Consider the following 121,896-nt stretch of genomic DNA (forward strand, 5'->3'; position numbering starts at 1 on the left):
CCCCTCTCTCTCCCTCTTTTTTCTCTCGGTCTCTCTGCGCCCTATTCCATGACATTGGCGGAAAGTGCAAGCATTCATAGAATCGGAGAGAGAGAGAGAGAGAGAGAAAGGCAGAAGGGAAAAGGCAGTGCTCTTTGTGGAAAGAAATCATGTTGAAAAATAGAGCCGGGGCAGGAGAGAGAGCAGGCGAGCGAGGGAGTGAGAAAGCGAGAGGGAGAGGCTGTCACAGACCTCAATGGCAGCATTATGTAAATGGCTGACATCCCCTGATGTAAAGCTGAATAGAGACACATTAATGTCTTGTGTATATTTAAAAAGCCTGGGCCCAACTCCTCAGGATTGCGAGCGGCAGATCCCATAATCATGTTGACGAAGTAATGGCAGAGAATTAGTTGTCCATTAAAAGTGTATTATGCACCACGCTGGCACATGAAATTACTCTCAAATAGTGGAATGGCTGAGGGGGAGTGATGAGGGGGAGCAAGATGGAGATGGAGGGGAGTGGGAGGAGGATGTTGATGGATAGTTGGTGCATGTGTGCGTGCACGGGGGGTTGTGTGCAGGCGTGCACATACACCCGCATGTATGAATTCCCCTGCTCTGACTTGGGGTGGGGTGGGGTGGGGGGTGGGGGGGTAGGTGATTGACATCTTTAGACTTTGAGAAATCAAAGCACTGTGAGTGTGTGTGGATGGGTGCACAGCGGGACCTGAAAGATTCTAATGAGGTTATAGAGGGCTGGGTGTCACACACACACACACACACACACACATTTCCACGTGCACACGGCTCCACACACGGGTGCAGATGTGTGACAAGTTAAAAGTATGAGAGAGGAATGGGATAATCAGAGAGAAGAGGGGGTGAAGACGTCTCTAGAATGAGAGAATAGATGGAGGCTCATCATTTACCCCCTCGGTTTTTGTTGTTCTCTTGCACAACGTGAGCCGCAATTGCTATTAATGTTGCGCTTGATATGAGGGAGAAATATTTTTGTGATGCAAACAGGGGCCTGAGGTGCAGCTGACAGGAAGACAGGTGGTGCATGTTATCCTCGCTCAGTCTTTACAGTCGGCTATTATCTCTGTCAGATCGCTGTGTCCCTTTGTCAGGCCTCATGTGTGGTATTTGTAGACCGCAGTGTGAGAAACTCCTCAAGTTGTTGATTCTTTGATCAACCGCTTACAACCCAAATTCTCCTACGTGTGTTCCACTTGTCAAATAACAAGAATATCACTTTTCTGCTCGCTGCTTCGCTGCAGCCATATTCAAAGAGCACATGTCACAGGCGCCGAGGTTTTGAGTTTTTAGATGCCAGCCAAATACAGTGAAGTTAAAATAAACATCTAAGTGATGGTTTGCCATCCCGCCTCCCTCTCTCCCTCCTTCCTTCTTTCTTTCTCTCCTCCATTCTTCTCCCGTGTCTGAGGCGATAGAAATGTAATTCAGATGTCAAAACGCCCCGTCTCGCTCTCGCCCTCTCCCCCATCTCTCTGTCTTTCTCTGTCCTTTTCTAGTCCGTCGTTCCTATTGTTCTCATGGCTGCTCCTTTATCGAGCGAGACATCGCCGAGAGGGGGAAGAAAGGAAAAAGATGACATGCTTTCTCAGCCCGTTGCGGCGCGTCCCCGGCTAGAGTGGCTTGTCATTTGAGCGATAGAGGAGTGACAGCTTCCACTGTAGAGGGAACACCCCTGCGCCATAATGGGACTGACTGGGCTGCCACAGACCTGTCTGTCTGCCTGTCAGTCAAACCTGTCCATCAGCTCTCTGTGACACAAACCTGTCTGTCTGAACCGTGCGATTAGCTGGCCTTTTGTCTGTCTCAGTGTATTGGAAGCTCTTTAAGTTGTACAGCCTGTGTCTTAATCCCTTTGCTCGTGGGTCTGTCTTAATATTTACTTGACTGTAAATAACACAGTCTGTATTTCAGTGTATCTGTTGTACGTCTGTGTCAACGCTTTGCTTTGGAGCTTCTCCTCACTGAGCCTTCGTTAAGTCTCTCTCCATCACGTCACACACTCTCTCATCCCTTACAGTGTGAATCTGACCACCTAGCAACCAAATCAGCCGTCAAATTACCCCTCTGATTGCTGTGACATTTCAGTATATATCACCAGTCTCACTGCACCCTACTGTACATGGCATATACAACAATAAAATGCCATATCTCCCTTCTGTTGTAAATGCACTTTTGGGAAAAGGAACTGGAATTGGTGTAATGATGCAGTGTTGTGGGCTGTAATAGGTTTGAAATGTAGATGATGCCTGCAGCAATTAGACCAGACGCACTTATTTAATTGCATCGAACGTTGCAAGGACGACTGTAGAGTTTGTTGATGCTTTTATTTCATCATTTTGTGGCTGTCGTTCAAAGAGCGCTTGATTAAAATGTCCAAATACTCTGGAAATTAGCTTGTCATTTTTTTTGTTTTTATTTCAGCTCCATACATTGACAATTACGAAAACCTTGTTGCATATTTAGTTTGAAATTGTACTCACTGTTGGTAAGAGGCTCTGCTTGTGATTTAGTTCATGTTGATAGAGATCTTATTTTACAGTTAGCAGTGCTGGGTGTAGTCTTCACCTGTAATTTAGAAGCACGTCACACGTCATGAACCCTGCATGATTGGACCGTCTGAGACCAACTGCTGTTTTGAATCGTCTGGAAAATATCCTAGAAGATTGTTATTTAAAAACAGTGGGAACCACGGTGGTGTTAGCGGAAAATGAAAGAGAGATATAGTGGTTTATGACAAAGACGGGTAGCTGAACTTGGTGGTTCATATAGTAGCCAGGTTAATCTCATCTCCTCTCCTCTCCTCTCCGCGAGTCTAGCACCAACAATAGCCATCTGAGCCCCTCGGAGGGAGGCCATCGGGGCACAAAAGCCCAACGGAAATGAGGGATAACTTCTGGGAAGTCTGGTCTCTCCTACTCATTACCTCCCTCTGGCCTTCCGTCCTCCCCTTCAGTATCTTTCTCCCCCCCTCTCTCTCTCTCATTCGGAAATGAGTGATAACTTCTGGGGCAGGTTGGCTTCTGCCATCCCACTTGTGCACCCCTCCTGGCCCACTTCTTCTTCTCCTTCTTCCCCATCCCTCATCTCTTGATCTCTGTCTTCTTCTATTCTCCTCTTCTCGGCACAGACTAATTTGTGGGGAGGTTTTTCCTCTTACACACAGACCTTGTGGTTCCTCAGGCCCAGGGCAAGGAGCAGGGGGCCTTTGTGACATGGGTTAGAGAAGTCGTAGTTGAGAAAAGACCTCTTTCTGTGTGTGTGTGTTTGTGTGTGTGTGTGTGTGTGTGTGTGTGTGCGTGTGTGTGTTCAGGGTTGTATGGAATAGAAAGGGGGTCAGACACAACTTTCTCTTTTGTGTTGTTTTGTGTTCTCTTGTGTTGCTCGCAGGAAGAGCACAACAAAAAGAGGAGAATTCAAATTATTTGTCTGCCCTTCCCTCCTTCCGTCCCCTCGGCCACCCCCACCCCCCCTTGTTCACACTCACTTGCTTATTGGAGCCTGTTGAATTGGCAGAAATGGCCTGCAGGGTGAGGAGAGCCACACAGACAGACAGACTGCAGTGTGGAGATGTTTGTCCAACAGAGAAGGAGGAAGAGTGGTAGAAAGAAAGAGGGAGTCAGGACCACCTGAGCGTCATCCTCACCCTGTCTCACCCCTCTCTTCCCCTTCCTCTTCTTTGACAGAGGGTCACCATTCAGCACACACCGCTGACAAAGATGTGCAGTGTGTGTTTTGGAGAAAAGAAGTCAGTGTCTCAACGACAGTTTGCTTCAACTACAGTGTGTGTGTGTGTGTGTGTGTGTGTGTGTGTGTGTGTGTGTGTGTGTGTGTGTGTGTGTGTGTGTGTGTGCGTGCGTGCGTGCATGCAGGGGTTATAGGGTGCAGACCATACTAGATTATACATGGTAACAGTAAGACACGGTACAGAAGGTTGCACATCTAAGATAAAAAATATATAAACTTCACATATTTACTATTATGTATTTTGACATTACAAATGTCTAGCAGTAAAGTTTATTTAAATATCTGTACTGGACTGAACAGTGGGACATTCGGACTGTTGTATTTTATGTCCACTTTCAACATAGGCTATTTGTGATTGATCAGGAGGAGGATGATTATGATTTGAGACATTGTTAAGACATATTTTATAACATAGTTGCTGTCTATGCATTTATAAGGGAAATTAATGTTGCCCGTGGTTTTTTAAATCAACATACTAAGGAAGTGTTTATTTTAATTAATATTTCTGTCAAGCTACAAAATTACGATATTTAATCTGTGAGTAAAATCTTCATTAATGATGTAAAACTTTGCTTCTTTGACTGCAATCTGCTCTTATAGCAACCAAAGTGTGATTAGACTTTTTATTTGTTGTGGTTAATAACAAAAATCAACAGTTTCAGTTGTCAAAGTCATAAGTTTAATGAAAATGAAGGGATTCCTTCACTGGCAAAACGGTTCACGCTGAACATATTTAACTTCTTCCTGTAATAAAATTGGAATAACACACCAGTCATATGTGTGAGAACAGGATCGATGTATCGATGATGAAATAATGAAGAATAACATCAGAAAAGTTGTTATATTTACTCCACATTCAGTTTAAGTCTGTCAGGAAACACAAACATTGATGTCCTTGCTTAAAATTAATTTGGTGAAAACGTTGAGCTGCAGTAACTTCTCCGTCCTGGCCTGATCTAAATGGAGAATTAACTCTTTTTTTTAAATCCCACCAGAATCCGCTCGTGTTTCCCTCCAGCTGACGTTGTCATTTCCCTCCTCTCTCTCCATCCGTTGTTTCCATTCTCTGTGTCGTGTTTTCATTCTCTGTTTCAGCAGACAACATCGAGTTTGGCCACACGGTGCGTTAGGTGTGCACTGGGGAGACAGAGGGAGAGAGAGAGAGGGATAGGGAGAGAGAGAGAGGCCTGCGTCCCATTAATCTGCCACATATGGTGGATCTGCAAATGACGGATTCTTAATGGTAAACATTGACGGATAGCGTTTGCTTGTTTCTATTGGGGAGCTGGATGGGTACACTTGTGATAAGTGCTCCATTGCCGAGGAGAGAGATGGTGTAAATGGGGCCGGAGAATACCACTAATAAAGTCCCCCCCCCCACCTCTGCTCCTTAAGCTAGACCTTTTGTCCCACCTGCTATTCTCTGGCTGTGAAATTAGGTTGCACCCCCTCCTCTTTCTCATTCCTCCTTTCTTTATCCACCTCTTTTCCTTTTGGGTGAACAGCCATGTGAAGAGGTTCATTACCGCTGTGGCTGGCCCTACTCAGGTATGGCTGGGTCTGTTCCCACTATAGGCCCATAGCTCTCTCTCTGTCTGGCCCTGCTGGCTCCCTGGAAAAGGGAAACATGGCACACAAAGGTCCTGTTAGCACTTCCTATGAAATCAGCAGTTTTCTCTAGAGGTACAACGCTCCAATTACCTAACACTCAGAGGATGCTATACCCCCCACACAACACTGGCCAGTGCTTCAGTGCATGTATGTGAGTGTCTTAGTGCTCGCCATCGTGGTATTCTTGAAGAAAGGGCCCGTGCTAGGTGGCTAATTAGCACTGAAGACACTCCTCCTTTTCTTTCTTTCATCCTTGTGCTTTTCTGCTCCTCCTCTTCTTACGTCCTACGAATGCATTTTATTTACCATTCCCTCTTTGAGATGGTGCCCCCAGCTTCCTCTTATATTGCTGCCTTGACATACTGTATACACTATACAATCAGGCCTTTCACAGTCCTCCAGGGCTCTGACCTGTAGAAATGCACAGTGGGGACCCAAGAAGGGCTCTCCATGGTGGGGGGTGCTACTTGGAGATCATGGATCCTGGATCCCTGGATGAATGCTTGTGTGTTCCTCCTGATGCTGCTGCAGCCTTGATAAACAGCTCCTCGGCGTTTGTGTTGACAGGAGGAATTTCAAACCAAGGCTTTTTGGAAGATGATGATTCTGTACATTCCTCACAAGACCCTGACAAAATCTTTGTGAAAGAAAAAGTCTTTAGAGAATGAAATAGAAGAGTAGTTTCATTCATAATACAAAGGTGAATCTTTGACAATAGATGTGATGTTTATACATCATTCTACCTTACAACATTCAAAGATGATTGTTAATTTAAGGCTGAAGGTTTTTGCACAGATACGTACAGATCCACGATTGCGAGGAGAGATGGAGTTTATTTTATTTTATTTTTTACTGATTTCTCTGAGAATAATTTATATATTGACCATATTTGGGGGACTGATATTGATGAATGTGTGCAAATTGGATGTAAATTCATAAGGGGACCATTGGGCCTTGGCGGCGTTATGAGTTTTCCTGAGTGTAATTCCTATTTTATTTTGTAGTGGAAGTCTTCAGCCCAAACATGAGCTGTAGGCCAGTGCAGTGAGAACCTGGGAGGTCTTAAACATCACCATGAGAGTTAAGTGCAGTGAAAGCAGAGAATAAGTGAATTAGGAAGAAGGGATAAGAGCATCTTCTCAGGACAATGAGACAGGTGTGGAGAGGAGGGTGCTGCAGGGGTGGAGGACAGGACAGAGGAAGTGCGAGGGGGGAAGCAGATGCATTCACTGACCACAGGCTTCAGCTCATGTTTCACCATGGACAAAAACGTAGCTTCCTCTGGAACTGTGGACAATCGCTGTTTTTTTTCATCACAAACCATCAACTTTAAAAAAAACAGATTCAGAGATACTCGATAAAGATACCTCTGAGAACATAACCTTGGTGGAGGTAATATATACTGAAATACTTTAATCAGGTTGGTACTGTAGTTTTTACAGGAGAAAATGTTGCTCAAGGGAACTGTAGTGAGTAACAACTGCAGCCAGACAGTAAATGTGGTTTAAAATAAACTGCAGTGCCCACGTTCATGGTAAAGACAGAACATGTCACCCAGTGCAATAATGTGACTCACTGATGTGTTTCTAATTGCTTCTGTACAACAATAGGTTTCTGCAGCACAAAGAGAGACGCTTTGTTTCTGCTTGTTTTATTGGGATTTATTGCCATTAAGAAAATATAGAATATCACCTGTCTAATTCTTTAAGCTGAAGTAATTGTTTGAATCCATTTAGTGACACTGAACTAATAATGGCAGACGCAAAATCATTATTCTCTAATTAAAGTAATCCAAACCAGCCTGCTTACTGTATTTTATAATTCTGAATCTATAACAAACAGCTGCTGTTATATTTTTTTATTTTTACAGCGGTGTAAATAATGTTTTATGTCACATATGAACTTCTTTCACACACCAGCTCTAATCATAAGGAAATGACTTCCGTTCTCTAATCTGTTACTCATTTCATCCTCCAAGCCTATCAATCATCATGGGCTAGATCTATAACCAGATTACTTAGAACTACCCTATATACATTGACACACACACACTAACTCAAAACTATAGGTATTATAACAGTGACATTATCACTAGTGGTATTGGTAGAGCCTTATCCCATCTTACTTCCTATTATATCACTAGATGGGATTAATAGATCGCTGAGCGTGACATGTGAATTAAACTGCACTGGCTCCATGTAATGTGAGGGGATAAACACATCCGAGTACAAACCTTTGAACCGGCAACAACTTTCCCCATCTGCCACTCAGCTACGAGAGTTTTAAGCCAATGGGCACAATGATACCTCACTATTACAACAGCATCAGCAGCCTTCAAGCACAAATCTACAATCTTGTTTGCAAGTTGACCTTTGACCTTTAAAAAAAAAAAAACCCCACCGTACTCCCGGTGTCTTTGAAATTCATCGACCATGCAGATTATGTTACAGCGACGTCCTACTTCACATTCACAGACACACACATCAGTTGTGCCGTCTTAGCTTAGTCACCAAAGTTCCTGCGGGAAAAAGGTGAATGTTTATTATTCACATTTAAAAAAAGAGAAACTCCTTCTCCCAGACAGTTGAGGGATACATTCCAGTCGTGACACCACCTCTCTAACTTCTCGGCCTCGGCTGTTGACTGGAGCCGACAGGTTAATTGGCTGGTTTACTTTATTGCGTAATAACGGTGGGATTTTTTTCCCCGCATGTTCATATAACATGTGAATTATAATGTTAGTAAAATATCGGCATAAAAAAAAGTTTAATTTACATATGGAAAGAAAATGGGTTTATAGTTTGTGCATTAAAATGTGATGTTTGCATCACAGTAAATGCGGGGGGGGGGGGGGGGGGGAGGGACAAATTAACAGCTGATGCAACTAATGAAGTTTTCAAGTTTATGAAACTTAATATTTCAAAAAACGTGTTTGACTGAGTACCAAGTTATATATTCAATTCTATTCGATATTTTCATTGAATGAGGATTGTTTTGCACATTTAGCAGTTTTCGTAGGACTTTTTAAAAGGTATTTTTATTAACATTTCCTAATAATACAAGAACAGATATACAAGTCAAAGCCTAGAACCCAACCTCAGACACACACACACACACACACACACACACACACACACACACACACACACACACACACACACACACACACACACACACACACACACACCCACCCACAGACAATAAAAGGAAACAAAACAATTCAACCATACAATGCATATCATCCACATGCTATTGTTAAGTCTGGCCAGTCAAGTACAGGAATATAAAGCAACAAAACACAGAGAGAAAAATAAACAAAGAGGAGTTTTATCTCTGATTTTGTGCTGAGCAGCAGTTTGTCGAGGAGAGAGGACAAAGTATTTGAGTTAGAAAAATCCCTTTTATTAAAACCATGTGCTGCCATGTTTCATAATTAATAGAAATAGATTTTGAATTAAATGAGAAGGCAGATAGTTGAACAAGAACACTAACGCTGGCTTAATGACACATACGTGTTTAAATATACTGCTGCAGTTATGTACCAACAATAATAATATCAACAGTAATAGTATTAATAACAGAATATATTGTTTTGTATCATTTTTAAGAGAAAAACCACAAAAAAAAACAACAACCAACAATTAACATAGTCAAGTTATTCCGAGTTATTTCTCTGGTGTGCATCTATTTTCCCTGCCTGGCAGTTAAATATGAAGAAATGAGTTGTAGCTCCAGAATAAAAGCGATTAAGGGAGAGGGGATTATTCTGAATGAGGTCAGTGTTGATGTGAATTAAAACAGCGTCTCCACTGGAGGCCTAGTCACTCAAGCAGACAGTGCCGAGGAGGAGGCTTATATTGGGAGAGGCGTTAAAAACCCTTTCCTTCTCCCTGTCTCTCTCCCTCTCTCTGTCTTTCCCTCTCTCTCTCCCTCCTCTAAGAAAGAAGGCGAGTCCTGAAAAGACAAGCCGCATCATGCCATTAAATATTTAAGCAAAACACTGAAACTATATGAAAGATTAAGGGTGCATAAAAATAATTAAGGATTATCGCAATGAAAAATGCATGCTCGGTGTAACCTAGGAGTTCATGATATGAACAATACAATATTAATGGTCTCGAGTGCAGAGGACTGTGCAGGCAATTCTGTAGCCTCATTAAAAGGAATGTGTTTGTGTCTGGCCCAGGCAAGGCTGCGAGCTACAGATACCAGATCAGCCTTCACTGTTTACAGGTCCACAAAACAAACAAAGGTAATGAAACCATACAATGTAATAAGGGCTGTTTGTTGAGCCGGGGATACCTTACCACAGGCCTTCCTCCACGAGAAGCAGAGATATGAAACCACGCGGCAGGCTATATGTAAAATAAGAGATGAGAGTGGACGGGATGGGGCTGGAGGTAATACTAAAATAATAATTCAAAAAAAATTAAAAATCAGTGTGCCAGAAGAAGCAGGAGAAGGTCATTTTCAATGCAGGTCAAATACCAGGGATCTGTTCAGAGCCACAGAAATTAGAAAGCACCAATACCTTAAATCACATTACCATGGGCAGACTCCATGTCTTTCACTGAATTATGAAAGCGTGAACAGCCTCATGTATCTTTTATGTTCGTGGCCCATTTCTTTTTTGAGAAGAAGTGCGCTCATTTCTCGCGGGACATTGATATTTTAACAGTGTTTTAATTATTGGACGAGTGAGGCTGCTGCAGGGGCCGACGCGGTGATGAGCTCTCCCCACATCGGTGGTTTTCAACAATGTCAGCTCTTTGACATATTCTCAAGTCATTCCGCGATGAATGAAATACAAATGAAACCCATCGCCTATTGGAATAAGGTATCAATAATTGGTGGCGCGTGCAGAGTAAAAAAAAAAAAAAAAAAAAAAAGGGGCCGAGAGAGGAGAGTTCTGGAGACGTGACCTCTCCGTGACGCGCGGGATTACAGGGGCCAAATACAATGATGGGAAAGTCATTGTGTCAGCGGATTATGCAACTATCTGTAGGTGCCAGCACTGACCTTATATATGATGAATTGTGAATATGTAAGTTAAAACGTGTCAGATATCTGTTAGGAAAAAAAATTACCCATGGTTTCCTTTGGGAATTATGGGTAAATGGTGCGTAATTTTGGCACACGCTGCCAAACAGGATTCATTGCGTATGCGTTTTTTTTCAATCCTTTAAAATGATTTATTACAAGACGGTTTATACATAACAGCTGTTAATAACAAATGATTACTCTTGACAACATAAATCCTGCAACAACAAGGCTGCAGTGGATTCTATCTGTCGGTGCCAACATATATAAGTTTCCAACATGTCAGGAAAAAAACAACACGTGGTTTTCAAAGGGGAGTAAGAGTTGTGCGTGCGCAATTTGCCACACGCTGCAGCACAGCGAGTATTACGCATTCGTTAGTGTATTTTAAATATAATTTGATCCTTTAAGATGATTTATTACAGAGCAGTTTATGCATAACAGCCATTAATAACAAATTATGACTCTTGACAACAAGTAATCATATCCGCTTAAATTTAACGTTTAAGAAAATAATATGATTTTCCTTAAAAGTCATTGTTAACGATTGATTTTTACACACACACACACACACACACACAGACTCACTCAGCCTCCTCGCAGTGAGACGCTCGCTCCATTATTGCGGGTGAGCGCACACTGCAGCTCCATGCGCACGCTCCCCCGCTCGAGCCGCAGATTAGACGCAGATTCGGCTGCTATTATGAATCCAAACACATCCTCCTGTGATTGAAGGGAACCATTACAATAAGTCACGGGCTGCTGCTGATAATGGCACAAGGCAAGCACAGCCTTCAGCCGCCGTGACAGGATATTGAACGGAGGTGAAAAGTTAACAAAATTATCAAATACAGCCAGGACTGCGCACACGCTCCTTCAAATGTCACTGCAGGGCCGAGAAATAAAATAATAATGCAAGAAAAGAAAAAAGGAAAACATGCAGGCACTTATAAAAAAAGAAAAAAATCCTGAGTCTAAATCACAGCCTGGCTTTCTTTGTACCTGCAGCTGCTAAATAACTGTGGAAGAAAAAACTGCCAATATTAGAAATAAATAATATATATACACTACTTAAAGATAACATAAATCAAAATGCATACGAACAAATAAAATGCATGCAGTTTGATAAAGGCTTTTCATGTATTTCTACATTTATTTATTAATTTCTACTATTAATTATTTATTTATTTATGTTTTTTTTTTTGGGCAGTTTTGGTTGTGGATTAATAACAGAAGCAGTCCTGTAAATAACAGGATTTCTGCAGCCTTGTGGTGCATGTGGTGAGGTGGTTTATGTATAAGTGTCAAAATGAGAAGCGTGGCCTTGCTGTGGTCTCTTCTACCAGCAGCAGCAGCAGCAGCAGCAGCAGCAGCAGCTCCCTCATCATCTCAACACTCTCCCCGGCTTGTATTGTTCCTCTGTGGCATCATTTTTGCCCTGCAGTTGTCAGACTGTGAGACTCACATGTTTTAGCCTGAGCCTCCTAGACAGAAGGGGGAAAACCTGGGGAAGAGCAACAACAATGACAGAATCAAACGGGATGGGAGGAAACCCAGAAAGCTTCCTCCTCTGCCTCAGTCTGGAGGCAACAGAAAAAACATTGTCATGCAACTGGGGATAAATATTTAGGCCTGCAAATTGCTCCTGCCTTTTTCTTGTGTATTTGTTGGAAAAATATGTTTTTGCATAACTTGATTTGCAGGTGAATATATTTGGAATGTTTGTGATTGTGTCTTAAGGCCCATGCAACCTTTAACTTATTATTTGTGTTTAATTTTTTTGCAATTTCCTAAAAAAATATCAGGGAAGCGAAAGAATGAGGATGTTCTGTTTTGTTGCAGTAGCTATTTATGCTAATGTGTGTGTGACTGAGTGTGTGTGTGTGTGTGTGTGTGTGTGTGTGTGTGTGCAGGCCTCATGGAGTCGTTCTGCGGGGAGAAATGATAGTCGCATTAACCCTTCAACTCTCATTTCATGGCTGCCTCGTTAAGAAGCTTGTGGATTTAATTACCAGCGGTGGAGGCTGGGAAGGTACACGGCCCCGTGTCGTCATGTAATTGGACGCATTTCTCTGTACACCCAACTTAACATTTCCCACCCATCTCTAATTGTCGAGTACAATTCTCACTCATTAATAAGGCGAATTATGTAATTTTCAAAACAGGACTTGGGTTTGGATGATGAGGGGGATGTTGAGCCATGATTCCACTGTGAGCCACATTCAGCACAAACACACATGGCCCAATGCTGCTAAATACATACAGACAAAGCTGTAATTAAAACACATCCGTTTTAAAGGGCTTTTTTTTTGAATATAGAATTAGTATGTGGCCATACATACACCATACAGTGTGTTGCTTCTGAAGGTAATTTCAAAACACACACACACACACACACACAGCTCAAGCTATTAAATCAAAAAGAAAACATGTAAAATTTGCATAAAAACATAAAATCATACATAAAACTGCTCATTTTCTGTGCACTGCAAACATAACTGTGCATCACAAAATACCCAGAATTGGCTTCTATGGCACAGATTAAAGTATCAAAACAAAGAAAGAACCCTGAATATCTGTTGTTTGATAATGCTTGATTCATTGATTCTTATGAGAACCTGGTGAATGTGATGGTTAACAGTAGCAGAAATAATAAATGAACTGGAATTAGAAGTTTAGTGGGTTTGATGAATTTAGAAGAACATTGAGAATGCTGCAAAAAGACTCCTCTGCTAAATTTATTTGACCTCCCCATAAAGAGCCTCAGAATATAAATGAGTTTCCTTATTGTAATAGGCTGCATGTCTTCGCTGTGGCCACTGTACGTCTGTCGTCTCCGTTAATTCACTCCACTCAGTCCATCCTTATCAGTTCCCCCTCTCTTTTTATTCACTTCCCTGCTCTCTCTCTCTCCTCCCTGCCCTCGTTCACGCCAGGTATCGGAGCTACATGACATTTCCAGTTTGCCCACACAGTCGTATCTCCCCTGTCTCTTGTTTTAATCACCATTCAATAACCCCCGATGACTGTGTGAATGGCAACATTTAATGGGCCGCACTTCATTTGCTCTTTCAAAATTGGTTCGTGTTGACGGCAGACGTCGGGCCCTGCCTGGAATAGAGAAATCACACGGTGACAGTGGCGGCGAGGCGAGAGGCCGAACGCTGCTGCAAATGAAGTCCTCAGCCACAAGACTCCATTAAAACGTCGCAACGTGATACCAATCTGCAACTTTATTATTGCCAGACTCAACCCCCACCCCCGCAGCACCAGCACTACCGCCACTGTAGCTGCTGCCGTACTCCACTCTGCATTATCAGAAAACACAGTCATTAAAAAGCATTTGACCTTTTTGTAGCGAGTATCGAGAAATTACCTTTCCTGTTTGGTTCTCAACCCCCTCCTCCTCCTCTTTCCCGCCTTGTTCAGCGAATAAATCACTTCACCGCAAATTGTAATGCAACTCCTCCTTTGCTCTGAGTGGCGTTAGGTTCGCTCTGCCTCCACAGTGCCTGAGGAGATACGGCCGTAATTAAATGTTACATCTGCCAATTGTTTCACGGGAACAATGAGGAGGGAGGGGAGGCCAGCCAAGGAAAGAGGAGGACAGGTAATAGGAGAGGAGAGGAGATTGGAGCGAAGACAGACAGATAGAAAGAGCTCTTGGCCTCACATTGAGCATCTCAGTGTCATCGTCATAGTCTGTATTGATCTGATGTGTGTGTGGGAGCGTGTAAATATCCTTGTGTGAGCGTGTGTGGAGCAGACAGACAGATGGAGTGTTAGAAGTGTAACAGCGTATCCTAACACTTTGAAATCCTCCGCTCAGACAGCAGCTATCTCAGATATCTTGGCCTCGCTGCCATTCGCTGCCTCTCACTGACACCTGGAGCCCGTCGCCCTGCACCGAGGAGAACACACATAGTGCCTGTGGCTCTTGTGATAATGAATATTTATTGTCTTATGATGCATCCCATCATACACCTCAGCATCCACTGACACATGCACGCACAGAGCTCCTCCCCACGTCTACACAGTGAGCCTTTGTTTACCCCCGGTGAAATGAAAACTGTGACGGGAGTTGCTCTAGTTGTTACATATCACCCTGTGAGCAATTAGCAAACCGCACAGGGGGTGAAGGAAGAACACAGGCCGTCCCACATGACACGGTTCATCTACGTGTTTGATTTCTCAGGGAACACAAGTGTGTGTGTCTCTGTCAGTGTGTGTTTGTTTGTGTGACTGTTTTATCTTAGTTTTTTTAAAGATTATATTTTGGCCAAAATCAGTGGAGTGGCATAAGCTGCTTTCAGACATTCACTGAACTCCAGAGAAATGTCAGAGTGAGAGCCTCCGGATAATCTGCAGACTTTCTCCGCCTGGCACTCCCGTGTATAAGGTCCGCAGAAAGTCGGGTGAATCAGGAGATCCCCCACTGGTCAGCGAGCCTGTGGGGGGGTTGATGACGCTTCTAACATGCGACAGATGCAAAAATGAAGAAATCAAAAGAAATCAAAAAGAAAACAAAAAAATTATACGTCACTTCCTGTCTCTGTCGGCTGCAGCCGGCTGCTCCACCTCTCGACTGAATAATATGGAGGATTTGTGCAGAGAACCTCCCGCTGCTTTGTGCATGTGTGAAAAGCAAACCGCGGGTAAAGTCTTGACCCAGTTCTCTGGACTTTACCTGCAGGTCTCACGTCTGAAACCTGCTGTAGATGAAACAGACAGAAGTAAATGGAATACAGGGACCACATTAAACACATGACCTGCATTTGAGGAATCATTCTCACCGTTATTTAAAAAAAAAATTATTATTTTCTCACTTACCTTTAATGACATTAGTCCATGAAAACTGTGTCTTGGTTTTCTTTGCCCGGTTTTGAGATATCTGTCTTTGAGATTTCTGCTTCTCACCCCATCACAATGCATGTGAGTGTCCTTAGTGGAGCTAAAGCACCAAGAAGTGGTGTTAAAAGAATCTCTGAACCAAATCAATGTCCCTGTTAGTTTTTATGAAGAGTATTTCTTTAGTGAGAGGTAGCTGGAGTGGAAACTGTTCATAGGGAGGTCACACGATCGTTGTAGGATTTTAAGTCATTATAGTCAAGTGACTATCTCTACATACCACCAAAGACCAGGTCCACCAAATACTCACAGTACACACAGTAAGTATTTCATTGTACTGTATCCTCAGGCTGCTGTTACATTAACCTAAGCTGTAGTACCGTAGCAAATCAACAAGGGGATGAAGAATGGATAAATGGAGGGGTTGTGTGGAGCTAACCCTGCTTTATGCGCCAGAGGGTAGAGATGCATTTCCATAACAGCGATAAATTGGATTTAACGGCAAATCATAGACAACAATGGTTGAGGACGCTAAAGGGCTGTTGTCTGTCCCACCCTACAGCGAGGATCTACCAAGACCTCCGAGTGCGCCTCGGTGCCTAAACCGGCTTGTCTCTGCGAAAGGTATGAAATCGCTCTGACGGTAAGCACCTTCTCTTTCCAGCCGTGACCTGTTATCCATTTAGTTGAGGAGAGTCAGGGGAGTTCTTGTTTAGGCCCGCAGGCAGATGCCACCACAGCAAATACTCGATCCAAACAAGTCCCGCCAGGCAGACTTTGAGCTGCCGGGTGAGGAAACCAACCTGTTACACCTGCTTCTCCGGCCTACAGGTGCCACAGAGATAAAGACAAACTGTTTCCTGAAATAATCGTTAGGGAAATTTGGGTTTGATAAATCAGTTGTAAGGCCCCCAAACAAGTGTTTCACCTGCAAAAAACTGTTGAACCGGATCAACAGTAAATCACTTCACAGACTAAGACAAAAATTAACTATAAATGCGTCTTTTAGATGATGCAAAGTATCCTGGATGCATTTCTAGTATTCGTTATGGATCCACTGCCCAAGTGAATGAAGAAATATTCGTAGAAGTAGAAACAGACACAAATTAACAAAAATTGTAGTAAAATGACTTATAACACTTGAATGGGACTGACTTGATTTGATGAAGCAACGAACACAGAGGCCGATATTGTCAAACAGAAGCAGGCAGCTACATACGCAAAAACACACTCACGCACTCTCACGAATACACACACCTCCCGCTGACGGTGATAACAAACAGTGATTAGCATGTGAAAAACAACACAGACAGGGTCTAAGCAAGCAGATGCCTGTCTCTCTATTAGCCATGTTGATTAGCCCACAGTCTTAATATCTTTGTTTTGGTGGATGTGTGTCTTTCTCGCTCTTTCCCTCTCTCCCTTGACAACACACCCAAGGCCACCCTGTAAAACCCCAACCCATCCCGAAGCCAATTCCTGCCTCTTTTACCCAGAAAACAAACACACAATCAAACAACACTAAGCCAATTTCCTCCCTTGCTGAAGCTTATTCACAGACACACACACACACAGAGACACACACACACACACACACCTCCTCTAATTTCCTGGGGCTGTGGTACTGGCAGGGAGTGTGTTGTAGCGCCAACAGAGCTCTGTGTTTGGGGTAATTGCTCTCACTGCGTTAGTATGGAAATCTGCGAATGTGTGACAGGGCCAGATAGCTTCCTCCAATGTTGTTCTGATCCTGCCTCTAGGCCCGCAGCCAAACTATTTTATCTCTTAATGCATTAGAGTGATCTTCCAATTAGCCCACGCTCATAATACTCCCCCATTCCTGGTGGCTGCCTGCTCTGGGCTGCGGAGAGATGGCGAGGGAAAGCGGCGGGTATGTAAGCGCGTGTGTGCAAGCGTGTGTGTCCATGTAAATGTGTGTGTTCCGTGGCTTGATGGGATGGCGGCAGTGGTGGTGGTGGAGGAGGAGGAGGAGGCGAAGGTGGGCGGGGTTGGGCACCAGAAATAGTGAAGTGGAGGGGATGTGGCGAACGCGTGTGTGTAAGTGTGTGCGTGCATGCAGGCGTACGAGAGGGGCGGGTGGGTGTTGGGTGGTGGTGTGGCGATAGTTCTGCTTGAGAGGTGAAATGAGGTGCTTATTGTGCGCGGCGTGGGGGTTGTGCCGTTAGTCCGAGGCTCCTGTTGTAAAGTTTGCTGATAAGGGGAACCCGGCCCTTGAGCATCCATTCTCCTCGGTGTATTAGCGCTCCCTTATCAGGGGCCCAGATAAAAACCGGCATGCCATTTGCCTTCGGTGGAATTAAGCCCTCCTCCTCCCCCTCCAACTCTTCCACCCTCCTTCCCTCTCCTCCCCTTGTCTGCCTTGGCTAACCGGGCAGGGTGCGATTAACCTCGACACTGTCCAATATCCTCGGCAGACTCCCGCCCGCAGATTAGCCGCTATTAGTTATGACCAACTAAATTAACCACTGCCGCTTCCCTGAGAGTGAGAGCGAGAGAGAGAAAGACTGGGAGATGGAGGATGGAGGAAGATGGAATGAGCACGAGGTTGTTCATTTAGAAAGAGAGGGACAAACAGGGGGGGGGGAACTGATGGGAAGAGGGTGCGAAGTGAGTGAAGGAGACAGAAAGCTGCATCGAAAGAGAGGCCAAGTGCTGTGAGCGGTGAGTGTGTACACTCTGAAGTGGCTCACTCTGTATCGCCCACTCTGGGATGTATGTATTGCAAACCACACACACACACGGGTCGTGCTGATATCAGAAGACTTAGGTGATACGTGCACATGTCACAACCACACTGGCTCTGACAGGAAGTATTTCAGAAAGCCCTGCAGACTGTTTATCATATTTACTAAAGAAGATGTTCATTGAGACGCACACACACACTCATCATCACAATTTCATTTATGTACTTAAACTTTAAATTTCCCTTGACACCGTCTGAAATTGTAGGAAATCGAACCATTGTCTCAGTGGAGTGAGTCAATCATCACTGTAACTTCACTTTCGAGTAAAGCACTTCTCAGCAGTGACAGCTGAATAGACCATGAAGTGAAAATAAACACCATTTTCTAACACTACCCACTGTCACACACATTCTCTGGCCATCAGCATCTCTTTGGTTTATGAGCCACAGGCAGGAAACACTCTCACATTAATGCCATGTCTGGCTTTTATATTTTTGAATTGTGTACTGCACCTTGTTAGATTCACTGAATGGAAACGAAACACACACACACACACACACAACAAATTAAATCATATATTCTTACTACAATAAATGTGTTTCAAAACACCTCAATTATGAAATATATCTACATTTTAAAGGCTAATCTTCAATTCCTATTAACGAGTATTTTAAATAAAGAAAATAACATATTATTGCTTTATAATTAATGTAAATATATTAAATTTTGTCATTAGTTTAGGACCAAATACATTTTGTTATTGATCCTAATAACACCAGAGAAACCAGCATGGCTACTCTTGGGTCATGAGAAACAATGTGAATGGTACAATATTGACAGACTTGCCTTACTGTGTGTATGTGTGTGTGTGTGTGTGTGTGCGTGTGCGTGTGCGTGTGCGTGCTGACTTGGGAAATGGACATGGTGCCTTCAGGCCATGGAGCACACACACTGTTTTCTGTTTTCTGTTTACATGAATTGAACCCTTGCACAAACACACACACACACACACACACACACACACACACACACACACACACACACACACACACACACACACACACACACACTCACACACCACACCCGTCTAAGCCTGTGTTAACAGTATTAAGCCTTCACATCTGGGCTTTATTGACTGGAGGTGTGACGGGGCAAAGCACAGCAACCTGCAGCCTCTGTGCCCGGAGCGATTCTCTCCACTGTCACTGTGTTTGTCTGTTTTCTCCTCTTCCCTCTCGCTGCCTGTTCTCCTGCCTATACATGTTCACATACACTGGCATCCATAAAAATACACGTGTACATATCGGACACACAACATCACAAAATCAAAAATTAGTACCTGATTTATTAATTCAAACTGCTTACTGGAGTATTAACTAGACATATATATAAATAACTTGGTTTTCAAATCAAATGTTTAACTTTTTTATATTTATTTTCAGCCACGTATAAAGTGAAAAATATCAAAATTTCATGGTTTTATTTTTGAATCAGATAATTCCAGATACATGTTTTGACATGTGAAAAATAGCAGCTAATTTAGATTCAGAAACTATTATATGAAATATTTTGAGGCTGTCCTTACTAACTTACATAAGTGGCACAAATACTATATATAATAATTAATAATTGTCAAAATAAAAAAAAACTATGCAAAGTGAAAAGACCAAATGTTAAAATACCAAAAAATCAAAATACAATAAAATAAAAAATATTTTTGCAGAATTCTGTTACAGTGATTCTGAATTTATGATTTTTATTTTAGATAAAACTAAATTTTTTCCATAATATGTCTCATATTGTCACTTTATAAAATACCTATCATCATTTAAAAATACAAACAGAAGCTGCTTGTGAAGAACTGTCGTAAACACTATCGCAGGAAAACCTCGACGCCACGTGAGAGTGCGGCTCTCCACCTGGTGATGTTACACCGGTGGGTCTGGTTCACCAGATTTCCCGTTGACAGTATTCCTTCCCTAACCAGTCCCCTCTTCCCCTTTTGTACTTGGCTGTCACTCAGAAGCCTCGAGTATTGGATAACGCCGCTGAAAACCTTTGCTGTAATTTTAATGGGGAACCAGTGGGCTTCAAAGGACGAGAGAACATGGCACGGTTGTTGCCCTTCACAGTGTAAGACGACGACAGGATTGTAAATCCTGTACCCCCCCCCCCCTGCTCCCACCGCTACCCTCGTCCACAATGGAAAAACCTGTTTATCTCTGCGCACAATTAAGAGTGTGAAATTCGAACATGCCGAATTAACTAAGAAACCCCGCTTTTGTAACAAAGGACACAAAGCCTCAGGAGAAAAGAGAGGGAGTGATGGAGAGAGGGAGAGAGAGAGAGATCAGGGACAGAGGAAAGAAAAAGATTTCTCTGTCATGAGAGAGGAAGACAGGATGTCTCACTGATATCCAGACATTTTACACCACACATCTCCCTCAAATAAATCACACTGGTCTGCATGTGGTGACAACACACTCGTACTGTAATGCCGCTCCACATGCACAGGTATTAAACCCTGCACAGGAAAGATTTTTTCTAGGACAAAAATACCCATCTACACACATGTTCGGTACCCAGAAGCTTTACGACAGCGTGCCAGCCCCACCCTCATTCGCTCATTCACCCACTGTTCTGGCCCACTAACAGGCCCCTGGCACCGCGAGCCAGCCAGACCACCCTGACCGCCCTCCTCTCACCATCTCTCCATCTCCATCCTTCTCCCCGAGCCAGCTGCATGCAGGCTCGGTGTGGCTTTCCACAGTGCCATACCCCACATCTCCCCACTTCCACCTTAAGAGAATGAGTAATCAACAAACCGGGAGCCATTTGCTGAATGTCAGTCAAATCCAGGACTCCGCTACGCTATCAGTGCTCTGCCCGTCACCAAGCCCTTCTTTCCTTCCTGCCTCTCCTCTAATACCAATTTAAATCGTTCAACGTGCCTTTCCTCCCGCTGCCATTATTCAAAAAGATCATAATAGTTTTCCCTGTGCCCAAAGCACAAAAAATCAATTATTTCCCCACAAAGACTTGAAAGTACTTAGCGCAGGCCTGCGAGGGGAAAAGCTGTGGGTTATATCAAATTGAAACTGCACTCATTACACAGGCACACAATTAGTTACCTCTGGTCTGCCTGCCGCTCTTTAATTTCCGAAACGGCATATCTGTATTATAACAGAAACAAGCATGCAAATGCTATTGTTGGGGATTTAGAGAAATCAATAGGACGGCTGGCGAGAGGCGTTTGGTGGCGCTGTCACTCAAAATCTGCTGCCGGCGACTGATAAAGGTCTGAATTCAAATTAGCGCCAAAGCCGGCCAGTGACATCAGAAGTGACATCCGAAATAAAAGGGACGACTTCATGATACATGTAATTATTCTCCTCGCATTTGTGCTACATTTTTTTCTTCACTCTCCCTCCTCTTTCCTCCCCTTCGTCATTCTCTCTTTCTCCTCATTGTGTGTACTTGTGTAACTGTGTTTTGCATAAAGGGATTAGGAGTGCCTTAATGAGAAACTGTAATTGTTTTTTCAGCCTCGCTCTATGGATATGTTCGCATGTCTGTGGATATTTGTGCAAGAGAGACAGACTGAAAATATGGCTTGAATGAATGTGCCCTGTTTAAAGCAAAATGAATACAGTGTTGGAATAATTTGTTTTTTTTTTCTCTTCTGTATCACACGGTTGGTGTGAAAGCTTGGAAGGTTCGGAGAAAACTATGTTATGAAATACATTTCCCCACAATAATGAGCCAAGAGCTGATACTGAACAATGGAAACATAACCAGCCTCAGCTACACTTTCCCTCAGATTCCAAATTATTGACGTCTTTTCATTTCCACTGTTACCAAACCTTCCTGTTTCTGCAGGAATCCTGATAAAGTAAAGCAGCTGCCAACACAACTGGATACTGTCACAGCATGTTTAACACTGGATATCACACACTGCGATTCACATATCAGTGTTTTTATTATTATTCTTATGCTGATAATGATCTACAGAAGTAAATTTATAATAAAAATTGCAGTTCATGTTATTAAAACTGTAAATTTTTGGTTAAATGCATACAGCCTATTTTTGCATTTTAAGTAATTATATATTACATATGACTTTATTTGGCGCAGGGCAAATTAGGAGGAATGTATTTTATTGTAATTGACTTTTTAATGTTTATACATCTCAACAACTTGCCTCAGTGTATAACTGTCCACGATTTCTCCCACAATGCCTGTATAACGAGCCACTCAGAATATAACAGCGCTGCAAGTTTTCACACTTGACAGAAATTTAGAGGGGGGAGACAATAATGCTTTAATATGATGTTTGTTCAACAAGGGCTTAATTTTCATTTTCGACTTTGGAGAAGACGTCTACTGGGAGCACTTCAAGCCACTGCAGTTATAATCTTCAACAACGGGAAAATGATGCTCTTAATGGGACACTATTCATGTGAACAATACACTGCACATCACTTCAGGACTTAACATGACATCTGGACCTGAGCGGTGTGTTGAGAGTCTGTCACTGGGGAATGATTGAGCTGGTGCACAGACTCTGTGTTTAAAGTGAATCAGATGTATGAAATGAAGATAATGAGGCATTTTAATCATCATCATTAATATCACAGCCAGAGGGTGCTAAGTTCAAACCTGCCGCTTGATATGGAGTGTGGAGTTTGTGTGTTGATATCGTGTCTGCGTTTTTCCTCCATGTGCTCAGGTTTCCTCAAAATTTCAACATAAATGGTTGACTCTATACCTCAGGTCTCCGACTGCAGAGTAGACGCAACAAACGCAGCAACGGTGGTTCTACTTTACACTGTGTACTTCGACCCTGTTGATTATCAAATCCACTGCGAGAGTGGACCGATGCTTTATAATTTACCAAGTCACATTTTACCATTATTTTTAGTTTTATGTACTACACACAAAAACTTTGAAAATGTTTTTTTTACGGATGACAATGCAACATGAGGTGGATGTGGAGTAAAGGATCATGGGAAAGTGACTTGGTTGGAAAGAGAGTATGAATATCATATTTTATTATTTCCTAACTTCTGATTAGTTCAGTATTGTCCTGAGTCACACTGACATTTTGAGACTTGATATAAACAGTAAGGGGTCAGTTTGTATTTGTTCCAGCCCCAAGGATCCTCAAGGATAAGCAACATAACTAATGGATGAATGGGTGGATGGACTATTTAAGGACCTGCAGGTAACAATAATACTTAACTGTACATTTTACAACATATTGCACAATATTCGCACTCTGCCTTTTAAAAAAAAATACATTTTGTGGTTGATATAGTTGTGACATTGTCGCTCTGAGAGACCGATGAGGCGCTGGTGATGTCACGGAAAACAAAAAATCACCTGAGCCGAGAGGCCTGAACTTGACCCTGACTCCTCACTGTGACTGGTGTGTGTGTGTGTGTGTTTGTATGAGACGGGAGCATTAAAGCCAACATGCCTGCAACTACCTTTATATAGAGTACATTAAATTCAACCCTTCACTACGTCTGCATCTCCCCTCTCCTCTCCTCTCCTCCGCCCTTCCACCTTTTCTCTCCAAACTGTGATGCTCACTTTGGAAGAGTGGAACGATCTGCCGTCTTTCTGCCTCGTCCCGGAAACAAAGCCTTCTGCTCTGGGCTGGGCCAGAATGAAGTGGGGCAAAGTATGCAGGGGAGGGGAGAATGTGCCCTTTGTTGCCCCCCCCCTGCCCCATTCTCTCTATCTCTCCATTTCCTGCCCCCCCCCTTCTCCCACCCCTGCTAGCTCTCTAACACTGAAGGGAATTGCAGGGGCGGGAGGGAGGAGGGGGCGGGGGGGCGTGGGGGCGTGGGGGGGGGGCTGGTTCATTCAGCATCGGTTAAACGTTTTCACAACGGCACAATGCTGGGGCGGAGTAGGCAGGTGCAAGCCAGGGAGAGGGAGGAAAGGAGGGAAAGGCAGAGAGAGAGAGGAAGAGAACAACAGGTTGACCTACAACGGACCATAATCATGTAGCACCACTGACCCCCAGAGACCCCCCACTCTCTGTCTTTCTTGCTTTCTCACTGTTTCTTTCTCTTTCTCTCACTCCCTCACCAGTGTACACAAGCTTACTGCCCCAACACTTGTAAGACCAACCACACACACACACACACACACACACACACACACACACACACACACACACACACACACACACACACACACACACACACACACACACACACACACAGACTGGCAGAGCACACAGGCAGTATGCATACAGACACACTCACACCTCCGTGGCACATTTGCACACATTTCACATAGATGGCTAGTCAAGTGCAAGTAAAACACACATTCATGCTCGCACACAACAACAGAGCAGGGATATAATGCGTCAAATCACACATGCTAAGATAAGCACTCATGTCACAGTATGGACACACCCAAGCACGCGCACACACAGGCTTTCTCTCGGCCCAACCAAGTGTGTGATGATGAGGAGGAAGGCCACAGAGAAAGAGGAGGGGAGTGAGTGTCAGTGAGTGTTTCTCATTCATCTACTGTCAAGAAGCAAATGTTGCTGACTTGAGGCCTGGTGGAGTTTAGTTGTGTGTTTGTGTGTGTTTACGTTTGTGTATGAGTGTAGGTGGATGTGCACAATACTGTTAGAGTGTTTTCAGCCCAATCTGCTCCGCTGTTTTTCACGTAAAAAGAATTTTCACTCCCTGACCTTGTCACAACAAAAATAATCACGATAACAGATTTTTTTCAAAATAGGAAATAGTTGACATAGTTTCAAATGATTAACTTTAATGAGTAAATAGAAAGGACACCCTCATCTCATTTCTTAAAGAATAAAAGTATAAAAATAATTATGTTGCAAAAATCTTTGTAAGTAAACATCTTGAAACATCAATTTCTCCTTGAGCACATCATCGACTATATCTCTACAGAGCTTTGTGATGATCCTCCACAGTTCTAATGATGGGAATGTATCTCTGGAAAGATAAGACCAAAACTGGGGCGTTACATGATAAATGATTATTCCATTTATTGATACCAAATTGGGACTTTCCAGGTTGAGTAGTGAGTTTAAGCATCTTGAGGTCTTGTTCAATAGCGAGGGGATGATGGAGCGTGAGATGGAAAGGCGGGACACCAGCAGAAAATTAGGGGTTACATATTGAACCATTGTGATGAAGAAGTAACTGTGCATTAAGGCAACGCTATTGATTTAGCGGTGGATATACGTTCCAATATTCGAAAGAACTAGATCACCAAATACTGATTTAGTTTTTACAGTCGCTGGGCAAAAGACGATCGCTAATATTCTCCCAATAAAAAGTCTATTGTGAATTAATCACTTCAGCAACCACCCAAATGTTTTACAGTATTTTTAGATGTCGGTTTGTAAAGTAAAAAGATGACTTTTGCTTTCAGAAAGCACCTGAACGTCACACTGACCCTCCAAGGCCTCAGAGCCGATTCCCCTGAAACAGACCTTGAATGTTTTGGTTTCATTAACAGTAGTTGTGTTGAATGTGCCGTCACAAGATGAAATGCTCCAGATTTTTCCAAGTCGACAAGAAAAGTGTCATTAATTTTCAATTGATTGGAACCTGGAAGATTTTGGTTCATCAAAGGGTCTGTTAACTTTTTAACCCACTGGCTTGATTAAGAAATTCTTTGATGGTGACTTATGACTTCTTCATTGCATCAAAACACACCTCAGTAATTCTTTAGTTTCCTCTCCTCCCCCTGCAACATTAAAAAATTCCTTCTCTCTCTCCAGCACTACACTCTTCCTCCATGCCTTTTTTCCCCTCTTTCCTGTTTAACCTCACTCCTCCACACCTCGTCGTTCCCCAAACACACCTCCTGTTCTGGATCCTTCCCTCCTATCCGTTTCCCATAGGCGTCTGATGACCCCGCGAACATGAATCTTCCATTAAAGCTGGAATAACAAGGTCAGCATACACTTCTTCGGTGGCTGTCAATCACTTTGTCTTTGTCTGTCTTTGCGTCCTCCTGGTCTTCTCTCCCCCGAAATTTCACTGTACCTTTTCTCTTCTCTCTCTCTCTCCTCTCTTCTCAAATCTTTCCTTCCTCCTTTCTTCAATCTCTTCTAATCTCCCTCCCTTCTCTCCACTCTGTCATTCAGACACAGGCTGACGAGAATTGTCAGTCTGCTCCCCCTATATTCTCACTTTCTGGAAAGTCGGGTTTGCACCACAATATGAAAAACAATAGGATGAACTGCTTAGTGCAGGGGAAGGTGGAGTATGGACACACATTGTAGTCTTGCGTGCAAACACACACAAGTGCAGTTTCATCACACACACACACATGCATGCAGACAGACAGGAGTAGCTGCTACAGTACCATTAAGGAAAGCAAACAATGGCTGTGGTCCCATGTCCGCCTCGCTAATTTTGAAATGTCATGTGATATTAACATAAGCAAATCAGGTCACATCTAGCTCAACTCTGGTTTGACAACCGCACAACATACTTGGCTGCTTTACCTCTGCACTACCATCTCTTCTGCTTCCTCCTTGTCCTCAATGCTACGCCCGCTGCAACGACAGGCTGCACTCTGGGGACTGTTTCTTTAATCCTGGATGCGGTAATACACGTTTGGACCATGAACAGGGGATGAAAGCATCCCATTATCTGGCATGTAAAAGAAGCCGCTATTGTCTTAGAAGAATTCACTGGTTCAAGTTACGGCGTCTTTGTCAAGGTGACTGACCGCTGTGTTTGCTCGGTGGAAAAATAATTGTACTCGCAGTTTTCATTCCACATTTGTCAACTCCCGCAACGTTGGAGCTTTATTGTTTTGTTGTTAATGTCTATACATTAATTTTCTTTGGGTCGTAATCCTCAGCACAAATGCGCACAGATGTGAGCCGCCAGTTGTGCATCATGTTCATGTACCTCTGATCATGTTTATTACAGTCCTGCGAGGGCCACAGACACCATCGTCTCCTTTCAAGACGTTATTACGTTATACCAACCCAACCTTTAACATTTAGGATACTTTAGGTCGTTTTCCAACATTTTCAGTTTCCCCACTGAATAACTCATGGATCTGGTACATTTAGGTGACTGATATCGATGAGTGTGTGAAATTTGTTGCAGCTTGATAGAATTTAAGGTAACTGTAGTTATATACGCTCTACTGAGTGCCACTCTAACATGTCACACAACTGTTGATACTTTTGGAGAAACAGGACGTTATCTGTTCCATGATACAGTCAAATGATGATCATTTAAAACGTCTGCCCTTTCGTCAACCTCCATGAAAACGTGTTTAGAAGGCACAGAGTGTTGTTTTGGTCCAAAGCCTCAAACATCACAAATTAATGGCCTTTTGGACCATTTCCAATTCCTCACCTCCACCAGAGTCAGATTTCTCCCGAGGATGAGAACCAGGGGCAAAGTTCTGAACATCTTGGCTCGGAGCTTGTCTGGACAGAATACAACGCACTCAGACTGATACTTCACCACATCTGAAAATTTACTTTAATTGTCCAAGCTGAGCGGGGATTCCCCCCCCCCACTACTCAGCCCTATTCAGCAGGAAATACAATGACTTGTTCGTGTTGTTTATCCAAAGTGGGGAGTTTTAGTTTTAGACAGACGTTTAGAGGATTAGCCCCGGTGCTTCCAAACATTCCTGTGTAATTAGACACCTCTGCTGTCAGTCATGCAGAAGCAAAACGCTGATTGGCTAAGTGTCAAATAAACTTCTGCCTTTGGGAATGTCCCTGGTTGAGTGTCAGTAGTTAGTCTTTGAGCTCTTGAGTTCACCCACCTCGTTTGCTTTATACAAAGTCACTGGAAGAGAAGAAGACCTGAGGGTGTGTAAACGGGAGAGAGAGAGGGAGAGAGAGGAGTAAAGAGGATAAGGGCAATCGAGGGAAACTCTCAGAATAGTATAGAAGCATTGCTGTTGGAAAAAAGAGGAACATTTTCATCATCTAAATTTGACTGAGTCAGGCGGAAGGTGAGTGTTAAGTGGGAGGAAGCAGAAACAAAAGCAGACCTTTCAAGGAGAGAGAGTGAAACAGAGAGAGGGATGAGTAGATAGAGCGATGAGACATCACAGGGAAAAAAAAAAAAAGGGGGAGAAGGTAGTGAGACGGAAACAGAGCGAAGGAAAGGCAGATCCGAAGCAAAGGGCTGGAGGAGGGGGGGGGGTACGAGTAGCTAAATGCGGATCATCTGATCTGGATCATATAGTCAGCGCTGATGAAAGATAGATGAGCGGAGCATTACCACCCCTCTGCAAACCAGAGGAGAGGAGGGGAGGGCAGAAACTCAACGACAGTCACGCTCCTCTCTGGAACCCCACGTCCCGCAGCTGATCCAAACATACTGTGATGCTTCTTTTCTTAATGTTTACACATCTATCTCTTTCTATCTCCTCTTGTCCTCGCAAAACAAACGTGACGGGATGAGTCATTTGTTCGAATGCCTCAAACAACGTTGTGACCTCTTGCAGAAGTGGATGCATGCGTCAAAGTGGCTGACTTTGAGTTTCTGTGGGCGACCCCTGACCCTTTGACCACAATGTTTTCCTCACCTCATTCATTTTGCATCTAAGACAGATCAGATCAGAAATGAGTCTTTATCATACCAATCATTATCCCTGATTGCTGGTTTGTTTATTTGCTCGTCCTTCAGAATTACTTAGAAAACTGCTGAATGGATTTGTAGGAAACTTGGTGGAAAGGTGGGATGTGGGCAAAACCATGTGATCCAGACAAAGGGACGGATGCAGGATTGTTTTTTATCTGTTTCTTAAACATTACATTTTCACTGATGTCCCTGGAAATAAAACACAGATCCTTGTGAAAAATATCAGGCACATTTAAAAGACTAATATCAATGAGTGTGTGGAATTTGGTGCAGATTGTTTTAATTCAAGGGGACTTTGGTGTCAAAATGGACTCTGGGCTTAGTTTTGGGTTTCATGGTTTTGCTGAAAGAATGAAGGTTATCGGTTATAGTTATTTTTTTAAAGTCTTTATTTTTTGGGATAATATAGTTCAAATGAAAACTGTTAACAGTGGACTCTGGATTATCCTCAGTATCGTTCCTGAAGAGAGATACCATTGTTTCTTTCTTTAATTTGTTTTTGACTGCTTAATTCAATACAGAGCACATCAACAGAGATATCACTTACGCCCCAGTGTGTGTGTGTGTGTGTGTGTGTGTGTGTGTGTGTTTATTGAGTTGGACTGACCCTTTCTCTTTCAATCCACATTTGTTCATTATAACTCATTCATGTTACAGCCTCTGTGTTCTCTTTTTCAGATTTTCTGACCCCCTGACATTATTTCACATTTGAATTTTTCCTGTCTTTCTTCAAACAATACACATCTTTCTAGTTTTTTGGCAGATTTCACTTTACAATTCATATTCAACTGATATTTAAAGCTGGGTGTGACATTTTGATTTTAATGCACAACAGTGGATTTAACCTCAAAAAACCTATTTTATAAATTCACACTGTGGTGCCATTGAAGGTAAGAATAAATGAGTGAGGGCAAAACAGAGAAGGATAATGAGCAAAATAGTTTGACTGAGATTCTTTTTCTTTTCTCTTCTCTTTTTTTTTTTTTTTTTACATGGCAAGGTCACTTTAGACAGACATGCACAAAAACACGCATTGTGCTCTAGCACCAAGGTGCTGGAAGAACAAGAGAGGGCGACACAAAGCCACATTCACTGATAGCCTGCACACAAAAACATTCATTTTCTACTTCTTAACAAAATATTATCAATTCTTAACAAGCCCGTGGACCTCCACTTCTTTTTATTAAACTGCACCTCTCGGGGTGAAGAAATGATGACATTCCTGCACATCAAAGTGCTTCTGCAGCAGCACTGTACAGTAATAATGTCACATCATCCAATGAAAGGAATCACTCCCTGCTGTATTCTAGGCAGCCACTGCTGTTTTTGCAATCCTTTAACCTTGCAACCTTGAAAACTGTAGATGTTACAATGCATCATTAAACAAAGTCTGTCCTCTGTGTCCCTAATTCTATGCCAGAGGAATATAAGTTGTTTTGAAGTATTGTGCGTCATTGTAAAGTTATCGTAAAGTTTTCAGTGTCCGTAGATCCGTCATCAAGGGATGTTTTTTCTTTTGCACATTATGCAATATTGCAAGCGTTCCCACAAAGAGTTAACATGGTATGTTAGAGGCTGTAAGTTTTAGAACACACAAGCAGGGGCGGATTCTGAGGTGAGGGGGCCTGGGGGGGACTGGCCCCACACTTAAACAATAATTAGTAACACACAAGTTAATTTAGTTCTTTCAACTCAAAGTTTGAAATTGTGTTAATATATTATTAAAATAACATTCAAGTTGAACACACTTAATTAATTTGTGTGTTGCAAATTCATATTTTAAGTTGAATTAAATATGCACCTTACTGAATGAGGAATTGTATGTGAACGCAAATGTCCAAGTTGGACGTCCCACAGTTTCTGCGGCCTGTCTCTGCCTGGCCTCCTCGTATAAAGCCTGTAGAAGTCCAGGAGAATCGGATGTGTGAACACAGCAGGGGATTTCATGTCTGAAAACAGCTTATGGAACATTAGGACCAACGATATCGTGAGGAGGAAATAATGGGGAACCCTCCTGCATTGACCTACAGCAGCAGACGTGACTGAATATCTGGTGATATGAAGCTGAATAATGTCGAATTCAACTGATGAATCAATTTTCCGATGCTCTTTCCTTCACTCCCGTCTGAATTCTGTCTGTTCTGCCTACGGCGAGTTTCCTGTTACGCTCGTTCAACTGAAGAAAAGCTTAAACTCCCCCTCAGGTAAGGAACCCTCCATATACACACACACACACACACACACACACACACACTTGCTGTGAGGGCTTAAAAGCCTATGTTGCGTTAGCTTAACATTAGCATCTCTTTGGGTCCACCTAATGAAGAGCTAAATGGTGAAGTGTTGTGAAGTGTGTTTGTCACTAAACAGCGTTGACACTGTGCAGATAAGAGCTCATGTTAGGTTAGATAACAGATATGCATCTGCAATGCAAACACTTTGTCAACTGTTAACGATATGGAGCCAAATATTCTCCCGCTGCAGGGCATTCTTTATAAAATATCAAATACTATATTCCTATTAAAGGATTTAGAATTATATTTCTTGGCCCATGTCCCATCCTTCCAGCAGTTTTGTGGAAATCAGTTAGTAGTATTTTTGTCATCCTGCCAGTCTCATAAATGTCTGGGAAATGTCAGAGTGACGTATAAAATGTCACATGAGCAAGTGGTCATGATGATTATATTTCTAAAACGAGACAAACACAAAACTGAAAAAACCCCAAAAGAATACAAATATCTCGAGATTCAAGAGCTGTTGTTGATAAGGGCCGACACTGCTGTGGATCCACTGTAAACAAAAAGGTAGATTTCCACAGCTCATGTTCTGCGTCCTGCTGCTCTACCCACACACCACCCCTCACCCGAATGTGACGCACACTTCACACTGTCGTTGAACGTGTCTGACCCGGAACACCTGCTGGGAAACGCACACAAAATGTCACGACCGGAATACATGATTTAACGTATGATGGAACCTAAATCTACAAAGAACTGCATGTGCACCTTCCTCTTGAATCCACCCTTCCTTTAAAGGCCTTCACAGTCAGGTTTAAACTGAGGCTGATGTATCGATAAGGGACGCTGTATTTAAAGATCAATATATTAGAAATGTTAAAACTAATGTATACTGGTCATTTCCCCTTTGCAGTTGCAAACAACCACAGTTGAAATCACACAAGGCAAACTACATCAGATCTAATGTCAAAGGTTGTTTATAAAATAACTTCACTGTTCAAACGGCTGAAAAGTTTTATAAAATCTTATGAAATACAAATAAGTTTTAGACGCTGGATTGATTTTCCATTTGATGATGAATATCTGGTTGACTGCACCTGACATTCTCATCCAGTGTGATAATTACAGTGGAGAGCAATATGCGGCAGTGAGAGAAAAGATCACTGATTGAATAACAGAGGGAAGATGGGGATGAGTCACGAGCCGCTGATGATTAGAACAGTGGCTGAGATGTTAGACTTGCAAAAGGTCATTAAGATACGGCTGCATTAAGATATCACAGATGAGAGCGCTAAAATACTCAAGACACGATGATGGGCACACAACAGGGAAGAAAGTGAGGTGTGTGTAATCACGTGTGTACATTTTGTGACTGTCCACACCCTCTTTCTCCTCCCTCCTCACTTTTCTTCCTTTTTTCCCCTCCCTTGCTTTTTTTCTGTCACATGCTCCCCCTAAATCTCCCTATGAAATCTACTCTTGCCACGGGTAATTACAATGAACAACTTCATATGGCTGCTCCGCCTGCTGCTGAGATAAGGCAGGGTAGCAGAGCACGCACAATCACACACACACACGCACACACACGCACACCTCCATCCCCCTATCTTATCTCCATCGTCACAGAACAACCGCCTTCTGCCCAATTCTGCCCTAATCTTCTGCGTAAACAATACTGATATTTCACCACCGTCCACAAGGAGGAGGGAGGTGGAGGGGTGAGGAGGAGGAGGGGAGGAGGAGGAGGAGGAGGGGAGGACAGAGGGGAAGAAGAAAAAGACTAAGGCATGATGGATGGAGGAGAAAGGTGGGAGACTGATAAAATCACTCCTTTATAAAAACATAACTCCTCCTTGTCTTATTCAGCCTGACTGGTGTGTGTGTGTGTGCGTGTGTGTGTGTGTGTGTGTGTGTGTGTGTGTGTGTGTGTGTGTGTGTGTGTGTGTGTGTGTGTGTCCATACAACATTGATAAGATGGTTGGAAGCTACATTTTCTCCATTGCAGGTTGCATTTTCTTTCCTACAACAATTTTTGGGTTTCAGTTTCGTGGCCATTTATGAACTCTAACCGCTAAATGCACATTCACTAAGCAGTCATCTATTTAGTTGTCTTCTTAACATCATGACATAAGAAGTATTTTAACTTTAAAATGTAACATTTTACATAAACTAGTTAAATGACAGTTCGCAGAAACTCACCTTTGTCGACCATCAGTTGATTTAATTTAATTAAAGGGGAATTCTGGTTTATTACAACTTGAGTTCCAGTTTTCATTTCTTTGTCTCGATTGGAATTTGGAAAATAATTGAGAAATGAAAAGACTTAATTTGTTTATCTCTGCCAAAGCGGTTCTGTTTGTGTCTTTCATTTGTCCATTCGTTTTCAGGGTTACACCGAAGTACTGGACTGATTTTCACGCACCTTAAGATATGGGTCACAAAAGAACCCATGGAATTTTTTGTGATCGCGACCTGTGGGCGGATTGAAAAAAAATCATATTTTCTTTAACTTTGATAGGGTGTTTTCAACATTTTTGCTGACTTCGCAGAGAACAATTCATAGATCTCAATAAAAAAATGAGTTAGGAGTATAAATAATTAAAGATCCAATTAAAAATCCTGTTGGGCCGTGCCGGAGGTTTCCACTTAGTGCCATTGTAATTGTTTTTGTGTTCATGCAGTGGCAGAGCACCAAGCTGTGCTGCACACTTATACAGTTAATCTTAAGAAAGTCAAGTTGATGCGATCTTATCATAAGTGGACAGCTGCAGTGCACACCTGGGTTCCAACGTTTGTTACCACATGTGTCTCAAGTAATTGGATCTCACTTTTTCTGCTCCGCATGCAAATAAACATGTAAATACTCAATCTTCAGTTATTTTAACTTAATTTAACTAAAAAAACAAATTCAGCAACTTGACTTTGTGATATTATTAACGTCTGTTAATTGTCAGTGGCGATGACACTTCACAAAGCATTGAACTACAGCCAGCTTCATCACTTTTTTTTGGTCCCCTGGAAACATTTCCTAGGTCGCAATTTGCAGCACGTTTCTGAGTTTGCACGTGTAGTGACTTTTTGCAGCACGTGTGCATGTTTTTTCTTAATTTTGCAATGTGTTGAGCTCTCTCAGCCACTGTAAGAAAGAAAAGAAAAAATCAAAAAAGTTTTTTTTTTTTTCTTCTTCTTGGTGTCTTCCAGGAAAACAAATCATTCAAGAGGTTTGATGCATTTCTGATACTTTTGGAAATATCCGATATTTTGAACAAAACTGTGAGTGAACAGAGAATGTGAGCTAGTACGTACGATATCATTTCAGTAGTGGGTCCCTGTACTCAGAGATATGAACATGCCACTCTTTCTTTCTTCCAACATTTGCATGTGTTTTATGAATCATGCACAGAATCACGACACCAACTGCACTGACTGCACAAACCCTGGCATCCACCTACACCAGCTTTGACTGACATCCCCCTCGACAAGCTTCAACAGAGGCTCCTGTTGTGAAAACACTGTTGTTTGCTTTTAGTGACCTCAGCCTATAACTCAGAATAAAACAGCCTGGATCCTCAGAAGTGCGTCCTGGCATTTAAATTGTTTTTGCTGACCTGCAAGTCCGTGGGACCGGAGCGATCTGAATGCTTTTAAGAGGATGCCCAGTTGTAGCGCAGAGCAGCACAAACTGACAACACAGAAGAGTTTATGTGTTTATGTATAAATTTAGATTATAATTCAGCTCCTACACTCACAGACACTTTTCTTACCTGAAGCCACAAGTACAGGAACGCAGACGTGAGCTGCGTGACCTCTCAGCGGAAGATTGTGAGAGAAATTAAAGAAAAGCTCTGTTGTGACTGCAGCTCTCCCATCATGCTTTGTGTGTGATATTTTGCATGTGTATATCTTGTTATTTCTGTCTCCATAAAACTACAAAAGCAGCTTTCAGTCGAAGCATTTGAATTTTCACCCCCTCCCCTCCTCCCTCGGCTGTGATAACCTCAGGGGGTCTGAGGAGAATTAGGAATGAAAGTTGATTTAATCTGCCGCACGCACGTGCACACGTGCACACGTGCACACGTGCACACACACACACACACACACACACACACACACACACACACACACACACACACACACACACACACACGCACGCACGTATACACCTCCTTGGTTCAGGTTAGAGGTTGACAAGTGTGTGTGTGTGTGTGTGTGTGTGTGTGTGTGTGTGTGTGTGTGTGTGTGTGTGTGTGTGTGTGTGTGTGTGTGTGTGTGTGTGTGTGTCTCTCATCAAAACAGCAGTTCAGTCTGAAGTCCCCAAATCATCCAGGACATTTCCATTGTCAACACAACACTACCAGCAATGCTGGGGCCATCTGGTTTGGGAAACGTTCATTCATATAAACATGTTGTTACTTCCACTCTTAATTAAATGCACTCATGTTGTAAAACATGTTTTATTGCAGATTTTGCTATAAATTGTTTTTCTCCTAAGTTATTTAATTGTATTTGTTAAGGTATTAGCCAGGCTGATAGAAAGTGTGTCAGCGCAGAATGTGGAATGTCACCAGGATTTCTTTGAGATCTTATAAGCCCCCCCGTTGATCATGTTAAATCTGTACCTGGTATAATTTCTGGGATAATCCAATTTCCCCTCAGGATTTGTGAAATGGAGCGTTTTGAATCAAATATGAAAATGTAATATGTCACATAACAGGTTAGGAGTTTAGAATGGCTGAGAACTACAGAGGCCCAGTTCCCCCTGAAAAACACTTCGCCATCAAAACAACAACATGTTGCCCGTTTGAACCAAATTCTAGTTTTAATTATTGCAAAGGGTGATCATGCTTAAATATAGAGTGTTTTCACTTGTTTCTCGGGAATAATTTTGAATTTGTGTGAAGCAGGATGTATAACTTTGTTTTGAGAAAAGTATGCAAATAAATTTGTTATTAAAATAATAAGAATAATGATTATTATTACATATTGTTAATATTATGCTCTATGTGAATGTGTAATTTATTATATGAAGGTCTAAACGTGGTTTCAATGCATTCTCCATGCCTAAAACAATCCCATTTAGTCGAGTAAAGGTTGAAGAATTTCAGTATATTGAGTGTAGAGTTACTGGAATCAGCCTGTAACATATCACTATAATGTTAAGAGGTGAAAACTGAGATGTTTGTTTTTCATCGTTAATTTAGAGACACAAAAAAAACATGTTGCAATATTTGGTTTGAACTAAAAAAAAAATCACAACAAGCTCATAAGAGCCGCTTATTGGCCGTTCCCCTGAGGGATGATTACTTGTTGTTGCAGCCTGTCACCCAGTAAACAATGTGACAGTAAACATACATGTTGGATAATGAAAGACAACAGTGGATGATACACAAAGACGTGATCTTCCTTCAGCAAAAGTTACAGGGAGTAAGATAGAGCAGGGAACTCCTGTTGACAGATTTCCAGCGGGTGATACTGTGAGAGCCCTGTGCATCCTGGCCGGGGGTGGATTTCACCGTGTGCTGCAGAGGCCCGTTTGTTGTGGAAAGGATTACGGTGACCGATCTACTCGCAAACAAGATTAGTGACAGCGGCTCATGTTTGATTGGGAAGCTCCAAAACAGCCTCGCAACTGTGAGACAAGTTGTTGTCTGGCTTTTAGTCAGCAGGAAGGGAATCGTGACATTCACGTGCAACCAAGTCAGGACAAAGGGACAATCTGTGCACTCTAGTTTGACCGGTCCTCCTCTGTACGTCTCACTGTTTCCTGTTGTTGCAGATCAGCCTCTAAAAAGCAGGACACAACAAAGTAAACTCCAAAGTGATTCTGCCTTTGACTCGGAGATGGAACTGTGGAGTCATGTCTTTTTATAGAGCTGTACACAAACACACACACAAACACAGCACGGTCACACACACGCACTCAGGAGTCTTTCTAATCCCTAGTTGAGACAGGCAGACACCCCCCCAGTGCATCACTCTCCCGCTCATTTCATAGATCTGTCATCATCCCTGGACAACCGCACCTCAACCAGGATGACTAATCTGCGCTTGGCTCGCTGTCCTGGCTGACTCAGGCTGCCATGTCGATTCTATTTCAGACGTGACTCAGCGATCGCTGAAGCGAGCCGTGATTGGAATGGAGACAAGTCACACAGAGGGGAGACAGAGACAAAGATGGAAAGACAGCAGCAGAGAGGAGGAGGAAGAGGAATTATCTTTATTCTCAACTCATTAAAACTTGTTCAAAAGCTGTAGGATGACTAATGGCGTAGAGAGTGTGTGCGCATCCTCTCTTGGTTCCACTCCAGCCCTGACAGTGAAGACTCCAGGGCTGACACTGGGGACAACCCACCTCGGCCTGGCCCAGAAACCCTCACCCACACCACAGCCCCCTCCATCACTGAGCATACTCATCCAGACAGTGACACTGGCACAGAGGTGGTGGAGCACTGTAACATACATGACATGAGAAAGCACAATATCAGTGTGATGATATGTGAGAGAAACTGCATCCATCCACTATCAAAACCAGCCACCTGCAGAAGTGTCCTGAGAAATTATCCTCAACCTCACAGACTGGTGAGCTAGGCAGAGTCCCCTAGACACACACACACACACACACACACACACACACACACACACACATTGCCCTCTTTACTAGGCACCACTCCAGTTTTTGCCTTTCTTTTTATGTGCGTGATGCGTCATGTTCAACTTCACAATTGCCAGTGTTGCATCTTGCACTATAAAACATACTGTTGCATGTTGTAAAAACAATAAGTGCACAAACCTCAATGGATATTTACATGCCAACGCCATTTTTAATGAATATCATAAAGAAAAAAGGTGCAGTGTTACAATCTAGACTGCCAAAATCTAGAAGAAAAAGAAGAAATTAGCACGTTCACCTTGGTGTCATGGTTCCATCATTACCTATCGAAGTCAATTAAAACAAGATGTTAGTGGGTGACCAGTGGAAAAGTGAAATAATGCAAATTGAGTAATGTCTTTCCTTTAGTTTATGTGTCACGTCGTGTTGATAGAAATGTTTGACATGAAAGACTAACCACAGTGAATACGTGTGTGCTGAGATTACGCCGACTCCCTCCAAAACAAGACCACTGGTCAATTATTAACAAATAAACATTGATCTGTTTGAGTGGGACAGAAAATGTCTCGAGGTTTTAGACGAGCTCCGTCTTCTCTCTGATGCTGGATACGTCTCTTCTGACCTCTCTCACCCTCTGTGTCTTTCCCACAGATACATTGCAGATCAGTGGGCCTGCTGTCTTTGCCAGGCAGCGGTACACCATTCCTGCTGAATTATTCACATCTTGCGGAGGAGAGGAGCAGAGAGGGAGAGACAGACCGTATAAAGCCGAGCTAATTAAAGTAGTGGTATTAAAAGTGTGCCCGTGTCTCTTCCGAGAAGGGAGGAAAGGGAGATCAGCTGTGATACCTTTCCTCTCCCCGTGTCTATCACTCGTTCCCCCGCCTCCTCCTCCTCTCGCTTCACTTATCCCCCTCTTCCCTTGGCTTTCTCAGGAAAATTACAACCTGACTGCTCACTTTAATATTTCAGCATCTAAGTGAGTGTGACAGGCTCTCCTTTGTGTCGTTCGCTCCCCCCCCTCCCCCCTCTTTCCCAGAGTCCCTGCTTCCTTCCATCCACCCGTCCCTTTCTCTCCTTGCCCCAACCTCCTCTTGTCGTTGGCTCATCATCCCCCCCGATGGTTCAACTTTTACCATGTGACAGGAGAGAGAGACATGGAGGCGATGGGGGGGGGGGTGAAAACAAAAACAAATCAAGCTCAACCAAGACGTCTCTGCCAGGCTATCAGCCTGTCTCTCGCTGTCTCTCTGTGACTTCCATGACACGTACGTGACCATGAACCCACAATGAGGAGAGGTATCGCTTCACCCTGATTTACGCCACTCACGCTCGCACGCTCGGGCCTGGACGCACACAGGCAGTGTTTCAAAGTGACAGCAAAGGTAGCGATCTCATCCGCAGAGACAGACACGGACTCACAATGGAGGTGTGCGATTGGTGTATGTGTGTATGTGTGTATGTGTGTGTATCATAAGTTGTCTCCTATATTTGAGCCACTTGAGCTCATGAGGTTCCTTTGAGAAGACACTTAGTGCCTCCAGAACCAATGGTCTTTTGTGTGTCTGTATCTAAGCTCATGTGCACCATTGTGTCAAGAATACAAATGTGTGTATGTGGAAACGTATTATACACAAATGTATTATACATATCGGAGTATGAGAGGTGTACTTGTTGGTGGAGTGATAAGAGTGTGTTATTGGAGGTGAATAGCCAAGAAGACGGCTCAGTGTGTTGTGTTCACGGGCACTATGATACACATCAATGATTTATCTCGTCTCTCCTGCTCCCCCATTCATTCTATTTTCATCTCTGCCATTTGATATCCCCGTCTGCCTCCATTCTCAAAACACAACGTATTATTTCCAGAAAGCAAGTGAGAGGTATAAAGAAAGCCAGAGGAAACAAGCCAATAAGTAGGAAACTAGAGGGTGCATGCGTTGCTGTTGTTGCACCGCATCACAACAAAAGCTTCCATTACACTTTTGCTCCTACACATGCGCAGGTATGTCTGCACGCAAACACACAAAAGAAGAATCGCACACACAAACAGAGAACTCCCAACGAAGTGAGCAGATAGCGACGCTGTACACAACATTGATCCTCTAATTTACTCCTCTCTATCAAGCTGCAAGGCTATTGATAAAATAATACCATATGCAGGCCTCGGCTGCACTGCCAAATTGCTAAAATGGGGCTGCTCTACTTAAAGCGTGTCCTGTAATGGTTTTGGCATTGATCGCGGCTCTCCCTCACTCACTCCCAATGCAAACAAACCCCATTCAATTGCAGAACTTGAGAGCTAGAATGTATACGTGAGCGTGGGCAAAGCGATTGTGCTAATCACACACACACACACTCACACAGAGAGGCAAACAGAACTCGCACAGAGCAACATACTTATACAGAACATGCACACACAAGCTTTCAGCGGATGCTCTGGAGTATTTTTGTGAGTTCATCAAACGCTGAAATGAAGTATTTGCTTTTAGTTTGTGAGCAGAGCTGCATTGTGCGGCGGCAGGCAGGTTTTAGGGATGATTGGGAGATTAAGGCCGGTTGAAAGGCCAATTTGACCCCATTTTTACTCTGATGGCTCAGCTGACCAATTTCCTGCTGCTGAGTCGCCCGCAGGCTGGAGTTGCTCACACACACACACACACACAATTACAATAGGTGTAAAGTGTGCATGCATATACAAACAATACCTGCGAGCGTGCACACATGGATACACACACACACACACACAGAAGCCGGTTGCTGTTGGTGACAGAGAGTGTGTGCTGAAACATAAAAAAGAAAAAAGATGAAAAAGACACAATAGGATGAGGGAAGCAAAGAGAGAGAAAAGAAGTAACAATGGTCCAGGTCAGAAAATCTCATTCAGGGCAAAGTCAAAGCTTTGTCTCGCTTTTTACACTTGATTTTAAATTCTTTATTTCTGGCAGAAATAAGGAGCAATAAAAGAGTCAGGAAGGAGAATCACTCGTGTGATTGGGACAGGATGTGTTTTAGCAACAACTGTTGTTGCCAGAATACAGAAGACCACACTGACTGAAGATGCTGACCTGACCTGACCATCATGCAGCTTCTGTAGACACGTCAAGAAAGTCTTAAAGCCCCTTGGTTTTTTAACACGTGTACATTTGAGGACGCCCTTAAGAATGGGACATTGATTTTTTACGCTGATCAGACACCAATATTATTCTCTATAAAAATGCGGATGTGTTTTCAAATGTAGCTGGACAGAGTCTCAGAGAGAGAGAGAAAGAGGATAATGTTGGAGGGAATAAGCTGAGAAGTGTGACAGCGGAAACATAACACAGGCAGGAGAGGGAGCGACACACACACTCACACAGGACAGGATGGGAGATGGGAGAGAGAGATAGAGTGTGACACAAAAGGAGAGAGAAGGAGAGTCCAGCTGGTGGCAGAAACAGAGAGAGATGTAAGGATATGACACCTCCTGTCTCTGCACTGGCCCTCGCTGGCCTCTGCTGGAACATACATGACAGCGCTGTCACACTCGTTTATGCTCGCTCTCTCCATCAAGGGAGAGCTATATGGAGTGTGGAGTCATAAACAGTGGGCGAGAGAAGGACGGGCCGACAGAACGAGAAGAAAAGAGAGAGCATGAAGGAAACAAGGAAAAAGAAAGAAAAAGAGCTTTGACACTCCACCAACTCAACATTGCTGCCACAGTACTAATGTCATGACATACCACCAACCTGCGTGTGTGCGTGTGTGTGTGTGTGTGTGTCGGTGTACTTTTCTTTAATTGTTCACACCTATGTTAATCAGTTGCATTTTTGGCAAGTGTTTGTGTTCTTGAAGAGCTCGTAAAAAATAACAACACTATAATTATTAGTCGTACCAGTATCACAGAACAGAGCGATGACACATAAATATTAGATCCACATGACAGCTACCTGTTACAAAACCAGTGGGTTTTATTGGATGTGAAAACGTCCTTTGGGAAACATTTCGGCTGCAGGACTGAGCTCCCATTCAGCCGCCAGAGCTCGACTGGACGTTCAGGTAAACGACTTCCATGGAACAATACGGAGCCATGAGTGTGAAGTGTTGTACCAGGAATGTGATTTATGCAGTGAGTTGCTGGGTGACGTTGAGCTGCGGTAAAAGTTGAACTAGAGTCAAGTCCACGTGTTTTGGCAACCACGCTGACGCAGGGATTTCTTCAAAGTAAGAGTTCCTGAGAAGATTCCAAACCGTGGTTATGAGTCATGAGTCAATAAAATCTTGTTGCCTTGAAAACAAAAAACAAATGCCTTCATCATATCTTTTAATCAACTATTTACACTACACATCATTATACCATTTATATTTCTGTATAGATTAAAAAAACAAGGAGCCAATTCAAAGTGACAAGAATCTTTCCTCCAACAGGCAACGTGTGAAATTCTGCAACACCTCTCTAACTTTATTGTCAACGCAATATTTATTACCAATTTTCCAAACTATTTTTCAGTCGAATTCTCCAGAAAGGGATGATCAAAAACACAAAGTACCCATTTGGGGGTGGATTGGTTCAAGGCCCAAAATAAATAGGGTTGAGTGAACAATGATCGCTTCATAACAGTCAAACCATTGCCACAAAGTCTGAGTCAATTCCCCTAAAACTAAAAAATATGTTGATGGATAAAAGTAAATAAAGGTATCATGCATATATCTGTGTTCACCACTCGCTCCACCTCCAACTTTGCTTTGCTACCATCCATATTCACGCCTGTATAGACGCAGGCAGGGGAGAAAACTCTGGGCGTCTTATGATTTGCATGCGATAAATAAATGAGGTGAACCAATCAAGAAAGTGTGAGTGTGTGTGTGTGTGTGAGTGTGTGTGTGTCAGTGCAGAGGCTTGTGTCGGAGCTCAGCTGGTTAAAATTGCATGACAGAAAGAGGGGAGGAGGAAGTGCGAGAGAAGCAAAAAAAAAAAAAAAGAAAAAACGATCAGTCCGGCATAGTAGTTAGTTTATGTAAAGACATAGAAACACTGAGAGAGCGAGAGAGAGAGAGCGAGAGCGAGAGAGAGAGCGAGAGCGAGAGAGAGAGAGAGAGAGAGAGAGAGAGAGAGAGAGGGGAATGGGAAATGCGGAGTCTTGGAGGGCCCTGTCACCCCGCTCGACACAATAATGAATTTCAAATAAGTTATTCACTTCAGGAGTAAGTGGCTGGCACCCACTCCTTACAGCTGGTTTGTTGAGATAATTGATTTTCAAATAGTTTTGAGGACGAGGAATGGGGGCTGCTGGTGGAGGCAGAGGAGGGGGGGGTGTTGCTGGGCGCACAGGGGATGACAACTACAACGGGGTGGTGTGCACATGTGTGCCACTGCTACTTTTTGAGTGTGTGCATGTCAATTATGTGTGTGTCGCGTGTTACAGAGGTGTTTTAATTCGCGCAGGAAAGAGGCCGTGTCGGAATGGAGGCCGGGCCCGCCATAGCTGTAATTAAACTGATACAGCTCTGCAGGCACACACTCACACACACACACACACATGGAGAGAGAGAGAGAGAGACGCAGGAAAGATGAATTTTTCATGTCTCACACGTCTACTTCATCTCCGCCGTCTCTCCTCTCTTTCCGCGGCTCAGGGCATGTTGGCTCGCTAAACTTTGTGCCGCTTTTTCGCCGGGCTGCTAACGTGGCAGCGCTCCTCCGCTGGCTGCACTGACACAGATAACTGAGCATCCGGGATGACAGCGACACAGACTCAATGAGATGCATTAGTGGCAGGATTTGAATTGACAATGCAATTTACCACTCTCTATCTATCTGTCTCCACCACCCTCTTCTCGCTATCGCTCTGTTTAATTCATAGCAAGAGGGAGGAGGCGAGCTGAGGAAACTGCCGCCGGGAGTTTCCATCGTGAAGAGCTTCATGTTTACCACGAGGCTCTGAACATCACGAGGGAGAAAACAACAAGCACTGCCAACAAAACAGATACTGCCCCCCTTCATCAGATCATTAAACAGGTTTTTGAGATGTTCTCAATCTGTGATTTTAAAGATGCTCTTAATGTTAAAAGGTCAACTGATTTATTAGAGGCTCACAAAAAGAAAGCTCTGCTCTTACATGACGGCCTTGACTCTAAATTACCTGTGGGTGGGAATGGTTTGTCTCTGTCGGCCCTGTGATGGACAGGTGATCACCAATGAGACCCAGTGAACTCTGCCATGCACCCCGAGTTTGAATGTGTAGAAAGTTCCAGATTCTACCTTTAATTTCAAATCTTTTTAATGCTATTTAACTTTGGTAAGTGTTAAAATGTAACTTATTTAGTGCTGTCTACATTTAATTTAAAATTTGTGATGAATTGTCTATGACCTCTGCTTTATGATCATTTGAGTTACAGGTGTTGAGGTACCAACTTTAACCTGAGATTACACCTCCAGTGTTTCAGTAACTCACGTCAGCACCAGCTCAGTAATTATGTCCACATTCAATAAAAATGACGCAGCAGCAGTTAACATTAGCCACAGCTCATCATTACTCCAGGAAGTGGTGTGACAACAACGACAACAATGATCTGTCCAAAACCTTAAGTGTTTTTTTGCTGACTAACTGTACCGGCACTTAAGTTGTCCAAAGAAATGTTGACAGTGAACTTTGAAAAACACTGAACCCAATCCAGGGTTTGAATCATCCACTATCAATGCTGTCTGACAGTGAACACACCCCCCTGCCGTCTCCACGACTTGGATTCTCAGGAGACGGGACATTTTGACAGATTTGGCCTTCAGCCTAGATACTCATTTAGACTATAATTGAGCCATAAGCTTAAAAGGTAATCTGTGTAGCCTCTGTTTAGCACCTGACTGTCATTCTGTGTGTGTGAGAGTGTTTGAAACCCAAACCTTGTCATTGTGCAAGAGGAGGACCGAGGAGCAGGCTCTGTGCAGACATGTACGCAAACTCTGGAGCCAAATTCTCACATGGGACAGAGGGTTGCAGGACTACACACACTTGGAAGCACACACTGAAAACACAACAGTGTTTTTGTGTGCATTTGTTCTTGTGCTTACTGTATGTGTGTTCATTCTGATTCAGATTGACAGGATGCTTAGGAGGCTGTGTGCTCACTATAATTACACACACTTGAAAAATGTCGGCTCTTGGTGTTGGAGAGGAGGGTGTAATCAACGCTCTCTCTCTCTCTGTCCCACACACACACACACACACACACACACACAAACACACACACAAACACACACATGCACAGACAAACACACAGATGCACGCACACCTGACATTCTTGCAAAGATTAGCAACACACCTCTTTACTCTGGAATCCAATCTGTGGATGAAGAAAATATGTCAGATACACACGCACACAGGCACGCACATGCTCACGCACACACACACACAAACAAAGGGAGCATCACTGTCACCATCAGTGAAAGCTGTTGTGTTATCATGAAATCTGGCAGCGGCGTCGCTATCATCATCACCTTCGTCATGTTGTTAGCGGTCTTTGTTTATTAATTAAGTCAAGAGCTTGGTAAACATAAATCCACTGGGGTGTGCACCTACTCACATGCAAACAGCATTTTAGAGAATGTGAACTCACTTCAGTTCCTGATGAGGTGAGACATGAAGAAGACAACATGGGCAGACAGGGACAGTGGATGAACTGCAACAACCAAAGTGTCGGTGTTGCACCATTTTTATTTTATTTTAGTTTAAAAAACAGGAAAATGCAAATGATTCCACTATTGCTGCAAAATGTCAACTAGGTGTATTCTTCAAAAAAACTATATTAGTCACACTTAAAAGAATGTTTCAGTGCAGAACCTCCACCATTTGTTTCCTGTAGCTTCCATCGCATGGCTTTAAGTGAAGTTGTACTTTGGTGAATTTTGACCTGCGATATTTGCTTCGCATTTGCACTTGTGACCAGGAACCTCACACAGCTCCATCCATTATCTATATCGCTATAATCCTCTGAGGGTTGTGGGGGAAGCTGGAGCCAATCTCAGTTGACATTGGGACAGATGCATGGTATGCGGGGTACGAGACAAACAACCCTTCACTCCCACATTCACACCTATATGGTCTTTATTAACCTAACCCCAGTCTGCATGGGAGGAAGCCGGAGTACCCGGAGAAAAACCACACACGGGGGGGAACATGGAAGCTCCACAACAAAAGTGGGATTCAAACCGGGCACCATCTTTCTGTGAGGCACAAATACATTCAGCATCACACAAAATAATTATCCGTCAGCCTGATGGTTTAGGTCGTGGCAGGTTTATTATCAGCTTAACTATGTGGTTAAGGCCTTCGGTGAAAAAAAATCAGCACCTAACTGAAAACAGGATGGACCATGATTTTTAATGTCAAACCACAAACTTTAACCGACATCAGTCTACATCCACTTTTCCAACTGACAGAGCTGAGTTAATAGGAAAAGGACAATAGATTGTTCTTTTTATTGTAAAATATAAACATGTCCTTTCACAATCAAACAACTTGGAAACGTCAAAGTCGTTTTTCCTCTTGATCTCCAAACTTATTTGTCGAAGCAACATTATAAAACCTAAGAAAAAAAACAGTGTCTGCCTTTTCTCTTCCTACTGGGCACCTTAATTACCTCGGCCACCATTTACTAGAGGTTATTAAGGAACAGCTGTCTCCGCCCTATGTTTATGTATGTATGTTTCTGCCCTCCAATCTCAGCCCTTAGGCTACCAGTCCTGCCTTTTAGCATAACAAGTATGCACTCCGCAGTCCAGGTTCCATGGTCATTATTCTGCACCCTGTGGTCCCTGCATTCCCAAGTACACCCCCAGGTCCCTGGCCTCCCACAGGGCAGCAGTGAGGGACCACTGTTTTCATTAAGACGGTCATTTTCTGCACACTGTGATTTGTGTGCGCCTTTTTAAATAGTTTTTAAAAAGCAAGGGCCCCCTTGCATTAAATACCGCCGCAGTAGAACTATTAAGTGGAGCGACACATGCTGGACGAACTGTTTTTATGGCATTTCAATTCCATCGCAATGGGACAGCGTTACAACACACACACACAAATGCACAAACATCACCTTTGGCCCTTATTACGTATAGATGGCACGTAGCTTCACATCTAAACATTGCTTTATGCTCCTCTTTATTGCTTTTACTATTACTGCTTAATTCTCTCACAGGAACTACAGCCCACACACACACACACACACACACACACACACACACACACACACACACACACACACACACACACACACTCTTCCACTGTCTCTACCATTTTTCCCTTGTTGCTGAACTTCAAGACAGGCAAATTAATTATGGCCTTCTTGATCTAGAAACAATTATGATTATGCCGCGGCCTCCTCAGCACAGCCTCAAAGTGTCATGGCTGCCACTCCCAGCGTCTTTCAAGTGTCGTGCTGCTGGATGGCACTATTAGCGCGGCACTGCATCTTATCACCATGGCCTAATCATCCTCCTAAGAACTGGAAGGCAGTTTACGCTCTTATAATTATTAATTACTGAATTTAACTGCAGATATGATTTTTCCATTAAGAGTGAAGAAAGATACTTGATCATTTCGGTGTGTGTGTGTGTGTGTGTGTGTGTGTGAATCTTTGCTTCTTTGCTATACTTTTTTCCTTAACCTTAACTAAGTGCTTCAAGTTGCCTTAACTTATGAAAGTGTGAATGATGTCTCAGTTATCAGGGGCCTGTTTATCCATATTTGCAACTTGCCAGCTGTGATTTGTTTGGTTTTAACGTTTTCCCTGTTGCTCATTATGTGGCTCTTTAAAATAAGGTCATGCATGTGACATATAAGCGTGAGTGTGCAGAAGACGTTTTTCTTCAATTTGCAAGCGACAAAGTCGTTTGTGAAACCACTTGCAATCTGTATGAGCAAATCACTGTATGACACTGGCCCTAGGTGAGGATGTTGTACAAGTAAACAAATTTAATATGTTGAAAGCGATCGGCTTGAAGAATCGGTCTAAACATTTCTCTTTGTGATGATAAAAAAAATGAATTTGATCAACTTCATGTTTAACATCAGTATTGGGTTTTAATTATTTATGTGTGAACCTCGTTTTGATGAGTTTTTATTTTAACGCTGGTGTTTTTCTGTGTTTGTGTCTGATGAAAAATGAAGTGCAGAAAGTAGCAGTGTAAAAAGAGCACAGGATCCAGAGACATGAATATGTTTGTTTGTCCTGAGTGGACGGAGAGGGGGTTCCGGCAGAAAGACATTTTATCAGTCTCCCCTATCATAACTGAGACACGCACTCAGTCATGTTCACGGCAACTCACTGTCGGTAGCATAGCACAGTCTACAGGGGGCATGCTCTCTCTCTCACACACACACACACACATGTCCCAGATTCTAACACAGAAAAGCACTTCGTGGACAGGCTGTCTGGGGGAAGGTGTGGAAGATATGTTATGGCCTTTTTCTTGGAGCTATGCTAATAGTTCTGCAAGGACACACACACACACACACACACACACACACACACACATTGTGTCCCCATGACGTCAGAGGATGTTACACTGACTTATATTCATTTCCATGGAGACTAACTATAACCTTAATCTAATTGGAATGATTTATGTATGGGGTCTGGCTCGCTCCATTTAAGAAAGAAGTGTACCCATGATGTGACTGCACATTTAGGTTCCCCACAAAATGAGGAACACCTAGACCACACACACGTACACAGCTCTAAGAGACGGGTCTCACGCTGCTGTGTGGGGGTGAATCCCAGACACTGGCTGTGTTGCACAGTAAGAGACCCCTATTTCTGCCACCCGGAGGGAGGGCAGGGGAGACAGAGCCCAGCGAGAGTGAGGCAGTGAGAAAAGATAAAGTTGTCTCCATGTTTTTGCCTCGGGCTCCATCCTGCAGTCTTGCTGCGGTACAATACATCAGCAGCATCAAACCTGCATCTTTATACAGCCGAGCTGGAAAAAAAAAATGCAATAATTTCTCTCAAATGATGTGTGACCCCCGAGGTTATTCCCAGTTCTCAAGTCTTTGTGTGGCAGTCCATGTTCCCCTGAATGAAAAGCCTGCTTATCAATAAAGAGGCCAAGCACTGTGAAAAGCCAGAATGTGGGGAGGAAGAAAGGACTGACTCTATAAAGGTTTGGTCCTGTGGAAAGGCAGCACACGTGGCTCATAAACGCTGGCCTATTCAGCTCAACTGCAGAGCTGAAAACAACAATAAACACCCGCACCCAGACTCTGGAGTGCGTTTGTGTGTGTTAGTCGTCCTAAGTGTGGAGATGATGTGCAGATGCATATGAATGTGTTTTCTGTGCAGATAACCTTAGAAAGGCACTATATGTTTCTTTCATTTAAGTCTATATGCAACATTTTGTGCAAAGATGGTGCAGACACTGTGAAAATCCACAGGGTTGGTTCCTCATGAATTTTTCCTTCATTTGTTTTGTGTCTTGATCTTTGAAAAGTTGTAACAGCTCAGTTTAGATTACAGGCAGGAAATAAACATGGATGACGTGCTATTTCTTCTGAACCCCAAATATCCTGGTTACGAAGGCTGCCATCTTGCGTCGATGATGGAGCCGCAGTATCAAGATCCCCCCCCAATGCATGTGGCAGCCTCAGCTGTCAATCATGACGTCTCAGCCCGTTTTTATAGCAAATCAAACTTAGTGGAAGAATAAATGCTTGACCGTACATCAGTGTAATAAGAACTATAACTAAAAACTACTTTTTTGACCTTTTAGTTTGGCCTGTGTCCCGTCCCCTAACACGGAAGAGGCAGGGCTTATGACCTATACCGCAGCAAGCCACCAGGAGGCAATCAAGACGCTTTGGCTCCACTTTTGGGCAGCCATCATTTCATGCATCTTTATATAAAGTTAGGTTAAATATAAACTATAATCAGAATATTCAAATGAGGACAAAAGATAGTTTTTGAAACCAATTACCTCGTTTACAGAATCTGGTGATTAATTTCTTAAAGGGACAGTTCACACAAATAACATGCTGTGTTATGATTGTGTATCTAACCTTCGCAAAGTTCACATGAGGCTTTTCTCCAGTAGAAAGTTGTAAAGTTTTGAATAAATGTGGATTATGTGGAGTGACAGAGAGACTATAGCACCACAAACAAATTTCCACTCACCTCCTGGATTGGCTTTTGTATTAATTATCATCAACGCAATCACCTTTCAGGCAAACATAATTCAGGAAACATTCAAAACAAAACCCTGTATTTAAATAAATTGAGTATTAGAAATGGAAAATTACTTTTTTGGCGTTCTTCACTCGCATTCAGCAGGATTGTTCTGTCGTTGCCAAAATGCCACTCACACTACACACTTGTATCTTGGCTTGTACTCTAATATGTGCGGGGGGGGGGGGGGAAGAAGAAACGCCGGTGTTTCTGCTGTGTAATTAATTTACGTAATAAATTAAATGTGAGACTATTCTTCCAGGATGGAACGACAAACAAAGGTCCAATCCATCAATCAATCCGGCTCAGACGTCTCTTGGTGCTCGTCCCCCTCACTGTCAGTCATGATTCCTGCGCTTTCTCATGCCTCCTCCCTCATCTGTTCCTTCTTCCGCTTCTTCTGCTCACACTGCCCCCGGGAAAATAACATTACACCCTGCTACTGAATGGACTTTTTGCATGTGTGTGTGTTCGATGTGGTGTGTTCACATGCCAGTGGGCAGGTCGTGATCTGGGCGTGTGTGTCTGTACCTGTTTCTATTCATTCCATTGTGCTTTTACTTGCTTATGTGAATGTCTACATGTGAATGTCTACACGTGTGTGCTCGTGTCATGGCTGCCCCTGGCCTCCACTAGTCTCCCATAATCATCCTTCCCGTCTCTGTGCCCTGACCTGGATATTGTCCAGGCACAAAGTGCTTTAAAGAGCAGCACCTCACCAGGCATTAGCATTTTTATCACAACACGCACGCATGTAAATATTTCAATGTCACATGAGTGTGGAGCCAGTCAACAAAAAAAAGAGTGTGTCAGCAGGGAAGTGATTTTAGTAGGAAAGAAAATCTCCCTCACGATGGGAATGAACATCCATCGAAAGAGAATGATTAAAAGGCTTTCCTCAGTTAATAAACTACTTTACTCTCTGCTTCACTTTGTCTGCCTTATTTTTTCTCACAATGCTTCAATTACCTCTCCATTACCTGCCGAGCCACAGGTGTTTAAACAGAATAAAGGTTTGAGCGTATTTTGTCCAAAGGTGGATGTTAATCCTTCTTCATTGTTACTATTTAGATTTGCATCCATAACGCTGTGCAGCAGAGCTCCCCGTCGAGCTAACTGCATTTAAAAGCTGTTTCATAAAGAAGTGATTAAATATAATTGCCCATATAATTGCCACAATTGCTTTTAGCATGTTGCTAGTTTGTTGTGTGTCAGCTGAGTGTTTTTGCAGCGCTGAGCACGGTGCATGACACTGATTACTGTCGAGCGTCTGACACCCACAGGGTGAGAGGGAAATCTCTGCAGGAATATGTGTCACACCGAAGCTCACTATCACATCCACATATGTCAAATGACTCACCTTTAGGTGCAAGGTTTTTTTTCTAAAAGATAACTTCAGATGTTAACATCTATATTTAAATATGAGACAAAAAGGGTTTAACTTTACATTTATTTTGTCAAACTAAGCACCATCCATAACTACAAACTTTTCAGACATGGACTGAACTTATGTAGTAGAAACACAAGATCACTGCAGTGGAAATGTACGCGCTGCAGATTTCTGTTAATTGTTCAGGTGTGAAAGGAAAACTGGAAAGAATGTCTGGACCCAACTCTGGAGTTTGAGTCTGAATGATGAAAGAGCATTAACATTATTTTTTTGTTTCTGGTCACCTCACAAACATCAACTTCAAATATTCAGCCTCTTTTGAATTAATGTTTGGTCTCAACCAGTTCCTTAATGAAATATCTGGCTCTTTTTCTGCTTCACTTTATTCACCAGCTCATCACAAACGTTGTTGTTTATGGGTTTAATAAGTCCTGAGAACAAGTTTCATTATCGTCACGTTTCTTTTACAGTGGTCTAAGTGTGATACTAACATTGCTCATGACTCATGCTCTTAGCTGGTTTGGAGACTTGTTTACACTCCGTATTGTCCTCAGTCTTCCTGTGTCACGATGTAAACCCTCCAGAGAGAAACAGCGACAATCACAGACACCTTAACACTGGTTCCCACAGGTATGGTGAAAGAAATCCCTCCACTTACATGAAAATCACCCACTTATAAAAAGAGGTGTCATGTTCCAGGTGAATCAGGTGCCACGGAGTTATGCCCCGGCTTAAAATAAAAAATCATAACCAGGTTAAAAATACATACCCTGTCTGAATGAGAGCAGTGAGGAAGAGGACGTCTTAAAAAGTCTTCCTCATTCTTGCCATCCCACTCTCCAGTTGGTATAACAGGTAATTAGCGGCATGTCATGGCCCGGGTGAGCTGAGGAAGGAGGAAAAGGTGGGTGAGGAGAGAGACACACGGAGAGAGAGATTTCTGATTACCTGACAAGTTAGGGCTGGAAAGGCTACACTTAGCCCATTAAAGATTTTTTGTTCAGCATGACATTTGAGAGCTGCGGTGAAGCTGCGCACCACCTTGCCATTTCCCTGTACACTGGGCATCCATTTAGGGACAGGGGATAGAGAGGGAGGGAGAGGGGGAGGGAGAGGGGGAGAGAGAGAGACAGAGAGAGGGAGGACCAGGCCGCGATGGCACAAATGGATTTCATTCACCAAGGTGAACCGTAGTACGCTGTTAAATGCACTTCCTTGAATGTCAGCAAATGTCACCCGAGAAGCTATTTGCCACCACTTTAATAGCTTCCCCCGACTTATGGAGGGAGTGACAGAAAGTAAGAAGGTATGAGGTGAGCGAAGGAAGACGATGAGTCACGCAGAGTGAGAGACAGACAAAGTGAGGGGGACAAACAAATGCACACACGGACTAGGCAAATGCTGAAAATGACAGAGGGATTAAGCGGAGAGAAAGAGAACAGATGAGAACTAGGCTTGGCTATTGTCACTTCCGCATGATTAAGCAATTAGCTATTTGAGATGTCTCCGACGAGGTGGTGCAACTAGACAGGAGTGGCTATTGAGAAGATAATCCCTCTCTCGCTTTCTTTCTCTTTCCCTCTCGATGAATCTATCTCCACGTCTGTTTATGTGACTTTGCACCTGCGTGTCCTCCGGCCATGGAACATGTTTACAGCGTGTTTCTGTCTGACTTTCTCCTGTGTATGTACAGTACATGCATACACACGCAGACACGCACACATACGCTCAAACACAAACTCACCCTTTTCTGTTAAAGAGCTGACATCATTAGTTGTAATATGAGAACTTGCAGTTTGGCTGATGCCTCCATTTTCTGAGACCTGTCACACAAGGCCAAAGTTAAAACACAAAAACACACACGCACGCACGCACACACACACAGGCTGCATGGAAGTTGAAGGAGTGCTTGCGGTGCTATAAGTCATTGCCCTGCTTCACCATTGTTAGACTGATAATAAAATCCCTTTAACCTCTTAGCAGATAAATTGAAAAACAGAAGGTTCAGTTTTACTAATTTTCTTTCTTCTTCTGCTTCTCTTTTCCTTAATCCTGCTGTTTCCCTCGCACTTATTTTATTTTTACATAATGTATGAAACCTCCTTTTGTGGCAACTTTTCTAATGCTTTTATGCATACATGCTCGGTATGCTTGAATTTAGTCGGAACAACTGTGTGTGTGTGTGTGTGTGTGTGTGTGTGTTGGGGGGGGCTGTGTTGGCTGCAGCCAATCCTAATCCCCCATTCATTTCCACAAGCAGTTGCTAAGGTTACAAATTACCTTTGGTGCTGGTAAGTGGTTTCTTTTATGACACTGGACGCCCTAATCCTTTTACTGAATACATATTTCATTTAGGATTAGCACAACGGATACAGTTGTTCTTAGAATATTCCAACTCCAGCACTCTGTTTTGTTCATGCTCATCAGACACACAGCTTGCATATCAACATCTGGGTCCCATTTAAAATAACTAAATAAATTATTAAATATCAGGGCGCTCCATCTTATTTGTTTCTTTCAAACTACAGTTGTGGGAAAGCCTGAGGGAAGTGAAAATGAATCAGGCAAGTAGTGTTAGATAGGTAACGACGCGGCCATTATCTGGTGAACAATCGATTAGACCGCACTGTTCTCTTCTTCAGGTTTCTATGGCGTGTTCAGAGTGTTTTCTTACAGACGACAACAATGGAGACTGTTTCTTTCATTTAATCTCCACCAGCAGTTGTTACACACTTATCTGACGGCTTTAAATGAAAAATAGGAAGGAACTTTTGAGTTTTTCAGGAACCGAATATCACTGGTTGAAAAGGACAAAAGCGGATTATGGATTAGAGCTGATGGTTGACATCCTGATTCTATGTGTTTTGTGGTGACTATGATGTAAAGTTTGCATAGAGGACAACCAGTGCGGTGATGGGATGTTTTGTTTCTTATGCCAAGATTTGATTATTAACATGTAAACAAAACTTTTATGATTCGATTAAAAGAAAAAGAAACTGTCTAATTGAAGGTAACACAATGAAAACAAGACATAAGACATCAAGACTCATTCATCATCATAAAAACTATTGAAAACCATGTCTGGTCGTTAAACATGAAAATCTACTTGACATGACTCAAGTGCTAATCATGTTCACGGATGAGGTCATGTATTAAAGTTTATATATACTTTATAAAAACGGACGATCTGTGACTCATGCAAACACTGGAAGGAAGAAACGAGTAAAGTGGATTTGATGCGAGGGCGAGTAAAAACATGCTGTTGGGGATTTATCTGGGAGCATTGTTGGAAACATTTTGGATAATGTAAGTACACAAGTAAACAAAATATATAACTAGGTCTTGTCGTTTTTTGGACATTGTAGTGAACAATAGTCACTCAATGTATGTTTACCCATACTGAGGTTTCCAGGCAAAGGATCAGTTTTCTTTGTCTTTGTCAGGACGCTATCAGCTGCAGCCTGACGCGCGTTTTGGGGGAGACAATAGAAAAGACTAGAGAGGCTGGAAATCAAAATTTCATGTGATTTCAAGATGATAGTAGAGGTTGTTATTGACTCGATGTGGCTATTAGGTTTTATATCTGAGCCTTTACAGCAACATTTCTCATCCGATTCGACTCAACAACTCAGAGAGAAGAGTAGAATAGAGTCGATATGTGTGCTGAGGAAAATAATGCTTCTTCTAAGAGCATCTATTTTTTGCTTTTCTTATTCCACGTGTCTTTTAGGCCGAGTTGAGAAAAAAGACCATTTAAGGCCGAAGTGAAAACCGTCCAATCTGCAAAAGGGAGCCATTCACGTTGGTACACATTTGTTGACCAACCACTTGCCCAACTTCATAACTTTGATAATTAGCTGCTTCTGACTGGCTGATTGGCCGACTGGTGGGCTGAATGACTGATGGGCATATTGACTGGCTGCCTGTCTGCCTGCCAAACTGACTGACTGCCTGACTATTGAGGCTTAGTCCTGCTATGTGGTGAGATCATCATCACTGGCAAGCACAACAAAAGACTGATGGGAAGAGGCTGTCAGGCTGTGTGTGTGTGTGTGTGTGTGTGTGAGTGTGTGTGTGTGTGTGTGTGTGTGTGTGTGTGTGTGTGTGTGTGTGTGTGTGTGTGTGTTGGTGGGGGGTATGTGTAAGCGTGTGATGGCTTCATTCCTGTATCAACACAGTGCTTTCTGTGGATGAGCCAGTAGACCAAGCCTGACCATCATCCTCTCTCATCTCTCACTATCACGTGCCCACACACACACACACACACACACACACAGGAAATCAAAAAGCTCTCAGCGCACAAATACACGAAATGTGGGCTTCGGGGGTGAAGTGGTGCTCAGAAGGAGTGAACTTGGGGTCAGGGTGGAGAGAGAGAGACGCAGGGGACAGATAACACTTCTGTCGGACTCCCTACATCTCATTCTCCAGTGTGTTTTCTTTGATTCATCCTGCAACTTAAACTGTAGCGTCAACTCTTAGCTACTCTGCATTTCACAATCATATCAGAGTTTTATATTTCCCAGAGCTGACTCTCTCTTCTCTCGCTTTTCAGCTTTTGAGCTAAAAGAGAGCAGCAGACTGAGGGAAACGACAGTGAGAGCAAAGCCCTTGTTTGGAGGGACACATGGGGGAAGGGATTAAGTGTAACACCCAGCTGTCTACCTGTCTGTCTTGTTGAGGGAAAGTGGGGTTTACAGTGTAACGCAGAGCCAAGCTATTCTCCTCGGTGACAACTCGAAGTGTGTGTGTGTGTGTGTGTGTGTGTGTGTGTGTGTGTGTGTGTGTGTGTGTTCTCTCCTTGCTCGCTCGGTCACAGGGGCGCCATGGTAAGGGGGAGATAGGCAGACAACCAAAATGTCTCTCTCTCTCTCTCTCTCTCTCTTGTCTCCAGTGTAGATGTCTCTTTACCCACACAAAGAGAGAAAGAGAGGATGAAAAACAGAGAGAGAGACGGAAACAGAGGGAAGGCAACAACAACACAGGCCCTCACCCTGCCAACGCACAGCCTCACTGCACCTCTCTCTCTCTCTGCTTTCGTCTTGTTTCTGTCAGGTGAATCTCAATCACCTGCTTCTGAGTATGTGTGACTTCTTCATCCTTTCTCTTCCTCTCTCTCTCTCTGTTCCTTAATCTTTTCTCACTTGCACCTCTCTTGTTCATCCTGTTATCCTTCCTCCCATCTTTTCTTCCCCGCAGTCAAAAGACTGAGTGAGAGGCCGTCTTGTCTGGGAGGTTTCCTTCGCACGTTGTCGTCCTCTGAGGTGCTTCTATCTACTCGTCCTCCCCCCTTTGGGAAACTTTGTAACCTCATTACGTTTCTTTGAGAATGTAATTTTTTTTTTCTTGTAAATTTACAGTATATTGGTTGCACAGAACTTTCTTTGTAACATCATCTGAATTGCGTTCATGAAGAAAATGTTTTCTCGGAATGTTTCTTGTAACATTTCATGGTATTGTGTTTAGTAAATTATATAGGAATGAATATAACGTTCTATTAAATTGACTTTAGAGCATCCGTAATTATCACATGTCCACTAAATTAGCTTTTTTACTCAGTTTGTTTTTAATACTAATGAAATAATGGACAACTTTAAAGAACTTTACAGATGATTATATATATAATATATAAGTCCATTTTTTTACTTTAAAACTAAATGTGTGATAAATGTCACACAATGTGAATTTATCCAACCATGTATCATTTAATGAGTTCAAAAGTAAAAGAGACACCAAATTGGTTTAAGAATTCCTTTTATTTATTTATTCATTCACATTTGTTTTTACAAAACCTGCAATAGAAAATGTTACCGCAGTAATAATAGACCTATAATTTCATCCTTAGAAATAGATTTGTAATTTTTGACCTAATATGCAAAATCAAACTGTATAAAGTATAGTGTCATCTGATACATATATCATATGACAATACTTTAATGATAAAGATTTCACATTGCATCTTCTAAAAAGAATAATTTCAAAATGCAGTCATTGGATTGGAGAAAATAGAAGAGTAGAAAAGGTAGAAGGACTGAACAATAATTCAGGTGCAATTAAAATGGTGGATAACCCACCTGACCTGCAGGCAGTTATCCCTAATGGGATAATAATAATTATCTCCACTAAAAAAAGAACATTTGTGTCTATTTTCCAACTAACACCACCATTCTCTCATACTGTGGATTCATGAAAGAGCAGAGTAGGAAGCAGCTTTTAAACAGAGGTCAAAGAAGCCCCTGAATCAAAGTGGGTAAAAAATAAAAGAAACAATTCATTCATCTGTTTCCTGCATTTAGATAATAGAGTTTTGTTTTTTTAAATAAGTGCAAATGTTTGATTTTTAGTTTTTTTTCTTTGCTGTGGAATTAGAAAAACGACACGAGGTGGTTTGAATAAAAAACCTTGAAAAAGGAAAAGTCTGCAGTCAGACATGTGCGAGGATATAAATAGACGCCAGACTTCACAAGTGCAAACACAAAAGATTCTCAGGGAGGGATGCAAAGTGCTAAACTCACCAGCAGCCCGCAGTGACGTGGTGATGCCGGCGGTGTTCCTGCCGGGGGAAGATTTAATAAAGTCAGAAAAACAAACAGGGTGTGTGCGGGGCCGGGGTCTGTGCGGGGTGAGCGCGGTGCCACACTGGACACATCCTCCTGCGGGAAGGAAGCGGAGTTGTGAAGAAGTAAAGAGAAACAAACAGGAGCCATGGTCGGGTCTGTGTAACCCCGCCGTGAACCCGCGACCTTACCTTCCGACTACTTCCCATTACCTCTGCACGACATCCCCGCCCGCATACCGCAGAGCGCGCACACGCACACGCAGCATTGTGCGGAGCCGGGTGTGCGGGGTGGAGGGCGGCGGCGTGCTGCGCGCGGAGGGGTCAGAAGAATGAAAACCACCAAGTTTGCAGGCAATTACAAAAAAAAAAAAAAAAAATGCCATGGTCGCTGGATGTTCTGCAGCCTCGGTTAACTGAGAGAACTTATTACTTTGTAAAACCTGAAAATATAAAAACATATCCGTGCTTTTCAATAGTAACCTAGAAAAGTTCTATTTCATTTTTAGCTCATTTATTCTCCTTCGCACGTTTAATGGAGGATTAAAAAAGTTCACAGCCAATAGGAAATAAAAGTGAAAAGATATTATCACATGTTGAAATAATCTGGACAAGTTGCAGCCTTGAGTTGTGGCTTTAGGATAATACAACAGAAAATACACAGAAAGTTTACCATTAATATGTGGATAGTACTGTGGCAGTACAAGAGGAACAGAGTGAGTTTAGCAATACTCAAGTGTTAGAAGCCTATTAAAAAGCCACTGTAATTTATATTTATATATAATAACTGATGATGGATGGGATGAGAACCGTTTAGATTTGGATTTTGAAAACTAAAAGTTGCACTTATCATTTGTAAATCCTGAAACTGCTTGAATAGAATTAAATATCATCACTTACCAGTGTTTGTATGATCTTTAAATAGTGTTATAGATTAATAATTGTGTCACAGAAAATTCAACATGGAAAGGTAACTACCTAATTTGTTTATAGTGCTCAACAGCAAGTATATATATATTTTTTTAATTTAAATTTTATTATTTTCTCAGAAGTAACTATCTCTCAATCCTTAAAAGAAAACAAGTGAACTGGTTGGAAAGGTCATTATTTAATTTGTATACAGCTGATGTGCAGCATTAACTCTAATTGGTTTACAAAGACACTGTATATTAATAATATATCAAATATCATTTATTATAAAGGGCTAGATGCCTATACATACTGTAAAAAGCATATATATATATATATATATATATATATATATATAAGCTATTTACATACTTTTTAATTTGTAAACAGTTGTTTTCTCTACCCCTATTATTGTTTAAAGTCACTTCTGTTCTGTTCGATTCTAAACTTAAAAATCATTTAATATACAGTATATGTAGCCTATATATAGCCATAGCCTATGTATATACATATATACTGTATATATATAGGCTATTGCTCTACATTTGAGATAAATACATATGTTTTCCTCAGACGTGGTTGAGATGTGTCTCCTATGTGAAGAGATAACAGGTTAAGTGAGTGGAAAGGTCGCGGTTGCTTAAGATGGAGAAATGAAGCGGCCACAGGAGACGGATCCACAACTACAGCTGCCACACATGAATGTTTGATAAGCGGGCGGGATAATGGCTTCTCAAATCAGCCCAACACAAACATCTCCATCACGCTCTGACATCTGCCATCCAGAGCTAATACAGAGCCGAGGCTGAATAATGAATGAGCATCCTCTGAAGATAAAAAGTGAAAAATCATCAATGTGCCACAAAGCAGGGCGAGTGTGTGAGGTGTGTTTAATCAATGCAGTTTGATTTATTCAACCTAATGCAAAACTTTGTGTGTGTGTGTGTGTGTGTGTGTGTGTGTGTGTGTGTGTGTGTGTGTGTGTGTGTGTGTGTGTGTGTGTGTGTGTGTGTGTGTGTGTGTGTGTGTGTGTGGATGGCAGGTTACATGCTGGCTCCACTGGTTTCTGCAGAGTGTGTATGAGCTTCATGCGTATGAAAACATTATGGTTTCAGTGGCTGTGCGTGGTGAGCGTATCTAACTCGATACAAACTACTGATACTGCATCAGCACCGGGTGGAGGACAAACATCCCACCGCTACACACAGAAGAGACTGTGGTGCCCTGGTGAAATACTCATTTAGAAGGATTTCACATTGAAAACACTGGCGGACACGTTTTACTGTTTTATAAGCTTCACATTTAAATGACAGCTTTAAGTGCTCATTATAGAAATACGAAAAAACTTTCCTCCTGGGGACTTAAAATGATATATTTCCGCAATGATTATTTAAAAAAAGAAAAAGCTGATGAAGAGGATGGACTTCAGAATTTAAATCCCGACGAGGGACGGTGCAGGAGTTCATGATTTTGGTTGGAGCTTTAATAAATAAATAATCATAATAATAAGTATTATTATTATTGCTATAATAATAATAATAAAAACGACAATGCTCATAATAATAATGATGCTACATTTTAAATAGTATTGTTATATAAAGATATTCATTAATAATGTAAGCAGGTGTAAGGAAATTAAACATTTATTCTACACGTTTTAACAGTAAAAGTGTTTAAATAGGCAACAGTATTAAGCATATTAATGAAGATTAATATAACTACGCCTGCATTATAATGTGCTATAAAACGTTCGTTATGTTTAAAACCTGACTTAAAATGTTATAAAAAATAAATAATAATAATGATAATGATGATGATGATGATGCAGAAAAACACCATCGAGCATGTGCAAATATACCTGAAAATAAAGGTTGACAGAGGGACTACACACACACACACACACACACACACACACACACACACACACACACACACACACACACACACTTGATTGTGTGCGGACCTGCTGGTTCAAACTGCTGTTGACCTGTTGCACCTTGTTTCCTCTCGTGTCCTTGAGTCTGTGCAGCTCGCAATCCCTCCCTCCCTCCCTCCCTCCCTCCTCTCCTCCCCCAACCCTGGTCTCCCAGACGTCCGCTATTGATCGGGCGAGCTAAACGGGAGATGCGTGACACAAATCAGATTGGACGGCCGCAGCTCACCCGTGAGTAACCGGCTCCTCCGCCGCCGCATCCCTCCGTTATTATCCTGCGAGTTAATATCCAGTTATTGGTCGATTAGTTCCGCTCCTCGCCTCTGATTGGCTGCTGGGGCGGAGCCACACGGTGACGAACTCGATGCACGCACACCTGAGATTTCACGAACAGGCACGCGCCATATACACCACAATTGCTCCATCAATCTGTTGTCTATAGCAACCACTAGAGTATATATATATATATATATAGCTACACTGCGGATTTCTTCTTTTGAAGAAGAAGAAAACAATTCGATGAATAATTGATTTGTTTTGGGTTAGACCTGTAGCTAAATAACTAGCTGCAGAATCAGTAGCATTTTCTCCACTGGCAAAATCGCACTTATATAAAAAAATAATAGCCATTTATGTTAAACCCAATGTCGCCTGTATGTTTATGAGCCTACACCACATGATGAATAAAAAGTGATTTACATTTCCTCCCTTTTCGGGCCCAGGGCTAAATGCTAACAGCAAAACAAGCCAAAAGGAATATTTTTATGATGCCAATGAAAATAACACCACCACAAAACTAATATAAAGTGATTATAAGATGCTTAAACATGAGGACCAATTTAATTGTGCCTCTTTTCTAAAAGCCATGCTTCCATGTTAGAGGATGCTGTGGGACCTTTCACGGGTTCTTGTGGTCATTTCAATTAATTTTCACAGTGGTGCCAAGAGAATGAAGCCTATTAATGTGAAGATATAATATGAATGTCCTTGAAGTGGTGATGGAGGTGGCACAGTTAGATTAGTTTGACAAACTCGTTCCAGCAATGTAACGCTAGAAGCCTCCAGCAGTGAGTGAATAACTGGCCTCTGTATGAAACTGTTCTTCCACTTTTTCACGTTGTGGATCTGCTGCTGCCTTCCTGCCTGCTCGGCCCTCTGTGTGGAATTGTTCTCCTCAACAATGATCACAGCCGAGCACAGCAACAGTCCCCTGCACACTGAGCGGACATGACATGGCCCACCTCTTTTACACTTCATGACTGTCTCAGACTTGACTTGGGGCTAAACGGGCAATCGAGTGAAGTAATGTCAAGATCTGCAGTCAAGGAGGAGAGAGAGAGAGAGAGAGAGAGAGAGAGAGAGAGAGAGAGAGAGAGAGAGACACACACACACACAAATGTATGAGAGATATATACACGTACACACCACAAACATACACACACACACTGAGCTAGTGAGAGAGCTAGAGATACATACCCCCCTGACACACACCACACATGCACACATAGAGGGAGAGATACACACACACACACACACACACACAGAGCTGGTGTGTGTGTGAGAGAGAGAGAGAGAGAGAGAGAGAGAGAGAGAGATACATACCACCCTCACACACACCACACATGTACACAGAGGGAGAGATACACACACACACACACAGAGTGAGTGAGTGAGAGAGAGAGAGAGAATTTTTTTTGTTACGTGTCATGTAAACATGGCGACAAACAAAATGTGAGACAATGACAGGATCGTCTGTGACCCTGTAACCTTTACACACACACACACACACACACACACACACACACACACACACACACACACACACACACACAAATATGCGTGAACAGGCACACGGAAAGACGGGGTGTTACTCGATGTAGATCTATAGATCACTCACATCAAAATATAAAGCTTTGATAAAAAAACATTTTGTCGCTGCGTGTTGTGGGATGAGTCAATACCTTTAATTACATTTAAAGGTGATAATATGTCAGAATATAATGTGAAAATACTCGATTCCAAGTAAAGGTTCTGTGTGTTTAACTATTGGTGAAAGAAGAAAAATACTATCATCAAATGTAAACAGGACTAATCTGCTTAATTTCAGAGACGGTCAATATAGATGTAAACTTATTACTGATAAACTAATATTTTATGTTTCATCAGGTCAAAGTGGGAATTTCTAGTTGTATCAAGATGCATAATTCATTTGTTAAACATATATTTTATAAAAACCAGAACCTGCAAAATAATCAAGTAAAGCTGTAATATTGAGTAAAGATTATAGTATTTCCCTCTAATGTAATGTAAAAGTAAAAGAGAAATACTAGTAATACAAGTATCTAAAAATGGTACGTACGTACGGTAATGAAGTAAATACTCTAAATGTTTCACTACTTTAATCTCATCATATCTCGAATGTTAAGTCTATAAATATTATCCTGACACTTAAATTAAGTAAAAGCAGCTATGCCACACTGCAGGAGTACTCCAAATAAGAGGTAATACAAGTAAAAGCACTTCATGTATAGTGGCCTCTTTCAGTGTTTGCGGTTGTACAGTACATTGTAAGGAGCACGTTTGGTTTCATTTAGGTGAAATTAACCTGCGGCGACAAATGCTGCTGAATAGTTCAGCCTGTAATAATATATCTTAAATATCAATCTGTAAAGTAGAAATGAGCAAAATGCAGTAACTTCAACTAAAAATACTAATACATCTACTATGTGAATAAACTACAGATGTTCTGTTCTGTTTGTGTTGTATTATAGCATGCTGTTTTTTTTATTCAAACTGATCCTTATGATCTCCACTAACTTTTAAATAAGAGTATGTATCACCACTGAAATGGTAAAAGGGAAAAGGTCAGCTGTGTGGTCAGGCCAGCATCTGATCCCTGGTTATAAGAGGTGGCTGAAGAGTTGAGCAGTCTGGACTGTATGCACACTGTCTGCCGTATATATCCACAGCTCTCACATTAGTAAGCTTGGAGAGCGATGTGTCAGCCAGAGTAATTATGGCTTGTCAGCTCCTGTGACACCGGGCTAAAGGGCCATCTCCACAGCCTCTATCTGCATCTGAGAGCCGGGCTACTTAATCAGCCTTGACAGTCGAGCCCCAAACAGTCCAATTTTACAAGAGGATTTCTATTTGTGCTGAGGAAACTTTGGCCGGAGTGTCACCTCTCGATTGAGTCAGTGCTGTTTTAGGCTCCCACACGTAGAGTTGAATGATTGATCTATAGGTTGGATGTTGATAAAAACTGCAGCTGATCTGAGGAAGAGGAGAAGATGTTGTTTTTCCTCCTCAGAGAAAGTCACTGGGGATTGGAAGGTGAGCATCATTTGTGAAGCTCGGGGCAATGCATCTGATATGCACCCATTATATTTCTGTCTCTGTCTCCAGATCAACCCATCTACCTGGAAGAGTGAACACACAACACACAGCCTCCTCCAGCGCTCCTGCTGCTGCTGCTCCGTGTCTACTGCTGCGGCTCTTTAACGCGAGGAAGCAGGAGGCTGTCTGCGGTTAAACTGATGGTGAAACAGACGACAAGAGAAAATATGTTTTTGATATGGAGCTGAAGGGACTATGAGGAATAAAATCACTTTTAGAAACAAACCAAACTGTTTTTTCTGTCTCTATCATCAGCAGGTGACAAAGTACCAACAACCATGAATATGTAATCTTGTGTTGGCCACTTAATCACCTGCTGACTGCTGCTGGATGGAGATTGTTTACAAAAAATGCAACTGACAACCGCAAACATATTGTGTAACAGATGCACGCCACACTTCAAAATATAATAGCAAGTCACCTCATGAGAAAATCATATATCGGAGCTAAGAATGAATGTTTCCCAAATAAGAAGCTCTGGCTACTTCTCTGTCGAGTAGAAGAGAAGATCTGCAACAAATATGTGAATGATGTCAGCACATAGAGATGTTCCCTACAGACTCAGAGGGGCCATGAAGTGCATGAGGGCACATCCCCTCTTTCAGACCTGGATTCAGGATAAAAAGAAATAATGAATCTCTCTGGAATGTAGCCTACTTTTTAATCTCTCCCTAAATTGGTGGAAGCCACCTGTTCCTGAGACGTTGACCGGCGGGGCGGGAGAGACGAGACGAGCCTAATTGATTTTTAAGTGGTGTCTCTGTGGGTTAGAGGAGTAAGAGGGGAGTCCACTTCAGGGATCCGCCAAACTCCTCCAGTTTGTACCTGAATTGAGGGGCACTGATGTGTTGCTGATGCGGCTCAACAAGCCTCACTGGGGGCCAGATGAGGGGGTGGACGGAGGGGCCAGAGCCCGAGCTGCTGCGGCCTATCCTCTGTGCTCTGCTGGGGGATGTGGGGGAGGAAGAAGAGGGGGTGAGGGAGAGGGGTGATTAAGTGAACTTACTTCTGCAGAGGCAATAAGCTGACATGTCAAGCCTAATTCACCAAACAGTAGAAGACATATCAGGTTTGTGATACTGACATGCAAACACACAGCACCCCACCTGCTCCTCCATCCTCTCATCACGTTTCTACAATAATATTTGAAAACGTTGTATTCACCACATTCTGTGTATTTTGGATTTTATATATTTACATCTTGCTGAGTTAGTCCCTCCACCCATCTGACTTTTTAGTGCTGCAGGAATACAATATGTGCAGTGCATCATAAACTTCTTATTCATTATTAAGTAAAAATGATGCCTTTGTGGCAAACGTCACATTTTCTTAGAGAAGGTTATACGCACCACCCACCTTCCTTGGACACACACGTCCACACTCACACATGCACGTGTACGCAGAGGCTTGCATGCATGCATCATGGAGCCCGGACCTGCAGAGAAAAGGCGACTCTCTCTGACTGAGCGGAGGGGGGGTGGGGGGAAACAAAGTATGGGGGGGACGAAGGACGCCGGCTTGCAGCTCCACTCTTCCAGGGTCTCACACACACAGGATCCGGGCGCACGGCTCCATTGAGTGCGAGGAGGCTTTTTTACGCGGAGGTTCATTAGAAGTAACGAGTTGACACAAGGTAAATCTTAATGTTGAAGCGCCTTTCTCTACCGGCCCGGGGAGGAGCCCTCATTAACTGTCGCTAACAACCCGTGTAAATACACTGATTGGACAGCTCCGATACAAGCTCCCAGCCCTGCCAGGAAGTCCCCCTAATGAGACCACACAATAAAAACAATAAAAGAAAGGAGAGAGGGAGAGAGAGAGGGAGGGAGAGAGAGAGGGAGGGAGAGAGAGAGGTTAAAAACTTTGCTTTGCTGTTAAAGTTGGCGCCACATTTACAAATCATCACAACACTCGCAACGAAAAAATGCGCATTATTATCTATTTGTTTCCTCTCAATTGCCGCCACCGCTGTGTTTGCACAAGCGTGTGCATCTCGCAGGTCAGGGTGACACATTGCACATGTGACTGCATGTGTAAGTTGGCAACTGTTTACAGCTTTAAAGAGCCGTCACCGACATAATTGTTCTGACGCTTGGGGTCATTTAATCAAGTAAATCATGTGTAGACTGACGCGCGTAATTTTAGTCTGGAAAGGGTTTTTGAAAGGGTAAAAAATAAAATAACATGCGCACAGCAGCAGGATAATGGCTTTATCTAAGGGAAGAGAGAGTACACTGTAAAAATGTCGAGAGGCTTCCGTTTTCATTTCTATCACATTTTCCTAAAAACGTGGCAGAAGCTGTGCCAACATGGTGATTCCACGGAATTTTTCGCATTGCAGGATTTTTGCAGGGACACATTTTGCAGAATGGTGAAGCAAAACAGACTAGTGCAGCATTTCTCCAGTGCAATTAAGAAAATTGCTCCGCCTCAAAAATCTCATGACTAATTTATGGAACAGTGGAAACAGGTTCAATTAACTCACGGCGCTTCACACGTTTTCAGCGAGTATGCATTTTATCAATCTAGAGCCGGGCCTGCATTAAACGGCTTGTTAAGGTTGATATTTTTTACAGTGTAGATACAGCGTGGAGTATGGCCAGCATGGGACGGAGGGGATTTTGCGCCCCGTCCCGACAGCATCACACATCTGCTGCATGTGTCAAGAGACACAGCTCCCCGGTGCTCGCTGGATAAAAACGGTAAATGAAACTAAATTATAAACTTGATTTTAGACAATAATTCAGACAAAAATATGATTTTCTTTAACATTAATATATATTTATAAGTGTCCCCAAAAAAAATTTAAAGATATTTTTACCGCACAACATGGGAAACGTCGTTGATGGTGAAGGGTCAGATCTTATAGCAGCAGTGGTTGGATTTCACTCCTGATCTTGGACAAATTGGAAAAGCAATGAACCGGTGCCAGGTCCAGTCTCCAGCTCCGTGGTCCGGACTCCGCTCACAGCTCTGCAGGGGACGAACAGGGAAAAATACAAACAAGAAAATGTGGGAGGGGGGGAAACAGTGCTAAATTTCCACATCACAAAAATAAAATGCAATTGATTTCTGAAGGTTCCAATTACAATGAAAAGCTCTCACACATTATAAAAAATACATAAATGCACGTTTGCATTCACAGAATATTCCAAACAAAGCAACTCGGTTTAAAGGGAATAATGAAAGTGGGATTGTTTTGGTATACGCACCCATCATCTCTCCAAAGTCTCGTCCTGCGTATTGTTGCGTTGAATCCAGGATGGAGCAGCAGGCGCATGAGTCTCTCCTGTGTTTGTCAGGGAGGGGTGTGCTGCCTTTTCTGGCCAGCCTCTGCCAAACCAGGGTCAACGAGGGAGCAAAAAATAAAACAAGAGCTTTTCTTTCGTGCCTTCTTTTCTCTTTCCCTCTTACCTTTTACAGTCAACACCTTTTTCCTTTCCTCCTCTCATCCGGTCCTCTTCTCTCTCTCTCTCCCTCTCTCTCTCGCCACAGAACATGACGTAACATCAGCTTTGTTTATTTGCTCCCCTTATTGGAACTGACCGATATTGAAAATAACTTGCTAATTGCCAATTAACGAGTGTGGTAACATTTCGAGAATCAATGCGCGCTGCAGGCGCTGTTTGAGCCGCAAGAATAAAAACATTTCTTTAACAGTAACTTTACTTATGTAAAAACTCTGGTAAACAAAGTTGGACCAAGTGTTTTACACTCAATTAAGAGAAATAAGGTCACAGGGGAGAGACGTCAGTCGCCTCTGTCTGTCTGACAAACACATTCCCAGTGTTTCCGTGCGCAAAATGTTGTTTGCGTTGTCGTGTCTGGAGGTTTTAAGGCTGTAAGTAAACGGAGAAGACGCTCAATGCTCGATGTGCAATCAGAGCTGCCGTCCCCCGCTGCTCGGAACATTCAGCAAGTCCTCGGATAAACACACAATTACGGCAGGTGAATAAACTTGTTTGGGGGTGTTAATTACATGCTTAACGTAAACAAAAGCCATGTAAAAGAATGTGAATTACCAGTGGCTTTTCTCCCTCAATCCCCATTCAGGTTTTACATTTCACCTCTCGTCTTCTTCGAGGAGTGATTTCCGAATTGCCTGCGAGGGCTACTCCCAAACAAGGCTCCTCCAAAACATAATGCTGGATAATGCATGCAGCCTTGGCGTGAATGGCGATCACCTAAATTGGAACCCAGTCAGGTAAGGTAGGAGGTGGGGGGGCTTTGCATATTCGGGGTAATGCTGCTAAGCCTGCACTTTCAACTTAATGTTGGGGTCGTGCTTACATGCATGTGCGCGCCCGTGTGAGAGAGACACACACAGAAAGAGGGTGGTGGTGGTGGTGGTGGTGTAGGTGGTGGGGGTTAGTTTTAACACCAGCATGAAAATACCAGCCTTTACTTCCAGTCCACAGAGCTTTCCAACGGGACCAATTCAAGTGCCACTTGGAATTAGTTCTCCTGAGGTTCGTGCAGCAGCGCGGTGGGCAGGATTGATCCCATATACCACCCTACCCCCTCACACCCTCACACAAACACATGCGCGCACACAATCCCAAAAGACGCGCACAAAGCCAGCGCCTGACCCTGCAACAAGATCATCGCCACCCCTGCTCTGTATCACACACACCTGCAGACACAAACACTTGCCCAACGCGCCTTTACGCACGCACATGCATGGCTATAGTTCCCTCTTTTGCACAGGAGAGGAAAAGTGCGTTAATGTGCGTAATTGCGCACTCTCACCTACAGTTGTTCAAGTCTGTGAGATAAGATTAAACTGAGAACATAAACAGGTACAGCGATACATGCACGACAGGCTGGTCTACTCACTGTCGCTCCAAGCTTGGAGTCGCTGGTGTATCTGGCCGCCCCCGGAGAATGTGCAAATCTGAGAGAGGGAAGGAAAAGTTTTGAATTCCTGAATGATTTTGTAGAAAGGCGGCTTAGGATCATTATGTCAGCTTTATTGAGGGCGGATTAAGCGGAGTCTAGATGCTACGCCTTGTACACGGCCCTTTCACAATGTGAGCACTGTTCGTGTTAGAGTGAACTCACACTATTTTAACACCCTATAAGCCCTGTCTAAATATGAAGCCGTTTTAGCCATAAACATGAAAATCACACCGCCGTGGCTACTGCTATAAGCCGAGTCCTGTGACTGGATGTGGACAATGATCATGTCCTTACCAGCAGATCAAATACATGAGAACTGCTTTTATGTCCCCAAGAAGCTTTCATGTTGCCATTTGAATGCAATTCTAATACAAATGGTATTAATTAGAGGGCTGAACTATCAAAAGACCCCGATAAACTGGTGGCATTAAGAGGGCGATGCCGTTGGCAAATTAGCTTTCGAACTTAAACGCCATGATCTTTGTTTAATCAGCACAACGCTGCGCATCGATATTCATTTGGAACAATGCATTTTGTTGGTTTGGAGAGGTGGCAGCGGGCAGGGGGCCAGGGCAGCGCCCAGCGTCCCGGTGGCGAGGCCGGGGACAGCAGGAGGGGGAGCGGCATCACTCTGCAGCCTACACCGGGACCAGCACCCACCCAACACAGAGTGACCACACACACCAGCGAGCCCGAGCCAACTCATAATCACACCATGGAATACAATTACGCACATGCATTTTTGAATCAACGGCAGATCCAAGAAAAAGCCCAACGATTATAGGACTGTGTCATTGTGTCATCTTTTAGAAAGCAAGAAAATGGAAAGTGAACATGTATGAAAAGGAAAAACGCAGAAGACCTTTCGCAAAAAAAAAAACTAAAAACAATGGACTGAAAAAGATGAAAAGTAACAAATATGCCACTAGAGGAAAAACTATGCAAAAATAATTCAGACTTCTATTCACAACGTGTATTCCCGTGTTGCAGTCACTGGTTGTCCATTTGTCACCCATTTAAAGCTCCCTCTGCCTCCCTCCCTCCCTCCCTCCCTCCCCGGCTCTGCTAAGCATCTCCAGTCTACATATCTTCTTTAGCTTTAACGAGCCTCGTTAAGATCGCAATAATATTCCACCCTCTAATTGCTCATTCCATTCAGCAGATAGGCGAGCATTGGCTTGTGCCTGATGCGCGCGGTGCAGTGGGAGGGTTGCTGTGGAGATCGCAGACTCTGATAACCCCCCGTGCGTGCTGCACAAGTGGTGAAAGCCTCGCGCTACGTACTGGCTAATGATTGGCACGCTTGACAGTGATTGGCAGGGCTGCCATGACAACGCTACAACGACACCAAGAAGACCAATAGAAAAGGGAAACAAAATGTTTCAATGCTACACTCAACGGCGGATTTAGGGGGGAGATATTATGAGGCTGGTGTCATTAGGCGATAGCCATTGAATCATTCAATCTTTTTTACTAGCCGTATTTTTTCGGTTTTTCCTTTTTCTCGATAATTTTCTTTCTCTCTCAGGTCATTTCCATGGTTTTCAGATCCCCTTTAGAGCTTTATCCCTCCCATTTCTTCCTGCCAAACTTCGCTGATCGCCCTCTGCTCCTGGCGAACAGCGCTCCCACCACCAGGTCTCCAGAAGACTTGTCCATGTTTCAGCTACCGACCCTCAACTTCTCCCCGGAGCAGGTGGCGAGCGTCTGCGAGACGCTGGAGGAGACCGGGGACATCGAACGGCTGGGCCGCTTCCTCTGGTCCCTGCCTGTGGCTCCGGGAGCGTGCGAGCAGATCAACAAGCACGAGTCCATCCTGCGCGCCCGGGCCGTGGTGGCGTTCCACACGGGGAATTTCAGAGACCTCTACCACATCCTGGAGAACCACAAGTTCACCAAGGACTCGCACGGCAAACTGCAGGCCATGTGGCTGGAAGCGCACTACCAGGAGGCCGAGAAGCTGCGCGGTCGTCCCCTCGGACCGGTCGATAAGTACCGGGTGCGGAAGAAGTTTCCGCTGCCTCGGACCATCTGGGACGGCGAGCAGAAGACGCACTGTTTCAAAGAGCGGACACGGAGCCTGCTGAGGGAGTGGTACCTTCAGGACCCCTACCCAAACCCCAGCAAGAAAAGGGAACTGGCTCAAGCCACTGGACTCACTCCCACACAGGTCGGAAACTGGTTTAAAAACCGGAGGCAACGAGACAGAGCCGCGGCAGCCAAAAACAGGTTGGTGCTTTTTCTGTCCTTCCCGTCAAAACGCACCGAAACGCCAGAGGAATGTTCCAAAGTTTGAGTGCAAATGGTCATTAATTAAAAAAAGAGGGAAATAAACGAGGATATTTCATTAAGCTGTAGTTGCGCTGGCGGATACAGAAGCTGTCGAGGAAAAAGACGAGTCGTTGGCAGGGGGAGGGAGCAGGCTGCGGCGACATGTTTGTTATGAAATGAAATCGGAATAAACATCGAAAACATCATTTTTTGCTGCTGTGAACATGTGAAAGTAGATTCTATTTAAAATAATGTGCACCTCTCTGTTTTTTAGAAGCGCTTATAAGAACATTTTCGTCAGATGTAGCCTATATTCAACTTTCCAAGGATTTTACGCCGAATATAAATCATAGAATAGAAAAAACAATACGAGAATTAGACTGAAAATAGCTGTTTGAATAAATCTAAATATAATAATTTAAATAATTGAATCACAATGGATGTTAATGTTAAACTAAAGAGACGGTTGCGCACAGCTTTAATCATAGATCCAGCTTATTTATCTTTTGCGTAAAAGTGAAAGTAGTGTAATAAATGAGAAAGCATGTTAAGTATACACTTTAAAAACTAAACTGGACATCATTTATTTATAATATAACCACTATTTTGATTGTAATAATGTAAAAGAAGTAATGAATGATTTTTAATCAGGTAAAACATATAAAACAAACTGAACTGGATTTGATTTAAAATCTATCCGTCCAAAAGTTTAATGGTTTGTTCCTTTACGTAATTTTGAAATTGTCATATTTTGCACATATTTTTTTATATTTTTACGTTTGTTAACAAATCCATGAATGGATTTATTAAAGATGCACAGAATATAATAGCTGCATTTGTCATATGCTGCAGTGCGTTTATCATTTCAACGTCACATGGTACCAAGCATTGTTGGAAAAGATTATCTGAAAGGATAATAGAGATATTGATATTACAAAAAAAGAAAAAAGAGCACAGTATTAAAACAGCACTGGTAAACATAGGCTGTATTCATAACATTAAGTGTGGTATCATTCCAATGAAATGCTATAATTGATTAGAAAATACCTCGCAGAGAACTAAGCCATATGAACTCTATTCTGATGCTAAATGAAGAGATATATTTCCACGCTGACATTTATCCCGCCGTGATGGAGTTATTATCGTGAGTGGATTGGAGATAAACATTTAGGATGATTGCACATAACCTGGATCTCGGTGTCACTCACTCACACACTCACTCTTCCCGTCAGACTCGAACACAACTGGGCCACAGCATCACGACATTTCTGCAAAAAACAAAACAAAAAAGCTTAGATTTTATTTGATTAAATAAGAAAATAATTTGTTTTTTACTCATGTAGAGTCACGGGGATCAAAACACAGCAGGGGTGGATAAAGATAATAAAAGTAGAGCTGGTGTTTAGTGGCAACCAGAATCTGAATACAAATAAAAATAGCTGCAGACTCCTGTGGTAGAAATCTGCTTTTACAAAAACACAAAGTTGGATTTAAAGATGATTTTTTTTTCCTGTGGTGATATGACACGTACTTTAAATCCCACGTTGCTGACTCGCGCATTGATCAGGGTTCACTTCTGCAGAAAAAACACAGAAACTCATTACATTTCTCCCAACATTTGGTAGTCTAAATAGTGCTGTGTTTTGTCCCCTGAAAGCTATTTGATAAAGGCATGCATGCATGGCTGGGGCCGGCAGGGGGAAAGAAAGGCGAGTTTGAACCCCTATTTTGCAGGAGGAGGAGGGGAGAGGGGGACATTCTCAGGTCTAATTGCCATTTCTCCTCATTTTTCCCCCTTTTTTCTTCGCTTCTTTTCTTCTCCAGGCTCCAGCACCAAGCAATAGGACCGGGCGGTATGAGGTCCCTCTCGGAGGCCGGGCTCACCCCTCACAGCTCGGCGGAGTCGCCCTCGACCGCGGCCAGTCCCACCACCAGCGTTTCCAGTATGACAGAGAGAGTTGATACCGGGACGTCCATCCTGTCCGTCACATCCAGTGACTCGGAGTGCGATGTATGATACGGAGAGGGGGGGAGAGAAAAACAACAACAAACAAAAACACACACAGAAACAAACAAAAAGAGAAATATTTACAGGGAAAATGGACCTGAGAGGAAGAAAAAAAGACTTATGAAATATCGCGGATGAAAAAAGGACCGATTGATATAAATATTAAAATAAAAAAGAGATAAAAGCACGTCGTTTTTTTTTTTTTTATTAAAAGCGCTTTCAAAGGACCCACGCCTCCCCCTCCTCTTCATACCCCCACACCACCACCACCACCACTACTACTACTAGACTACTTGCATGATGTCTTCTATTTTTATTTTTTATTTTGTGTTCAGGGAAAACAACCTGAATGCAAGATTCTCCATCAGGAACATCGATCAGAGGGAATAAAAACACATCGTCTTGGTGTCTTCGTCGCTTTTTCTTTTTTTTTCTCTCCATCTCTAGTCCAAGTGATGATGATGATGATGATGATGATGATGAAGCAGCCGCCATGCAGACCAGATGCAATCCTGTTTTTACGTTTGTGTTCATCAGACAATCATTTAAAGTCGTAAGCACCTTTTTTAAAAATACACTTCTGTCACTGCCTGTGTGGGGTAACATGGTCAAAAGAAAAAAAAAGAAAAAGAAAATGTCGAACGGAATCGTTTATGACTGTATCAGATTTTTATTTTTATTTTCAAAATTTTATATTGAATTATGTATATCTCAAATAATGCGATCATTCTCCCGGACTGTAATATACGTGTAGAAATATGCTTGTACATAATTATTGCTCTCAATCTCCTCTTCCTCCTCTTCCTCCTTCTCCTCCTCGTCTCATCCTCTTTTCTATCCCTCCCTCACTTTTCTTGACTTGGTGTTCCTACATAAAATATTTGTCAAAACTTACAACTCAAGTGCTCTAGGCGTTTTTGTTGCTTTTTGGTTTTAATGGGGGGGGAGTTTGAAAAAAAAAAGTCAGATGTTACAAGTCACATTTAAGAAACAAAAAAGAAAAGTGGAATATCTTATTATACATCAGTCCCCTCCTCCTCTGCTCTCTGCGCCCCAGGGTCGCTCCAAGCGCTTATTTACATCAGCATATATCCAGTGTTTCTTTGCTCCGTGGTTATTATGTTAATGTACAAAACATTTCTAAATCAAATACAATATTCAATTTCCTATATCTCCTCTGCATCATGTCTGTCTCTCCATCCGATTACGCACAAGGACATTGATAAGTGGCTGAACACATGTTCATATTGGGTCATTATTGGATTGTGGAGGCATTAATGCTCATCAGGGCTTATGACATATATGTTATGTAGTCTGGTGGCTGAAGTCACCTAAAATTAGTTTGGCTTTTATTTCGGTTGTTAAAAGATTATTTGATATGAATTGTTTATTTATTTATTTTTTATGTTATAGATTTTATTTTGCTGGGGAAGTTACAGGCCCTGCTTAACACATTTCTTTTATTATTATTATCTTTACGCGCGTTGTTCAACCCATATGCTGTAGGTAAAATTGCTCTATATGTCTGCCCCTGTATACAATACACATTTTGCCAAACGTCAACGTCATGCAGCACTTTAAAATGTGAGTGCTATTTCCCCTTTTGTTTACCGTTGCCAGTGAATACAGAAATTAAGTAAACGCGCCATTAAATGGGCTAATCACGATGGGACTCCTCCCCTGTCCCAATCTCCCATTGTGGCCCACTGAAAAGAGCTTTTCTTCCGCGGACGAGAACCATTTCCCCCTCCAAAAAAAGGCTTTCTCTCCTGCAGTCCCCTTTCCATCTAAATCCCCAACCAATTATGCCACAGACTAGGGCAGATTTGCTGCAGGACACTGTTGCAGGAGCTGTAGTTTTTGGTGGACACACTTGCGCAAAGATTTAGTGCTTTTCCTAAAAAGCGAGGATGTGCCCGTTGTAAACACGGCTCTTTTATCAACTGTGGGCAACTCTGTAGTATTAGCGTCGAGTTTGTGTGAGAGCTACAGTCGTGTGTTCAGCAGCAGAAAGTAGGACAGACGCTGCTGCTTGGCTCAGGGAGAGCGCAGGACTTTTAGAAAGTGGAGACTGGTAGAGAAGCCACGGCGGCGACCTCAGGACAGATTTGTCCCTGATCTGTGATTGTCAGGAGGCATCTGAAAATAAAGCTTTGCTCACTGGTCTTTCAGGGTGATACTGGAGACTGTGGATATTTTGTGTTTGGCAATATTGTGCAACGTCTGAAAGCTTAAATATATGTGCGGTCGGTTGGATGTGGACATTTACAATAGAGACCAGGAAACAAATGCGCATAGAAAATTAGATTGTATTCGTTTTAGTCAAACGGCAGGATAATGAGCTCATACGCAAGGGCCAGAGAAAACTAAGTATTAGTTCGTTGTTAAATGTGAATGCTTTGTTGTTGATTTTTAAATTCTCTGTTGAAGTTGTTGTGGATACTTCAGCTCTGGCAGTGGATTATGTTTTTTCTTCGTAAATGTTACCAGTCTCCACTGGATGAAAATGTGCGTGTAAGCTATCTGCATGCATAAGACTTCCCCCGGACGGATACCAATCAAAACACAAAAACAAGTGTCAAAAGCTGCAGCCATACGACTCAATAGGCCTGTGATCCTGAAATAACCGAGGCCAAGATGCAGTCAGACGCAAAGCTCAGCTCCCGTCGCACACTGTGCATTTACATTTACTCATTTAGCAAACACTTTTATCCAAAGTGAGGGGCAACACCGGAGCTTCAGTACAGTCTTTGAGACCTTGGAGAAAGTGTTAAATCTGTTCCGTAAGACAACGTGAGGGAGATCAGGTGAAGAAGTGCACCAAAAGTGCTCATTAAGTGCTGGTGAGGCGCGTCTGGGTGTTTGGGGAGGACGTGTGCTCGGAAGAGATGAGTTTTCAAGGGGGTCTTGAAGACAGAGCCGGACGCCCCTGGTCTGATAGTATTCTGGTGTCGCTCCCTCCACCATCGGGTGAACCACAAACGACAACAGTCTGGACTGTGATTGCCCTGTGTGCCAAACGCTGTTCCTCGGAGGGGACGGAGTGGCAGTCGATTGCAGATGAAGTAAATCTGTATCATATTTTAAACCCATTCCGGGTCTTAAATCGGCCTGCCAGAGACAGATAGGCCCTATCAAGAGCACCGAGGGGCCATGGCACCGCCGCAGCAGCAGCAGCAGACCCTTATCACCCCCCCTCCCCCGCCTTTCCATTTTACGCACTCCACAAGTTTTATTGGCTGCGACAAATCCCAGCTATGATTGAGATTAAATTAATCGTAAACTGAAGAGCATTTTTTTTATCGGCAGAGGAGGACACGAGGATTAGGGCTATATCTGTGAGATGGAGCCACAGATAGAGACTCATGAATACAAAAGCAAGCGATGAATGGGCTTCATTTGCGCAACGTTACGTTCATTAAACCCGAGGCTCTGGAAACATCGTGTAAACACACAGATATAAACTTAACTTAGTTGAGAGGAAAATGAAATGACAGCGACTTGTGTTTGAAATAATGTGTTAAAACTGTCAGAAGCAGTGTTTTGCATTTGCTTTGCATGGGTCCGGTGTGATTGCACCTCATAATGAAATACAATGAGTACGCAAACTACGCTTTAAAGAACAATGGCATGGAATGCACAGGGAGGGTATGATACCACAGACACATCTAGAGTCAATATTAATTACATATCATAATGATTTTCCATCAGAGCATGTAAATGAGAGGCTTGTAAACAGGTACATAATTGTCCCTGGTGTTAACATATGTAGGCCAGAGTGGCAAAAAAGTGCTGGAAGTGTGAGTCTATCTGTTGCTGGCTGGGGTCATTAACAGTGGGGGAGCTCGTGTTCGTGATCTGTCAACTCAAATATGGATCACAAGACAAAGGAACTTAGCGAGGAGTAATCTGTGTGTGTGATACTTTCATGAGAGTAAACGAGAATGTGAGACGAGTGCGGCAACAATGGAGACTCACATGTTTTCGCTGTTTTCGCCCTATCGAGTTGTTTTGCGTTCGTCTGTCGCGAGCGCGTCGCTCAAACGAGATTTGCATGAACGTCAACAACATAAAGAAGATTAGTTTTTATTATGGATCTCAGACTTAAAGTCACAGAGGGTTTAAAGTGTCTCTGAGAGGAGGGAAGCACAAAGAAATCCTCTTGTGAAAAATGATAAGTTGGATGCGGCTGTGTGCGTCATGAGGTCATATAGTTGATGTTCCTTTTCATTCCCAACCACAACACAACGTATGTCAGAGTTAATGCAGGCGCTGTCAGAGGAACTATAGGGAACAAGAGTAAGGAGGGGGACTATTAGGCCGGAGTCTAGCAGTGAGAAATACTCGCCCTGCCCTGTTTTCTTCTCGGATTTCACCGGTTAACTGAACACAACTTTCCTATTGGTGTGTATTCATGCAGCACCCAAAGAGCACCAGTTTCCCTATAGCTCCGCCAGCGCGCCCGTCAGTGCAGGAATGAGCGGGGCCCTTTGGACTAAACTTTCTTTAATGGGAAGGACGCAGGGCTGCAGCATTCCTCTTGACTGACTGGTAATCTATACTAAGTTATATGACCATGAGGGGCCATTCTCCATTTTTGCACTGTTCTTCTTCTTCTCTGGGTTGAAGAGAAGAATACTAAGGCCTCAAACCAACGTGTCTGCACTAATTACAAATTACACGTCCGCCTAAGCATCACCCTGACATCCCAGCTGCAACGCACTTTAGAGGAGTTACACTTATATTTTACATGTTATTTCTCATAGTTAAAGAGGTTAGGAGAACCGAAAAGATGCCAAATAAACTCAGTTGGAAGGATATTCTAAAAACGACTGTGTGTGTGATAGTGTTGTGTGGTCATGGGGTCAGGTCGACACTTTGCCACGGGCAGGTAAACGTCACGAGATGTGTGACATCTTGACTTGTTGTGTAAATTTGATCATGTGCGTCCGTGACCGCCGTGCGTAAAATGTGCGTATTTCACCAATGCCATGCACCACGCACCTGCTGCTTGTTGTCAACCGATCAACTCCCCCATCCCTCGTTCTCTCTCTCTCTCACCCTTTTACACACACTCACGCCATCTCTCTCTCTCTTTAAGACAAGGGCAGTGTTTGAAAACGCGCTCTTGTATTAAATTGTAATTTGGAGGTCACACAAGGCAGGAGGCAGTGATACAGGATCAGCGGTGTATAAGCTTCCATTATAGTCTATACGTAAAGGCTACCGTGCAAAGGCAGATGGGATCATTCTTCATAGTCAGGTTGGGAGGTGTGTGTGTGTGTGTGTGGTGGTCTGGGGGGGGGGGGGGGGGGTCAAGAAATACTCCAGTCTAATGCTTATTAGTGTAGACTGCCATTGCACAAGCCTCATCTTTTTAAAACAAGCATAACATGAAAGCAACCCAACACTGGCTTACTCAAGCGAACACAACCCTCCCCACCCCCACCCCCCCATTTTGTGCATGCGCACACAAGAACGCGCACAACCTTGCACGAACAGCGCATATGGAGACTGAGTGTGTGTGTGTGTGTGTGTGTTGGGATGGGGGGGCTTGGTGCAGGCTGTGATCTCTCGCCTAGTGCACACCGAGTGGACAGAGGGCTGAGCAGCTTAAATAGAGCCCCAGCACCTGTGTTTTCTGCCGCCGTTCTCAGGCCTCCTTATAGCACGGCACGGCACTGCACAGCACTGATATGTGTGTGTGTGTGTGTGTGTGTGTGTGTGTGTGTGTGTGTGTGTGTGTGTGTGTGTGTGTGTGTGTGTGTGTGACCGCGCAGCGAACAAGCAGATATTATGCACACGCCATGTGCCCGGAATAAAAGGGAACGATGAGGGAGTTTATCTTCAGCATTAAGCTACAATAAATGATTACACTGAAATCTCAATATTATGGGTTTACTTACTGCACCTTTTCCTACTCGTGCTTTTGTTACAGATTATTGTTAAACAGCTTTCTCTCGGAATAAGAATAAGAAATCATATGTTATATTAATGAGGTTGTTTGAATGGAGGCTAAAATGTTTCTGCAGCAATGTCCTATTTTACGATTTTAAAACCACCAGAGTATTTTTCTTCAGTTATTCTCAGCAGCTCATCTCGGCTCTCACTCATATTGTAAATAATCTTACACATTTCTACTTTACTGAATATTTCCTCTAAATCAGCCTCCTGCTCTCGGACTTGGTGCGTTGGTGACTCGCCACCCTTCCACTGCCCCTTTTTGCTTCCATGAATTGCTGATTGTTCCCCGGTCTGATGCTGAAGGCTATTGTCTGTCAGCTGGAGCCCCAGCCTGCCCTGGTACTGAAAGCACCGGATGAACCTGGACACGGACACCCGGTCCCCCTGTGCCACCTCGCAGTTTTTTGGGGGGAATTCATGAAAAATCCTGTTCCATTTATTCCAAGTCAATCGGCCTAAAATCCGCCGAGGCCTTTTGCAGTTAAGCCTGTATGATTAAAATAAATAAAAATAAGAAAATAAATAAAACTACAGACTGACTGAGTTTGTTTATCTCAAGATCAAAGTCAAATATAAATTTTGCATCTATTAAAAAAACCTACTTTTATAAAGACAGGTTAATTTAGGCTCAAAGTGAAATTAAAATATTAGACATTTTAAATATTTATATACAAATATAGATTTTAAAGGTTTTGTTTCCATAATAGTGATGTGTCATTTGGTATTCAGGGGATTTTCTGACAGAAAAACCTCATAATATATTCATAGAAGCATAGTCTAATCAGAGGAGGTTAAATTGGTGTAAACTGAAAGTAAAATGTTTTTCTTTTTTTGTCATTTGACTCTATGTGAATGAATATAACCTAACAGCAAATTACACAATTTCAATGTTTGTTTTGTGAAAGAGAAAAACGCAGCTCAAAAAAAGCAATAAATCTAAAATATGCTTTGACCTATAACCATATCTGCAGCATGTATCAGTGATTGGCTTAATAAAAAGCCTTGGCCTCAGTATAGCTCGCCTGGTGACACGCCTCCTTTTTGTGCCCATGCACTTAACAAAAGGTCAGGGATTGACCGGGGGGGCTGGGTGTCCTTATCAATTTAACCCCCATTTACAAAGCCATAGGATGGATTACCCGGGATGCCAAACTCCCCGAGCTCACAAACAGCTCCAACCAGAGGAAAGTCCACACTGTGGCGGGGTGGGGGGTGCAGCAGCAGCAGCAGCAGCGGGACAGGCAGGTGCAGAGCAGGCCAGATAATCCAGGCTGAGCAGAGCCAAACGTGTTCCTTGACTGCCATCTCGTGGAATTTAGGTGGAAGAGGCACGTCTCTCAAACTGCTCCACTCACAGCAAGTGTGACTGAAACGAGCAAGAGAATAAAATATGTTTGACTTGCAGTCCTGAAAATGTTCTTTTTCAAGGCGACTGTGTCAAGACAAGTTCTCTTATACTTTCTTATTCTTTCCGGTAAATATGGGGGCTAATGTTCGGCTGCTCAACTTGAGCTTCATGCTGATGGAGCCTCCAAAGTGTTTTGTAAGTGGTTTTAGATTCAAGCAGAATCTGACTACAGTCTACAGCAGAGAGGCAAACCATCCCATCAGCACAGTCCTTCCTCGTGCTCTAGTTAACGTCAGTGTAGGCACGAAACATACATATACAAGTCTGCACCACGGGGACAACTGCTGGCCAGTGAAGTCATGCTTCCCTCACACATGGACGCAGTGTGTATACACACTGTACAGGGCACATGCATTAAAGTTTCATTGCATGAAAGTCAAATGATGTTGGAACACTGAGCCGGCATTTCCATTTAGTGCTAGATCAAGGATTCAGATGCCAGAGAGTGTAATGGAACCCCTGATCCCTGGTTAATTTTTCAAAACTGATACCCTGAGTCTGACTGAGGCCGCCAAGGAGCCAAGTCAATGTGTGTGTGTGTGTGTGTGTGTGTGTGTGTGTGTGTGTGTGTGTGTGTGTGTGTGTGTGTGTGTGTGTGTGTGTGTGTGTGTGTGTGTGTGTGGGAGAGAGAGAGAGGGATGGTGGTGAGGAGGAGGGGAGGGGGGGCATAATGGTGTCCGCTGGAGCACGGCCTTTTAGAGTTTAACTCCCCTTTTGTGGAGAACAGGGGCAGGGGGAGAAAGAGGACAGAGAGCAGCCAACGAGAAGGTTTCACTGTAAATGGACAGTAAAACGCTTACGGCAACTGGGCCCGTATCCACCATTAAATCATGGCAGGCGGAGATGGGTATGACGGCATATTACATGCCATAAGCAATAACTTTTTCATTCCCCCACTTTGTACCCACTCATATGTCCTAAAACGGTTTCAGCCCGATTTCAGGTTCACGTGCGTGTATAACTAACCATTACCAGGGGTCACTGGAGTCGATTGAAAGTTCCACCAGCTCAGTGGTTGGATGGAGATACATCTAACATTCACAGCCTTGTTAGCTAATAGAGCCTGGAGGTAAAAAATGCACTTTGGGAGGAACTAATCGGATCTGTGTATTTTAAAGCCTGCACATTGTGGCAGTCTGAGGGTCCATAGAATATTAATGCAAGATGAATTGAAAACACAGGGAAAAAACATTCTGTATTCTGCGTTAACATTTCAAAGAACATGTCTACGTTTTGTAGGAGAAGCTAAACTATATTCTCCCTATTCTGAATGTTCTATTGTCCACTTCCCTCCTCACGTATTCAGCTCCCTTCATCCAACTGAAAGGTTTTACTTGTCATAGCTGCTCTTGGAGGAAGATTAACCATGTGGAAAAAACCTGAGAAAGTTTAATGAAATTCCTGTTTCAAAATCCACCCTTTGCAATCCATTGTCAATGAGAGCATCTACTTCACAGGTTCATGTAAGATGTAGCCTGCTATTTAATAACAGAGCTCCAGAGGCCCTTAACTGCAGCCGGCTGTTTTGTCCGACCACTTTTTCTATTTTTAATAGGTTCCTGTACATGAGTCGGTCGTGGAGCATCTTTAAAGCGCCGCTTTAAAAACGGCCCCTGTCCCGAGGTGGCCTCCAAAACACATGCATTATTCAGGCAGGCACCGGCCTTGTCCTCCACACTCCTCGTCACTCGGTCCAGTTCAGCAAGCAGCGGCAGCTGCACAGGTCCCAGAAGAGTCAGGCGAGGAGGAAGAAAACACGGCCCGAGTGTTCAGAGCTCAAAGACCAGATGTATGAAGGTGAATGAGAGAGACGCAGTTACTGGTCAAAACATTAAATATCCCTCAAACTGAAGATGTTCTTGTTCAGGTCAAGAACGTTATTTGAAGCTATTTAGTGCGGTGATAAATGGAAAATACTGTATATCAATGAACTTATTTGCATATTTTAGGTGTAAAGAAATTGAACACACACACACACACACACACACACACACACACACACACACACACACACACACACACACACACACAGATAATTAAATGTGGGGGGTAGGGGAGAAAAGGGAGCGGGCAAAGGGAGAGGCTGAGAACCGTGTAAATGGTCAATTGGTTTAACTCTGTGATGTCTGTTCTTGGTGTGACGATGTCAGTGGGTGATGTGCAAATGTGCGTTCTTTTGATTTTCTGGTGTAATCCTCTGCAGTGTAACTGGAGGCCTTTGACGTCCCGGTCCTGAGGAGGAGAGATGAGTGAGATGCTGGATCATGTTTGTTCTGGGATTAAGATGTCACTTCCTATCACAGTGTATATGCAGGGTGAAAACACTGTGTGTATGACATGTATTTATCTGTGTGAGTGTGTACTTGTACTGCGTTCAGATGTCTCATTATGTTACACTGCCATCTAGTGATCACTAAAAACCCACTTCAACCCATCTGCACTGAAATGACCTCTCACATTTCCTTAAAGCATCCATGACAGTTCTAAGTAGGAGGGACGACCTTTCAGGCTGATGATCTTTGTAACTTTAGAAGCATTTGGCACGTACAGTAATTGTTCAGCTATTTCACTGCTGTTACGTTATTGAGAAAGAATAACATTTAAGGCCGTGACTGTCATTAGAACATGGTAATATACAGTATAACATTATTTTTTACTATTCTTGATAGGATGCACTCATTGGACTGCACCCACTGGCTTTGACTATTAAATGAAGCTTCATGACAACAGAGCAAATTAATTCTGAGCTTCTCTGTGAAATTACTCACTACAACATTACATCACAAACACCACTGCTGGGCTGTTGAGCAAGGCACTGTCATCTCAACAATCCAGATTAGCTTCGAAACGTCCAGAGTTCATGAGGGAAATTGTCAAGAAGTTAGGAAGTAAGATGTCTATATTATATCTTTAAATTACAACAGCATTGTGCTGAGTTTGTTGTGGAAAATAAAAATGTTAAGGATTAAATGCAGATGTAAATGACAGAAGCCTGGAATTGTTTTTATCACCATGCAAAGGAGTCATTCAATAATCAAAAGAAATGTCCTACTTTAGCCACAAGGGGTCATCATGAGCTTTAAAATTTGACTTAATTCATGAACGTATAGAAGCAAGAACAACCTGAAGGACAGATATCAAAAGAATGCATTACATGTAAATCTATTATACTATATATTCAGATATTCATGGTAGATACTCTGCATCTGTACACAACTGTTCATCCCAACAATGACATTAGTCTTCCAGATCCATTCCAGCAGTTGCATGTGTGTGTGTCAAGTCAAGTGGACACTAAATTACAAATGGTGTATAGAGAAGCTTTAAGGTCACTGCCACATACTCCCCCCCTCCTCTATGCCGAACGCTCATTGTGTGGTGAAATTACACCCGTGGCATGTTTTCTGCATTTCTCACTACAAAATTGCTCTGGCTGAAACCCAGGAGCATTTGAAGAGCAGCGGAGAAGCTAATCAAGCAGCAAGTGAATGTCAACAAAGCAAATAGAGACTTCAAGCAGCTGCTGTGACCGAGGAGATACAAGAAAAGATAACAAGAGGAGTCCACAGCTTGGAAACCAGTCTAGTGTAAGTTATCAGGGAGAAGAAGACAGATGGAGCTGGAGATATTTCCTTTTTTTGTTGTCATTTTTCATGGTGACTTAACTCAATGTGACGAAGAATGTGGAATTTGAAAGACATTTATTACAATTGTTCTGACATCATAAGCAGAATTAATAATATATTTGCTATCATGTGACCACATCCCTTTCCATCACCTGCACATGGAAACGCTCAGTCTCTAAAATATAATCTGTCTCGGGAAGTAACAACATACAACAAACTGTACACGTGAGGTGAGGACTTCTGCAGGTGACCCCAGGAGTCATTGTACTAAACACTAAGAATGTTACCGGGTTGGTTTTTCTTAAATACTTCAGTTGCAAAATACAAAAATAATGTTTCCCAAGAACAGTTTATTTATGTTAAATAAATAAAAGTTTTACTTGTTAAACAAACTTGACCTATTTATGTTGATTTAAATACTTGTCATATGCTCAGTATATTCAATTAATATCTCTTAAAGCGACATGACATTTTATCATATTATATTATAATACAAAGGGCTGGTTTGGTGACATCTATTATGAGTCATTTTATTTCAGTTGCAGTTTTTGTCTTAATGTTTTGTGAACAACAATGGGTCAATCTGTGTGTAGTTGTGTAAATTCATAATTTACTCCATTTATCTGTTTGTATATAAGTCTGACGAAGGCTGTATGTCTGTAGTATTCTTATATTTTCCCCCCTATACACCGACTTTCAGACAGTTTTTGTCTTTGCCTCCTTTTTCAAAGCACAGACGCTGGTTTTGCTTTTAAGTGTTGACGCTCTTATTTCACCATGAGGCACCTGTTGAGGTATCAGAGCCAGGATGTGCCACCTCTTTGTGTTTTGTGTTTATAACAGTTATCAGGTCCTCCTTCCCTCCGTGACTTGCGTGCAGTTACACTCCCCGATCACTGGGTGAGAGCAGCGTTCAGCTCAAACAGGGCACGTCAGTGCTTTTTTTATTCTGCTGTCGTCTGATAAATTATGGAGAAAATCCAAATACTGAGCTTTCATCACGTCTGTTCTGAGGTTGCATTACTCTTTAAACAAATCCACAGCGCGCTGAGTGGAGTGAACACAATGTGGCAGTGTGTGTCTGTACAGTATGTGAGTGGAGGGGTTGGGTTTCATGGGCATCTATATGTCTCAGGTCACTTGGTGTTTATTGTTGTCATAGGATCATATAAAACGCTTCGTGTTGATCGAGCAGACACATTCATTCACACTCACCCCCCCCCCCAATCCTTTTACAGTTTGGTTGCTATGGTTACAAGCTTCCCATCTCAGGTGCAGGGAATGGACGTAGGAGGCCGCAACCCACAGAACTACCTCTTTCTTTTTTCTCTTCTTTTTTCTTTTGAGATGACTTTTACAAGATGGCAGACGATAAGGTTGTGATGAAATGATTCTTTTATCGGCCTCACTGTTATTGACCGAGGGACATTAATCTACAAATGACCTTCTGCACCATTTTTTGCAGCCTGCCTCGTCTGCAAAGTTTGTCTCAGTGGTTGCTTTTTTTATTTTCAAACATCAAGTGCTCTTTTATTTTTCAGCACAATGCCAACATTAAATCGTGTGCACACACACTGTGTGCTGAGACAGCGGTCTGGCAGGTTGAACCCGTTGGTGTGTTTAGCTGGAAACAGATGAAGGAGCGTGCACTGTAAACAAGACAAACCTAGTGTGCACAATCAACACTAATACTGATTGATCAAAATTAGAGGGAAGGTCCTGTCATCCACTCGTGAGCTGGAGCAGACCCACCCAGAGGAGGACGTCAATGAGTTTTATGACATTTATTTTCCCTAAACCACTATTACATGTTGAAAATGAAGTAATGTAAAAGTGTTAAAGGTTCAAGGTGCTTCTAATTTTCTTTCTCTAGTTATTAGTATTATTTTTCTTTACCATCAGATACATTCAGGGAAACATTTAGGGCAATGAAAATAAACTTAAATCAGGTTTACACTGCGTGGTGAAGAGCAACAGAAAGACTGAACACAAAGCTAAATGAGTGCTACACTATGTTATGAAATGTCTGCTGGTTGTGTTCACATTAATATTTTGCAGAGTTGATGCAGAAGGAATTAAGCTGACGTGTTACCTGGAGCTGGAATCAGGATGATCAAGATTTTTCAAGAGAAATACAGATTTTCTTTTAAGTTTGCTTCTCATACAAATGCATTTAACCTTTCATTAGGCTACTGAGCACATACCTGATGAGCCTGGTGTCAGTGTTAGAGCATGCACATCCTGTCGATGAGCAAAACCCCTCGAGACCTCTTCAGCACCACGCCAGCGTCCCACCTTCAAGTGCTTTGATATGGAGGAAAGAAAGAAAAGATCAGGGGATGAGCGACACAGAAGAAACATGTGATGTTGAATGTAATGAGTTAAAATTTAGAAGCAGACTCAAGAACTGGACTGCATGGAACTAGTGTATCAGATCAAATGCTGCTCTGTTTAACACAATAACACATCGACTTTTAAAGGAAACTTAACTTGGAACATTAAAGGTTTGTTGACTGGATCCATCATGCTAATAAAAGCTGTTTAAATTTAGTCTATTGGTGGAAAAAAGGGTTCCCTGTACCTAACAAAATTACAGAGTGTAACATAATAACATAAAAGCATTTCATTTGTGGATATTACAGTCATGGAAGATTAAAAGCAAACCAACCAGAAAACAAACCGTAAAACCCTAAAAAGTGAAAAAAGAAAAGCTACACGTTTCTATGTGCACGTTTCTGGAGAATCAGATAGTAACAGTAATGAGAGGGTGACTAACCTGATGAATGGAGTCGTTTCACGACAGTTTCTCTGGGTGTCACTCTGCGCTGCTAGTTGATATAACATCAAGTGAAAAAGGGCCAGGTAGGCTGAACGTGAGTTACAGAGCACTATGAAAATCTTGTGCATGATTTAACCTGCCCTTTGGCGTTCGGAGTGAACACCCAGTGAAAGCATAAAGAACAGTGTAGTTAATCTTTACACTGGACAGATTTAATGGAACGGTGTCAGATGACAATAGCTGGAAAAGCCATTGGAGTGAACCTAATGCGATCAGAATAGCCCGTGTCTGTCTCCCATCTAGGAATTTACAGTAGGGGAAAAAAACACAGGTGATCCTTTCTTAACCCCGAGTGTAACACACACACACACACACTCACGTACACTCTTGTACACTCTTGCACATGCTCAAACACATACACACACACACACACACAACAGGCTGCAGCTTTCCCCTGCAAACCCTTTCTCTTCACGTCCTCACATTTAATATCTTTAAACCGCACATAAACCTGTGACATTGTGATGTTACAAAAATTAAAGTGTTAATTTGTGCATTTGTCAGCAGGAGCAAAAATGCCCTCTGTGGGCACCCACAGCCATATAAGGCTGGTGTGTAAACACATGACAGTGAATGGCAACATAGTAAAGAAAGAAGCTGTGATCATATAAAATATGTTTTCAAAGGGGAATTATATTTGCTCACAAATACAGGACAGTAAATCACACCTATATATTATATATATTATTATAAACAGGGGGACGTACAGTAAAGTTTATTTTGTCCTTTTGTTAAAATGGATGTTCAATGTTTCACTCTAACTGAACTTTTCATCTGTTGACATGTCTCCTCTCGTCGTTGGACGTGGTGGAGACCTTTCACTCGAGCAAAGGGCACCCCCAGTGTGAGTGTGTGTGTGAGTGTGTGTGTGTGTGTGTATGTGTGTGTTTAGTAACAGTATGCGTCCAGCACACAGGGAGCGTATTAATGCTCTAACTCCCCCGGCCATCCCTCTTTCTTTCTTTCTCTCTCTTTTTTGACCGTAACTCTACACCATGCACCCTCACCACCCCCCTCCCCCTCCCCCCTACTGTTTTATGGGCCACACCTGATACTTAAAAAAAAAAAAAAGGATAATGGCTGAGGAGAGGCTGAAATCAATGTGTCCATCGATAAACATTTAAATCAAATAGAAACTAAGGTTTTATACGTTAAACATGATTGTGTCCTGACAGTAAAATGTTTTTACACAACAAAATGTAATTATAATATGATTTGTGAATATTTAAAACTAATGACGTTTATTTTTTTCTAATCACGTGAATTTTGTTTGTCTCAGTTGATCGTGATTGAAACTGTAGAATTGCTTTATTTAACAAAAAGTGCTCATGTAAACAACAATGAATCTCATCAGAAAACTATTTTTTTATTTTCTTACAGTGTTATTAGTGCGTTACTGTAAAATACCTGTCAGTCGGTTGTGGAGGGATTACAGATTCCCATCGACTAACTTAGTTCTTGATTTGGACATGTGCACAGTTTCATCTATTCATGTGTGCATGAAAACATTTTCAGCTAGATTTGTATTCACGTCAGATTTGGTTCCAGCCCAAGACACAAAATGTTTCGTATATATACAACACAATGAAACTTTAAAATGATCTCTACTAGAGAAGTTATTCACATTATCAATGATTTGTGTCATTAATGGCAAAATTTATTTCTGTCTAATGGAAAAACCAATATAACAATAATATACTGTTCATGCATTAGGTATAGAAGCTAAACTTTGTGTATTTTACCTGGTGATGTTTACTGTCCGGCTTCTCCTCCTCCTGGTAATGCAGTTACAGCTCCTGCATTGTGTCCTCTCATGGTTTTTACATTAACAAAGTGGAATTTCAGTATTAAGCATGTTATTCTCATTCCATGTGACGGTTTGATCTGTGTTGATGAATAGTCTGCTTCAGACTCCAACCAGACGAGAGGAAAGAGTTTGTCCTTCTCACTAAATGTTAAGTGAAGTTGAAGCACATTTCAGTTCAGACACAGAAAAAGTGAATAAACACATTGAACCAAAGGATTTTTTCTATTGCACATAGAAAATCTCAGGAATTAATTTAAAACTGAGACATGCACATGTTTAAATAAAGTGGAACACATCTTGTTGTGTTGCTTTGGAAGCTCTCAGAAAAAAAGTGAGCATTTAATGACGTTGATTTTCCTCACTGTCGCCCGACTCAGTGTTCACCCTGCAGTCACATTATAAATCAGTAATATTATTCACAACTGTCAAACTAACTCGTCAGCAAAGCACCAAACTCTCGATGCACCCAGTGGCATCATTTGTTCCAGAAACAATTGTTCTGCACCATCATCCTCACAGTTCACTGGAGCAGTGACTGGAATCTGAGCTCTGTTTGTCTGTAAAATCATCTGGGTTGACTTCAGACACACTTCATCTTTTAACAAACCATTCACAACCCAGACGACCTGAGTCCGAGCCTCTTCATCCTGCCTTGGTTTCCTTGTGCAAAAATAGTGAATCTCTTGCAGTTTTGAGGCTGCTGCTATAAAGGTTTGACCTCTGACCTCCCTGAAGGGGGTCTAAGTGAAAAGAGAATTTTCCCACTGGGACCAATAATGTGTCACATTATAACTGTTATCACTGTTCCTGACATTTCTACGCAACGTGTTAACGTCACCTACGAAGGTTGATGAGGTTTGATGAGTATCTGAAAACACTGGTTCCTATTTTTGTGAGTTCTCTGCATCAAATATACATTAAAATAATTTTCAACTGAGACATTTTAAATCTCAAACTGGAAACATATATTAGAATCATTTAGAATCCACTCAGATTCACTTAGAATGTTGTTGTTTCTTACTTTGCGAAAATATTTAGGAGATACATTATCATTAAAAGTGATTAAACTTTCACTCGGTCATTGAGATCACTTGTCTTTGTGAAGGTGTCTTTATCAGTCGTTCTTGCATTTCATCAGTTAATGCAGTTCATTTGTGCAGTGAGCATCACACACACAACATTTCAATTAATGACGAATTATATTATAAAATAGTGCCATCAATTAAAGTCTTACTAAAGCCTTCGTACTGTGCTCTAAAAAACATTTCTACTGTGACTGGTACAAACACCCCCTCCCTCAATAATCCGAGTATAATCTACTCAGGAAAATTTACAATAAACAGGACAATCAATCCTAGATATTATATGACTCTATAAAATCAGCTTAATGTCTCCATACAACTGTTTGATTATTAATGGACAAACGACCTGATTATCACAAATTATTGCCCAAATTACAAAACGAGAGAACTTGAATGACAATTAAATGCTATTAAATATTCTGAGAAATTTAAAACAATTAATTGCATCTGTCAGATTTAGCAAGAAAATGAGGGGATTCTCTTGCTCGTCTATTTTGTGCAACAGATGTGACGAGACAAAATAATTAAAAAGTATATTGTTATATAAATAAAAGATGCAAATAAAATAACTGCATAAAAAAAACTATTATTAAAGCTGCAATACTCTGCAGCAGACAGGTGGATACGTGTAGTTTCTTTATTCATGTGAAATCGTTTTACTATTTGATGCCTTTATTTTAATGCAAATAATTCCTGTAAGATTCTCTTTAACGGGACAAAGGTGCATTAGATGCATTTATGGTGCAGATATAATTATAATGACATTAATAATAACTCTCTCTCACTCTGATATTTCGGCCCGGGACAATATTAATTCAATAAAAAACAGATCTCAGGTCAGAACAGCTCAGTTCATATAAACCTGTTGTTGGTTGTTTACAGTGAATGTGATCATTAGGACGCCAGGACTCCGCTTCTCTCCTGATTTCTTCACAACCTTCATCCCGAGGCGGAGTGGGATTAACTTCCTTTCTAAAAAAAAACTCAACACTTGACGTTTAATACCCGCAACATCCTCACCTCGTGCTGAACTGACTAAACAGTTTGTGCGAGAAACCACGACGTGTTCGCACCTGTCTAACTGTATATGCTGCGTTTAGAGGCCCATGACTCCAATAAACCAGCCGGCATGGAACAATCTAATCGGCGTTTATAACCACTGCGGCTCGTTGGAAACGTTCTTCTCACACCGTTGAACAGCCTCCCCCTTCCCCTGCATGTGCACAGGTGGCGCACTCACAATGCGCACCATCCAGGGGTTGTAGAAACAAGGCAAAGTGCGAGGAGACGAGTTTTTTTGATGCAGAGACCAGATATTCTCACCAGCTGCTGATATAAAGCCCGAGTGGACCCGTGCGCACCGAGGCTCTCCTTAATTACAAAGCGTCCATGCGAGACGTGCGTAATTGACCTTCAAGCGTCAGGAGATTAAACAACAAGATCCTCTCGCGTTGACAACCAGGAGCGAGACAGTTCACCCACTGTGTGGACTTTTCATATTTGCACTCCCATTAGAGCCGCCTGATCGCATAAGATCATTTATTATTATTGCGCTGTTTCACGTGTAACAGAAAAAAAGTCTTCCACCCATTCGGATGAGAAAACTCCGTCCAGTGGAGTGAAGAGCAGACACGACATATAGGCCCATATTAGAAGTCTTCATCGTTGTAAATTATAGGTTATAATTCTGCCCATTTGCTATTTTCTCCAAACAATCAGGTCATACGAAACATCAGCTGTGAAATGAATAAACTGCACATTAAATAAAGGCAGAGTTGAGGCATAAAATAGCTCCTGATAAGAAGATACTGCAGAGTCAAAGCGCACAGCTCCACCTCCCTGTGGCCTTTAAGAGGGGGGTGAAGGTGGGAGGTGTGTGTGCGTGTGTTTGTGTACGTCTGTGTGTGTGTACGGGTTTTCACACAGAGCGTCTTCCTTCAACGCTAGGTTTTTTTTTCTGTCCTTGTCAAACTCTACGACACATTGGTTCTCCTCAGCCGAGCGCACAGAGACAAAGTGTCATCACCTCAACGTCAAAGTTGGAAACTTTTGGATTTCGCCCACACGCTCCACATGCTTCTGTCACTTGTTCTTACAAAGTGAGTGTCAACATTTGTCTTTTTTTTTTTTTGACTTGGCTGAACTTTGACCTTTGGTCACAATCATCGTTTCAACCCCCCCCCCCCCCCCCCCCCATGTCTATGAATAACAGTTGAATGCAGAAACGCAACAATTCAACGAGTATTTAAAAGAGACCAAAAACTAACTCAAGTAAATTCCTTACATTTTAAAAGGTCGTAATTACTGCAGCACATTTCCATTTTAACTACAAGTGCCAAGGACGCAGGCCTGCAAACGACTCGTGGGGAATGAGGGGAAACAGATAGTTATCCTCCTTCACGACCTCACTTGCAGCATTTATGATTAGACTGCAGATAAGCCCGGGATATGGAGCCGTGCATGCCGGCAGTCTGCCCACACATAAAGCACAATATCCCCTTTCTTAGCTGGCACATGTGTCAAAGGCGAAGAGCTCCTGAGTTTTTTCCTCATGCACATATACACATTTCCCTGTTAGCAACTGGTGGTTCAATGCACAATCGGAAGCCAGAGGAAACAATGTTTGTGAATCAGCCACAGCTCAGAACTATCGTGGAAATTGAATTATATTAAATGTACAAGTTATTCACAAAAGTGCAAAGGAATATTTTTGAAAAGGCATCTCACATCATCCAGTAAACACACCTCCTGTGCTCTGTAAAGATTATTTTTGCAGCTGATCTGAAAAAGAGGAAAAAGAGGAATATTTGCTTTGTTCGAATATTACTTTAAAATGCCACCCATAGCTTGATTGATTTAAAAATATATAACAGGCAACATAAATATAGAAAGTGACTGGTTTGCAGCACAAATATGTCATGAATCATCCAGAACCAAAAGAAACCCTCGATTTTAATCCATGGAGTTCTTTTTCTTTTTATTGTAAAGGGTAGATATGAAACTATACGTGAATCGTTTTATGTTTTCATCATTTATCGCAAACTTTACATGCAGTCTCTTTCCAAAAATGAAAAATGCAAATAATAATATTAATATCAAGAGATTAAGATATTGCATCTTATCACGACTCTTAAAAGACACTTGAGATATCATACTCCATCATCCCCCCCCCATCCCACCCACTCGAAAATAAAAGGTTTTATGGCTCTGTTGGAAAAACCCTGTGTAAACAAAATAAAATAAAAAGCGATGGGTACCTTAACTCTGTGCCTATAGAGTCTGTGGATACATCTAAACCCCTAAAATAACAACGGTAATAATAATAATAACAAGAATTAAGACATTTTATTGTTATTGTTTTCAACAGTATAACATGTTGCGTTATTATTACATTCCGGTAAAATACTTTTTTATTTTTCTTCTTTCTTTCTTGACTTTTTATTTTTATATTTCATTTTTTTTAAGTTTATTTATTTATTTTTTACCTAAAACGACCTTAATTCCACTTCATCGTTTGTCTGCACCACCACTGCTTAAAAATGCTCCGTCCTAACAAGTCACATGATCTCAAAGAAATTCATCTTTGGAGCTGCATATTCTGCATGACGGGCCAATGAAAGTGAAAACATGGCGATTGATATTTATTAATTCTGAAGACTTTGTTTAAGTGCTCTGCTTGGACGCTTGTTTCTGGAAAATCCTTGAAACAAGCAGAAGTTATATTTAGGGGATAATTCCCCCCCACTTGTATAAAAACGAGTCTAACTGTTGAAAATGAGACTAAATGACTTGTTACGGTGGCTGGATTCACCACCGTACCTTTCCGCAAGTGGTTGGAGCTCGTCTTACGCCACCTTCAAGGCTGAATTACTTTTCCAAAAAAACGAAAAAAAGGTCTGGAGTTTATTCAAGTGCGCGGTTTTAAGAGCCAAGGTCCACTAGATTAGAAGACATAGAGTTCAGTATGGTGTCGTGGTGCAAGGAGTGGTGGTGGTGCACCGAGTCTACGCCGCTCGGTACCGGGATGGCGCTGGGTCCCGGCGGCGGCGCGAGGCCGTGCAAGGACTGTAAACCGGTGTTCGAGCTGAGGAGCAGGGCCGGGCTCTGAGACGTGTGGTCCGGCGTCCCCGATGGTGTTTTATCGTCGTCCGAGCTCCCCAATAGAGTCTTATTTCCATTCATGGAAGAAGTCAATGGGTTGTGACTATTGCCGTTGGAGTTCTCGTTGTTTTCTCTGCGAGTAGAAAATAAAAGCACACGTTATTCTGATGCGAATGGGTGCAGCCCAACTCCTGGAACATATCATTCACCAGGAAACAAGGAAGATACAACTTTTAAAATAATAGGCTAAAACTAGCTAAACTGATTGAAATAAACTAGACAATTTACACACAATTTACATAAAGGTTTTTAAGTAAAGTCATTTAATACAAGCCATAATTCTTAAAATACACACACACAGCAAAAATACAGTTCTGCATGTCCCTTTACGCACGGGGATTTTAATTAGGTAACCACACTAGAGCATAATGCGCGTAAAAGTACCATAAACGCTCAGTCTAACGATTTATCAACGTTCACACCCTCATGTACGAAGGTGCTATCAATTAGTCAGTCATTGGAATAATGGAGGCCATCGCTCAGTTGACTGCAGCAGTTCAGAGTTACAGTAAATGTCTAGATAAGTGTGACCGAAAACAATAAATCTGTTTGTGCGTTAAAGCTGCGTTTGGGTTCGTGTTTACAGCAAATTAATTAAACCAGCGTGACCCCTGACGCAGACACTGGCTCCGGCCTCTCTGACGTCTGAATAAATGACAGGCCTAATTGTTGCTAAACGCGTGCATGTTGCATGGCGCATGCACTTAATGTGTTCGCAGTGGCGAGTAAGGCATTTCTCAGTGGGAAGACATGATTTACGCGGAGCTTTCAGCCCGAATTAGTGGCCAGAGGGTGAAAGAAGACACCGAACACGTCTCCCAGACCCCTCTGCGCCTCACCTGTGTAATTTCCAAAACTTTGAAATGTACAAACGACTCAAAATGAAATGTCAACCGGGCTGATGTGGAGGATACATTTAGCTCTGCACACGAATTTCACCGCAAAACAACTTTTAAACGTGTTCTGAGATGTTTCCTCACTTTTCTCCCCTGTGTTCACTCCAGTATCAGGAAGCTTAAAAGTTTTTTTTTTCTCTGATCTTGACGTGAAAGTCATAGTCTCATAATAAGTGTGATTACCGAAACATAAAAGTGAGGTAAATGCTGCTTTTATAACCTTGTAATTTGCCTCTCAGCAACCCTTTAATTTTTTTTTTGCATTTCAACTTTTACGCACGGCCTGCACAATTATCACAAACATATTAAAGTTTGCTGAACTTTAAAGTATAACAAATATTTTAGCTTATGACAAAAAAAAAATCTTCAAATAGATACAAATACCTAAGAACTGGTGTGATTATTAAATTACAGAAAATATCGTGGCATAATAAATTGCTATAATTTAACAGTGCCTGTTTGTGATTTAGAAACATTTCAATTTAAAGTTGGACTCTTGGCTTTTTAAGCTTGAAGTCATAGTAATAATAAGAACTTGGTAAACATGGTCTGACTAATGTCTGGAGTGTTTATTTGATCCTACCTTTCCTTTGCCTCCGCAGCTCGGTCTCTCTGTCGTCGGTTTTTGAACCAGTTGCTGACCTGCGTCGTGGTGAGTCCCGTGGCCTCGGCCAGCTCTCTCTTTTCCCGCGGAGACGGATAAGGGTTGTGGGTGTACCACTCTCGCAGGACGCTCCTGCTCTTCTCCTTGAAGCAGTAGCTCGTCTCCTCTCCGTCCCAGATGGAGCGGGGCAGCGGGAACTTTCTCCGGACGCGGTACTTCCCCACGGCGCCGAGCGGACGGCCTCTCAGCTTCTCTGCCTCGATGTAATGCGCCTTGAGCCACAGCTGCTGCAGCTTCGGATGGTTGTGAGGCGAAAACTGGTGGCTCTCCAAAATCTTGTAGAGCTCTCGGAAGTTCCCCCGGTGAAAGGCGACCACGGCTTTCGCCTTGAGCACGCTTTCGTTTTTGTGAAGGTGCTCGCACGCCGGGAGGGACCAGAGGAAGCGTCCCAGCCGCTCGATGTTCCCCCCTTGCTGGAGAACTTCGCACACACACGCCACTTGCTCCTGCGTAAACCCAAACGTCGGGAGCATGGACATGGCGACAACGTAAACCAAAGCAGATTAGATTGTGCCTTGCTTCCACGTCTCCCTCCTCAGTCTCACATTAAATCAAAACGCGTTAAGTCCATAAGAGACAAAAGGTTCCCCAAAAAAGAGCAGCCGAAAACTTCAGCTGACCAGGGACAGGTAGTATCCAGCTGCGTGCTGAGGAACAAACTCAAGTCCATTCAGCCGTGCTAAACCCCAGGCGACGACTCCTCAGAAAGCTGGTGAGAAAGAGAGAAAGTTGCGACTCCGTCCACCGTCCTCCTCCACCTTTTCTACGCCGTTTCAAAATAACCTACTCCGGGAGACCGGGCTCGCTGGCTCGTTTTAATAATATTATTCTAAGCTGGCAAGACAGGCGATTATGTGAACTCTGATTGGTCGGTTATTTGACCCGGGGATGGTGAGGATAAGACAATAGCCTTAGTCAAATTATTTGCCATGGTTACGCTGTCACTCAAAGTAACCTGATATGCTTTGAGGTGGCTCCCTGGCAAAGTCAACCCAATTGTTCCCTTCACGAGCGGCCCGCCTACCAATAGAAATATTGCTCAGATTTTTCTTCTCAAACTGTTTTCTCTCTCTCTCTCTCTCTCCCCCCCCCCCCCCCCTCCACCTTGACAGACACCTCGGGCAGCCAAAGAGCGCAGAGCTGGAGGAGTGAGGCGAAGGAGAGAGGCGCTGATCCCGCAGCCGGGGGAAGGATGGCGCCAGAGCGCACAGAGACCTGCGGCTGCTGTGCGTCCTCATGCCTCTGGCAGCTCTCACACAGTCGATCAATCAACGCCTGCAACTTTTAAAGTTAGTTACGTTCATAGTTCGAGTGACTGTAAACTGTTGACAAGTGTTGCAGCTTCTACAGAAAAGGAAAATAGCTGCTTTTGGTCTTTGCCATGACGCACGAAATAAAAAAAAGAAATACCAAAAGAAATTCTGCAAATTCTACAGGAGAGGCCATTTTCTCACATCAAACATATTTAGAGAAAGTTTATTTGACTTCACGTTTTTGTTTTGTTAAACTTTTTCAAGTTTTCAACGGTGGATCAATGAAGATGCATCGTATTTTATTATGAGTGATAAGAAATAGATTCACACACATTATTAAAATACACTGCATGGCACTAAATGTGACCAACATTATATAATTAGTGTGTACAGATATGATTGTGCGATACATTACTCGCATGTGATCTTAAATTATATCTGTTGACTGGATTAAGGATTCGATATAATCCGGTATAAATATTATTTTCAGGATTGTGTAGATATGTTGATCTGCAGTTGATTAGAACAATTCACTGCCGTGTAGAGGTTTATTATTTCATGCATGTGACATGACGATGAATATCTGAGGGGTGAGCCAGTGGCTGCAGGAGCGCACAGAATGGCAAACAACCTTAAGGTGTGCCACCGGACTAATGGTGAAATCAAGAGTTCGTGCGCGCTGCAGGAGTTTGTTGGACAGAGCGCGCAGGAGGAGCGCGCAGTGCGGAGGTAGAAGTGGGGGAAGAAGGAAAGCGGCACCGAGCACAACACCGGCGGTGGGACCAGAAAATTCCGTTTGCATTGAAGTCATCGGGACTGACGCGCTTTAGTGCAACAGCGGAGGAAGATGAAGCCAGAGAGCATCAGAATCACACGCTGGATTAGAGGAGAAGATTTGAAGACGAGCTCTGGGTAATTATTTCAATCTGATGGATGTGAGGATTTGGGGGGAAATGGATTTTGTTATAGAGGTGGATGAATGAGGAGGATTTACTTGTTGAATGGATGAGTTTTGCTCTCCACACTGCAGCAGGTATTAGACGGTGCCGTGATGTGGTCAGGTATATGTGTGTGGGGGGTGGGGGTGTTGGGCCAGAGATTGACCAGCTGGTAGATTTCTATCACTTACACCATGGGACCTCTTCACTAGAGATAAGATTGTCTATGTACATCCACACCACTACACACACACACACACACACACACGCACACACACACACACACACTGAAAGACCTGTTTCAGCTATGGACACAAAAAGTTCAAGTAGAATCCACGTCAGATAGAAAATGAACTGTGTGCAAAAAATGAAATTATTATTATTATTACTGTTACTATTACTGTGCGTAATTTGACACCTACACACACACAACTTAATTTAATATTTAGAAAATAATAATAAGTTGTAGATAAATATCATCAGTGCATCTCAAGTTCCAGGGCTGTTTAAATAATTCGAGTTTAATCAAATCTTTGACTGCAGTGTTCTGCGGCTGTTTGGGCCTGATGATGAGCAGACATTTCATCTGAGCTGCGGCTGTTTTGCTCTGAATTATTAGTGTAATTATGAAGTGAGTTTATCACAGGGAGATGAGGAGCGGTGTAAGTGGAGCCTGATCCCTGTTTCCGTGTTGTGTTCCCCCCTCGGTTTAATAAATTGACTAGGGTTTCGCCTGAAGCGCAGTTCTCACAGAGTATTACGGCATTAGACTGACTGATGGTAATCGTCCGGGGACCCGGGGCTCGGTGGAAATTGATAGTGAGGAAAACACGGCTAGGATTTAACCTTAAATTACACATACAGTTCATATATGTAATATTCAAACGGGAAAAAACCCTCAGAAAAAACATATTAATAATAAAATTAGTGACAAAACAATAATAATTATAACTCCTCATAATAATGTAACAGATGTGTTTTAACAGAGCCTGTATTGGAAATATGAGCAGTCTGTCAACACAGATGTGACATTTTAAACTGATTTAAAAAATAACTTATCACCTCCATCCATCAAACTCCTGAAGGCCTCACCACCGAGCCCAGAAACAGAGACTGAGCCACTCAAAGTTATTTATCGTCTCATTAGGTTTCACATCAAAAGCCTTGGTGCTGTATGATCTGTCATCAAATGATAGTGCTGAACATTTCCGAGGCTCTTATTCTGCAGCAAACGTGTTTATTTATTTAGCTTTTTATATATTAAGTTCTTTACTCATGCTGTGTGTCCTGTGCCAGGGACGTGCACAGACATTTCGAGGGGCCACTGCTCTTATCTGGGAAAAAAGGAACAACCCCACCCACCCTAAGTTTAGATCAATGGGCTCCATATCTAGTTTTAGCAGAAATATGATTTTGCGCCTTGAGCTTAACACTGTCATCTATCTGCAAACCACAAAATTAAAACTTTGAAAATAAACTCTTAATAATTAAATTCAGAGTTGACATTGTGTACATCGTGTAAAGCAAAAGAAAATGACCGGATGCTGCTGAAGGGCAGCTCAGTCAAAAAGGGGAAACTGGTATAAAGAACGAGTATAAAGAAGAGAAGGAGCTTCAGACGAGGCCATTAGGGCTCTAATTACATATCATTCTGATTAGATGATGCATATGAGCATGGATAGAAAAACGGGGTTGATAGTGTTGGTATAACAGGTCTGTAATGTAATGTAGGTATAACAGGTCTGTAATGTAATGTAGGTATAACAGGTCTGTAATGTAATGTAGGTATAACAGGTATCCAGCCCTGAAGGATAAAATCAAAGCAGATGAATACTGAAAGGTAAAGTCTGTTTTTTTTTTAAATAATAAAAAGTTTCAGGTGATCCCTGTCCTCTCCCACTCATCATGGGTTAATATCTGTTCTCTCCCCGGGATAAACTTCACTTTTCTAAATATTTGATAAACTGGATCTGAAACAAAGCAGAAACACAAAGTAATTAAAATGTGAAAGTAAAAGCATCTTCATTGTGTTTTGGCTCTTAATGGTCTGATCTGCTGAGCGTGTGCCCCGGCAGTGACGGAGCAGGGTCCAGCGTCAGGCCCTTGACAGTGTTTGTAAACGACTTGTTTCCACCGATCAGTTTGATCAGAAGGCTCTGGCTCTCAAACTGTGATTATTACGCCCGCTGATGAATGGAGATCACGTTTCCCCTAATAGCCAACCCCCCTATTTTCACAACCTCCCACCGCTCACCTCGGCCACTCTCCACCACGACCTCCACTAATTGAGCTGATTATTGCAAGATGTGTGTTGTTGCAGAGCCTATACGTGTTGGGGTGGGGGTTTACATGTGAGGAGGGTACGTGGCTTTTATCCTGTAAGGCTTCTACAAGCACTGACCTGAGACCAGCGCAACAAGGGGTTGATGAGTAACATTCTTGCAGACGGACATGGGCATAGAGGGAGAAATTATTAAAGCCAGAACCTCTGTGTCTATATCGGTTAAGGGGATATGAATGAGGGTCTATCCAATAATTGGTTGTTTACATCTATCTTGTTACCCCAGAGGCCGGGGCTATCCTACGGAGCGAGGAGGAGATTTCACTAAACTGCACATGCAGGCAGCAGGGAGGGGAGGCGGGGGGGGGGGGGGGGGGGGGGGGGGGGGGGCATGGTTGTGGGTGTGTGTGTGTAGGTGGAGGTCTCGTCTTGATTTCCAGAAGGCTCTGACCAGTCGGCAGGTTCATCAGATTGGATGGTTTTCATTTCAGTCTAGAATATATGGGCACAGAGCGCAGCGTGGGGGGGGGGGGGGGGGGGGGGGGGCATCGCCTGGAGCTGATGATCATCATGGGGCAAATTACAGGCCTCTGTATTGAGTTTGATCCTGGAGATGTTAAAGTGACACGAATGGATGAATGAATGATATTGTGCTGAAATGCTGATCTGATGCACAAAGACTCAAACTGAGATTGTGTTTTTTACTTATATTCAAGCAAATGTGTAGGAAAAACAATGTCAGCTCAATTCTAACGATATAAACTTTCTCCTGAAACCACAAAAAATTGAAGATTAATTAATGCTCAGATTAATATATGAGGACAATCACCTGTCAAACATCTGCAGAATAAGTTGATAAAAAACTGATTGATTGAACTGGCAGTTGAGCTGTTTTCATCCAATTTATTATGATCTGATCATTTTCTAGAGTGAAGAGAACTAATTAAAAGTCCTGTACGACGCTGTCTGTTCTCACATGCAGTCACATCTGTCACCCAGTATTAAAAAACAACCAACAATCCACTGCCCACCCACCACCACCACACTGCTGCGGAAGAAACTGGCCTGAACGAGCAAACAGCAACAAGTGTCTGTGTTTTTCTACAAGGCCGATCATTGGACCTAATGAGTGTGTGAGTGTGTGAGAGACAGAGAGGGAGAGAGAGTGAGAGAGAGGAGTGTGGCTTGCTGCTGGGGTTAATTTATTCGATCAATCACTCCATTTGATTCCTGTTTATTTTCAGGAGTCACACGGTCATTTCAGCCGCACACTGAGCCCTTTATGCGCTGCCAAGGCGTTTCCCCCTCAGCCACTGAGACTGTATACCATAGCATGCGTTCGGCTACAATTTGCAGAGGAGAGCAGTTCCAGCACTTCTTAGATATTTCACGGCTCCTAACCTTTATGGTGAAATCCCCTCAGACCTGTCTCTCGTCAAACCTGCAGCGAGCAGACACGCAGGTATACGAGCTTCACACATACAATGAATTATGTCAATGCTGCGGGCTGGTTCTAAATGACTGCAAACACACTCCAACGTGGAATTATATATTATTATCATGGATAATTTGGCAAATGGTGCACAGGGCAGAGTGTGCAGCCTCTGCATGCATGCTTTCTCTATGTACACATAAAGGCTGTATGCTGTTCGTGTTTAAAAAGTAGATTTTTGCCAAAAACCAGTTAGAACTGCAAAAATAGCAGTAAATACTTTCTACTTTGCATTTAATGGGAGTAACACGTTCACGACTATACTTCAAACTATCTAACGATATTGATCACAAATCCTAAACCTAGCTCAAACTTAACTTGCTACTTTTGTGTATTTCATGAAGGCAAGCGACGTAGAAACCACCATGGGTCCAATATATAGGATCAGATAAACCATAGCCTGTCCTGCATCCAAGTGGACAGAAGCCTTGGGACACATAATTGGATGATGATAACCAATCGCTTCTGATCATGTAACTTTTGAAATAGCAAATAAATGACGCTTTTGGCCAGAAACATGAGGAAAAAGTTTGCCCCACCCCTAAAACAAATAGAAAGAGGACTTGACTATGATACCACAATGTTATTTCAGTGTGAATAAGGCCAGAACTCGCAGCAGAACATATTTTGGAAACTGGTTTTACCAAAAAAAAAAGTGAAGGGAGCAAGGAGACACACAACAACACCCACAGAGAGCTGCGCAGTTTTACACGCTGTCTGCTTGTTAAGTTATTTTCTCTCAACATGGCTCGGATAGCCAGAAAATGTGTGAATACTTAAGCCAACCAGGGGATTTCAGTATCCCGTGTGAATCTTATACATGTTACAGTGTACAGTATACCTTTACATACAGAGCAAAAGCTTTTCAGCTAAAGCAAACGTCTGCAGCAGCAGCAGCAGCGCTTAATGCTTTTCCCTCATGCAACATTCTTCCTTCTTTTACAGTGCTGGAACTTATATGTCAGGAAAGAATTTATTAAGAGCGACCTGCTGTAATTAGCAATGTGCTAATGCTTGAATTTGTATCCAGTCCTGTATGCAGGGTTTTTACAACATTTGGTGGTTTCACTTGAAACACGGTCTTGACCTCGTGTCACCGGCCATATGGGCAGTAAATAGTTCCATGATAGAGTCAGTGGTTGTTCTGATACTGTACCAGAGAGAAGCTTCTATCATGCTACATGGTGTTATTATGGTATGAAGATGATTGACAGTGACGTTTGGATACTTGGTGCCATGGTTTACTTATGTGAATGGGTTGAAAACAGCTCAATAAAGGCTGCTGTTACTTTTAATGCACATATTAAAATAATTTCCGCACCATAATGTTATCATGACTCCTACAAGTGATTGTAATTGCTACCATGCAGGAGTTTGAATTCTTTCAACAATGTAATTTGTTTTATAACAGTGTTAATGACCAATGTAAACCCTGCAGATTGAATGGAAACACTTCATTACATCTCACCTACATATGGCAACTGCATTGGTGCCGTTGGACTTTCAGCCTTACGGTGGTAAAAAACTACAGCATTATCAAAGTCTGGAAACCATCCAGCCTTTCCATTAATGTGGCTAATGATTAAAATCAGAACCATGCACATAAACACACAGGCAACTGATCCGTGTTTCTAAAGATCATGAGTAATTTAGACATTGGGGCTGATTCATGGTGTCATCTCGGCACAGACCACCACAAACAGAGCAGGGTTTCCTTCTCATCACTTCCTGTTGGCACCGCTGCCTCGTCTCTACAGCACAACTCTGAATTTTATCTTTTATGAGTTCGCTATATTCAGGCTCTGCAAACCTCATTTCTACTGTGAGGCCTCCCAGAAATCCCATTAATGTGTCTCCTTTCATCGTCTAAATGACTTCTCTCTCATTAAACCAAACCATCCATCAAACCTTTTGCTGTATTCGGCTCTTTATCGGGCACAATGTGAGATATTGTGAAGATGAAAGTGAGTGTTTGCTTTGTAAATAGAAGCGTGGCGTGAAGCATCGCTCATTTGTTTTTATATGGAAGAATTGGATTTCATGATTGCTTTTTAATTCTGCCTGCGAGGTATATTAAATGCCTGCAAACCTCTGAACACTTTGTCCAGGAAACTAACAATTATAGTCAATCTGAGCATATGGCAACCACAGCTATGTGAGAGAAGAGATGGGGCTCAGGCTGAGGAACCAACTCAGGCATCATTACACTTTACTTTGAGTCTTTCCATAGAGTGTTGCTGTTTATGCATCATATTTAAACCTGCTCTCCTTTCAATGTTTCTCTTAAAGTCATATTTTGGTAAAATTCTTTAAATTTAGAGCAAATAATATGCAGACAAACACAAGTATAACATTATAACAGCTTCTGCAAATCCACTGCTCCCTAAAGGTCCTACAGCCAGTTAATGTATTACTCTAAATTTATTTTTTAACTTAACTTCATGTTCTTTCTTTGTCTCGATGTATATGTGAGACGATCAAGCCTATGATTTCAATAGAAGTGTGTCATCCATTAATTGATACCTGATCTTTTCATGTAAATCTGTTTTGGATCACGATGGAGCCGGTAGATCAGATACATTTACAAATAGAAGGATAGAAAGTGAAAAACTTCAAAAATCCGCCTGTTTATTCTGATCCCCTCAAAAAGTGAATGTATTCTTCTTTAGGTCAAATTCCACCCCTCCACTAAATTTAAATCGGTTTAGTAGTTTTTGTGTAAAAAAAAATGTTATGTGCTTGTCAGAGGTAAGATAATATTACAGGATTCAGGCATTTTAATCAACATGATGAAGAAATATTTGATCAACACATCGAAGAAACTTTCACTGTCAATAGTTGCTTCCTTACAATATCTGCTCATGGTCGCTCTAAAACGAGATTTCACTAAATATCCAAAAAGTCCACACAGACTGGAGAAAAGTTTTACTTTCATATTCAACCAAAGCCACAATTTTCCCCTGACTTTAACCAAAGTAGCCGGAGCCAAACACCAGAGAACATTGGTCCCTGGTGAAAAAGTCCTGAGCCTTGAAGGCCAAACCACCCACTCTGTCCTCCTCCCCACAACGTCTATACAGCTACTCAGAAGAAATACTTTACTTCCTTTAATTATCTCGAAGAAGGACGAACCCCAGAGCCGAGAGCTTGTTCTGAGGGTAAATCTATTACCCAGTACAGTAAGTCCATATTACAGCTGCCTCAGGGGTCAGTTTTTCTACGGTTCTGTTTATAATGCATTGATTGAATCCCCTCTGCCAAGGAGGTTACGTTTTCACCTCTGTCAGTTTGTTTGTTTGTTGGTTAGTTTGATTGTGAACAAGATTACACAAAAACTACAGATCAGATTATCATGAAACTTGGTGGAAGGATGTGGTATGGGTCAGGGAAGAACCCATTAAACTTTGGTGCAGAGCCAGATCAGTGGGTGGATGAAGGATTTTCTTTCACTTTCTTCAACATTGTGAAATAGGGCAATTTCAACATTTCATTTTTTCCCATGGAATAAGTGTTTTGGTGAAGCTTGATTGAATTTAAGGGGACTGTTGGGCCTTGGTGGAGGAGGAGTTACACTGCCAAGAGTGTGTGCCTGTACTTCAGAGGTCAAAGTGGAAATCATGTATGTGCATCAATATTATACTCTTTATAGAATTACTACTGCTACATCTGCACTTCAGACCACCACGAAAAAGCTGGAAACAAGCTTATAATGATATACAGCATGAGCTACGATGGCCCCAAAGCTTTGTGTTCCAGCTCCGGCGTCTTCTTTGGTGAAGACGTGCCTGTCGGCTTGCTGGGGGATGATGGGCTTTCACACAAGCAGAAAGAGGGGATTACTGCCAATTGCTCCCAAATTGCAATAATACCCGCTGCAGGGCCACCCACACATGTGCTGAGAGACGAGTGATAAATGGCTACATACTGTACTGCACGTCCATTCCACTGTGGCAACTCCTGACACCGGCCCACTGCCCACAACGATCCCCTTTCTCTCATACTGTGTGACATGTGGAAACAAGTGGAGAGGCTCTCACTGTGAAAGGCGTGTAAAATCTAAAATGTGTAAAATACAGCAGTTTCATCGGTTTACTATGGTATATCCATCTCTAAATCAAAAGTGTTTTAGCTGTCAGGAAAAACAAGCTGAATTTTTGATGTTTGAATCACAATCTTTGCTGCTTTACATTCTTATTCCTTCAAGTCTGAAAATAGTGGCATTTACTTTCACTATATATTTGATAGTAAAAATAAGATTACAGCAACATATTACCTTTTCATCAAAGTGAGAGTGCCCCATCAAACTGAGCAGTATAACAGTATTATAGAATTGCACCACGCGGGGGAAATTTTTCAGACACTCAAAATGAATATGGCATATCATATTTTGAAACTAAACCCTTCAATGTGTTCTCGTGTAGAAATACATGCTAATTAGCTCTGATCATATCATTCCTCCGCCCGAGAGCAGAGCAGATGGCTAATCCAGTCCCAGTGTCTAATCAGAGGAGTCATTCTAATCACAGTATAATTTCATAAGGGGCCTTTGTTTCAGAAAATACAGGAGCAGCACGAGGCAGATCGCACATATTCATCATCAGCACAGATTGGAAACAGGCCCCAATAAATGACACGTTTGCTTCCTGCCTGTCTATGTTGTGGCACGATGCAGTTAATGTGTGTGTGTGTGTGTGTGTGTGTGTGTGTGTGTGTGTGTGTGTGCGTGTGCGTGTGCGTGTGCGGTGAGGGAGGTTACATATTTGGAGTGTGTGGGTGAGTGTGTGGGTGCAACAGCTGCCACTCTGTCCATGTGCTTTTCTGAATATGAATGTGCGTGTACATAGGCATGTGCTCTGGTGTCTGTGTGTTTGGACATGGAGGGTGTGTTCTAAGTATTACTTTGGTCCCCAGCACTAATACTAAAACTATTACTACTACTCTGCACTCGATGGGGTAGACCCCATAACATATGCCATTATATTTATAAGGTGAAGACGTGTTGGTTAGGCTTAATTGAGTGGTAGTTACAGAGAAAGTCACCAGAAAACGAGTGTAAATCAATCTAACGTTCTCTGAAATCATAGAAACATGACAATGCGTGTGTGTGAACAGAGTTCACTAAGGTTAATAGACCAGGCATTAATGTAGAATTTACACCTTAAGGTTAGGGCACCAAACCTAATGAGTGCTTACAATGCAGCTGGTGTCTTGTGTGTGTGTGTGTGTGTGTGTGTGTGTGTGTGTGTGTGTGTGTGTGTGTGTGTGTGTGGGTAGTCTCTCACAGTTGGTTTAGCCAACACCGAACTCTTTACTGCTCTGATTATCACCGTCTCATTCTTTCCACCTTCTGTCTTCATACATGTGCTGTAATCACAATGATTGGCTGCGACGTCGCTAATACAGGCACAAAACCAGGAATGCAAGGAGAAACGACACCCATAAAATCAGACATGACAGTAAAATCCAGCCAAGTTTCTGTGTCTGTAACAGATGGAGACGCCAACCCGTGAAAAGATGTAATATTTACAGCTCTGTTGGAAGTCACAGGTCAACATAGACGGACGGAAAAATATATATAGACACAACGGCGGGGTCTTCTTTTCGCCAACTTAAAGCTCAGAACCGTTTATCATGTTCGAGCTCAGCTCGTAGTTTCCTGCAAACCGCTCTGAGCCTGTTTCTACCTTGGGAGGGAGGGATCGTCCTGGGGTCAGGAAGTGAATATGACACACAGATATACAGTACACACACACACACACAGGTACACGTTAAATTCCTTCACCAGCGAGCACACGCAGAGGTCCCCGCTTTGGATAAGGTTGATGGAGGGGGCAGGCAGGGTTGTTGCAGCCAGAGTCATATTTACATCAGCCCGTGTAATATTATCAATAAAAGCCAAGAGGACAGCAGCTCACCATAACTCATGACAGGCAGGAGGCAGCACAGCTGTTCTGAGTTCATCTTCCTCTGAAGCAGCAGGGGTTACACAAAGAGAGACGTTACAGCAGGGACAAAGAAAGACAGACAACGAGGACGAGTAGAAAGAGAAGAGGGCAGATGAAGACACTAGGACGGAGATGGGTGACACTAGTTCAAAGATAATTAAATACTGAATCATCATCAGTGCTGCAACTAATTGTTGTTTACTGTGTTTAGCCAGTGAAGGTGACGTCTTTCAGAAAATACTAATCCTAAAAACAACCAATCCTCACAATGAAAAAGAACCAGAGAATGTTTGGCATGTTTGTTTGATCAATGATGTAAATGATTAGGTTATAAAAATTATTCCAGATTAGTTTTCTCTCCATCAAGTAACTGATGACTTCTCCAAACATCTCAGATCCCGTCGGCTATTGTCTGATGATGAATTGGCCTCTATGGGCAACAGCCAATATTTTAGGGCTTCTGGTGTAGACAGCGGATATCAGGGCCAAGATGCCATCTTCTGTTCACCATCACATAGCACATGGATGAAGATTGATTAAAAATGTGAGAGCGGATGCATTTCAGTCAACGTGTTGGACGCACTGTTTACCTGCGGGCAACCACAGCCTGCTCAGACATGATTGGTCAAACTACAAATGGAAACCAGAAGGCTTCAGGCCCCAAAAGCTTTTTAGCCAACAACTGAGATGCTTCTGCAGATGTGATGGAGAAATCTGAATCCACTACGGAGACAGAATAAAACAAATTAAACAAAGAAGAAAGAAGAGTAAGCAACAACTCCGCTTTAGCTTGTTTTGGGTTTTTGGCCTTTTTCTGTCACTCTGATTGGTGGGGATTGGACTCACCCATTGGAAATCGAAAATGAACTAAGTGGTTCTGAATTGTTCCGGCAATGACAAGCAACATATAATTTCCATTTCATGACGCACTTAATATTTAGGTCATAAAAACTTTTGTTACCCCATAATATTGATTTCAGCTATAGGCATAAAACCGAACCGTATATAAAATTAAATCGTGTGTCGTGATTCAAACTCGCTGAAAGTAAAAAGAAAGTCAGAGGCTGATGAATTCAGCGTGAATCAATTTGAGTTCCAGTCTCTTGCATGCTGGTAATCATGTTTTTTTTTCCTCCCTGTTTTGTGAAATTAGGTGTCACGTCTCATTTTGGAACGATGCTCTTCAAATACTTCATCACCGGCCGTCTCGGTTTCCCTGCAGACGCTGGCTGACCTCATCGAGTGACCTCACCAATCACAGATCAAAGTTGTCGGGTTTCTGCCCGGTCAGGTTAATCAGAGGACCACCCCGAAGAACCAATCAGGTAACATCTTACTTGACTTGAAGGAATTAGGCTGCGTTTGAAGAGCGACTGTGTACATTTCCTCCGCTGATGCACCGGACAACATGTTTGAGATTCTTCTGTTTTCTCCGAGTTTGTCAGCAAGTCTTATTCACTACTTTGATCTCAATTACATTGGCTATTAGTCCTGACTGATTTGTTTAATTTGGGCTTTGCCAGACATGTATGCATGCAAAACAATAGTGAGTGAGTCAACTGTGAGGGGAAGAAAATAATTAGAGGTTGATAAATAAACTTATCAAGTTCTCATACTGAAAGTTCCCATCATCTCAACACAAATCTAGAGCCTGCTGACAAACAGTCATGTCACATTGGAGTATGACTAAAAAGTGTGTGTGTGTTCGTATGTGTGTGTGTGTGTGTGGGGGGGGGTGCCGCTAAGAATGGAGCGTTTGTATCACTTGCCCCTTTTTGAGGGGAAGTGACATGAGATACTTAAAGACCAAAATTGCCTCACTTAGCCAAACAAACTACCTCTGCTGACACACACACACACACACACACACACACACACACACACACACACACACACACACACACACACAGTGCTCTAATGGCCAATAAACTCAGGATGTTCGTTCCTCGTCTCAGGCTCACAAAAAAACGAACAGCGAAATTATTGAGTAAATGGATTCCACTGTAGCTCTGCCTAATGACCACACACACACACACACACACACACACACACACACACACACACACACACACACACACACACACACACACACACACACACACACACACACACACAACACACACACAGTTTGAGGGTCAGTGGAGGCTGAAGCAGATAGGATGTACATAATAACCCTAACTTGGCTTTTATAAGCCCTCAGCTCTTTTGAAACAGCAGCGAGTGGGAGAGAACACAGGCCTGCTTATAAAAATACTGAGCATTCTGGGGCGAGACTTTGAAGTTTTTTCTGCCTCATCTCAATTGAAGAGACACTCCGGGCCACTACAGATTCATGTGTCCATACAAACGGAAAGATATATATCATTATCGAATGAGAATATAAATGGTCTCTCCTCTGTAGCTCTAATAGAAATGACGTTATCGCAAGAGGCATCGAACTTGAGATATTACACAGTTGTGGGCAAACGATTGCTCCCAAACTCGTCCTTCCATGTCTTAATGCTCCCACTTGTCCCATTTTTAAATTACCGTCCCGTCTCAGCTGGTAAATTCACTTTCCCACCAATTTGTGCTTTAATCCTCGACACATTTCATGAATTCTCTCATTTTATAGGGATATCTAATGGGGGAGGAATGGGTCCATGTACAGTGCAAGTGTGTGTGTGTGTGAGAGTGTGTGTGCGTGCATGAGAGAGGGAGGGAGAGAGAGTACACGCACCCCTCCAATACTTCTAATGGTTTCTTTCGGGACCATATGTCCTTTGCGTCAGCACAGCAGCAGTATGGCCTCTACAGTTACAGCCGGGTTCAGTGTGAAAGGCCGACATGTTGTTTAATGGGAGGTGGGAGGTGGGGAGCATTAAGTTGTGTGTGTGTGTGTGTGTGTACATGTCTTTCTAAAGTTGTGTAGACAAAGTTTGGTTTGAAACCATCAGTGTAAGAACATTTTGCTCTTTGAGGGTTAAAACTTAGTTCAGAGTAGATTTATGTTAAGGGAAGAGTTAGGCTTTTATTTGTGATGGTTAAGTTTATGGTAGCAGGCTATGGACAGTCTGTGTGTGTGTGTGTGTGTGTGTGTCTGTGTGTCTGTGTGTGTGTGTGTAGCAGTAGGGGGTTGCAGAGTGTTTTTGAAGAAGCAGATCTCTCCGTATTACCTTACCATCAATAAATCTCAGAGCTCGCTATAGTGCTGACATAAATTAGCCTGCAACCCCAACCCACCTACCCATCTGAAACCTTACTACCACCTCAACCTCTTCTTAACACACACACAAACACACACACGCCCGCTCTCAGCACAGCACAGATATCCACAGCATTTTGGGTAATTAGTATTCTTTCTCGACAGTGAGTGCATTTCCTCCGCAGGGTCACTGACAGCATGCCTGCTAAACTTGTGATGGAAAAGAGAGAATGTGTGTGTGTGTGTACATGTGTGCACTTGGAGTTTAACGTGTGTGTGTTGTCTGGGTGCACTGTTCTCATGCTAAGTCTTGTAAACCGAGAAAAGAGACTATTCAACATCAAATATAGACTGAAAACTCCTCACTGTACTTGTGAGGAGACAAAGATGGTTTCTCTCTGAAAAAATCTGGGAAATTAAAGAAATGATTAAATTCATCTGTCGTATAAATAAACTGAAGTTTGAGTAGTTTAAAATAAACATAATCTAATTAAATGAAAATGTAATTTAAAACAACCCAGTGCTTAAAGGATTAACTGTTGATGTAATTTGTCCCTCAATAAAAGTCAGTTTTCATTAAAAAAAAGTCAAAATCTTTTGTTACAGCTTCAAAAAGGTTTATAATTTGATGCTTTTCTTTGCCTGATAAAACAGTTCAATCAATTATTTTAAGACTATTTTTGAGACAAAACAAATTATGTAAAAACTTCTCAATCAGTAAAGGGACTTTCTATCTTTTTGTGTTGTGATATAAATGTGTTCTGCACTGCTCTACAACACCGAAGCAGCTATTAAACATCTGTTTAGTATTTAGTTAAAACATTAAAAAAAGTTAAAAACTTTAAAAAATATATCTTGAAATGACATAGAAATGATTATAGATTTAATATCATGTGAAATTATACGTTTGAACAATGATATATTCTAATAAAACAGGAGAAATGCATGTTATTCTGTAGTTACTGGAATAAAAGTGTTACAGTAAGAAGCCAAGGCATCAAAATCCTTGCACACAGATTCACTCTATCTATATAATAATTATCCTGTTTACAAAAAGAAAGACGTGGGAGATTTTAATGGACTCAGCAAAAAAAAAAGCTGCTCTGAGGCACTTTCACATTGTAAAACACACACTTTTGGTGAGTTAAAGAGACACTGTAGCGTGGCCTGAAAGCCTATCCTGTGCACCTCAGCACATTCTAAAGCCCTTTTTCTTATGTGATCATTTTAGGTAATTGAATAAATTCCCAGAGCTCTGCGTGGAATTAGAAGCAGCGAGTCTTTGGTCAGAGGAGAGCTTTTAAGAAACCAGGGAGCACACATCAGAGGCTCAGCAGTCGATGGTAACGTAATGAACGTTTACATTTACCTGCTTCTCACCTTTCGTGTTGGTGTGTACCCACAGTCTAAACTGCACTCGTCAAAGCACCCGTACAGTTTGTTTTCATAAATATACTGTATCTCTTTTTTCTCCCTCATCTCTCGCCTTCTCGTCCCCCGCTTCGAAAATGAAACATTTGGTGTTTCAGTGTGTGTGTGTGTGTGTGTGTGTGTGTGTGTGTGTGTGAAGGGGGTCGGGGCAGAAAGCTGTTGCCAGAACTAGCACTTCTGGCTGGAAAAACGGAGTCTGAGTTTTCGTCAGACGTTCAGCACAGACAGACGGGGAAGAGAAGGAAAGGCTTTTTGAAAGTGCAGTCCAAGAGCAACAGAAAACACTCCCTCTTGACCGTGTGGTCAAAAATGGATGTAGAGGGAGAGGTGGCATCTGGCATGTCGCCCGGGAGAGAATTAGTGGGGGAGCAAATTCACCCAACTCAGCCCGCAATGTGCCCCCTCTGAAACCAGCTGCACGCAGGCCGGGGGCAAACGCTTGAAAAAGAGAGAGATAAAGAGGAGAGAGGGGGAGAGAGAGGGAGAGTGATATAAAGCATCAGTGACTTCGTTGACACCAATATTCTAATATCACTGAATAAGATTCTGTCATGGAAACAGCGTTTTCTAATGACCTTAATCTAAATAGGTTTATATTTGGACAAAGCAATAATTGAAATAAGAAGTATTCCAACGTACACGTCTCAATCGTATTTTTGCGAAATACTAAAGACACGTTAAGATAATCGATAAGATAATCATTTAGTAGTCCCATACTGGGGAAATTTGCCAACAGCATGAAGACACATGCCCTGCTGGGTGTAAACCAGATGGAGAAACAGAATTAGAAAGAAACACTTCAAATACTAAACGGTAGCATCGTACATTAAACTCTCAGGTTGGGGTTTTAAAACTGGTGGAATAACGCTGGACGTCTTGGCTTGGTGGATGTGAGGACATGAGTCATAATCAGGCTGTGCTCTGTAACATGTAAACAGGAATATGAATGGAATTTTCTATTAGCAACTCATGTAAACAACGTAATTGAAATACTGACTTTTTATAAATAAGGTCAATAGTGGGTTTCCATGTAAACGTAGTCAGTTAGAAGGAGACGGTCGGATAGAGAGACAAACTCCCGTCTAAAAGCACCAGGGAGAGGATACGCAGAAGAGCCGAGGCGTATCATGAACAAGGTCAGAAAGACATCGCCTGGCAGAACAGGAAATGATACAGGATATATCCTCTCGTTCTCTCTGCACTCTCCGAGGCGTGCGCTGTAAGTGACAGCGCTGCAGAGGGAAGTTGACATTGCCCAAGTATGAATTTCACCCGTTTGTGTTTTGCAGAAAACACGGAACCTGGGCTGTCTGTCTGGATCAGGGGCTGGGCCCTTGACCCCCTCGTGACCCCTCCGGAGCAGACGGCTGAGTTTTATTGGCCAGTCACATTCAATTTATTAAACACTGAGCAACTCTATTCTCAGCGTTTGGAGTTAGTTGTTCCAAATGTGGCCGTGATGTGCATTTGGAAACAGATATGAAAGGTTTTTCGACCTGTTCTATCACCACGGATGAACTTTTACTGGAGGTACATGATGTTTTCCTCACAGAATTACACAAATAATAAACTACAATTCAGATGTTAAAATAAAACTCTCTCATTTAGGGATTTTCAGCATTTTCATCTAAGAATTAAACCAACATGTAGTAAATACAAATATATGGAAGGTATGATAATCCTTATTCTGGAGAAAATAACAGAGGATGTTTGTCTCAAACAAGACAGGCGGATCCATAACAAACAATTCACATATAGCTGGCTTATGCATGCATACTACATGTGAATCTTTACACACAGACACACACACACACACACTCTCACTCCCACGCACACAACAGTAGGTAATACAATATCCTCAGCTATGGAGTGGTAGGGTAAAGTGAGACTTTCCTGTAATCAAAAGAAACAGCGTGCTACAATAAAGGCTGTTTTGAAATGGTCTGTGGCCTCAGGGATGGACCCTCCGCTGGAATGAGGAAGGTAAAATGGACAATAAGCTGAGTGTCACAGAGACAATAAGAATATAGTAGAGCAGCAGGGAAGAGGCTGCGCTGCACAATCTTAACAACGTGGTGTTTAGATGCCTTTTCTATTCTTCCTTTGTCCTCCGTCCCTTTCTCCTCTTTTGTCTCCTCTCCTGACATTGCAGGTTGCAGTGTGTTTGCGAGTCTCTTGGGCGTCATCCATCAGCTGAATGGATAGAGGCTACGCAACAGCAGCGCTAATGCGAAAGGAGGGCAGGGCGTATTCCCTTTCCAAAATCCACAGAAAACCCCCAGTCTGGAATCAATCTGGTATCGCACAACTACCCCTCAAACACACACAAATACACACATTTTAATCTTTAACCCTGGTGAGACGGGCCGGTGCTATTTTTCATCCCAGTGAGTTTATGTGTTGTAATGTTGTATCGGGTCTGGGATATGGTTCTCCGCTACATCTCTGACTTCACCTGCTGCTGAAGCTCTTTACCAGAGCACTGGGAGTTAACTGCAGCCATAAATAGTCAGAGGAGTGTGTGCAGCGATCTGCAGGGCAGCGCGGGGCAAAGATATATCTGACAGGAAAAGAGCAAATCTCCTCTCCATGCTACCTGCTGTAAAAAGTCACGTGTCAGCGCTTAAAGCCTCACATCAGAGACAAGGAGATTATTTTAAAGGAGTAAAGAGAAAGTATGTGAGGTGTCTACGGAACTTTTAGGAACTGTTCCCTCATGAACTATGAGATGTTGTGTTCGTTTTTTTTTTTGCCCATTGTGTGCAATGATATTCAGGCTTGTGTAATAAAAACTGCATCTTAAACCTTGTTTATCAAGCTTGCTTCATTTCTTTTACACAATGGAACCAGAAACCAACAGTAAAAGTATTTAGTCAAGTCGATTTTAACTTAGACTGGGAAATATTTTGTAAATAAACCACTGTTACAAAAGAGAAAATTAGAAAAAGTGTAAAAGTTAAGAAAAAAAGATCCTAAGATCTTGTGAGCATAAATGTTTTCAGGAGATCTGATGAAAATCTGCATAATAAAGAGGACTGACATTGATTTTGTGCAAGTAGAAGTTCTGCACTGATGGTGGCACAAAAGAAAAGGTGAGGAAATGACCATGAATATTAAGATTCATCCACTGGAAATGACTTGAGAACACAAATCATGCTTGTTTACCATCAAATAAAAAACGGGATTGTCTCTTAAATTTCTTCTCACTCAGTGTTTCTGTGGCCAACTGTAATTATCGCTGACGTTGATGATGAATATACAAACAAAGCCAAATTGGACAGTGCCCATAAAGAGTAATTCTTCAGTTCAGAAACGCTGTGACCTGCAGTCCCAGCCAGAGTAGATCTATCAGCCATCAGGCAGTGACTCAGGTTGAGACTCAGTAAATGAACAGACAGCATATTGTTCCTCTGTGGCTCTTTGCTGCCTCACCTCTGCCTCTGTCTGCTTAATTAAAGGTTAATTGTGTAGAATAAGTATCCACATCCCGCAAATGGTCCACATTTCTCTTTCCATTCACTCGGTTTGTGTGGATCGGATATCTGGAATTTATCAACGGGTTTAGAGCCAAGCTTTAACTAACTCAGTGTGTCAGCAGGTACAAAAGCAATGTGTGTGTGTGTGTGTGTGTTCACACAGACAGACACAGACACACACACGGGAGAATTCAGAACTCCCCCCGTCATTTTTAATCAAGAATACGATCCCTCATCCCATCTGGGTTCTTGACTTGGTGGGCTGCAGCATGCGCACGACAACGTGTCAGTTAACGAAGAAGCTGACACACACAGATGTGCACACACACACACACAGACACACACACACAAACACACATACATGCAAACGCATATAGACAATCTGTGGCGTTAGACTAGCAGCTGTATGCTTGGAGTTCTGCCCTAGCTATTGCAAGAAGCAGATGGTTCTGCATTAATCGACTGGTGTAGCTACTGTAGCGGCTTCTTCATCACAAATAAAAGTCAAATACACAGATTTATAAGATCTAGCTTGCTCTCCAAAAAAAGTAGATCAAATGCAGTTGGACAGAACGGAGGATAAGCGACGATGAGATAGAATTTTACTCTAAAACCCTCTAATTATCTAGTTTGTCTGTCTGTGTGTGTCTTGTGTCCTCTTGTCAGAGGTGTTCTTATCACATCATGATCCCTCTGCTCACTTACTGAATTGGCTCGTCTTTGTGTGCGTACGTGTGTGTGTGTGTGTGTGTGTACGTGCATCCGTGTGTCCATGCATGCGTAATGCATGTGTAGGAGGACAGAGGTCAATGCGATAACATTTGGTGGACCACCTGCCAGGAGGCTCAGTTTGCTGAATACAAAGTCTCATCTAACCCATCACTGCCTGTGTGTGTGTGTGTGTGTGTGTGTGTGTGTGTGTGTGTGTGTGTGTGCCGTTTACCTGAATGACTGAGGTTCAAAAGTATTTGATTACTGATAATGTTATTGGACAAGAACCATGTGAAGAAAACGTGCAAAGCTGTGAGTTTTTACCACAGATCATCAAAACTGGAGACACAAAAGAAACAAACACTAAAGACTTTTGTTATTCCTTCAACGTAAAACCAGTGAAGATGGAATTTTAGAGCGAGAATAGTTTTTAAACACCATCTCTTTCCAATTCTAATTGGTCCAGCACCAGACACAATGTGTTGCTATTGAAGTGGACATTAACAAGTTCTGCTAACAGCTCATTGCCTCATAACCTGCAGGAGAGGGAAGCTTAAATCATTAGTTTTAACTGTTAGCAACTCACAGGGGGTTTCACTCACTCACACACTCTCTCTCACACACACACACACACACACACACACACACACACACACACACACACACACACACACACACACACACACACACACAGAGGGAGAGAGACAGGTACAGAGGGAGAGGGAGAAAAATAAAAATAGTTATTCTGTTGTTGCATCCACATCGTTAAATAAAAATCAAATCATCTATGAGAAGTAAAAGTTTTTCAGTTTTAGTCTAAATCCACAAAATATGTTTTTAATGTGCTTTTATACTTGCTATGTACAGTGTGTGTGTACATGCCTCACAACCAGAGGAATTTAAGTGGCTGAGACAAAGGGGGACTTAATTCTTTCCCCCAGTTCATGTATCTTTCACTGCTTCACTCTCCTTTGCTTCTTTGTTTTTCATCGTCCTTTCTTCCATGAAACAATAAAATCGTCTGGCCTCTAAGTTATGGAGAGCGTTTGAAGTGGCTGTAGGAGCCAGTAAATTTAGTGGGCACCTTTGGGAGTCGGTTCAGTGGTGCAGCGCCTGTACCTATATTTCATGTGTGCACGTGCCCGTGCTTGTGTGACTACATGTATGTGTGTTTGCTTGTGCATGCATGGAAGTGCCTCTGTTGTGAGACACAAATGTGCCTAGATTTGGTGCGTGCGTGTGTGTGTGTGTGTGTGTGTGTGTGTGTGTGTGTGTGCGTGTGTGTGCGGCTTTCTGTTTCATACACACTGATTTGTGAGTGTCTACATCAAGAGGATGCAGTAAATCTCACTGGACAAACTACATTGAGATACAGTAGATACGTGTGTGTGTGTGAACTTGCAAGAGGCCTATGTATTGTATTGTATATTATGTTTGTATTTTATTGCTACATGGCTTCTTTGACCATCTGTGACCAACCATCACCCATAGTTATATCTCTGCCAAGGAGGTTATGTTTTTATCTACGTTATTTAATCTGTTAGTTATTTAAACTGCTGCACAGATTATCACAAAAGTTGATGGAAGGATGTGGTCAGGAAAGAACCCAGTACATTCTGGTGTAGATTTAGATCAGGGGGCTGGATCCAGGAATTATTTTTCTCTTTCTTGACTTTTCATTTAGTTTTTTCATTGATTTCTCAGAGAATAACTCATTGATCTTAATGGAAAACGAAAGGCATGTTTAGGTGACTGATATTTATTGTATGCAACTCGGAGCAGATCCAAATGAAGATCAGGATGTTAATTTAAATATGGTTTGAACAGTTGGGCCTCGGTGGAGGTAAACGCTCTACTGAAAGCCATTCTACATTTTGAAATGTGAGTTGGTCCTTATTGGGATTCAGCTCATCATATCAAACTGGATAAAGAAATCTCTCAGACTGTTTGTACAGTCAACAAATCAATGACTTCAGCGCTCTCTTCTGCCTTCACCTCTCTAGTTCACCAGTGCGAAGAAGTGCAAACTTCTGAAATGCCAGTTGCAAGTTTCCACCCATGTTACAAGTGCAGTTTTTAACCAAACCTAAAGCAGCAGTTTTAAGTGCTTGAACTTTGTGTTGCCATTCCTTTTTTTGAGGTTACTTTGCTGCATTGGATCCCTGACCCATTTTATCCTGGAGACTTGATCCATCCCTTTAAACCCCCACATGGCCAAGTCATACTGGAGTTATAGCTCCACCAAAACCTCCTGCCTCTCTCTCCAGGCAGTGACACTGTAGCTGCACAGCTCTTAACACCACTGCTCTCAGTTTTGAGATCCTTCACACATGGCTCGTGTTCTTATCCCTAACAAAGACAAACGCTGGCTAAACTGTTAAGCGACCGACGTGTCAGGTGAAAGGTCCGTGGAGACCCATCAACAGCAACATGAAAGTTAAGCAACAAAACACCATTAGGTGACACAAGATCCCAGGACAGTTCTCTGCTCATGCTTCAAACTATAATCGGTGGGAATCACAAACTTAATTCTCATTGATGTCACCCATATTTGAAGAGCATGTTAAAGAAGATGTTATTTTAATCCATTAGTCAAGCTACAATGGTTGTGTTGGTATTTATGGATATGTTGATGACACATTGATGGGTAGCTTTCTGCTTTTCTCCACTTATCTTGAACTGTCTCGACATGTACGATTTTCTCTTGTCTGTATGTGTAAGTTAAGATTCAGTTTCCCCCTGAGGGATTGATAAACTATCCCGAATTGAATCATCACTTATCCTATCATACTGTCTTACACTGCATTCTGTAAAATCGTGTGGAAACCCAGTTCACTGTCTCGCTCAATGTCCCTTCAGGAAAAGCCACAGGCCGATTGACCTTTCGACCCCTGGCTGTCTTTTAACAGCTCGTCCATCCTGCCACCTGCCACTTTCTGCACTCACCCCGTCCACACGATCCACCTGCCGCACAGCACAACCCAAAACCAAGTCCCTACTCATCCTCCATAACTTCAACCATCTAAGTTCCTCGGAGTCCTTTATCTGTCACTTCCTCATCAACTCTCTTCTAATATCAATCTCATGTCAGGAGGATCACATCCCATTTTACAAATGATGACACGCATTTATAAATCTCAATAACAAATGCAGCAATTACAGTTAGATACAGAAGAGGCAGAGATGTGACAAAGACAAGATGAAAATCTTTTTTTATGTAACGTCTCTTTCTGCTCCTGTGTGTCTCCACCTCTCTCTTTCTTTCTCTCTCGGTTTTCCTAGACACCTGTGCAGGTTTAGTGTTTCAGCCGAGTCCCTGAAAAATAAATGTGGAGCTCCAATCTCTTAATCCACTGGGCTCCACGCAGCCACGTCACATGACACCGCTGCGGGCCGTCCTGATGCCCAGACGACACTGGAAGGAGGGATTGTTTTGTGTGTGTTTGAGGCAGAGACAGCCAAAGAAAGAGCTAGCAACAAGACATTATGAAAGTGGAAGCATGAAGAGGAGTCTCACTTTGTATGTTTTATGAATACGTCTGAGCGTCTGCATGTTGTTTGTGTTTAAGAAGAGGAACTGAAGTTGGGAAAGAAGAAGGAGACTAATCTTTCATTCAAATCATGGTCCTTGGTCCGTGTGTGTGTGTGTGTGTGTGTGTGTGTGTGTGTGTTTTGGGATGATACCCTATCCACAGCAATCAGTCTGACCTCCACTCTGGAGTGAACTGCTCTCAATGATTAATGGATCTGCCTCCGTGCTCAGTCGCCAAGGCAACCCGAAACCTGATAGCCTTCAGGAATTCGCTAGCTTGCCCTCAAAGTTAGGCTGTGTCTGTGTGTGTGTGTGTGTGTGTGTGTGTGTGTGTGTATGTGTGTGTGTGTGTGCGTCTGTGTGTGTGTGTGTGTCTGTGCGTGTCACTAGGCTGTGGGTGGGAGCCAGTGAGGCTAAATCTGACTCTTTAGAGAGATAAAGTTTGTTGTGGTAAAGGTGGGAGACGAGGAGGGAGAGACGTCCAGTTCAGTCAATCAAACGAGGAGATTTCTATTCTACATTTGAAAATGTTCTTAGATTCATATTTTGCTTTTCACTCATATCTGTCAAATCAATTGTTCCTACAGACAATTCATCTTAGTTTTCAGGTTTTATTTAAGGTTTTAATATTGTTAATTTCGAGAATGTAAAATCAAAACATCACTTTTGGATTTAAACCACCAACACTATTATTCACCGATCTGTACTTTGTGTAACCACAGTACAAATCGAACACAGTCAAAATTAGCATTTGTGGATGATTGGATTTTAGTGTGTCTGTGTGTAGATGCTTGTGTGAGTCAATGTGAATTCACTGATGAGTAAATCCATGTTAACAAGGTGGTAGCTCTTAAGTTGAAGTGCTGCTGTCCAGCTCGTGGACCTCACGCTCGACAGACTTAACACCACAGCGTTATCTTCAAAAGGCCACTCAACACTTTATTGATCTGGTTAGAGCAGCAGTGGGGAACCTCCAGCCTCTAGTCTGTGGGCCGTATACAGTCCATGAGTCAATTATAAATACAGACAAATAGCTAAGGAAATAAATTATAAAGGAAATTATAAATTAGTAGATATGAGACATGTCCCCCAGGGTGGTCCCATCTGACTGTTAAGCATCACGGGGACAGAGTAGAAGCACAATGATGAACTTTCCAATAGAGATAAACTAACAATGCTTTTGTTGAAGCAAAAGACAAACCCAGTGTTCAGACGCACTCAGTGATTAAAAAGAGAAAATGTCGAGCATCATTACAACTAAAAACATACGACTAAACTTGACGAGTTGCGAGAACAACTGCACTTGGATACCGTTAATGCTCTTCTCTGGAGATGGCGAGTCCAACGAGCCAAGACCACATTCTGGCAGAGACACTGTCATACAAGCAAGTATTGTGGTGACTGAGCTAAAAGCTGAGGCACTGAAACCTCATTCAGAAGCAGAACTTGTAAAGGAGAGCCCTGTGGCTGCTGAAGAAAAAGTAATATTGTTCCAAAGTGTCAGTTTGTCTTGAAGAACCATTGGATTATAGACACGGCACAAGATGTAGAGAAAACACAAAACTACTCGCTATCCCCAACACCAGAGTGCAGACTCTGGGGATTTTTTGGCCCAAAGCTCTGGGATGCTCTGCCAACGGAGATTTGCAATTCCACATCCCTCTGGATGTTCCAAAACCTACTCAAAGCTCATCTTTTTAAATCTGCACATGACCAGACTTTACAAAATCTGTACGGCACGACCAAGGGTGAGGATGGTTTGAGAAGTTGTAGCATCATCATCATCATCTGACATCAGACACCTCTGAACAGAAGCAGTTCCAGCCGCCACATTAGAGGTTAGAGTGATATGTGCTCAATAAGTTAATATGGCCCAAGAAGAATGTTTTAAATTTGATTATGCCCTTGACAGGAAAAATGCTCCACACCCCTGCGTTAGACAAAGTTCAGGGTTATTATGACACTTTTTATTCCCCCCTCACCACAGAGTCTCTGCACTGGACCCAGAATGGTGAGACAGGGTCGGCTGTGACTATGGTGAGGTGATGAAGAGCCACAGAACTTGGTGCTTTGTTTTCTAAAGGTCGTCATGATTTTTTTTACTTCTTATCCAGGAAACTATGTTTTTCTGGGAAAGACACTTTACTACTGGCCCATCTCTTAAATTAAGGGCTCAATGTCTTAAGTGCGTCTGTTCTCACATACAAG

General features: G+C 42.5%; 2 protein-coding genes and 2 long non-coding RNA genes across 5 annotated transcripts; 2 read left to right on the forward strand and 2 right to left on the reverse strand.

Annotated features, from left to right (window-relative positions):
* Nucleotides 1-37,058: 37,058 nt before the first annotated feature.
* Nucleotides 37,059-60,544, reverse strand: LOC138413666 (uncharacterized). The gene is made up of 3 exons (XR_011246079.1): nt 57,542-60,544; nt 51,796-51,912; nt 37,059-37,286 (listed from the first exon to the last, which is right to left on the reverse strand). It is a non-coding gene; the product is annotated as an uncharacterized lncRNA (long non-coding RNA).
* Nucleotides 60,545-70,111: 9,567 nt separating this feature from the next.
* On the forward strand, nt 70,112-73,895 carry six3a (SIX homeobox 3a). Its single transcript, XM_020088274.2, has 2 exons — nt 70,112-70,948; nt 72,815-73,895. Exons 1-2 carry the CDS (start codon nt 70,257-70,259, stop codon nt 73,005-73,007), a joined length of 885 nt encoding a protein of 294 aa, XP_019943833.1. The 5' UTR covers nt 70,112-70,256; the 3' UTR covers nt 73,008-73,895.
* A 19,159-nt stretch (nt 73,896-93,054) lies between these two features.
* six2a (SIX homeobox 2a) lies at nt 93,055-96,229 on the reverse strand. The gene is made up of 2 exons (XM_020088230.2): nt 95,365-96,229; nt 93,055-93,958 (listed from the first exon to the last, which is right to left on the reverse strand). The coding sequence occupies exons 1-2, from the start codon at nt 95,922-95,924 to the stop codon at nt 93,646-93,648; spliced, it is 873 nt and encodes a 290-aa protein (XP_019943789.1). The 5' UTR covers nt 95,925-96,229; the 3' UTR covers nt 93,055-93,645.
* Nucleotides 96,230-96,538: 309 nt separating this feature from the next.
* On the forward strand, nt 96,539-115,535 carry LOC138413671 (uncharacterized). Of its 2 annotated transcripts, XR_011246086.1 has the most exons (4): nt 96,539-97,610; nt 108,508-108,679; nt 111,770-111,881; nt 113,259-115,535. It is a non-coding gene; the product is annotated as an uncharacterized lncRNA (long non-coding RNA). The 2 variants fall into 2 exon arrangements; XR_011246085.1 differs by having other exon boundaries at nt 111,770-115,535.
* Nucleotides 115,536-121,896: the final 6,361 nt, after the last annotated feature.

This window comes from Paralichthys olivaceus, chromosome 14, assembly GCF_024713975.1.
Source record: "Paralichthys olivaceus isolate ysfri-2021 chromosome 14, ASM2471397v2, whole genome shotgun sequence".
Taxonomy (NCBI): Eukaryota; Metazoa; Chordata; class Actinopteri; order Pleuronectiformes; family Paralichthyidae; genus Paralichthys; species Paralichthys olivaceus.

Coding starts and splice junctions, on each gene's coding strand:
- six3a (XM_020088274.2), top strand. CDS start 70,257: ATGGTTTTCAGATCCCCTTTAGAGCTTTATCCCTCCCATTTCTTCCTG. Junction 70,949..72,814: donor GCCGCGGCAGCCAAAAACAG/GTTGGTGCTTTT, acceptor TTTCTTCTCCAG/GCTCCAGCACCAAGCAATAG.
- six2a (XM_020088230.2), bottom strand. CDS start 95,924: ATGTCCATGCTCCCGACGTTTGGGTTTACGCAGGAGCAAGTGGCGTGT. Junction 93,959..95,364: donor GCTGCGGAGGCAAAGGAAAG/GTAGGATCAAAT, acceptor TTCTACTCGCAG/AGAAAACAACGAGAACTCCA.